The sequence below is a fragment of the Eleginops maclovinus genome, chromosome 13 (assembly GCF_036324505.1).
Source record: "Eleginops maclovinus isolate JMC-PN-2008 ecotype Puerto Natales chromosome 13, JC_Emac_rtc_rv5, whole genome shotgun sequence".
Taxonomy (NCBI): Eukaryota; Metazoa; Chordata; class Actinopteri; order Perciformes; family Eleginopidae; genus Eleginops; species Eleginops maclovinus.
The window spans coordinates 919,426-1,047,722 of record NC_086361.1 but is presented as its reverse complement, the minus strand read 5'-3'; the positions used below and the strand labels follow the sequence as shown (position 1 = coordinate 1,047,722).

At 42.0% G+C, this 128,297-nt stretch overlaps 5 protein-coding genes and 1 long non-coding RNA gene across 9 annotated transcripts; 5 read left to right on the top strand and 1 right to left on the bottom strand.

Moving 5' to 3' along the window:
- The first annotated feature begins 6,857 nt into the window (after window positions 1–6,857).
- LOC134875473 (52 kDa repressor of the inhibitor of the protein kinase-like) lies at window positions 6,858–11,471 on the top strand. Of its 4 annotated transcripts, XR_010167200.1 has the most exons (3): window positions 9,234–10,705; window positions 11,056–11,167; window positions 11,310–11,471. XR_010167200.1 is itself a non-coding variant. In XM_063900075.1 (2 exons), the coding sequence occupies exon 1, from the start codon at window positions 9,386–9,388 to the stop codon at window positions 10,670–10,672; it is 1,287 nt and encodes a 428-aa protein (XP_063756145.1). In that variant the 5' UTR covers window positions 9,234–9,385; the 3' UTR covers window positions 10,673–10,705; window positions 11,056–11,471. The 4 variants fall into 4 exon arrangements, 1 of the variants encoding a protein (XP_063756145.1); XR_010167201.1 differs by lacking the exon at window positions 9,234–10,705 and adding an exon at window positions 6,858–7,206 and having other exon boundaries at window positions 11,056–11,471; XR_010167199.1 differs by having other exon boundaries at window positions 9,234–11,167.
- Window positions 11,472–21,809: 10,338 nt separating this feature from the next.
- On the top strand, window positions 21,810–29,392 carry LOC134875275 (uncharacterized). Its single transcript, XM_063899781.1, has 5 exons — window positions 21,810–22,143; window positions 22,233–22,382; window positions 26,241–26,357; window positions 27,549–27,773; window positions 28,925–29,392. The coding sequence occupies exons 1-5, from the start codon at window positions 21,969–21,971 to the stop codon at window positions 29,236–29,238; spliced, it is 981 nt and encodes a 326-aa protein (XP_063755851.1). The 5' UTR covers window positions 21,810–21,968; the 3' UTR covers window positions 29,239–29,392.
- A 1,380-nt stretch (window positions 29,393–30,772) lies between these two features.
- On the top strand, window positions 30,773–32,942 carry LOC134875160 (uncharacterized). Its single transcript, XR_010167171.1, has 2 exons — window positions 30,773–31,373; window positions 31,598–32,942. It is a non-coding gene; the product is annotated as an uncharacterized LOC134875160 (long non-coding RNA).
- Window positions 32,943–37,691: 4,749 nt separating this feature from the next.
- LOC134875038 (toll-like receptor 13) lies at window positions 37,692–80,261 on the bottom strand. Its single transcript, XM_063899436.1, has 5 exons — window positions 80,217–80,261; window positions 67,887–68,154; window positions 65,585–67,823; window positions 58,017–58,134; window positions 37,692–37,932 (listed from the first exon to the last, which is right to left on the bottom strand). The coding sequence occupies exons 1-5, from the start codon at window positions 80,237–80,239 to the stop codon at window positions 37,692–37,694; spliced, it is 2,889 nt and encodes a 962-aa protein (XP_063755506.1). The 5' UTR covers window positions 80,240–80,261.
- Window positions 80,262–94,435: 14,174 nt separating this feature from the next.
- Window positions 94,436–123,033, top strand: LOC134874826 (zinc finger protein 260-like). Its single transcript, XM_063899041.1, has 2 exons — window positions 94,436–95,051; window positions 120,075–123,033. The coding sequence occupies exons 1-2, from the start codon at window positions 94,859–94,861 to the stop codon at window positions 121,454–121,456; spliced, it is 1,575 nt and encodes a 524-aa protein (XP_063755111.1). The 5' UTR covers window positions 94,436–94,858; the 3' UTR covers window positions 121,457–123,033.
- On the top strand, window positions 113,760–116,814 carry LOC134874824 (E3 SUMO-protein ligase ZBED1-like). Its single transcript, XM_063899038.1, has 3 exons — window positions 113,760–114,856; window positions 115,267–115,895; window positions 115,990–116,814. Exons 1-3 carry the CDS (start codon window positions 114,010–114,012, stop codon window positions 116,386–116,388), a joined length of 1,875 nt encoding a protein of 624 aa, XP_063755108.1. The 5' UTR covers window positions 113,760–114,009; the 3' UTR covers window positions 116,389–116,814.
- Window positions 123,034–128,297: the final 5,264 nt, after the last annotated feature.

Genomic DNA, 128,297 nt, shown 5'->3' with positions numbered 1-128,297 from the left:
TTATTACATTTATTTCTTAAATAATTACTTTACAGTTTAAATTAGCTAATGTAAAAATTAATATTATTTTGTTGTTTTAGTTTTTGCGACGACGTCACTTCCGGTTTAGTCACTTCCGGTTCAGTCTCTTCCGGCGATCTTCCTGTTGAACTTAGCTGGGTAGAAAGAATGGCCGACATGTGCATCGGAACATAATCAATCAGCATCCACTTGGAGGCATCAGAGTGGCAATGCCGTGAGTTGTTTGATTGTTAAAGGACATGTTGAAGATGTTATATTATGATGGATTTAGTTCGAAAAACTGTTTGATGTGTTGTATACAAGCTAAAAAGTGATGCAATTGTCAATCAGAATGCCTCATTTCAGTATTGGACAGTTTCTGTTGTTATTTATAACTATGCATAACGTGATGTTAGTCATAAGGTTGTCATAAATAGACACAATATCTTTGTATTATTGTATTTGCAGTTTTCACCGTCTGTTGATGAAGAAGTGAAAGTAAAAGGTCAAGCTTACTACGACTTTGTCTCATTGGCTACGGTTTAACTCAGTGTTTAGTCAGAGTTTCGACACACTGCACGAGAACACTACAGATGGTATTTTTACGTATTTATTACGGTGAGGTTTTGGCAACCGAGCTGCCGGTTATTTACCGTAAAATAAACAGGTGGTATTTTCCCGTAGTTATTACGGTGAGGCTCTGGCAACTGAGCTGCCAGTTATTAACCGTAAAATCAACAGATTTTTTTTTACAGTGTTGATTACTACGTCTGAAATTAACCTCTGCTTTTCTCTGCAAAGATTGCCAACAGCTGCTTTGAGCTCATTTGTCACCTGGCATGGTGGAAGGTGTGTAAAGTTATTTGGTGACATTGAAATTGAACATCAAGTGTATCTAATGTGTCATCTCTTTCATGGGCGCTTTGTTTGTCTCTGACTTCCGTGTTTGCAGAAAAAGGATGTGTATGCAGCGGATGCCTATGTTGTTGCCACTTGGCATGCACCAAATCTCCAGGACCCATTTCTCAACCTACCGGTAAGCTCATTTACTTTTTCCTATTCATTTTTTCCCTCTGTAATATATTTCATGTACAGGAGTGGGGGAAGGGGATACTTATTTGCTTGATCATCTACAGGCTGATGCTGCAGAAAAAGATCTTCTGATTTTTCCCGTGTGGAAACCAGGACACTGGTTCCTCTGTGTAAGTCTTTACTAGCTCAAGTATAGCTGGAAATGGTTGGTGGAAATGTTTTTTTACCCTAATTAGAAATATAACCTTTTCAGCTACAACAGTATGCTTTGACATGTTACTTAAATTTACATTTAAAGCAGAAACATCTTTTCCACCAAAAATGTGAAAATGATATACAATGATTCATCTAGGTTCTTATTAACACCTCACTTGACAGCTCCTGATGCCAAAAGCTTTCAAGATATATCAGCTTGACTCGGCTGATCCTTGTGGCTTTGGTGACGAACAGTATTTAGGCATATTCAGGTTTAATGTCTCATTAATTGGAACTGTTTCATGTTCCCTCTGGAATGCTGTTCATGAGAAAACAAAATCCTTCACGTTCTGAAGGTCTGTTCTGACTTTCAAAAGCCTTCACGTTCTGAAGGTCTGTTCTGACATTGAAAAGCCTTCATGTTCTGAAGGTCTGTTCTGTTCTCTTGTTGTTTTACATGTTCTGAAAGTCATAGACAACAGTTATGAATGAATTATCAGTAAATACATATGGGGCCAGTAGTTATTTGGCAAGGAGACCAAAGCCTTGCTTCACATACTCAGAATTCATTAAATTCATTACATCTTTCTCCTGTAGCACTATAATTCAGTGTCTTACAAGTTAAGCATTTGCTGTTGTCTATGGCTTTTGGGATATGTGTGTTAGGGGTTTCATCAATTCACTAGTTGTGAAACTCCTGTTTTGTGTGAGTAATGGGGCAGTGATGTGTTTCAAAACCAAACTCCAATCAGAAGAGATCTGTATTTTACACTTCACTTACTTTGAGTCAGCTTTCATTTTCGAAGTTGTCCACCTTTTCATGGTGGGTTGGCATACGGAAAATGTGGTTATTTCAGCACCTAGTTGACCTGCTCATTCTGGATTAGAGTTTTGTGCTACACTTCTTTGCCTGAATTGCTCTCAAGTTTCACAAGATACTCGACTAATGTTTTGTTCACCTCTGTAGCTCGATTGCCATACGTTTGGCCACTGGCCACTGGAAAGTCATCAAAAACAAGGTACAGTAGTACTTGGGACTTTTGTTGTGTGACTGCTAGTAATGGTCTTAGGTGGGATTATGGGTAAGATGGACAATGGATGGTTCCACATTTTGTAACCCACTCTCCCACCACTACAAAGGTTGACAAAAAAATTGGGGGAGTGTGTGTGGGGGGGTGGGGGGGGGGGGGGCTGTAAGTCTGGTACAAGGGTACATTGTAACGTGATGGGTTGTGGACGTGTGTGTGTTTTTGAAAAGAGTTGTTATCCTCAGGCCATCCAAAGTTGACAGGACCTATGCGTAATTTTGACCTCAGTGGTTTTAACAGTGTTATTAGGATGAGAATATGTTTACTGATACAATATATTTTACTAACTACTGTCTCCTATCACAGTCAACCATGAAGAATGTTCAGGCAGCGGAATCCTGGATCCAGGAGAACATGTCTCTGTTCCAGGGGCATGTGGACATGCCCCCCGTTTTGTCCATGAACAAAGAGGACAGACAGCAGGTGTTGCGTAGGAAACTTAATGGGGACGAGGAGGCAAGAGACAGCTTTTTGTTCATGTTTGAGTTCCAAAAAGACTATAATGTTTTTGTTGACCACTGTGAGGCTTCAGGGATTGTCTTCTACGCCGCCGGGTTCCGCAAATCCTCCTATCTTCACACTGGGTCTCACTGAAGTTGTGCACCCTGGCCCACACCCCCACCCTCTTTATTAAGATTTTGATGTGTGTATATATCTGTATATATTTTTTCAATAAATGTTAAATATTGCTGTTCATTTTGTGTATATATCTGTATATATTTTTTCAATAAATGTTGAATATTGCTGTTCATTTTGTGTATATATCTGTATATATTTTTTCAATAAATGTTAAATATTGCTGTTCATTTTGTTTGTGGACATTAAATATTTTTTTGTGTAGAAATCTTTTGACTCATGGAACACACCTAATAGGCTATAAGCTTTTGTAATTACTTGCTGTTTGCAAGATTAATTAATAGTGTGAAATGTAAACAACTAGAATTGCTATTGGAGTGATAAATAATTGATAACGCATGTTTATTGCTGAATTTTAGTGTTTAGGGGAGTATTTTAGTGGCATCTAGCCACTCCAACAAAATCTCAACTTGAAAGGAAAATAAAAATAACATTCACTTTATTCACCGATATTTTACTCTGGATTCGACCCCTAGACTTCCTGAAAATGTTAAGTATATTAGGTAGATAATTACGCCGACGGCAGCAAAATAAAAACACTTAAATGTAAGAGTTATCACACAATTCTAATGTAATAGTTCATTAATAGAGCGAAAATAAACATCATGAACGCAAGGTTTACCCTTCTTTCAGTTCGCTAAAACGGGAAGAGGGATACCTAACGTTTGAGCATGTGACGTAATCAATATGGCCAAAGCCCGTCTACGGAAAGCCCCTTCACTCTCTATTCACCCCCCATTGTACCGAATTTGGCTGCAGTTCACCTAGGGGGCGATCGCGGGCGAGTGCAGAATACATGGACCCCTATGGAGCTAGGCGGCTAGCTACATCATTCTCCTAGCATATCGTCTACAAAATCCAAAATACTACTGTGGTTTCCGAGAGGTCGACAGGGATTTTTCGTCAAAAGTGGAATAATCTGGGGGTCATAGCCTTTTGTTTTCTTACAGGTTGGGCAGTTGCGACCCAGGTTCTGCTAGCATCTGGCTAATGAAAGCCGATTGGTCAATGAAGAACTCACGACTGGTTACGACCGAAGAATACGCTTTGTGGTACCTGTCCACAGAACATCAACAACGCTCTTAAGGTGCCAACCGCCGTTAAAAGAGAAGAAGAAGAAAGCTCTTAAGGAGGACTCTGAAAGGACATTACAATCGAACTTTTTTATTTGATTATGGTCAACTTTGGATGTACTGATCCTACCACACACATACATTGTATTGTAAAAATAAATTTGAAAGTTAACTGATTACGAGCATGTGTTTGTTTTCTTACCTTGAGCGTATGTTCGATATTGCTATATTGCTACCTTAAGGATAAATCCCGCTTTCTAGAACATTAAACATTAAACATTCCGTAAAAAAAAGTTGATTAAGATAAAGATGCCGCGTCAGTGTGCTGCAATTAATTGCAAAAATTCTCAAAAAGGACTGTCCTATTTCAGCTTCCCAAGGATGATGAAAGGTAACATGTTTTCCTTCTATATTCAGTTATATCTGTACTATATGCAGCCTATCTGCGCTCGGCTTCGCAAGCAAGCCGGTATTTGATGAGGCCTTCAACCAGGTTCTTTAATGCGGTGAGGGATCTGGAGGAGGCATTTGGAAGAAACATCAATACCTTCTGGCCAAAGAGTGGGGTACGACAGAACCTTGACAAGACACTGGAGGGAACAGAGGCCTTCAAAGAGTTCCACAGAGACCACCCGGAACATGCCCTTTTAATCGAGGAAATCTCGATTAAAAAATTTACAATGTGTAGGCTGGGGGCAGAGATCCGGATAAGAAACAGGGGCCTCTCTGCCATCAACGAGAAAAAGGTGGCAGAAAAAAAAGTATCTACATTTACAAGTTAATTAATACAGTATAAATAAATGAATGCAGGCTTGTTTTTGACTAGTCTGCAACAAACCATATCAACCTTTCTGTGTCTTTTCTCTTGAAGGTTTTTTTGTTTTAACTGCTTTGATAACAGTAGCTCGTCATGTCTATGACTGGTGTAAGTTACACAGAACTATGAGCATGTACATGAATGATATGTGAATGTGACAGAGATAAAATGATAAGGTCACATGGCGCCGGGAGCACGAAGATCTATGCATCTCGTCAAATATCGTTTAGCTTTAGCCTAGCTCCCATTTCTGATCTCACTTACAACTTTGGATGGATGACTAAAACAATATGTTAACATTATATAATCGACAAACTGTTTTCATACACGCTTGTATTAACTCGTCAGCATCATACTTTCACCAGTTAACCACACACTTTTATTGTCAAAGCTTTTTTTTTCTGCTGACCATATCTAACGTTAGCAAAGTTCCCTCTGGTAATAGTACTCACAGTGCTAATATAGCCAACTGAAGCAACCAAATAACGTATTTTTTCAAAAACGACATATTCACATCAGAAAGTCTTCATTAACACTTAATTGTTTGTTAAGATTTGTAAATTATGAGTATCAAATAATGTCACACCTTTTCAAAACATGTAGAGCCGAGTTCAAATCAGTCCCACGGAGCCAAATCAGCTGCGATCGTATGCAGCTGTTGCTGCGAGGGAAAGGAAAGGGAAGGAGAGACACAAGGTGCCGTAAAGCAATTTATCACGCATGACGTCATCCGATTTACAAAAACCTAATTTTAGTCAAAATCAAGCGAATATAAAATACTAGCTATGTGTCGTTTGTGAGGATTATCCATTCCATGTTTAAAAAACTATAGCAGTGATTTTAAAAAAAATTATATCCAAAGAAATGTAGGAATCTATGGGTGGGGCTCCATAGGACCACATTCATTCTGCACTGGCCCACCAGCGCCCCCCAGGTGCAGTACCATACCGGAACGGTTTTGAGAGTGAACGTTCTCGTCAATATTAAAAGTTCTCTGATATGGCCGACTTGTGCCCTGTTCCAATACCCGTACTTTCCGCCCTTTCCGCCCTGTGTTTGGGTACGTAGGGTGTTCCATTTCTAATCGCGGCAGTGAAGTGCACTGTAAATACCCGGATAACGCCCTCAAATCGTCCATTTTTTGAAGTGTGGAGTTACTGGACACTCAACCGCACTCAACGGCCGCCATATTGTCTACGTACAACCTACGTAGCGGAAGTTACGTACGTACGTACGTGCCCGCGAAAACAGAAAGGAATTAATCGCCCAAAATACACGCATGCTCACTTATGTAATTCAGACAAATAAAAGCCCCGGCTGTATATTCGTAGTTCATGGTATGCAACAAGCTTCGCATCACATAGGTATACACACCAGTGCGTTGTTGGCCATTAGAAAGACACGTTGACGACGGCGGCGACGACAACGTATCAAAAACAGATTAAGGTTCACGAACAAAAGCAGTACAACAATGGCATCCATTTTGACAAAAGATTTGAATTATTGTATTTTTCGCGGTTTCTGGGGGTTTCGTTGTACACATCCAACGTAATTTCCGGTAAGTGCGGCAGGCAGGGTGAAGTTTGGAACGATACTCAGCCGTCGAATAGCCTCGTTGCACGGTAACCGTAAATTCTACTTCCGCTGTTACTTGTATGCGCGTCTAAACTTCCGGTCGAACACTTCCGTGTTATGATAGCGTTTGACAGCTGGATACCGGTAACCGGCTTTTACTATTTAGAAGTGTACAATGAGTGTGTTCACAATAAAAGAAAGACGACTGACCTTTCAAAGGGTGGGGACATCGGCACTGCACTGTTGTGTAGGGCTGTCCCGACTATTCAACGTAATCGATTACGTCGAAGACGTAAATAAGTCGGCGTGTGCAACATACCGCAGGCCCGTAGCCAGGGGGGATCGAAGGGTTCGTTCGATCCCCCTCCCGCACTCGACCCCCCCCCCCCCCTCCCCCCATACACAGACACGCCCCTCAAGATATGTGGGCTACTCAATGAATGAATTGTTCATCTCCGGTGAATATACATGATTCAAATCTAAATTTACAATATCAAAATCCAGACTAATAAAAAAGAAAAGTAGACTCAGAGAAGTGACGAGTAAGAAAAATGGTTAATATTTCTGTTTACACATTTTGTTCAGACTGTTTTACACCAATCCAGTCGGTGGCGGTAATGCCCCCATTTCTGTTGGTAGCTAGCCTAATCGCCTATTACATAGGAACAAAGAAGAATCAGAAGAATAGCGAAAATGGGTAAAAAAGAAGACAAGGAACGTAAACGAAAGAAGTCGGCGGCAACATTGTCCCAAAACATTGGTGACTTATTCCAGAAAAGGACCAAAATCGGTAAGCTGCTGAGTGCAGGGCTTCTATTTCTTTACTACTTAGCTGCTAGACCTAGCTGCATCTGAACACTCACTGACCTAGGCTACTTGTCAGTGGTTGCCTAGCTCCATTAGGCTATATGCTAGCCCCATCCCTCGCCGAACACAGAAAATACCACTGTCAATTTTGTAGGAAACATAGCGAACGTAACAGTAACTATTTTCGGGATTGTTAAAAGTGTATTGCTTGGCGTGTTAACGTGACTTCGGTGCTTCAATGTCTCCCCCCCTCCATCTCGTTATGCTTGTGCTCTGCAAGTGCCACATAGCTGACAGTTCCCCCCGTCTGTTTTAGACTAGTGTCTGTCTCCTGAGTCTACTGTCTTGACGCAGAGTGTTACCATTTTGTGCTCGCGGCTTCAGATGTCTATGACAGAACTTATTATGTGCAGTTTCGACCTCGGTCTCTATTGGTGCCTCTCCACCTTTTCCTGAGAGTGAAACGGATTTTATGAGGGGTTCCCCCCACACTAAAGCCAAATTATTTTATGCCCATTAGTTGATTTTTAAGAAATGTAAGTGACAATAACATTCAGTAACTCACTTTGCAATGCTGATGATCAAGCTAGGCTGTATTTTACTGTCACCATGCCTGTTGCTCCAGCTAGGCTGTATTTTACTGTCACCATGCCTGTTGCTCCTAAGGCCATAGTAAATAAAATACAGTATAGAGGTGTAAAAAAAAAAGGGGGTTAAACATGGATAGGGTGTATGTGAGTCAATCAGTGTAGTTTCCCTGCACCTGATGTTTGTGTTTCAGGTGCAGATGTTTGTTGTCAGACGTTTGTTGTGTGTGCTTTTTGTTAAAACCGTTTTATGACAAATGCAATATATCTGCTTGATGAAATTACCCAAACCCTCACAATTCTATGTGCACAATAGAAAATAAAATAATTCAGAGAATAAAATTATTATTATGTCTGGTTTGAAATACTCTAAAATTGACTTAAATGTCTTTCTTTTGCTGTATTTATTTAGTGAGTCAGCATGTGGAGGGTGAGCTACCAGCAGCTAGTAGTAGCAGCAATGAAACAGCCTTGCCAGGTAACAGTGCAGTGGAAGAGCAGAGAGATGCAGCAGCTCCTGAAGTGGCTGAGGATGTGAGAGTGAGACAGGCAGCAGAATGTGAGGTAGCCCAGCCGAGCTCTGTACTTGACAGTGACCTTGGCTTCTTCATAGATGCAACCAAATCTATTGAGGAAATAGCACAGGCTGTGTGTCAGATGTCTGATGGCCAAAAGTACAATTTGGTGAAAAACCACGTCAGACCTTCGAAACATTTCATTTTCCCAACTACATTTATTGGTGGGTGCAACAGGGCATTCAGGTATGATTGGTTTGAGGAGCATGGATGGTGGCTGGTTTACAGCATGAAACTCGATGGCGCTTTCTGCATATGCTGTGCTCTCTTTCTCAATGCCACAGAGAGGAAACAGTCAACTTCACTGATAAATGCGCCCTTCAGTAAATGGCATAAGAAAACGAAGATAATTGGAAGCCACCAATCGAAAGCAAACCATTTAGTGGCATTTGAAAGAGCAAAACTGTTTCGACAGTCACATGAAAACCCCAATACCCGGATATCAGTCCGTATGGACAGTGCAAAGGAGACCAACATCAAAGAGAACAGGCACATTCTCAAGTGCGTTGCAGAGGCTGTTCTCTACTGTGGCCGTCAATGCATTGCACTGAGAGGATCAGCTGAGCAGCAGCATTGTAGTGGCAATCCTGGGAATTTCTTGGCCCTATTGAAACTGCTTTCAAATCACGATGAAAAGCTGAAGCAGCATTTGGAGAAACCAAAGCTAAAAAATGCCACATATCTATCACCTCAAAGCCAAAATGAAATGATTGATGTAATAGGGAAGCACATGATTCAGGCCAAGATCGTGGAAGAGGTCAGGCATGCTCAGATGTACACAGTCCTAGCTGATGAGGTCACATCCCATAATGAAGAGCTGATGCCAATGTGTGTTTGCTTCGTGGACAAAGACTTAAATATCAGAGAGGAGTTGCTTGAGATTTGTACTTTGCCACGGATCACAGGTCGCCACATTGCAAGCGCGATCAAAGATGTGCTGAGTCATCTAAGCATAGAGATTGCTGACTGTCGAGGCCAGGGGTACGATGGCGCCAGCAATATGAGCAGCGAAAATGTTGGCGTTCAAGCTTTGATAAAAAAGGATGCGCCTAAGGCAGTTTATATGCACTGCAATGGGCATTGCTTGAACCTTGTCATTGCACGCTCTTGTGCTCTTCCAGTTGTGCGCAACATGATTGATAAGATGAAGTACATCGTCATGTTCTTCACCTGCAGCCCGAAGAGGGAACACCTTCTCAAGGAGGTTGTAGATAAGGAGGCACATTCTACCGGAAAGCGGAAGCCCCTGATTGACCTCAGCCGCACAAGATGGGCAGCACGGCATGATGCCTACAGTCACTTCTACAGTGCCTTTGTCTTCATTATTAAGGCTCTGGAAGTCATGGCACAGGGTCTCCATACAGAGGAGTACAGTGAAGATGTCACCAGTGGATGGGAGGGCAAGTACAAAGCAGAGGCCTATGGTCTCTTGAGTGGGCTACAAAACTTTGGATTCATCCTCACATTCCTCACCGTATACCAAGTTTTATCCCACCTGGCGGGCATCACGGTGAAACTGCAAAGCACCTCACTCGACATCATCGAGGCATTTAGCATGGTTGATGAGGTGAAGTCTGTCTACAAGGAGCTCCGCGAGACCATCGACGACGACTTCAATCAAATCTACGAACAAGCAGTTAGGATGGCTGCTCAGGTCAACGTGGAACCAACCCAGCCGAGAGCAGCTGGAAGGCAGAAACACAGGGAAAATGTACCCGCTGAAGGAGTGAAGGAGTACTATCTCCGGAACATGACGATACCCTTCTTAGACCATGTCATTTCAGAGTTTGAGTCCAGATTTAGTCCCCTCTCTGTGACCGCATCAAGGCTCATGGGCCTAATTCCATCTGTCCAGTGCAACTCAGATGTAACGGTGGACATCTCTGAAGCAGTCGCTCTGTACCAAGATGACTTGCCATCACCAGAGGTCATTGACCAGGAGCTGAAACGGTGGAAGTTGAAGTGGCAGGTCAAAGCATTACACCAAAGACCAAGCTCATGTGCCTCAGCTATCAAAGAGTGTGATGAGATGATGTATCCGAACATCTTCAAACTCCTGAAAATTGCATGCACCTTGCCAGTGACCTCCTGCGAATGTGAGAGGTCTGCCAGTGTTCTCCGGAGACTCAACACATTCATGCGGAGCAGCATGGGAGAGGACCGCATGTCATCCTTGGCTCTCATCCATACCCACTACGACATGGCTCTGGATCTGGATGAAGCTGTCGATCTATACTCAAAAATGCACCCAAGACGATTGGAGCTGATGAGCGTTCTGATGCAATAGAAGCCATAGAAGAAGAAGAGGGAGACATGGGGGGTGGGTCATTTCACGTGAAATCAGACACTTTGGGGCCCAACCGACACAGATTTTAATCAAACTTTGTGTGCCTTCTTAGTGGTAAGGTAGAACCCCAGAACTGCATTTGCATGAATCTGGCACTAATATAAGGGAGAAATGGACTAAGAATGTTTTAAGTAAGAGGGTAGGGCACTACACATTCAACCTTGATTATGTCAATTTAAATTACAAAGAGATGGTTTTGATGCTGTTTGAAAGCTCTTTTCTGGAACACTTCAATTTATATCATTATTAATTCATGTTTAAGTTTTAATGACCATACCGATAGTGTACTTCATGAAGTAATTCTTATCTATTTATGTCAACAGTGGAGAGATAGACAATAAAGGACAGCAACAACAGACAGACAGAACAACAACAGAGACAGACAATGGAGGGCAGCAACAGACAGGCAATGGAAGAAAGCAACAGACAACTGAGGTGAGCAACAGAGACAGACAATCACAGATGTAGGAAGTTTGAGTAACACTTACATTTATATCAAATTCTTCATTCTTGTTAAAGTTTTAATGACTATAGAGATAGCTCAATTGAAGCAATTCATGTCCATTTATGTTAACAGTGGGGAGCAACAGACAAAAAATGAAGGACAGCAACAACAGACTCACAACAAACTTGACGATGAATAAAATATGTCTAAATTAAAAGATTTGAAGTGTGCTGGTGTATTTAGGGGGCATTGGAGTAGGGAGCCAAATGAAGTCCACTTTCGGGGGGAAAAGATCCCCCCCCCCACCACAATGCTGGCTACGGGCCTGTACCGTCGTTTACGTGATTTGCACCAAAAAAAAAAAAAAAAAAAAAAAAAAAGTGATTTGCGCGAGCGGTAGATGTGCTGGAACAGAAGCGGTAAACAATGGCTGCACGCCCGAGGGTGCCCGAAGATGATGATCAGCCCAATAAACGGACAAAGACATCTAAAGTGTGGAGATATTTTAAAGAGAAGGCACACGAAGACTTCGTCGTGTGCCGCATTTGCAAGAAGGAGTTGGCGTACCATAGCAGCACCACAACTATGCATGAGCACATGAAGCGGCGACATCCTGGTGTGCTGCTGGAGGATGACAGAAAACAAGCTGGACAGTCGTAAGTCTAACTAAGTGTTTGTTTCTGTAGGAGATGTATTGAGGAAGTGAATGAGGTTTTTCAGATCGAGACGCGGGGTAAATATTTCATCAAAGAAAGGGAAACGTAATTACGTTTCCCTTTCTTTGATTTCATGCTGCTTTGTATAGCCTGTCGCTATGCTGGCGGCGTGCATAGCAACGACACAGAGATAAAGCAATGATTCGTAATTTGCCCGTTATAGACTGAATATTCAACACCTGAGGGTGACAGTGGTCGGGATGTTTGTAGAAGAGCTTGTATACAAAGTAAAAAAGTAAATTAAGGCAAAAGAAGAGCGCATATTCCTGCCAACAGCGGGAGATGTGTAGTGAGAGGAATGCCCGCCTGATTCAGAGGTCTCATGTCCGTTCTCCTCCCCGGTGCACAGTGCACCTTGCGCTATTCAACACTGTTTGTGCCGACTGCAGGTCTAAATAAATAGTAATACTATTCTAATAATATAATAATACTCATAATTGTGTCGTACATTACGACCTTGGGTCTATATTAGCAACAGAAGGACCAGCTGGGTTTTGGTCAGGGGCGGCTGGCCCATAGGGGGCGATAGTGCACCGCCCTCCTTAAGCCAAACGAAAAAAAAAAAAAAAAAAAAAAAAGAGAGAAAAGAGTTTATTTTGCCGGTCTAAGTCTTAATAGTATAGTCCAAACAGCAGCCTGAATATCGCTGCGACAATCAGCAGCCTGGATGTCACTGTCCAACCAGTAGCCCCGCCCCCTTGGGGCGATATCAGTCAGATTGAAAATCGCCCCAGGCGCTCTCATAGACTTACATGTTGAGACTCGTTTTTTCAAAAATCGAACGATACAATGCATTTCTATGGGCTCCGGGGGGGCTTGCCCTAACGTGATTTCGTCATACGCAGTTACGCACTGATGCGTGCTCGGCGGTCTCCGCCGAATCGGCGGTCGATCGGCGGTCGATCGGCGGAGCCGAATCATCATGGCTGGCAACTGCAATTCCATCGTTTCCCTGAGGGAATTACCGTTCAGTCGTCGAAGCAATGCGGATAAATTGGCTGTTAAAGAATTGGGACCACCCAGACCAAATTTAAACATCAAGCAGGTGTCAACAAAAGCGGGGAAAACATACAGCCGCGGATTTTCCCGGAGCTGGTACGAGCGGAAAACATGGCTAGCAGGTTGTGAAGTGGCTAACGCTCTGTTTTGCTACCCCTGTGTGCTAATCCACCCGGATGCCAACACTGACACCGCCTGGACAAAGACGGGTGTCACTGATATGCACCACCTCTCAGAAAAGGTGAAGAAACACGAAGCATCGAAGATGCATATGGACAGCTGCCTAAAACTGTCGGCATTTGGGAGAGTGAACATTGCCACACAGCTGGATGAGAGCTACAGGATAGCCGTGCGCCGTCACAACGATGAGGTGAGCAAGAACCGGCACATCCTAGGCCGCCTTATCGACTGTGTGAAATTCTGTGGCGTGTTTGAGTTAGCTCTGAGAGGCAAGGATGAGAGTGAGGGGTCCAGCAACGCGGGGATTTTTCGTGGACTGGTTGATTTAGTGGCGTCGCTGGACGAGGTGTTTGAGGAGCCACAGTCTTTAAGGGCACATCAAAGACGGTGCAGAATGAGCTGCTGGATTGCATGGCATCTGTCATCAGAGAGCGTATCGTGGAGGAGGTGAGAGCAGCAAGATTCGTGGCAATCCAAGCAGATGAGACCACAGACGTCTCTACACAGACTCAGTTGGTGCTGGTGCTGAGATATGTAGATGGAAAACACGCTGTGCAAGAACGGTTCTTTGAATTTGTCCCCATCTTGTCAGCAACGGCCAGCTCCATTGCCGATGCAATTTTGGAGAGACTGAATAGCGTTTTCACTGATGATGATAAGTGTAAACTCATTGCGCAAGCCTACGACGGTGCCAGTGTGATGAGAGGAGAGAGAGCTGGTGTGCAGCAAAAGGTACGAGAAGAGTACAAAAATGCCCATTATTTGCATTGCTACGCACACCAGCTGAATTTGATCATGCAGCAGGCCACTTCACACATCTCAGCAGTGAGAATTTTTTTCTCTGACCTTGGTGGGATTTCCAGTTTTTTTACCCGGTCACCCAAACGCACAGCCCTTCTCGACCAGATTGTTGCACGAAGGCTGCCTAGAGCATCATCCACAAGATGGAACTTCAACAGCAGGATCGTGAGCACTGTCTATGAGAACCTGGGCGACCTCATAGAGTGTTTTGAGACCATCAGGTCAGACAGCACCTTTGACAGCACCACCGTGAGGGAGGCGTCTGGCTTCCTGAGGATGCTGCAGGATGAAGATTTTGTTTTTTTCCTGCAGCAGTTTCATCAAATCATGCCTCATGTTGACATGATGTACCAACAGCTGCAGAAGAGGGACATTGACATGGTGTTCATCAAACGTGCCCTGCAGAACTTCACCAGCAGTATTCAGGCCATCAGGTAAGATAATACAATAGAGTAATTATAATAATAATTATGCACATGTTCATTACTAAATGTCAGCATGCTGTGATGGCAATAATGTATAGGAACTCAAAAGTAATGAGCCAATTTAGTCATCTGCATTTGTGTGCATAAGTAAATTTAGCACATCCAGAAATAGTGATATTTTTTTCAGCCATTTCCAAAAAGTTGTGCAACACAAACAGTTTTTTTTTTTTTTTTAAAGATAGTAATTATTGATAATGACACTGACATACTGTCTCATTCATATTCTAACACTTTTGATCTGTCTCCCAGGGACCAAAGCTCCTCTCAACAGCAGCAGCAAGAAGCCCCAGGTACCACAAGATCAAGGAGAGCCTTGGGAGAACAAGAGAAGCAGAGGCTGTCAAAAGAGGTATCTGCATTCATTACTGACCAATGATGTAGGCATACTCAAGTGTTGGAACCAAGTGATAAAGTCACAACCTCTGTTTTTACAGTTGGATTCAGTAATTACTCACCCATTACTTGTCCATTATATGCACACAAGGATACAGTAATAAGTCTGCATGAATAACAAATACTTTGGAACTGTGAGACAGTAGATACAGTAGATCAGTGGTCCCCAAACTACGGCCCGGCCCGCGTTCAAATTCCAACCGGCCCGCAGCCTCTGTCATCAAATAATCAATAATATGCGGCCCGCCAGCACGTACTTTTTTTTTTCCAGCCTCGATATATCGCCATGTGCATGCCTCTTTGCTTTCCTCGTCTCTGGCCTCCAAACAGGCTGAATGACAAGAGGCTTCACTCTGTGACTCGGTCTCAGCACCTGGGCGCGTTTGTTCCGTAGCGGAATGAAATGAAGGGAGTGAAGCCTCTTGTCATTCATCCAGGATCTCTGTCTGTGTGGGGGGGGAGGCGGGGCCGCTACCACACACACAGTGCTGCATGTGAGTCTGTGAGGAGCAACGCAAGGTAACGTCAGATCTAGCGACTTTTCCGGTGCTGTTACAAACACTTCTGGTTTGGAGACTCGGACGTGAAAGCACGTCATCACTGCTGTTTCCACCGAGCAGCGGTGCTGCCGTGAGCCCCTCGCCCCCGTCCCTACAGCCCCCACCGGCGGTGTCACGGAGCTGTGCCCGCTATGAGACCCGCTCCACGCCGCTGACACCCCCACCACACCCGTCTTAGAGCGACATACACAGCCTCAGTCACTACTCACCTCATCTACTGTGATGACACGATCAATATCTATTCAAGTGCAGTTTTGTTGAGACTTGATTGTATGGTTATATATTTGAGTGCATCTTTTCTTAACAGAGACAGGGTCTATTCTTGTTTTTGGTTTGATTTTTATTCAAGTGCAATTTTTGATTTTTTTTTTAAATATAATATAAAATATAATAATGTTTCAAATGAACCTAGATATGTTTAAGCTTCCTTTTTTTCCAGACATTTGTGTCATTTTATGTGGTCTTCAAATATGAAAAGAGTGATTTTGGTAAAAAAAAAAAAAAAGGTATTAAATAGTTAATTTGCATTTAATGTTAATGGTTCAAAGGATGTCAGGCTGAAAGGTCGGCCGACTCAGCCCCCACACATTTTTACTTCACCAAATCTGGCCCTCTTTGCAAAAAGTTTGGGGACCCCTGCAGTAGATCATGGCCACATTCATGCCATCACTAGATTTTTTTTTCTTTTTTTTTAACAATTGTGTGTTACTGACTATACATTTTTTTATAATTTTAACAGATCTGTGACACAATCCTTGGCCATGCCAAAGCCAGGTTCTCCTTCACCAGCCACCTTGTGAGTGCCGTGCTGCTAGAGGCAGAGCTGTTTGACCGGCATCGGACAACATTCCCTGAAGAGGCTCTGAATACCACCGTGAGGGCATACCCCATGCTACACAAGGAGAGGCTCAGGACTGAGCTTTCTCTCATCTACGAAAGTCCAGACTTCAGGGGCTGCTGCGGTGCACTGGCTCTGTACCAGGTTCTACAGAGCTACAACCTCCAGGAAACCTTCTCTGAGACTGTGGCGCTGTTGAACATCCTCATAACCACTCCGATGACAACAGCTGAAGCTGAGAGGTGTTTCTCCACCTTAAAGAGGATCAAGACATTCCTGAGAAATACAATGGGACAGGAACGTCTGAATGCATTGGGCATGCTTTCCATGGAAAGAGAGCTGGTCAGGAACATGCCTGATTTCAACGAGAGGGTGATTGATCGCTTTGCTTGCTTGAAAGAGAGGCGAGCTAAATTTCAATACAAGTGATGAGTGAGTGTGTTCTTAAATGGTGAGTTGTGTTATGTTGTACTCTCCAAATGTTGAATTGTAAATAGTTGTATTGATTGCATATTGCCAGCCAAATACAGTTATGTTCATAATAATAGCAGTGTGTTTAAAAAGGTGACCGCTTCATTACATGTATTTTTTTAACAATGGGACTTTGCGGGGGCTTCTTGGTGGTAGCTTGGCTTCACATAGACGTTGTCTGATTGTTACAGTACTCACAGGCAATCTTAGATCTTCTCTGATCCTCCTGGAGCTGATCATTGGCTGATCCTTTGCCATTTTGGTTATTCTCCGATCCCTTCGAATAGTTGTTTTTCTTTTTCTTCCTCACCTGGTGGTGATGGTTTTGGCTGCCATTTTAAAGCGTTTGATATCATTTTAGCTGAACAGCCTATCATTTTCTGCACTTCTTTATAGGTTTTCCCCTCTTTTATTAATTTCTTAATCAAAGAATGCTCTTCTTCTTAACAGTGTCTTAAACAACCCGTTTTACTCTGTTTTTCAAGGACAAATGCACAGCCAGCATATGCAGCATCAGTTGCCTTGATCCTTGAATAGGGGCCATCTGTTTAACACCTATTTTTTTTCACATAATCAATGACCTCAATAGTTGAACCTGGCACTGCTATTTTTTTGAACACGCCCCTTTCAGTAAATGATTCAGTTTCACAGAATCAGCAGCATGCACGTCATGCCTGTTGGGTCTGTTGGTTTTCTATACCTTTACTAAACCTGTAAACTGTATAGTGGTAAATGGAATATGTTCTGGAAAATTTTGATTAATTACAGTTTTGATTATAGTATAATTTGATTTGATTATTGCTATGGCATCCATGATGGCTATAAATTGTAGACTGTGCTAAAAGTGATTTCAAGGGCAAACTATTAGATGACAAACTATCTGTTAATGTGTGTTTTATTGTGGAACCAAATGTATTGTATATTTTATGTCTGGGGTTGCATCTAGTGGTTGAAAACCAAATTAAACAATGAGATGTGACACTGTAAAGCTGGCTATCTGACTTTTATTTATTATTATTTTACCCATTGAATGGGTCATCTTAGCCATCATCACAACTTTTGCCCCCCCTGAGAAATTTGTCAGGAGCCGCCACTGGTTTTGGTGCGTCAATAGAATGACGTGGAGAGAGTTGGCTACCCTACCCCAAGGCTACCATAACCGATGATAGCCCTTTTTTTCCACTTTCGTTTCATAACGGCCTCTTTGTGGGCCTATATCAGTAAATGTAGGATAATACTTTATTTGAACTGAAAACAATAGAAATTATATTTATTATAGTCTGTGACTAATTTATAATGTAGGCCTAAGTTTAGGCTATATCAGTAGGCTAAATGTAGGTGAATACTTGATTTTAATTGAAACAAATAAATACATTTATTATAGTCTGTGACTAATTTATAAAATGTCCCCTTTTTTCGAAATCATTGTCCTAATCTGCTTTATTTGTCTATTTTTTAGTGGCATATTACAGTTTTTCCCATCCAAAAAAAAAGATGTGGAAGAGGAATGCACACCAGAGAGAGCATCTGTGCTCACTCAAAGCATCCTCAACATGATAATCAAGGACATGAGGCCCATGGCAATTGTGGAGGGTGTTGGATTCAGGGAGATGATAAACACCTTTCACCCAGGTTACCTGTTGCCTTCCAGACGCCACTTCACAGATTTGATGGAGGAAAAGTATAAGGCTACTCTAGACAAAGTCAAAGCTGAAATAAAAAATGCAAACTCAAAAATAACACTCACCACTGATTGCTGGACAAGTGTCGCCACCGAGGCGTACTTGGGTATAACTTGCCATTTTCTGAATGAAAAATTTGAGTTGACCTCATACGTCCTGACCACCATGCCACTGGAGGAGCGCCATGAGGCTGAAAACATTGCTAAGTGGTTAGAGGAATCAGTAGAGAAGATGGGCATCTCATTCAAGGAGGACATCCTGGCCATTGTGCACGACAATGCTGCCAATATTGTTGCTGCTTTGAGGATCCTGCATGATCGGTATGGAGTTGCCTCACACAGATGCGCTGGCCACACCTTGCAGTTGGTGATAGGTCATGCCTTAAAGAAAGATCCACAAATAAATAGGACACTTGGGGCTGCAAGATCACTTGTGGAACACTTTAAGAAGAGTGAGCTGGCCAGCACCAAGTTGAAGACCAAACAGAAGTCTATGGGTGTTGTAGAGAACAAGTTAACCCAGGATGTATCCACCCGTTGGAACAGCTCCTATTATATGGTGAGTCGCCTTCTGGAGCAGCGGTGGCTGGTGGCTGCGGTCTTGTCAGACCCAGACCTCACCAAAAGGGGAAAGCACTACCTCGATTTGAAGACGAGCCAGTGGGCCCTACTGGAAGAACTTCAGCAAGTTCTGAAGCCCTTTGAGGAAGCCACTACCTTCCTAAGTGCAGAGAGTTATGTGACAGTCTCTACACTGCCTCGACTGGTGAAGGGTCTCCAGAAATCTACTCAGAACAGATCCTTTGAGTGTGTTCCAATAAACGCGTTTCAGACAGAGGCAGATGAGCAGATAGCTACCAGGTGGACCAGAGAGACCACATTCAGTGAGGATGGTCGAAATGTGTGTGTCCGTGCTACTGCCCTTGACCCCAGGTTTGTGTGGTTTAATTGTTATTGTCTGGCATGTATAACATTGTTTATCTGTTGCTATTACTACCTACTGCTTGTTTTTCCATTTCCTTTTTTGTATTTAGTGTATATTATATCATGGAAACTGGATGTTTTAACACATTTTTAATGTTGTATCTTTATTTCTTTTTGTATCTATTAAAGGTACCGCAGGCTTGGTTTCTTATCACCCGATGAGATACAAAAAGTGCAAGCCGAACTTCAGGCTCTTGCACTTGACGCAAGAAGAAGGAAGAAGGAACGGCTTCAAGCAGGTATGGAGCCGGGTGACTCAGACAGTGACCAACCAGGAGGAAAGCTGCCCATCCAAGGTAAGAAGTCTCTGCTAGTCTCATTGATGGACTCAGACTCAGACGACAGCAACAATGATGATGACCAGGAAGATGAAGAGGAAATGTTGAGGAAGTGAATGAGGTTTTTCAGATCGAGACGCGGGGTAAATATTTCATCAAAGAAAGGGAAACGTAATTACGTTTCCATTTCTTTGATTTCATGCTGCTTTGTATAGCCTGTCGCTATGCTGGCGGCGTGCATAGCAACGACACGGAGATAAAGCAATGATTCGTAATTTGCCCGTTATAGACTGAATATTCAACACCTGAGGGTGACAGTGGTCGGGATGTTTGTAGAAGAGCTTGTATACAAAGTAAAAAAGTAAATTAAGGCAAAAGAAGAGCGCATATTCCTGCCAACAGCGGGAGATGTGTAGTGAGAGGAATGCCCGCCTGATTCAGAGGTCTCATGTCCGTTCTCCTCCCCGGTGCACAGTGCACCTTGCGCTATTCAACACTGTTTGTGCCGACTGCAGGTCTAAATAAATAGTAATACTAGTAATAGTAATACTATTCTAATAATATAATAATACTCTGCTAGTCTCATTGATGGACTCAGACTCAGACGACAGCAACAATGATGATGACCAGGAAGATGAAGAGGAAATGTTGAGGAAGGAAGTACAAATGTACTTTGGTGAACATAAGAAGGTCAGGAGCCTCAGCCCACTGCAGTGGTGGAGGGATAATGAAGGAAAGTTCCCCAACCTGGCTCAGCTGGCCAGATCATACCTGGCTGTACCCGCAACATCAACGCCATCTGAGCGTCTCTTCTCAGCTGCTGGGAACATTGTTAGTAAAAAAAGAGCAAGCCTGACACCTGACCACGTAGACATGCTCACATTTCTTCATTTTAATGCTTAGAAAGAACAGTTATATACCCTGTTGGGGGAAAAAAAACTCAAGTTCTGTTTGTAATACAAACTTTGTATTCAGTTTGCACTCATGTGAGTCAGTGTTCTTACTAACTAACGTAATTGAAATTTGTGTATAGAGTTATTTATTCTTGTCAATTATTTGATTTAACTTTTATTTTTATTTGGGCATGCCTCCATTTCTTGAAGATTAAACTGCAAAACTTTTAAGTTTGAGAATGAATAAATAAATATTTTTTACTGTTCATAAAAGCGTGTCAAGCCTGTTTGTAATACCCGCCAACCCAAAAAACGGTAACACTCCATAATAAGGGTCCATAATAAATAGCATACTAGTCATTACTTAACCCTTTAATTAACATTTGCAAATTGTTACTAAAATATCTATTTGCCATTACTTAATGTTTTTGTCATCATTAATTAAATATTAGTTATCTGCATAAAATCTGTCTGTTAATGTTTTAACAAATAGAAAACAATCTATTAACTAATATTGTATTTTATATTTGTTAATAGTTAACTAAATGTATTTTGGCACTAATTAACAGTTATTTCTTACATTATTAAAATGTTAAATGTTTATATACAAACTATATGTTAATATAAAAGTTATTGACATATTATTATTTAACTAATTGTTATTAAACTGTTTCTGCCTATCCCAATATGAACCACTCCTCATAGGACCCTTATAATAAAGTTGGTTAAGTAAGGGATAACGGCCGCCGAGAACAGCATTTCGTTCCAGAGGGAGATAAGCTTAATTAGAGTAATATATAGCTATCAGCGTGGGGCCCCTTATAATAAAGTTGGTTAAGGGTTATTAATATATTAGTAATATATAACTATCAGTATTGGGGACCCTTATAATAAAGTTGGTTAAGGGTTATTAATATATTAGTAATATATAACTATCAGTATTGGGGACCCTTATAATAAAGTTGGTTAAGTAGCCACTTAATTAGTTTTAAATTTGTTTTAGTTGATCGGCGACCCTCAATAAGCATTCTAAATGTTCTAGCTAAGCCTGTCATTGTGTATGCTACAGTAGGCTACACAGTGTATGTCTTCAGACCCATCTGCTTGACTGAGAGCGCTATTAGCGCCAATTCTTCCTCGGGGTTATAGGTTAGCGAGACCTAGATTTTTTTTTATCAATACATATTTATTACACAGTCGGAGTACATATGTGGTTATTTTTGACCAGGCATTATGTAATTCTTAAAACTTTTATAAACAACCAAATAAATATGCATAAATATATATAGAGTCTATATATATATTATTTTTTTTCAAATGCGCCAATCACAGTTTGGTCTGCATAGGCTACATCTGACTACTCCTGTTGGAAGTCACAGTCAGTCAGTCACTCACTTCACAGAGCTCAAGTTAGTAACAAGCACAAGACAAGACACTTGGCTGAAGTTCACATTGATGCTCTCTTGATTGCGCAAGCCAGGCTGGAAAGTTTATTTGAAAGTGTAGGTAAATATGTCGGCAGGCACCAGATCTGGGAAAGGCTTAAGAAAGAACACAACAGCATTGAAGAACAAAATGCTCCCCTCCGCCTCCGCTGTCATCAACCATCTGTCGTCTGTCATCAACCTTGAAAGCGGTGGTGATGACTCCACAGACATCCCCAACGTCTCTAAATCTTCTAAGGACGGTAAGTTCGAATACCATGACTTATCAGTTCATAAAAAATAAGCTAACTGGTTAGCATTAACACTGGCAACCTGCTTAAAATGTCGACAGGCAACAGATCAGGGAAAGTTCCTAGAAAGAACCAAACAGCAGCGAAGAAGGACAAAACGGTACCAGCCACCTCCACTCAAACATTTGACATCAACCTTGACAGTGGGGATGACTCTACAGATACCCCCCATGTCTCTAATCCGAAGAAAGGTAAGTTCGAGCACGGATATGACCTAGCATTACGTTCATGAAAATAGGCTATGCTAACTGGTTATGGTTAGCACTAACACTAGCAACCTACCAATGTCATTTTATGTTAAGTGTAATAACATATGTCCTTAAAAGTTAAAACAAGACTTTTACACATCCTTGTTGATTTTCAAATATCATTTTCTAAAATGGCTTAGTTAACTGTGGATGTTAGCTAAGTCTACCAGTCCTGAAATTTGTTAGCTAACGTTACCAAAGTCATGTAGCATTGCTGATTTGCCAGGTGATGTTTATCTTCACAGTCCTACTTTCAAAAGCAGTTGCAAAGGGGAGAAACAACTTTTTTTTTTAATTTATGCTTAATTGAAATTAAAATGAGTGAAACAGAACAACGTGTGTGCGTTCAAATTCGCTAATGCAGGCGAATGTAACAGTTTTTATTTACTTGGAGGTTTTTGACTAACATTAGCAATGAAGGCGAACGGTCAGGGGAGGCACTGTAGCAGCTGGTTCTGTCGTCGGACTGCAAGAGAATATGTGCGCGCAAATGTGACTTGAAGGTGCAATTACAGTGGACGACCACAATTTAAGAGTATTTTTTTGGTTCGCCATTGCTGTTTACAGTTTAAAACGAACATTTAATGCATCCCAATAGGCTACATATCAATGCAAGTCACATCTTCAGGATCTTTTAGAAAAGGCATGTTTTGGTTGTTTAGCATGTTCTCTTGTATTAAGGGTATAAGGGGGAAATGCTAATTTGGTTATCTCATCTGTCCACATAGGGCCTATGTGAAAGATTTGTAAATCCCAAATGAACCAAGAGTACAATACTTAAAGGTGCTGTCGGCAGCATTTTTTTAATTCATATTAGCTAGAATTGTCATGGGATTCTGGAAGTAGAATATTAAATAGGCTGTTTAGGAAAAATCCCGAATTCTCTACCTCCCTCTACAAGCCTGTAATCGTGCTTGCAAAAATCGAGCACTCCCGGCTGTTTTAAACCAATCACGTTAGGGGGAAGGAATCGCTACCTGTCAATCACAGCTTGTGCACAAGCTGCTACGCTCGTCTCCAGAGGGGGAGGGGTTTAGGGGGCAGTTGAGTTTGGAGCTTGGTAGAGGTTGGGGGAGGGACCTGAAAGTTGTATCAGTTCGAATTTTCTGACTTTAGCCTCGGAATTTTGAAGACCTGCCGACAGCAGCTTTAAGTTAAACTACATATTTTCTGAAAGTGTATGATCTCTAGATGTGATCTCTAGACGTGTCACAACTTCCTCCATCCATCATAGATTGTGCATAGTTTTCTACTGTATTTCAGTTGTATTAAATGGCTTTAAAACGCAATGATTTTTATGGGACACACATCCGTGGGGTGAAACAGGTAGTCTATCCCAAAATGTTCAATTTTAACATTCAAATTCACATTTGGCATGGCCAAGGATTTGGTTTCATTGAGAGGTGGGCAGGGGGTGTAATCTGGCCCTAGGCCCATTAAAGCCTGGGCCTATGCAAATAACCTGGTCTTGTCATAGTGTATAAAAATGTGTTTTAGTTTTCTGCATGAATTACATTACAGTTTAGTGGCTACTTTCCAACTGAGTTACTACTTACATTTCCAAAATACTCTAAGCTATTCATGAGAATAGCAATATTTTGCTCCAAACAGTATCTTTCATGCAAAAAACTTTCAAAATCTCTGAAATGATGGCTTGATAGACAATGGCCGCATTTCCCAGATTTGTTAAGACGCTCTTAGCGCTAAGACCGTCTTAAGGAGCGCTCTCAACGAATCACAGCTCTCGTAGAGCGCTCCTAAGACGCTCTTAGCGTTAAGAGCTTCTTAACGAATCTGGGAGGTTACATGGCGCTATTCCGACATGTCGCTATTCCGACATTGATGCAATATGCTTTTGTTGCATTGCCTTCATTTTTTTAATATATATAGGCTATATATATATATACCATTTCTGTTCTTCATATCCCTTCATATCTGTTAAATCTAAAAAGGAGCTGTCCATGCGTGTGGTTCTGAAATCAGCGACGTAAGACACTTTCCCACGTTACTGCTTTGAAGGGATACACTTTGTAGCCTACATGCCGAGTCACCCAACAGAATTATCTCGCAATAATGTTATCAAAACATGCAGCGACATGTTGGAGCACACGACCCTTGTCTTTTTGTTTTGTTTGTTTTTTTAGTTCCAGAGCGAAGTGTAGGCTGGTGCGCTAAGCGCTGGGGGTGGGGCACAGGCGCACATGAACCTGTTTGCAATTGGCAGGTGCACCTGTGGTGGTCGGCGGCGGATGAGCAAGGTGTGTTTTTAAATGGTGTTTAGCTCATTGTTCGAGAGAGTAGGGTCAGAGCAGGGCTGCTGAGTCTGCCACAAGCTGTCGTGCCGGGACGTGGGCTGTACGTATATCCATTGCGTGCGGACGGTCGCTTTGGGAACTGTGGGTAAGTTGCATTTGGGTATTGCGCGTGTTAGTGTTGAATTAAGACGCACATAGCACTACTACGCTGCTGGCTGCATGGGCACTGTGTTTTATTTTATTTTTCTTCTGAATTGTATTTTAATATGAAATTGTAAAAATAAAACTACCATAACCTTTACTCCTTGGGTCTGTCTTTCCTGAATAGTGTCACTAAGTGTCCAGTAGAACCTGTATGGTCTAAATTTCACCTCTTACAGAAGAGCTGTTGTCGAGTCCAAAAGGTTGGTTGTTTCGGGGCAAAAAAAAAACAAAAAACTGTGAGGAATTCCAAAAGGCAAGTCTTACAAACCCAGACACAAATTTACAATAGGCCTATTAATCTGAAGTAGTACCGCCTCTTCCCCGTTTTGCACAGGCCTCTTACATTCAATCCATCATTTAAATGGCTTGTTCGTCCACCGCCAGTTCCACGGAGAGAACCCGACTCTCAGCGGCACTTCAGGACTGAAGGCAGGTGCAGTGGATTTATTTCAACACTCAGGTTTTAAATAAACAGACTTAAATCCTGAGACTTTCTCATACAAAAAGCACCAACTTCATGTCGCATTTACAGTCTTGACGGGCGCGTGTGATCATTTCAGAGCTTTGTAAGTTGAATGGATGACTTTCTGCCACAGTCTGACGTGCTGGGACAATTAAATTATTTATTATTTATCATTATTAAATTAGGTGTAATAAGTAGGCCTAACCTAAAAGTCTAGTTCTGTGTGCATTAAACCAGCGCTGTAGCCTGTCGGAAACATTGTTACCAGCTTGCGTTGGCAGTTTGCCAGCGGGATATCGGAGCAGCGCAGGAGGAAAAAAACAAGACAAATAGGTTATTTGGTGTTCTTATTTTCTCATACATTTTTAAGTGGTTGACATAGTCCACATTAAATAGGCTTCCACATTAAATAGGCTACACTAATAGACAGTTGGGGCCTAAATGGCACCCAGCTCACATACCATCGTGAAAATCCGCTCAAATTATATTTAAAAAATAAATTGCTGCGTGTAAGCTACCTCCAGCGCAGTTGCCGTTGGGAGCCTTGTTGGTGTGGAGACTCTATTTTCATGCATATTCTCTGCTGCAATTAAAAATAGTTCATGCTCTTCCATCAGTGTGAATTAGTCATCATGAAGCAATGATCATGAAGCAATGATGCGCTAGGGATGAAGGTGTCGGAATAGCGTTATGTCGGAATAGCGGCATGTTGTTACAGTGGTATGTCGTAATAGCGGTATGTCGGAATAGCGCTTGCCCCCCATCTGGGAAACCCGGCCAATGTTGGTGGTATTTGTTACCGGATTTGCTATATAATATAAACAGTCAATTGCTGTGTGTTAGCTGTAAAACCATGCTGAAATGACCTTTTCTTTTTAGACAGGTCACCAACGGTGAAGAATCTCCTCCAAAAGGCCAAGATGAGAGAACGGTCTCAAAATAAGAAACTCCAGAAAGTGATAAAGGAGAGAGATGCTCTTCGCAAACAACTGGCATGTAAGGTTCATCAAGCCTACATTTTCAGTGTATGACACAAAAATGTATACAGTCAGTCAAACGTGGTATTCCAAGTAGGAGGTTAAGTGGTACACCTGGGGGGTATTCCTTGTACGTGGTTTAGTGTTTAACCGGATAAAGTTAACTCAGAGTAAGTGGTAAACCTCCTAACAGAAAAACCTGATGGCTGTGTTTTTCTAGGAGAATAAAGCTATAGGGCACTTCTATTAGAAGGTTTACCACTTACTCTGAGTTAACTTTATCAGGTTAAACACTAAACCACGTACGAGGAATACCCCCCTGGTTAGTTAAGTTAGAGGAAGTGGTAAACCTCCTTATAGTAACCTGCTTGCTTTCTGTAGTTAAGAGAATGGAGACCATCATATTTACCACTACCTCTATGTTAGGATTGTGTTCTGTCTTTGCTTTATGTTTTGTTGTTCCCTCCATGTTCTCCTTGTGTTTGTCTTTGTACTTGTGCTTCCTGTGTTTGTGTTTTGACATGTTTCCTAGTGTTTGTTTATTTTTTCCATGTGTTCCTTTGTTTTCATTCTGAGCTCCGCCCCCACCTGTCATCTGTCACTTCCTGGTTTTCTCCTTCACCCAACACACCTGCCTCGTTAGTCACCCTGTTCGTTTCCCTGATTACTTTCTCCTGTGTCTTGTTAATTCCCCTTGTTTAGTCCACCTGTGTCTTGTTGTCTGTCTCCCTGTGTTACTATTTAAGTTCAGTCTGTCCTTTGTTCCCTGTCGTGTCGTCATGTTGTTTCAGTGGTTTTTCCCCAGTAGTCTTGTCAGCGTGTCTTGTTAGGGTGCCTTTGGATTGGTGAGATTCTGTTTTCGGTTCCTTTCTCTGCCTTTCTTCTGTGTTTTGTTTCGGCTGTTTATCTTCTGTGCGTTAACCCTTTTGGATTCTTTGTTTAAACGTTTTTGAAAATAAGTCTTAAGTTTTTTCCCGGTATCTGGTCTGCAATTGGGTCCTTACCTGCCGAACCCTGACACTCTAGCTTCATTTACCTGGTTTGACACTTAACCACCTAATAGTAACACATCCCAGGTCTATGGTTATCTATGTTTTGACTTTCCACAAAATATTACCTTTGTTGGAACAAAAAGGAAGAATGGTATTCTGTGTAAGGCGTCAGCAACATCAGTTTAATCTTTTTGTTATTGTTGTTTTGCAATGTGTAGACCTGTCTAAAGCTGCCAAAGAAGACTCTTCAGAGGAAGACACAGCCTCCTGCTCATCCAACAGTTCTTCAATGAGCCAGTCCTCCTGCTCTTCCTCCTCCTCCTCCTCAGATGATGATGATGATGATAAGATGAGACGAAAGGGCAAGGGCAAGGCCAAACTCAGACTTACGAAGAACAAAAAGAAGATGAAGAAGCACCACAAAGCCGATGTCCGCAAAAGAGGTAAAGATCTAGTAAAATGTTGAATCCATCCTTTATGAAGCAAATTAAATGTTTAAAGGGATACGCCACCATTTGGGGAAATACACAAATTTCTCACCTCCCCTTATCTTGAACAAGAGATCTAGCTTTCTCCAGGTCATTCAGCCTTTCTCTGAGTTTGACCTGAGAGGTTAAAGCGAAACGAGAAGCACACATGTCCGTTAAGTTCTGTGTTCTGTTTTCAGAAGGGTGAGGGTGGGAAATCCTAGAGTTGAGCCCTCACACGCTGATACAGAAGTTCATTGAAAAGTGACATTATGTGACACTCCCACTTATGCAGACTGGAACTATTCACGTTTGCTCCCATTATAATGTATTATGTTGCTCTACCTTGGTCTGTAACTTTGGTCTGACTAGCTGTAGCCTAGCATAGATCATCTAATCTGATTCAATGTTCTAAAACTGATAGGTCCGGTTCTTGATCATGATTGGCTGAATTGCGTTCGATGCCGGTGTAAAACCCATCACAAACATACACCTTGACCGCTTTTGGTTCAATAGTAATGTGCTAACACAAAGTGAGTTTAGCTGCGCTTTGATGTTGCATGGCAGCCATTCTGATACAGGAAATATATTTCTTGGCGGAAGAATGATTAGATATGAATACATCGTTACATTTTTCGTTGCTGTGCCATTTCATGAAATCTTGCCGAATAGACGTAGTTACAGTTTTAGAAAAGCAATAAACCACTCGAGTCCGTCGTTTGCACTGATTTCAGAACAGATAAGGGGGGTTTTAGGCACTCCGCTTGCGCGTTGTAAAATCAGTGCAAACGACGGCTTTCGGGGCTTATTGCTTAAATCTATGCTTGGCTGGAGCCAAAAATGCTACCGTCAGACTCAGAATGGCTGGATGAACAGGAGAAGGATAAATCTCAATTACTTAACTCGAGGGAAAGTGGAAAATTGGTGTAATTCCCCAAATGGTGACGTATCCCTTTAATTCTACCCTAACATAAAGTGGACAAACTATTTAAAGGAGCTAGGTGGAATTCTGTATTGTCTTGTATGCTGCCACATAATAATACAATAAGCATTTCAACTCTGTTGTGAACACACATTTTTATGTACCGTCCATAATGTAGGTTTTCTTTATGATTTGCTCCTTGCAGCCCGTGGCCCTTTTGAAGTCATTCGAAGATATAAGAAGGTCCTAAAGGCTTACAACCGAGGTTTGAAACTGTCAGCTGCTTGCGCATATGCCGGGGTGAATGAACTGACAGTCAGGTCAACGGCGAGCATTGCCGAGCTTGCAACAGCGTCCCCGGCCGAATTCACGAAGCTCCTTGAGCAAGCCAAACAAGCAAAGCTCAAAGATGTGGCAGTTGTTTGCGAAAATTACATAAAAGGTGATGTCCAGATTCAAACCAAAGTAGGAGACTTAAAAAGTCAATGCCAATTAATTCCATATGGAAAGAGAGCATAATTGTTTTTTTTTTACCCCAGTTTGTGGGTTTTTTTTGTGTGTGGTGTGGTACTGTTATACAGAATGTAGATGGCCTGTGTCATTCATTCTGTTTAAGTGGTCGGTGTTCCAGTTTTCCACTTTATAAATAAAGTGTTTTCATCCCCCTTCCCAACTGTGTGTGCTGTGATCAATCATTTCCAGTGTGAGAGACCCAGTGTAAAATATTTGTTGTCTTTAAATATTTGTAAATAATTAATAATTACTGTTCCAACTTTATTATAAGGGTCCCCCATACTGATAGTTATATATTGCTAATATATTAATAACCCTTAACCAACTTTATTATAAGGGTCCCCAATACTGATAGTTATATATTGCTAATATATTAATTAAGCTTAACCAACTTTATTATAAGGGTCCCCAATACTGATAGTTATATATTACTAATATATTAATAACCCTTAACCAACTTTATTATAAGGGTCCTCAATACTGATAGTTATATATTACTAATATATTAATAACCCTTAACCAACTTTATTATAAGGGTCCCCAATACTGATAGTTATATATTGCTAATATATTAATTAAGCTTAACCAACTTTATTATAAGGGTCCCCAATACTGATAGTTATATATTACTAATATATTAATAACCCTTAACCAACTTTATTATAAGGGTCCCCAATACTGATAGTTATATATTGCTAATATATTAATTAAGCTTAACCAACTTTATTATAAGGGTCCCCAATACTAATAGTTATATATTACTAATATATTAATAACCCTTAACCAACTTTATTATAAGGGTCCCCAATACTGATAGTTATATATTGCTAATATATTAATTAAGCTTAACCAACTTTATTATAAGGGTCCCCAATACTGATAGTTATATATTACTAATATATTAATAACCCTTAACCAACTTTATTATAAGGGGCCCCACGCTGATAGCTATATATTACTGATATATTAATTAAGCTTAACCAACTTTATTATAAGGGTCTTATAAGGAGTGGTTCATATTGGGATAGGCAGAAACAGTTTAATAACAATTAGTTAAATAATAATATGTCAATAACTTTTATATTAACATATAGTTTGTATATAAACATTTAACATTTTAATAATGTAAGAAATAACTGTTAATTAGTGCCAAAATACATTTAGTTAACTATTAACAAATATAAAATACAATATTAGTTAATAGATTGTTTTCTATTTGTTAAAACATTAACAGACAGATTTTATGCAGATAACTAATATTTAATGAATGATGAAAAAAATGTTAAGTAATGGCAAATAGATACTGTAGTAACAATTTTTAAATGTTAATAAAGGGTTAAGTAATGACTAGTATGCTATTTATTATGGACCCTTATTATGGAGTGTTACCCAAAAAACATTACTTTAAAAAATAATCGTGACTATTCGAAAAAAATAGTTGATAGATTAATCGGGAGAAAAATAATCGTTAGGGACAGCCCTACTGTTGTGTACCTCAGTGTACGAATTCTTCGAGGTACAATAAGCTACTTTCCTTTCATTCATTTCCCGTTGACCCGGCGGTACGGGCCGAGTGGCTGAGGAGAATCCGAAGGGATAATTTCAGTCCGACGAAACATTCAAAGGTCTGCAGTAGGCACTTTAAAAGCACAGATTTTGTCGTGACAGCCGGGGGACTAAGAAAACTCCAAAAGGGATCAGTCCCTGTTCTGTTTTCTTGGAACGGGTTTGAGCTATCGGCACCTAGACCGAGTGTTTGGGAGAGGCGCCCGCGGCCAGATGTGGAGAGTCCCGATGTCTCTGACAACGAGATGGAAATCGCGGCTGTAGCTACTGACCACGACTACTCGGTGTTGCCACAAACGGTGATACGAGCAAGTGACTTGGTTGAGGACAACGAAGCCTTGCGTCGGAGGATTTTGGAGCTGGAACAGCAGATCGAGGGGCTACACCTGCGGCAGAGGTTTGGGTTACATCGTCTGACAGCGTCGGATGACAGCATTCGGTTCTACACCAGATTTGCGTCCTACCAGCATTTCCAGGCATTTTGGAGACTTGTGGAGCCTGCCGTGAACAGCAAAATGGTGAGGATTACCAGCTCGAAAACCGCCTCAAACAGCAGCAGCAGTTCCCCTCAAACGGTAAGTGCAAGTGATAACTTGTCAAAGCAGAGTTGTGGATCTAATATAATGAAATTAGTCATTTTATTACTTAGGCCTATATCAGAAAACCAATGTTAAGTTAATCAATAAACTTAGCCTACTGAAGGTACAATGTTACAAAGGAACAATGTTACTTATTATAGTTACAATGTCAATGTTAAAGACAATGGCAAGTAAATATATATATTTACATTTTTCAACAGAAACTTCCAGCTGTTGACGAGCTACTGCTCTTCCTGATGTATCTATCAGTGGGTTTACATCTCAATGACCTTGCTGAGAGATTCAACATCCATCGCAGCACTGCAAGTCGGATTGTGTCTACTTGGACACAGTTCTTGTACACTTTGCTAGGAAGCAAGCGTCTTTGGCTCCCATCGGAAGTTGTCAGAGCTCACTTACCGCCTGAATTTGCTGCCTTTGCTGACACACAGGCAGTGTTTGACTGTACTGAGATTTTCTGTCAAACACCATCCTCTCTTCTCACAGTCTGAGGTGTTTTCTACCTACAAATCGCATCCAACACTCAAAGCGATGATTGGTATGGCACCACATGGTGCCATTACCTTTGTTTCAGGACTGTACGCAGGGTCCATAAGTGACCGAGAGATCTTTAAGCTTTCGGGGATCACAAAGCTGCTGAAGCCAGACATGGCAATAATGGTGGACAAAGGCTTCCGTGTGGATGACCTTGTTCCCTGTAAAGTGTACCGACCAGCCTTCCTCTCCAAAAACAAACAAATGAGTCGGGAGAATGTCAGGCAGACCCAGTCGATTGCACGTCTGAGAGTGCACGTGGAGAGGTGCATAAGGAGGGTAAAGGAAAACAAACTTTTTGACACCGAAATACCACTGTCTGTATGTGGAAACATTGAGCAGTTGTTCAGTGTTGCCTGCTTTCTGGTAAATTACCAGAACGGGCCACTAGTGAAGGCGTGGGCAATTCAGCAATGAATTGGGAGCACTTTCAATCAGTTCAATCAGCAGTTCTTACAATCAGTTAAAATGAATAGTTCTTTCAGTCAGTTCAAATGATCAGTTCTTTGAGTCAGTTCAAACGATCAGTTCTTTCAGTCAGTTCAAACTATCAGTTCTTCCAATCAGTTATTGTTCATTTTTAGAAATCTATACAAAACCTGAACTGATCTTTATTGTTTGTTTGTGCAAATCTCTACCAGTGTAGAGGTTGTATTGTTCATTTTTAGAAATCTATACAAAACCTTTAAGACGTTGTAGACAGTTTCACCTCAGTGCTTCCAAGATGACCAAGTTGGTATCATATGTATTGTCCAGTTTTACATGGCTTTGAAAGTCTGCTTGTCTGTAAAGACTGAAGACAACAAAACATACTAACCTAGCATTCTGTCACTTTAGCCCCAGTTGTCACATCAATTTCAGTACTGCTATCAGTGAGCGCATCAGCTCTGCTATCAGTCCAGCGTTATAATGTCATTATACTGCAAATGTTGTAATGAGATGTGTGCATATTTTGAGTATGTAATAATATATTATTAATGTATTAAATTACATATCTTCCTATGAATATTATCCATTGTGTGTATTTTTGAGGTGGTAAGATCCTTTGTCATTTGACTGTATCTATCAAAAGTGGTGTAAAACAAGAAAACAAGTACTTTCCTGACTTGAAATTAAAATGATGACGCACAGAGATGACATTACAACATGTAGAATTTAATAAGTAAATCTTGAACAACCCTTATTCAATAATCAAATATCAACAAATTAACACACACTAGGAGTAACAAAATACTTAATTTAATAAGGAAATACTGCAAATGAACAATACAGTATGGTCTCAGGTAATTTAAAGACATAAAGTAGCAATACATTAGTTAAGATTTTGTATAGATTTGTAAAAATGAACAAACAATGAAACCAGAACAAAATACTGATTTGCGTTTTTGTATAGATTTGTAAAAATGAACAATGAAACCAGAACAAAATACTGATTTGCGTTTTTGTATAGATTTGTAATGAACACTGAAACCAGAACACTGATTTGCGTTTTTGTATAGATTTGTAAAAATGAACAATGAAACCAGAATGAAAAAACTGATCTGTGTTTTTGTAAAGATGAACTATTAAAGTGAACAATAAGATCCAAACAAAAACATGTAACAACTGATTGAATGAACCACGGACTTTAAAACATCAGCCCAAGTAAAAATAAAAAAAGAAATAATCCCCCCTCTCCCGTATCACCCTTGCCACCTCAGGATCCCTATGGATACGCTGTACGAGAATGTCCTCCTCAGCAAAAACAATGAAATCGCACCATTCCATCCCAGTGAGTAACAGTTGACCTTGTACCTGCCAGCAGTAGCTGTGGCTATGTTTTAGTTTTAATGTGCCGCTCTGCATTTGCATATAGCTACAGTCCACATAACTGTTAACGTTGGGGCACTTGATCTCGACCAATCCAAATGGTGGGCTCTCAGTTGGATCGAACACCACACCATCGGGAGAGGATCCGAGCCAGGGTGCATCTGGGTGTATCACAAAGCCACATGGCCAGTAACTTACATTCTGGATTCTGCTAAACTCGCCATGTTTGACGTTCACCGATATCACACCGGAAGTTTAGAAGCGCATACAGTAACAGCGGAAGTAGAATTTACGGTTACCATGCAACGAGGCTATTTCGCCCACTCTCTGAGGGCGGACAGTGCAGTGCACAGTACACAGTACACAGAACGGGTAACGGAACAGGGCATTGGACATTTTCAAAATGGCCGACTTGGATATTTTCAAAATGGCCGACTTGGACATCCCGCAGGCTGCAGCGACAAGTAGGCCTACTTGCAGAGGGGTGGGTGTCATGTGTGAAGAAAAAAAAATATTTAGTTTAAGCGCAATTTTTCTATGATGTTCTTTGAAAATTGAAATAAAATATTTGTTTTCTTAAAAACTTGCTTGGCTTTGATGTATACTATACTATTATATTATATTATATACTACAAGCTATGAACTTGTGTTATAAATATATATATTGATTAAAATCAATGGTTATATACATTTATTCTTTGAAATGTAGGGTTTTATTTATAAAAGTGGAGATAGAACCTTATAATTCCGAACAGAATCAGAGCTCTCAGAATTATAAGGTTCTATCTCCATTTGGACCATCTTAAAAATCCCCACTCCAAATGTGCCAGGATTTTGATATTCTATCCTCAAAGTACCTGTAGGGTGATGGTCTTGTTGAGCTATAATAGTAGATTATACTACATAACAGTTTTGCCAGCTGGGATGTATAAACTTTGATGCTCAATATCTCAGAACTACCCTAAACGGAGATAGAACCTTATAATTCTAAGCTCACGACTTGCAGACTCTCACGTCCCTTGTTTTTAGTGTCTCTGAATATCAGTCCCAAACTCACGTTATCCAGCAATGGCGCCAACGCGCAGTATGCGTCCACATTCAGTTCATTATCCTTGCCACGTTCCTCAACGGTCAGCGGTCCACCAGGCTCATTCAGAATAGTCTCTTTTAATCCAACACGGTGCATGCAACACAGCATCCGTTCTTCCCAGAGCTCATATTCTTCGGCCCTACCGTCGAACGTCGGCCACTTTGCCTTTTGGTTTGCCATTCTTCTCAGCTTTAGCTTAGCTCCCCAGTTCTACCGCACTAAACTAGCTACCACATTTTTAGCTAACTAGCTAACGTGTTAGTCGCCACACTTTCCGTTGTTGCAACTACTGTCGTCGTTACTGGGCCCATAACCTGTTAGCAGGAGTACTGCCAACACACAGCAGGAGTCCAATAGTGCAACACTAGAAAGGTAGACGAGACGAATTCTTTCTTCAGCCTTTAGGGCATATTTATTATATAGCAAACCAAGGAACTGCTCTTCCAGCCTTCATCATATTGGGAGCGGGCCAAGAGAAAAACAACGCGCAGAACATTCATATATATATAGGGGGTGTGACGTCACCAATCACACTCATCCCATACAAAATCAACAGCACCCCCTTATGGTGTGGAGCAGGTAAGTAGTACAGAATACATCTCAGTCAATCATACACACATATGTCAACAATGTATATGTAATTAAAACATGTTAAATATTGTACTGTTTATAACCCTTTAAAATAAAAGTGTGCCTTAAAATCAAACCAAAAGTTAAAGTATAAAAACACACTTTAAAGAACCATGCAATGTAAACGAATCAGATTAAATACTCTGCCGTGTGACAACTACCACAACAAAACAGATGTGGAAGGTCAAGGATCAATGCTGACATCCTGATACAAGCTGATATGATGCAGTGTGTTTCAAAATGACAGTATGGTTGCACAGTCCATTAGGGCAATGTGAAAGCATTCAAGGCTATTAAAGATCCAGAGCACTAAGTCGCACAAAACGTTCTCTTCATTCTCATTTATTGTCAGCCACAGCCACAGCCACGCCGTACAGAACCCAAAGCATTATTAACACAGAGTATGGCTTTTCCACATACAAACACAACTTGTCCCGTCATGAATGCGTCATGGAAGGGGCAGTCTCTCCCCCCCAACAACAGTGGATTAAATAACTGTAAAACGTATCATAACTGTGCACATCTTATACTTATTTGATAACTACTATTTCCCTTGGTTACTTGAACACGCTACAATAATATTAACCAGTGTCCTACCTAGTGATAGCTTTGCTGTTGTCATCCTCAATATGAAGAACCGCAAGTGATAAAAATCAGTTCAGTCGGTGGCTCATCTGTTCTTGAAGCTTTACCTGAAATTGGACGTTTTAAAAATCGCCAAATAGCCATTACTGTTAACTTTCTTGTAATACAGAAACATAGGTAGCTAAATCACTAAATGCAAAAAAGCGAGGGAACTTGTGTCAACACTTAACCTCAGGTCATAACATTTGACTGCTCAAAAATGAAATTATTTTACACAAAACATAATATAATTCAGATTTCTATTGTAACAATCATTTTATTTGATCACATTTATTAAAGTATTGATATACGGAATATGTGTATTGGAACTGTTTTAAACACTAAGGAGCTGACCTTGTAGGCAAATTGAGAGACTTGTCATTAAATGTTCATTATATGTATATTGTATGCAGAGGCAGCTGGCCCATAGGGGGCGCTGGGGCTCTGCCCCACCAGCTGTTGAGGGGAAAAAATATTTTTTGCATATTTTTTTTTAAATCAATGTCAGTTTTACTTAATAGTGTGTGTGCCTACATGCAATTTAAATCATTTAAACAACATTTCCACCAACTAACACTCATTAAACAGTGAATTTCCACTGACAGACAGTGTATCATTCTCTCATGGGGCGATCGGCAAAGTGCCCCTGACCGGCAGCTAAACAGCCAATCCGGTTATGGTTGCTAGGGGGAAATTATGAATAATTGGCCTATCAATGTCGCCAAATTTAACGCCGGTGGGGCGCTGGAAATTTAGCCCCAACTGCTACGTAAAATGCGTGAAGGTTTAGGATTGCTGTAGCTACATAAGGAGCCAGCGATAGTTTATTTTCGTAGTGCGACTCCCAGACTCTGTCCTACGCTACGTGGGGAAAAAATACGCGCGACGACGAAGAGAGATGATGGCGATGTAATATGTAATAATATTATAGTATGTAATTGTAATATAGTTGTGGAGAATGCTTTGTTGTTTCTCTCAGGCTGTGACATGCAATGACAACTGTATGGCACTGATGCTGTTTTCTCCAAGTAAATGCATTTTTCCTTGAGAGAGGGTATTAAAATAATCTGTTTATGTACATTTTTTTGAAAATAACTTGGTTCTAAATTCTTTGTATATGTTACATTTTAATAGGAAAGTTCTGTTTCATTCTCTCTTCTCAACCCACACTCACTCATTCACTCACTCACTGTTGATTTGTATAGATTCAGCTGAAATCATACCCTTGTTGTTCATTTATCCCTTGATTGTATTGTATAGTATTTGATAGCATAAAGTCTAATATAGCTGTAAATTGTTACTTTTTCTGTGAAGCTGGAAACTGTGAAATTAAATTATTATTGTGGAACTGTAGTCATTTTCCGACTGTTCATTTGAATGCTTATGCTAGATTAGGCAGGGAAATCTGTTGGCACACTAGCCCCACCAAGATTTTTTTTCACCAGCCGCCACTGATTGTATGAGACAACAATGTGTCATTAAGTAAAATGTTTGGTTGTTGGTGTGCAGTTGGATTTCTTGGAGTGTAAAAAATGTACTGTGGCTCAAAACATTTTGAAAAACACTGCATTTGGGTGACCTGTCAGTGACCTCACGGGTCCAGATGGTCAGCGTGCTGCTGGTCCAGTGGGCTGCTTGGTGGTCTCGGTGGCAGCGTCCCCCGCCTCCAGGGCTCTCCTCACGTTCTGCCAGAAGACTCCGGTGTGTTGTCCGGCCTGCGGCCAGCTCAGGTAGCTGCGTCTCTTCAGCAGCTTTCTCATGCGGTAGTATGGAGACAGCTGGTGGGCCGGGATGTCCTCCAGAAACAGCAGGATCAGCACGTCCTTCTGCTCGTCAAACAGACGGAAGCTGCAAGAACACACCAAACATCAGACTACAAGCTCATCCACCTGAGATGGCAGCGTTTGTATTTTACAACTTAGAATATAGTCACCAGCTTTGTGAACACGGGAATGAGAGTACCCCAAAGATTTATGGTAGAAATGTAAAGTAGGGGTCCCCAGCACATATGTTTGAATAACGCATTCTCACTCCCAAGTCGTCCTATAGTGACGTTATGTCAGGATCCCTTGGCGTTACTATCAAACGCGCAGGGTAGTCCCATAGACTTCTATAGAGCTCTCTAAACGTTGTAAAACGACTTGAGATGGTGAGGGAATGCTCCCCGTTGCGTTGAAATTCAACGACTATGGCCCGTTCTCTGCTGAAGCATGTTTGCGAGACTGTCACATTTAATACATTATGCTCTCTATATATTGTATTTATTATAACCCAGTATCACGGCAAGACGTGAACATGTGACGTTGGTCCACACTGGGAGACGTGAAGATGAGATGTTTCGACCCCTCAAAACGTGAGAGTTGCACGCTACTGTTAACACGGCCCACAAGTGTAGAACTACCCGGATGTGACAAGCAAACACTCTCCCATTCATTTCTATTGACCAGCGTCCATGTCAAGTTATCCTCAACTCTCACGGCCTGAAAACAGTATTTCCGGTCTCGGAGTTGTCAGTTATGATCCCTTATTGGCGTTACTCTCAAACGCACTGGGAAGCGCTTTAGCGTCACAATTGTTATTTTACTTCTTTATTTTTATTGTGTAATGTCGGACTTTTCGCCGTCAGTGAGGAAGAGAGTAAAAAAGTTGGAGCAGCTCACCCGACTGTCCCTTTTTTGTTAATTTCCATTTCAAAATAAAGCTTATATTGTGTTCGTTAATAATATTTGTTTTTTATATCCATTGGTTTGGTGAAACAAATATCAAAACAATATAAAAAATAAGCTTCATCAGCCACAACTATCAACAGAAAGACTGATCTGTATTCCGCCCGAGCGGCCAAACGACTGCATGATATTCAGCCCAGCCACGGCAGACAATACAAAACAGGATCTCGAACGAGTCCACCCACACTACGGAAAAACTACACGCAGGCTGGCTATTTGTGTGTTTCGCAATGGCGGTTATATCTACTTGGAATTGTAGTTCTAAAATACATTTGTATATTTCTCATAGTTATAAGTTGCCAGTATTTAAACTATGTATGCCCCTGACAGTTTAGGGGAGGGGAAACCCATTGGTGTTATCAAATACAAAATAAATAATTGATAAATGGGTGAAAATTGCTTGTGTCAATATTGGACAGTAGGCCTATATACATGGCAGCTAAGGTCAGAAGACCGTTATCTAACAGCTGGTCCTATGTCTCTGACCAGTGGCGTCATTAGGCCTATTTTAGTAAATGCCGACAAATTCATATATAATATAATGTGGCCAGAATATGAGTTCACATAAATAATCATACAACCAGTCATTATTCACTTAAATATGGTCATAAATCTTAGTTTCCCTATAGTGAAAGGTAGAGAGTCAGGGTCAGTGCGTCGTTATCCAATCCATTCCACCTGTTCATAGAGCACGCCCACATCACTGAAATCCAGTCCACGTTTTCACTGCAACCTAGGTTGCACTCGTCTCTGCATCTGGGTACCCGCAGCATGTACCGGGAGCGGAGCACACGGAACCGACTGAGCAGCATAAGGAGAAGAACGTGAACATGAATGGATATACGAAATTTTTTCAAGAGAGTAAGTATTGATCACTGCTGTTGGTGACAATAAGTTAGCTCCAGCCCCCCAGCTAACAACAGAAAGTCCCATGTAATTAATGAACGAAATGCTCCCTGCTTGAGCAAAGATTTTGCAGTGTAGATGCAGGGCTACTAAAAGGCATCCAGGCATGCAGTCCGAAATCTGAGAACTTCTTTAGTGAATCACACTTGAATTAACTTGCAAAACACTACAGCATTGACCTGAAAACAGAGGAGGTTCTGGTGGCCAGAAACTTTCTTGCCCGGAAAACAGAGGCTGGATGTTCACCCAAAGATATGTTGACTGTGCACAACCTCCTTGATTCAGACATGTTTCCCTCCCTGAAGGCAAACATCCAAGTTGCTTTAACAGTGCCTGTAAGCAGCTGCTCGTGTGAAAGGTCCTTTAGTGTACTGCGCCTGCTGCACTCCTGGTTAAATAGGGCACTGTAACTATGTGATGGTTCTTTTTGTTGTTGTTGTTGTTGTTAATGCTGTGAACATACAGTACTTCCTGTGTTTGTTTTTGTACTGTATTAAAGATGTAATGGTGGCCCGAAACATTTACACAGTAAAGGATCTGTTAAATCTGTCCAAAAAGTGTAAGGCAGTTTCTCAGTTTTTGTTAGCTGTTTGTGAAATTAAACGTTTGCTCACATCCTGTGCATCTTCTGGGGGCTGAGCCCCCCCTGTCCTTAAAACCTAGTGACGTCCCTGTCTCTGACCCCTCCTTTTGTCAATTGATAAGCTTTGAAACATGCACATGTCAAGGTTCAGAGGGACATTTTGCAAACATGGCAGTAGTCATCTATCATCTTCAGATCAACATGAAGTTAAGATATTATTGATTTTGATAACTATTTAAGCAAAATCATAACGGTAGACCACAACCTTAAATACACAAGTTTATTTAAAAGATAAGCCTCTTGTGATATACTCGCTTGACATCGCAGAAAAGGTGATAGGCAGCAGGGATGTAAAGTAACTAAGTATATTTACTCAAGTACTGTACATATTTTACATATTTCAATTTTATGCTACTTTCTACTTCTACTCCATTACAATTCAGAGGTTCATCGTGTGTTTTACTCCACTATATTTATTTTAGTTACTTTACGGAGTTATTGATATGAAATATAAACAACCCTTAAATAACACGTTAGTTGCACCTGAGTAAAATTCAGGGAAGGTGATTATTAAGTCCTTCAAACAATTTAACAGTATCTTTGATAGTGGGTGTTTGAGAACATCTGCAGATCCTTATAAAGCATATACCTGTTATTCTCTAATGGTTCAATAAAGACTGTTGGCTATTTTGCACATCCCTCTATCAAATGTGTGTACTTCCTCCATCAAACTGTCATATTCTGCACATTTCTTATACTATCAACATACATTTTATACACGTTACACAAATGTGTAATGTCAGTTAAAATAAGTGCTTCAAGATAGTTAACATTGCAGGACAGTCGATTGTGAAGTCGCCAAAAACAACTATGCAAGATATTGTACTTTGCCAGGCTGAATATTTATCTGTAGATATCCAGAAAGCATGTTGCCTATTGAAAAGAAGATCTCAACCTCAAATATTCTTTAATGTTTCAATAAAGCCTAATTAGTCTGTCTGTTTGTGTCTCAATCTTGTTGTATTAAATGGCCTATTTTGAATCTTCAATATCTGATTTGGTTGATTTAATAATTATTTTTGGGAAATGCCATATACACTGCTGGTAATGGAGATGTAGCAAGCCATCCTTTCCTTGTTTTATTAATGAATTCCAATCTTTTTTTCTGTCTCTTGAAAAAATACAGTCCTGGAAAAGAGCAAAATAGATTGATAGTGATATTTCTAAATGTGTATCATTTTAAGTGCGCTCCTTAATGCCTATTTAATTATTTTAATCCCCCTGGAGCTTTTTGGATGTGTCATTTATTTTTCTTGTCTTTGATGTGAATTCACACTTATTTCTGCACATATGATGATGATAACTTGACGTTATTTGTATCCTCATCGAGCTTTTTGTATTGTATTGTAAGTTCTAAATATGTTTGATAACTAAAAATACATTGCTGTTTCCGGCTTAGATTATGACTGATATATTTTGTTATGAGTGTTGGGCAAGTTATTTCCAAAATGTAACAGTACATATGACTTATTACTGTCTTTTTAAAGTAATAAGTTTCATTACATTATTACTGTCTCTGAACTCTAATGCGTTACATTACTTTTGGGTTACTTAGAGTTACCTTCACCAAAATAACCGCAAAAGTATGGCTTTAAATGCTAAAATATAGTTTATTGCAGCTCCTTAATTAAATATATCCATCCATCTATCCATCTATCCATCTATCCATCTATCTATCTATCTATCTATCTATCTATCTATCTATCTATCTATCTATCTATCTATCTATCTATCTATCTATCTATCTATCTATCTATCTATCTATCTATCTGGCAGTACATGCTGAACATTAGGAAAAGAGCTAGAAATGAAATTAATGCTGAATATTAAACTTATGCTCCGGGCCAGGGCCGGCCCTAGGCATAGGCGAACTAGGCGCCAAATTGGTCGAGGGGCCTCTAGGGGCGCCCTCTAGTGGCGCCCTTAAGCATACATCTTTCTCTTAACAACATTGATTAACGAAATAAAATGAAATAAAATCCTGGTGAAATAAAACCTCATTAAAACAAAAGAACATGGCAGCAAGTCTCCAAACTCTCTGGTGCAGAGGGACGAAAATGAAGGAAAGACCAGAACAAGAAGAAAGCCCAGCATAGAGGTATGTATTTTTTATCTCCGACATTCTAAAGTTGAATCAAAATTGTGTGATTTCTGTTAGAAGCTAGCTATCACTGCGTTGTGCTCCGCTAGCCTAGAATAGCTTTCTAGCCAGTGGCGGCTGGTGGAGTTTTCTCCAGGGGGGGCTATAACTCCAAAATGTATAAAAAAAATTTTTTAAAAGCATGCATACATGTACTAAGGTATCAAACGAGTGTATTTACATAAATCAAAACAACAAAAACAACATTATAGATAGATAGATAGAAGTGCAAAGAGAAACAAGTGCGATATATAGAGTATGTACAGTATATGCAGTTAAGAGTGATTATGTAAAGATAAGGGCAGTATAAAGAGGTGCATAATTGGCTTAGTATAAACAGATGTAGTATGAACAAATATACAGATGTGCTATATTACTATACAGATGGCCAATATACATATATAATAAATATCTATCTATCTCTCTATCTATCTCTCTATCTATCTCTAGATATATCTCTATATCTATATATTTAAATAATATATATCATATATAACATGGACAATACACATACTTTATGACAGAAGGCTGTGTGACGTCAGCCCCGCCGCCAAATCCAGCTGCATTCAGCTCGGGGAGAGGTGCGCCCCAACATCGTCCTATCTCTTGTATTGAAGAGGAGCTACTGCGCATGTACAACTTTTAACGAGAGTCTATGGGCAAAGATTCCTGCGCCCCAGGGCGGAAATACGTCACCAATCAGACAATGTCAACGAACGAAACAACTTTACTCATCATTAACTATGAAATATTTATCTTGCACATCTAAAAAAATATATACATATATTTCGAAATATTTTAATTTTTTTTTTTTTATGTCTTATTCAAGGAAATGTGGTGAGAGGTGAGTGGTGGGGCGGCGCCCTAGCGCCCTCTATTGGCCAGCCGCCACAGTTTCTAGCACTATTCTATTCCTAGTAAGCTTGCTTGGTAACTGGAGCTAGCTAGCCTGATCAACATGTACTCAACAATGTTTGACAGATTACCAATATTTGGAAGCACAAACTCATGTCATGTGTCACCATTTCTCCAAGCAGTATCACTAGTTATAAACATACAGAATAAGTTTAAAATATTCTGAACCCATGGGGGGAGTTTGCTAGTAGTAGCACTAGCAGCACGGAGGTAGAACTAGTAGCTTGCTCTAGCTAGCTTTCCAACCTGTCTCAAGCAGTGGTAGCTAGACTAACATCAACTTTCAGAAGCTGAACAGACTGACACAAGTTGACACATAGCTTTCAGTTCATTTTAACTACGTCACATAGGATGCTTTGGATAAACACTTTGGTTGTAGGCTATCGTTTACATGGGTGTTATATTATGCTAATATTATTTTGGTTAATTTTGGCGATTCATTTTAAACATTTAACGCAATTAACGTGGTTTTGTTTACTTCTGGTGGCGGCTGACCAATAACCTTTGGTCATGTGCGCGGGCAAACTAAGGAAACATCTATCCTAACTAAAGGAGAGTCGTTTGCACTTACTGTGAGTAAAACCGAGGAGCGACATTATGCCGAGGCATGTGCTAACCATTTTCTGGATGTTGCAAACGAATGGGAAATCAAGGATAAGTTGACCACACTCTGCACTGACAGCGGTAACATGGTAGCTGCCGCGAGGCTACTTCCATTTGAACACCTGCCTTGCATGGCCCACTGTCTGCAACAACGGTCACTTAAAGACAGTGGATTTGAAAGTGTTCTGGCCAAATGCCGCAAGATTGTCGGGCACTTTAAGCATAGTCCATCTAACGCTCACACTTATTCTCTCTATATATTGTATTTATTATAACCCAGTATAGAATGTTTCACACGAACTTAAGCAAGAATCACTTGCTCAGGACGTTGCAACAAGATGGAATTCTACACTGGAGATGGTAAAAAGGATGCAGAGAAACAAATCTCCAATGACCACTACCCTGGCGTAGCAAAAGAGCAAGGTTGCCATGTTGACTGACCAGGAGCTTGCCAAACTGCAAGAGCTGGAGGAACTACTGGAACCTTGCAAGGAAGTTATTTATTTCTCGTTTCTCCTCCCTCTCTTTCTTTCTCCCTATCTCCTGTGTACAGTATAGGTCAGAGGTCTTCAACAGGGGGGTCGCGACCCCCAGGGGGTCCGCGGAGGTACTGCAGGGGGGTCGCGAAATCTTTGGTTGATTAGACAATTTTTTATATATTTATATTTTTTTTACAAACCGTTTTTTCCCACAAATTGCAATGTCTTTAAATGCACAACACAAATCCAAAATATTATAGCGAACGGAAAAAATGGAGGCAGATGTGCCAATCACGAGGCCGTGTGACACACGCTGGCTCATAGACATAATATTATGTCTATGCGCTGGCTCTGTCAGGTTCCCCGTGATTGGACGAGAGCCTATTCAGGCCCCAGTTTACTGAAGACCCAGACACAGGGATGCACGCAGCGACATTATTGAGAAGACCATACATATAAAATGGATCGTTTTGTAACTCGAGCGAAAAAATCAACAAGCACAAGCGAGATACCATCCACCAGTGAACATGCAAGTGACGAGGCAGAACCTGCTGCGCCTGCAGATGTTGCAGCTAATAAGGGTAAGCGCAAAAGGGAGAAGACACGAAAATATTCAGATCATTATCTGAAGTTCGGGTTTACCTTTAAGGAGACAGATGGCATTGAGTTTCCAATGTGTGTCATTTGCTCTACTGTTCTTTCAAATGAATCTATGAAGCCATCAAAGCTGCAGCGTCACTTGGAGACAACACACAGCCACTTAAAAGACAAACCTGTTGAATACTTCCAAGCTAGCCTCAAATCCCTCCAAGGTCAACAGACATTGATCAGAAAATCAGCCAAAGTTGGGGAGCTAGCTTTGAAATGCTCTTATCAAATTGCTCTTCGGATTGCCCAGAAGAAACAGCCATACACACTTGCAGAGGATTTAATATTGCCTTCAGCAACCGATATGTGTAAAACCATGTATGGAAATGATATTGACATTAATAAACTGAAAACCATTCCAGTGTCGGACACAACCATAGCTCGCCGTATAGGCGAGATGGCATCTGATGTGAGGATGCAACTGATAGAGAAGCTGAGGTTGGCAGATGCATTTGCGTTACAATTAGACGAGTCAACAGATGTGTCGAAGGACGCCCAGCTTCTGGCGTTTGTGCGCTTTGTCGATGATAAGGAAATGCAGGAGGAATTTTTGTTTTGTAAGTGCCTCCCTCAACGCACAACTAGTTCTGAAATCTTCAAAGAGATCGATGTTTTTTTCAGAGAGAATGACATTCCGTGGACAAAATGTATTGCGCTGTGCACTGACGGTGCAAGAGCCTTGGCTGGTTTAAAAAGTGGACTAATCGCGCTTGTAAGGGATGTGTCTCCGCAAGTGATTTGGACGCACTGCATGCTACACAGGGAGTCACTTGTTGCCAAAGATATGAGCGCTGAATTGGCAGATGTCATGGACTCGGTAGTGAAAGTAGTCAACCTAGTCAAGAAGAGCGCATTGCAAACACGTCTCTTCTCGAATCTCTGTGCTGCTGAGGGAGAAGAACACACTGCGCTACTCTACCATTCCGAGGTTCGGTGGCTTTCACGTGGAACAGTGTTGTCACGTGTGCTGGAATTGCGCAAGTCTATTCGGGAGTTTTTACTTCTCCAAAAGCGCACAGAGCTGGCTGCACTTTTCAGTGACAATGTTTGGGTCACCAAACTTGCCTATCTTGCTGATGTTTTCGCTGAGCTGAACAAACTGAACAGTTCAATGCAAGGCCGCAATACCCATGCCATTCAACTGTATGACAAAATGGAAGGCTTTCTAAAAAAAATCAAAAGGTGGAGGGAGCGCATCGGGGAGGAAATATTTTCCATGTTTCCATCAGTGGATGAGCTGGGAGATTCTGCTGTGCTCTCGCCCCCCATTACACGCGCAATTCTTGCGCATTTGGAGGCGCTCGAGGGACAATTTGGGCACTACTTTTCTGAGGCTGACTCCTGGCGCAGGGACAAGACATGGATACTGTTTCCATTCACAGACAACGCAGCAGACGGCACACACCTGACAGTGACGGAGGAGGATCAGCTAATCGAACTATCCACTGACAGTACGTTCAGACACATATATGACACAAAACCACTCACCCAGTTCTGGATCTCTTGCCAGAAAGACTTTCCGCAATTGGCAGGAAAAGCCATGATGAGCCTTTTGCCCTTTGCCACAACCTATCTTTGCGAAAGTGGATTTTCCTCACTGACTTACTTGAAAAACAAATACAGGTCAAGGCTGCAGCCTGAGGCTGATATGACCCTCTGCCTGACAACCTCCATCCGTCCAAGGCTGGATCAGCTGTGTGCTGCTCATCAGGGTCAGACATCTCACTGATGTGAGAGTACGTGTGCCATCCACAGATGGTTTGAGGATTCATTGTCCCATCTACATGCATGTTTAGTGTTAAAATCTCATAGCTCAGTGTTTGTTTATAAATGACAGTGGCACAGCCACTCTGCACCTTGCACTTGTTTAAAGTTCAAACTTTTATTGTGATTTATTTTAATAGCCCTGTGTTGTGTGCAAGATATATGTTCATAAATGGCAGTGGTACGGCCACACTGTACCTTGCACTTGTTTAAAATAAAAACATGAATATATTAACCTGTGTATTATTTGAATAGCTTAGTATTGAATGTACAATAACAGTATCTATGTTTACACACTGCACTAGGCCCCGTTTAATATAAAACACAATTGTATGCCATATTAATAGTAGGGGGTCCCTGCTCCAACTCTCCATCAGTTTGGGGGTCCCTGGCCTGAAAAACGTTGAAGACCCCTGGTATAGGTGTACCGCTTTCTCTCTCTCTCTCTCTCTCTCTCTCTCTCTCTCTCCCTCTCTCTCCATCTCGTGTGTATGTTGTTTTCTCTCTCTCCTTCTCTCTTTCACCTGTGCGTGTGTGTGTGTGTCTATGTGTGTGCTGTTCTCTCTCTCTCTCCATCTCCTGTGTGTGTGTGTGTGTGTGTGTGTGTGTGTGTGTGTGTGTGTGTATGTTGTTGTTCTCTCTCTCTCCCTCTCTCTTTCACCTGTGTGTGTGTGTGTTTGTGTTTGTGCTGTTCTCTCTCTCTCCATCTCCTGTGTGTGTGTGTGTGTGTGTGTGTGTGTGTGTGTGTGTGTGTGTGTGTGTGTGTGTGAGTGTGTGTGTGTGTATGTTGTTCTCTCTCTCTCTCCCTCTCTCTTTCACCTGTGTGTGTGCGTGCACTGGTTCTCTGTGTTGTTAATAAAGACGTACTGAAATGTTTAACACCTTGTGCTTTCCATTGCAGATATGTGACTTGAACTGCTGGGGGGAGAGCAGTATGTGTCATTTTCAGTGGTCTTGCCAGCCTTATGCCACTTGTTCAGAGTTATGGAGCCCTCAGACGATGATCCAGTTTATCTTCTGATGTTCAAGAAGGCCTTTACTACAGACCTAGCTCAACGGAAGGATAGCACCAACCTCAAATGGCTGAAGATCACTACTGCCCTTGACCCTAGGTTTAAAGACCTTAAGTGCCTTCCAAAAGATAAAAGGAGTGAGGTGTGGGCTTCAGTACGTGACCTGATGATGAGAGAGACACGTGCACACCAACCACCTGCTGAGACAACAGAGGAGCCATCACCAAAGAAGAGGAGGAGGATGTCCATGTTGCTGTGTTCTTCTGATTCGGATACAGATGATGAGGAGGAGTTCATAGAGCATTGTCTGGATCGCTACAAAGCAGAGCCAAAAATGGACATAGAGGTGTGTCCACTACAATGGTGGTCAAAGAGAGAGGGAGCACATGCCAGGCTGGCACCCATTGCACGCAAGCACGCAACCCCTGCAACCACAGTGCCTTGTGAGAGGTTGTTCTCACTCTCAGGCCACATCATTCAAAAGAAGCGAGCTTCTTTGTCCCCTGATAACGTAAACAAACTGGTCTGCCTCAGTAACTGGCTGAATGTAAAGAAGGACTAAGTAAATTATGTCTATGGAGTGAAAAATATTCAATGTTCTGAATATTATTTTGTATTTGCACTGTGCATATGTGCACCTTAAGCCATTAAAATGGTCTTTGAATTTAAATATACTTTCTCTGTGTTTATTCTACATTAATTTGATGATTGATTTTACATATTCATTACAAGCTTCAGTCTTAAGTAGAAAAATGCAATTCATTTATTGATAGATTAATCGCGATTAATTACAGAAATTTGTACGATTAATTAGTTAATTTTTTTCAATCGATTGACAGCCCTAATTATTTTATAATTGAAATTGTCCAGATACACTCCAGAATTTTTTGCTGAGACCCTCCCCTCCTGAAGAAAGCTCAGCTGATCCCCCAGGTTCACCGCTCTCTGAACCTTGTAAGTTTGTTTAATCATTATGTATTGGTGGTAATAATAGTATTAGTTATAGTAGCAGAAGTAGTAGTGGGCTATTAATGCATATGGTCTAACTTTATTTGTACAATGTTCTAATGTGGTAGGACTATAACATTGACCAAATACAATGGTGTAACTAACATCACGGATGGATTCTATGCTTGAATTCAGCTGCAGGTGAAGGGACATCTAGGACATCTAGTACTTCAGCAACCAGTGAAACACAGACCAGGGACACAGAGCCTGCAGCAGGTAAGTCTATTTAATAATCTTTATTTTACTTTACACTTAAAAGCTTAGAAAACAATGATTTATTTACACCTAATGCCAACTTCAAAGGTTTTAATAATTGTTCACTCCATTAAACACCACTGATCTTGTTAAAAAAGTATGATTTAGATGTATTTACTGCGTGTCATATTATGACTCACAAGATCAGTGATAAATCTAAACATATGAACAAGTGAGAAAATCTGTCAGTGTATTGCCTATTGCCACAATGTATCTGTATTAAAAGATTAACATCAATTGTATGTATTTGCCTTCAGGTGAAGGAGCAACAGGCACAACTGGCCCTGCTTCTACACTACAGCCTGCAGACACCCTATCCCCCACAACAATTTCTGATATCCATGAGTCCGTCAGGGGAGCACCTATTAATCCTGCTGACTGGCCAACCCTGTCTGACACAGTGAGGACTGAATTAGTCAATAGAGGACCATATCAAACCAATCCAGATTTCACCTTTCCCAAACGACAGGATGGAGGAAGTTGCCATCACCAGTACTTTTACCGAAAGTTAGTGAATGGAGAAAAAGTTAGGAGAAGCTGGTTGGTGTACTCAAAGAACAAAAATAGTCTTTACTGCTTCTGCTGCAAGCTCTTCTCAATGAAAAGCTTTACCCTGATCAGCAGTGGATTAAATGACTGGAAAAATTAGGGCCAGGTCCTAAAAACTCACGAGACTAGTCCAGAACATTCGCAGCACATGTCATCCTGGAAGGAACTGGAGACCCGTCTAGAAAAAGGCCAGACAATTGATAAACTTGAAATGGCACTTCTTCAGGCTGAAAGGAGGAGATGGCGTACTGGATTGTACTCCTGATGTGAGCCACCAACACCAACTGTCGGTTGTACTTCGAATCGTCGCGATACAATAAACATCAGCAGTAAAAGAGTACTTTATGGGGTTCATTGAAGTGGAATCATCCACTGGAGAAAGCCTCTCAACCCTCCTTCTGAGAGAGCTGGAGGTGTTTAACATTTCCTTTGAGGATTGTTGGGGACAATCATAGGACAATGGTGCAAATATGAAGGGAAAGTCAAAGGGAGTCCAAGCCAAACTCCTGAGAGTAAACCCTCTGGCTTTATTTGTTCCATGTGGAGCCCAAACTCTAAATGTGGTGGTAGCAGATGCATCAAAAAGCTCAACCGAGGCCAAAAATTACTTTGGCTACTTACAAAGCCTATTCACACTATTCTCTGCTTCCACAGAAAGATGGGCCATCTTGAAGCAGCATGTTAAGACGACTCTGAAATCCTGGTCCGACACCAGATGGGAAAGCCAGATAAACAGTGTCCAGGCTGTAAGATTTCAGACAGCCAACGTCAGAGAGGCTCTGCTAGAGGTGAGGAATACAGCCACAGATGCAGTTATTGGAACTGAAGCACAGTCCTTGGCTGAAGAGGTAGGATCATATAGATTTTGCATTTGCAGTGTGGTTTGGTATGACATTCTTGCTAAAATTCAGCATGTCAGCAAAATGTTGCAGTCTGTGTCCATGCAATTGGATGTGGCTCTTCAGCTCCTTAAAACTGCAGAAGCCTTTCTCACCACCTATAGAGGAAATGGATTTAGTTCAGCCCAGGTCTCAGCCAGAGAACTCTGTGAGGAGATGAATGTGGAAACTGCTCTGAAGCAGAAGAGGCTGCGAAAGATAAAGAGACAGTACTCCTATGAATCACCTGATGAGCCAGAGGGGGATGCACTCAAACTATTGGAAATGTCCTTCTTTAATGTGGAGGTTGATGTGGCGGTTGCATCATTGCAAGAACATTTCAAAACCTTAGGTGATGTTGAGGATAAGTTTGGAGTGCTGGTGAACTTCCCTAATCTCCCAGAAGTAAATCTCAGTATCACCGAGGGCAGCCAATGGGCTAGGGCTGGCCCTGCTCCGGGCTGAATAATATTTGATACCGGTAACATGACGTCTCTGTGTGTTATTAATAACATGTTAGTGGAGCCTCTGCACGGCCCTGTGACCTGCTGTATATGAACGAGTCTCTATGGCAGCGTTAGCTCACCTTGTCATTGGTGTGTTAACGGGGATTTGGCTGACAAGCTTTCTAAAAGCCGGCGATTCCACAGAGGACAGAGGCTGCAGATTTTCAACACTCTGCCACAAGTCTCTGAACTTCTTGGGGTTCAAGCAGCAGACCAGAGAGAAAGTGACCTTCTGTTGCTTTGGGCTGCGTGCACTCCTGTCTTTTTCTTTTCTTTTCTCCGAGCCTGCAGCTCTCAATCGTGAATCTGTTTCTGCAGCCCTCTTAACCAATAGTAAACAGGTTTACTGAGTTACTATTCTACCTGCACAATTATTTCTCTGGTGTCGGAATGTCTCGCGATGTGTGAATTCTTAGAAACAAAACACCACATCATTTTGGGTTAAAATGTGTTGTAACGAAGTATTGCATTATATTACTGCGTTACAGCAAAAAGTAATACCAGGGATTCTTGAGATGAGGGACAAAACATGTCCGAGAGATAAAACTCATTGTAATTCTTAAAATGTGTTTAAAAAATGTCCAATAATTTGATTAAACAATAAAACAAGAACTTATTTATACCACAAAATGTGAATTAATGCTTTTTTACACATATATTTTATTTTACATCACCTAGTGTGCTGCCTGAACCCCAAAATACCCTTGTCCGAAAGCAAGTTCCATGACTTTACAATACTTAAATAATTGTTAAAATTAAAATAAAACAAACACAATAGCTACTGTGATCATGTATTTTAAGTAATTATTCAAACTATATAGAAATTTACAATTAAAAATATATATTTATGTACTTTTTACGTGATTGAAATCGCGTCCGGAGTTTCTGTCAACACCATAAGATTTTTCAAAAAATGCAAAAAAACAGCCATTATATTGGCCAACTCATACTCTAAGGACCCCTTTTCCACTTGCTGTTTGGTGGACATGCCATGAGGCCACTGCTCTGGTAAGTAAATATTTCTCATATTTTTCCTTAATTATCTTCTTTTACAAAACCAGCTATGTCACAACCATAGAGTGTCAACACCATGGTCGATAAAATTCAAGGTTTATGTGATTTTATCAAGAAATAAAAGTTTAATCTAACGTTATTGTTGAGGCCACTAGCAGCTAGTGATAAACAAGATGGCTTCTGCAAAGAAATCACATGTTATGATGAAAAATTGAAGATATCGTCAACTCCGTAAGACTCCATCAGACGTCAACTCCGTAAGAAATGTTGTCTTATGGAGTTGACCACTTACCTTATGGTGTTGACAAATGGGATTTAAATGTATCATTTGCCCATTTAATTCAACACCACGGCATCCACACACCACATTGTCTGGCAAAATCCTCAAAAAGTATCGCCTGATGCATCAGGTTCGTGAATTTGGCCTTAGCTACAAAACACTCAGAGAAAACACACCAATCCAAAGAGAGCCCAGTTACCTCCAGACAATCTCCTCAGTGGTTCACACATTTTTTGAAAACAATTCAAGAATCATGACAGACAAGCAAGACACCATCACAAGAAAAAAAGTGAAACGTCAAAGGATGGTAATGACAGACACAATGCAGAATCTCCACCAGTCATATACTGAGCAAAACCCCAGCATTCGCCTGAGTTATTCCTCTTTCTGTGCACTACGTCCCTTCTACATAACACCACCCAAAACCTCAGATCCATGAAAACGCCACGCTCATGCTTGATGTTTTGAAATCTTTCCAGGCTGTGTCAACCAGCAAGCTTAAAGAGAGTTTTCAGCTTGTCTGTTGTTCTCCACCAAGTGAATCGTGTCTATTGTGCACCTGTGCAAGATGCCTTCACAAATCATCAAGTCTGCCTTTAGAGCAAGGGAAAACAAAAGTGGACTGGAAGCAGTGGGAACGGGTCGAAGAGAAAACAGAGGATGGAGTTCACTTTCATACCAGACTACAGAAACGTACGGGTACTCTGTCGGAGCTGATGGATCTCTACCAAGACAAATTAAGAAACGAAACAACCACCCATGTCCATCTTGTTCAAAATCAATCCAAAGAGTACCGAAACATGATTGAAAATTACAATGAAAGAACAGTGATTGTGCATATCGATTTCTCTGAAGCATGGAAATGCAAATACAGCTCCGAAGTACAATCCTGCCACTATGGCCAAAATCTCCCACTGATAACGCTCCATACAGGCATGTTTTACACCAAGCAAGAAAAACAAGCTTTTTGCACAATTTCCGAGTCCAAGCGCCAAGACGCAGCAGCAATATGGACCTACATGGATGAAGTTCTGAAGGACATTCATACCAGATTCCCCCACATTGACACAATTCACTTTTGGTCTGATGGTCCAAGTAAACAATACAAAAATAAAAAGAACTTTCTCCTCCTCTCCACCATCCCTCCTCGACTGGGGTTCAACAATGTAACATGGAACTTCTTCCCTACATCCCACGGAAAGGGCGCCCCGGATGGTATTGGGGCAACAGTTAAGCGGTGTGCTGACAGAATGGTTCTTGGAGGAGTGGACATCGTCAATGGCATGACTTTTCATCAGCTTGTGTCCAGCAGGCTAAGTGGAGTCCACCTACACTATGTCAGCACTGATGATTTCCTGGCTTATGATGCTGTCCTCCCCAAGTCCCTACGACCCATCTCAGGAACAAGAAAGGTTCATCAAGTGGTAGCTCGGGGCAATACCATCTACTGTAGGCATAGTTCATGCTTTTGTAATGAGCCACAAATCTGCCGCTGTTTTAATCCAGTTGCACACCACCACAATCCAGTTGCACACCACACCACACCACACACACCACAGCATGCAGATGAGCATCGGGCTGTTCAGAGTCCTCTTGCCATGTTAGTGGAGGCAATGGAGGAGGAGCCGATCAGAGCACCTGAGGGCTTAATGTCAGCAGTGGGGCCGAGTGACATCAACACAGAGGATTGGCTTGCTGTGGTTTATGACTACAATTGGTGGCTGGCTAAAGTGCTTAAAACAGATCAAGAACAAGGGGATGTTCAAGTGGATTTTTTCCACCCTCATGGGCCATGTAGTCGTTTCCAAAGGAAACAAGGGTGCCAGGATGTCTGCTATGTTCCATCTACTGACATCATAGTCAAAATTCACCCATCATTACCAGTCCGCACAAGCCGCACAAGGGATATCTACCAGTTCTCCTCAGAGGTCATGGACTTCCTAGATGAGGACCTTTTCAATCGGTTGTTGCCAGGTGTTTAAATTCATGCCATGATATAAGATGAGTTCAAGATTTACAGAGAATTTTCCATTTCCAAAGGCTGAATTAATGAATATTCTTAGTGTTTTTCTCCATGATCTGTAAATTTGATGAGTTTATGGACTGTTCAAGAGATCTGATATGAGTTTATGGACTGTTCAAAAGATCCAATATGAGTTTATGGACTGTTCAATAGATCAGATATGAGTTTATGGACTTTTCAAGAGATCCGATATGCCTACTGCCAAGTTCCTGTTTTTAAAGTGGGTGTGAGTGCAAAAATAACGATTGATATTAAATGGCCTTTTATCCTGAAATGTTACAGTTGAAAAGTTGAGTTTTTGAAGTTCAATGGCCATGTTAAATGAAGTTATCTCCAGTTCTCTTCTAATTCGTCAACACCGTAAGATGTGCGTCAACACCGTAAACAGCTGGTCAACTCCATAAGATGAGTTTTCTGTTCATTTTTGTTTTTAAAAAGATATTTTATTACATTTTCTCACATTATCTCAACAAAAGCACTGCATTTCCTAAATAAATGTGTAATTTCTGTATTGCTGACTAACATTGTTTGTTTTTGAGATTAAAAAATAAATGTGAACATGTATATTTCCCCAGTTATAATAATTGGCAGCTTGATAATATATATATTTTAAAGTAATAGTATTAGTTTAAAAACATGGATTGAATAACACAGATTAAAATAACCTCCAGTAGTCAAAATAACTGCAATAAGTTTATTCAAAATACATATTTCTATGTTTCTTTGTGTCTTACGGTGTTGACAAAATCCCAGGCTTGTCCAGCAAACATGAAAAAAATGTTTAAAATGTTAAACCTGGGAGATTGTATTTCAACAGCATCAAAAGGCCAGCACCTGGGACAAATATAATATATAGATATATTTTGGAAAAATCAACATTTTATTTTTAGAAATTAAAAACCCATTTTGTCCCTTGTCTCAAGAATCCCTGTATCTCGATTACTTTTATTACACATTACACCCAACCCTGTTTGTTATACACATGATATATTTTGTTATAGACAGATTCCTTTAGATTAAAGTATTTTCGTTTCGTTAAAAAAACTCAATCAAAAAAGTAAGGTTCTTGTTGCAGAGTTTGTGAATGAAGCCAAACGGGTCTGGCAGCGCAATTCTTTTGATAGTTGTAGCTGATAAGGCTTATTACTATATTGTGTTAATATTTGTAACAAACTGTTGATTAAAACCCACAACAACACAGAGAAGATGGTCATAACAGGACCCAGTGGTCTAGTTAATAAACACAAAATAATAACGATATAAACTTTATTTTGAAATGAAAAGAAACTACTGACGGCGAAAAGTCCGACATTACACAATAAAAATAAAGAAGTAAAATAACAATTGTGACACTAAAGCGCTTCCCAGTGCGTTTGAGAGTAACGCCAATAAAAGAATTTAACTGACAGCTCCGGGACCAGAAATACTGTTTTCAGGCCGTGAGAGTTGAGGATAACTTGACATGAACGCTGGTCAATAGAAATAAATGGGAGAGCGTTTGCTTGTCACATCCGTGTTAACAATAGCGTGCAACTCTCACGTTTTGAGGGGTCGAAACGTCTCATCTTCACGTCTCCCAGTGTGGACCAACGTCACATGTTCACGTCTTACCGTGATACTGGTTTGTAATAAAGACAATATATAGAGAGCATTATATGCGACACAGTCTCGCATCATATGCTTCAGCAGAGAACGGGCCATAGTCGTTGAATTTCAACACAATGGGGAGCATTCCCTCGCAATCTCAAGTTGTCTACTAACAACGTTTAGAGAGCTCTATAGAAGTCTATGGGACTACCCTGCAAGTTGGAAATTGACGGTAAAGGGCTTCCCAATGCGTTTGATAGTAACGCCAAGGGATCCTGACATAACATCACTATAGGACGACTTGGCAGTGAGAATGTGTTGACTTGGAAATGTGCACAGTTATCACAAGTTGCGTTAATTAGCATTAATGGCATTATAGCCCATAGGGACAATAGAAAACGATTGGCTCGGCTGATTTAGACAGTTTTGGAGTGGTGTTGGAGGTTATTGAGGATACTAATGCTGCGTTCCAGTTGAACTGGGAAGTGGGAGTATCCGACTTCCCAGTCGGAAATTTCAACTAACCCTTACCCTCAGGTCGGACTTCCTATTCGGAAACTCGGAGATACCTCGCCATACCCCAGTTCAACTTTCAATTCGCACACAACATGACTGCCCAGCGCGTTAACACTAAGTAAACACGTTGATCACATAACATTTTTAGCTCTTCTGTATTAATTGTGTCACATTAAATCACCTGTACTTAAAGTACCGCTCATCTTCTATCTGAAGATATGTTGCCACGATATTTTTATGCACAAAATATGAAACATTGCTAACAATGGCTAACCCGAGTTAATTGCTAAATCTGTAAAAAAGGCGAACGTTCATGACTTGCTTTGTTGGGATACTTAAAATAACCTAGTGTAAAATACTGTAAGGATGTTCCAAATAATTTGCTATATGATACCGGAAAAAATATTACATACATATTTTGACTAGATTCGGCCTTAAACATTGGTATACATGTTTCAAAACAGTGTGTTAGGTCTGTAGTCTTCTATTTATGTGGACTTTTTAAAGTTTTTCAAGTGGACTGCATATTTGTTCTGTAGTTTTTGGTATTCGGCAAGAGCAAATACAACAACAGCCTTCCTGGGAGCGTCCATCTTTTCCGACTTGCGTTACTGGAACGCAGTCAAATCGGAAGTGACGTCACTCCCAGTTCTGACCTCTGACGTAAATGGAACGCGGCATTACTCCATGTCTGACATTTTCAGGATCAAAAATGGCCATTTTAACCAGAAATTGGCCATATTTGTAATCTAGGTGGGTTGATTTTGACTTTCATTGGTAGTGTTGCAACCTTTGGATATAGAGAACACAAGATGAAAATTATCTACTGGGGTAGAATAAAATCTTTTTCAAATAAATAAGCCCCCTAAATCTTCCAAATCGGCCCAAAATAAATCATAATCGGCCGACAGAGAGAACAAATAAATGTCTGAAATGGAATCAGCATCATTAATAACCTCCAAAACCACTCCTAAATGATCCATTTCGGCCAAGCCATTTATAAACTATTGCCCCAATAGGCTATAATGGTCAATAATGCTAATCAATGCAATGTATGCTAATTGTGCAAATTGTCCAAAATATGCAAGCTAGCATGAGGCAGTTTCTATGTGCCTGGCACCCCAAACTATACATTTCTATATACATCTCTATAAAACCTTGGGGTACTCAACATTCCCGGGTTCACAGTAGGACTGTCAGATAGATTAATAGCCTACTATTGACCTAATATGCTATTCTTTGTGGATGTTCAGTCCATGAATGAAATCACTTAGTTGATAGAAGTGCTAGTTACTGGAAGTCTTTAAAGCAAGCTCTCTCTCTGAGTCACTGTAAAACACGCCTTCCATTTGATTTGATTTTGTTTTATATTGGGGAGAAGTCTCTGTGTCAGCCTGTCCATCCTCTGCACACATCTATTTTGCTCTATTATTGGACATCTTTGAAGACAGAAGAAATAATGAAAGACGCTGCCATTACCTGGCCATCTGGATCTCTCTGGAGCACCACTCGCTCTGCAGGTAGCGCCTGGTGATCACACAAATGGTCTTCCTGCTGCCATAGATGGCGTCTGTAATGTTCTCTATGATCGGCTTCCCTGTGGAGAGTTCAGACACACCGGTGATATTCTCCACTGCACATTAAGACCATTTTTACAAGCTTCATGCCCTAAAACAATGCAGATTTGAAACATTAAAAAGCTGACTGAAGAAAGTATTTTCTGTCAACCCACGTGGCTTAGAGACCCTGACGTCTTCATGGATTTCTCTCTACTTTTCAATTTGCTGAAAATATAATTAGTGACCAGGTCTTAGATCCTCAGGCGCCTGATGAAAAACTTGTTCAAAAAGTTGATGACTTTAAGACAAGGGAACCAGAAGATGTGAAATGCTAACTAATTTCCAAGTTTTAGGACTCATTTCGGACCACTCTATAGGAAGCTACCAAAATGGCTGAAAAAAGCTGCAGATAGAGCAGGGCAAGTGGACAAAGCTAGTTCAGAAATTAACATAAATCTGGGAGTGGCCTTCACCTGCTGGTGAGCTCCAGGTAGGAGGGGCCAACACAATCTACTTATCTATAGGGTGACCAGGGGTCCGTTTAGGGTGGGGCTGCACAGCATATTTATCATTTTCCCAATATATTATTAGCTAATAGTTTCAATAGAAATGTTTATTTTTAAGGGTTAGACAGAAATAATATTTAAATGTGAACTAGATTGTATCATCGCAGTTGCATGTCCCACATTCAGTCCAACAGGGGAGTTGTTGGCACCTGGTCACCCTACTCATCGTACCTGCCAGCTGAGTTTCTCTAACTGAACATTTCTCAAGATAACAGGTAAATATGGCCTTTGTTACCACTTGGGTGAGTTTCAGTGTAATTCACTAACAGTGTTGAGCAAGCTACATTATTACTGTCTCTGTACTGTAATGCGTTACACTACTTTTGCATTACTTTTGAGTTACTTTCACCAAATTAACCACAAAAGTATGGCTTCAAATGCTAAAATATAGTTTATTGCAGCTGATTATACCTCCAGTGATGGAGGGTGATGTGGTATAGCATAACAACTGTGTCTGCCCTTAAGGCTCCTAAGAACTTATAATAGGCACAGTGAAGGCTCATGGCCAATCCAATATGTATCCATCACCGTCAGAATCACAAAAGCTACGACAACTTTATCTAGATCTTGGGCAAATGTCTTTTTATCTGGCAGTACATGCTGAAAATTAGGAAAAGAGCTAGAAATTAAACTCATGCTCCATTTAACTGGGCTAAATAATATTTGATACCGGTAACATAATGACGGTGGGCACTCTGGAGAGGGCTAACAAGCTGAACATCTTCTTCAATAGGTTCAGCTCCCCGCCCCCTGCTGCTGTCTCCTCCACTTCACACCTCACCTCCACCACCCATCCTGGCTTCAACATTCCCACACTGCTCTCCAGGCCTCTGCATTATCATATCATTTGTGGTAATACATCCTGTTAAATTTAGATGAGAAGTTTATTGGATTCTTTTAGACCATATTATTATAGCAATTAGAACCCTACAACGTCCTGCATTGTTCCTGTCCCTAAAAAGACGACTCCTTCTGGGCTCAATGACTATCGGCCAGTAGCTCTCACTTCTCATGTGATAAAGGTGCTGGAGAGACTGGTCTTGTCCCATCTCAGGCCGTGGGTGATGTCATTTCTAGACCCTCTGCAATTTGCCGACCAGCCTCACCTGGGGGTGGACGATGCTATGCAGGAAAGCTGGCTCTGTCATCGGCATCAAACTGGACCGTTTTGAAGTTGTGGTGGAGAGGAGGACTCTGCACAAACTGTTGTCCATCATGGATAACCCCACCCACCCTCTCCACCTGCAGCTGGACAGACAGCAGAGCTCCTTCTCCAACAGACTGCTCTAGCTCCGCTGTCACAAGAACAGATACAGGAGAGCATTCCTGCCCACTGCAATAACTCTGTACAATAATTCCCCTCTGGCTGGCAGACAACTCATTTCTCCATAGCCTCTCTGTGATCACTGGAATGAAACCATACTGTACAATCTATATTTATTATATGTAATATTCCACACCTTTCACACTTATTGTACATATTATATCCTGCTTCATATATATATATTTACTTTCTTTTTAAATGCTATTTTATTTTATTGTAATTACATTGCCTTATTTTTATGCTGCTGCAATTTAAAAATGTCCCAAATTGGTATCAATAAAGTAATTCTATCTGTCTATGTATCTAATATTACGTTGCTGTTTGTTATTAATATCATGTTAGTGGAGCGTCGGCATGGCCCAGTAACCTGCTGTATATGAATAAGTCTCTATGGCAGGGGTGCCCACCTTTTTTTGAACCAAGATCTACTTTTAAAGTTGATAGTGTGTCGAGATCTACTAAGCCATAAAGAAAGCCATAGCGTAGCCACAATTAATTGTGCACCTATATAATAACACCATTTTCTGACACAAAGATCAAGTTTTAACAATAATAATACATTTATTGAAGTAAATGTACGTCGTGCAAAGAATAAGCACAAGTAGGGCTAGGACTGGCCCGTGACAACACAACAACATACAACCCATTAAATACAATGCCTAGTTCAAGTTGGAAAAGTGGTTCTCTACCTTAGTGGGACTTCTGGCACTGAGAGGAAGAAGCTAGTCTCTCATAGTCCGGACAGTAGGATCTGAGTGCCAGCCGTAAGCAGACCGCAAGGTGGTCATCAGTCATGGTGGATCTGTATTTTGACTTAATGATTTTCATATGTGAAAAGGCAGACTCACACAAATATGTTGATCCAAAAAGTGCAGTCAAATTCTTTGCTTTTTGTCTGAGGTTGGGGTACTTCTCTTTCTGCATTAGATTCCAGAATTGGACATTTGTGTCAGGTGTAGCTCTTGATTTGAGCTCAATGTCATTATTAAGTGTGAGGATCTCATTCTCAATAGCACCGCTATCCAGGTTGAAGAGGGATGCCCTTTGGACGTTATACATCCACATCTATATTTTCCCCAAATGGAAAACTGAGAAAACTGACAACAGGCTCAATGGATGCAAAGTCAGTAAAGCGCATGTCAAATTCTGACAAGATGCTTTGCACTTGATCATCATGACGTGCACTCTCAAGCTCCGCACAGTCTTTGCCCTGACGCTTAAGTTCTGTGTCCATGTGTGGAGCTGATCATGTTGATGATGTGTTTGTTCTTACCCTGCAGCTCTAGATTCGAGTTATTGAGCTTGTCAGTCAGATCAGTAAGAAAGGCTAAATCCAAGAGCCACTGACTGTCTTCTAGCTGTGCATATTCAGCATGGTGTGAACGTTTCAGAAATTCTTTAATTTCGGGCAACAATTCAGAAAATCGTTCCAAAAATGTACCTCTGCTGAGCCACCTTACGTCTGTGTGCAGCAGCAGATCTGTGTGTTCTGCACCGGTCTCCTCCAGTTTCGCACAGAATAATCGCCTCTGCAGACTCCTGGCCCGAACAGAACAGGCAATCTTGTTAGCCACATCCATCACGTCTTTCATATTTAAAATCAACCCTTGCTGGTGAATTATACAATGGTAATTCAGGAAATCCGGGAAAGATTCAGACTGTTTGCACAATCCAATGAACCCAGCAGTACGTCCAATCATTGCTGAAGCCCCATCGTTGTAATGGAGATGAGTTTGAAGAGTTGCAACTTGCTCTTACTATTGAATTCCATAAAAACCTGAAAAATATCTGTGCCTCTTGTGTGCCCTTTCAAAGGCAAAATGGTCAGCAGCTCTTCTTTTACACTCATATTGTCGAAAACCATTCTAATGAACACACATAGCTGAGCCACATCCACAGCATCAGTGGATTCATCGAATTGCAGAGAAAAACACTCACATGTGTCAATATCATTCCTCAATTGCTGTTCAACATCCTCCGCCATTCCCTTGCATCGCTGTGTAACCAAATTTCTTGATAGCTGCACATCCTGAATAGCAGACACAATCTCCTTTCAATTTTTTAAATCGGCAAAAAGTGCATTTGCAGCTTTCACAATTTCACCATCCTTGAAAGATTTCTTTCCTTTTGCAAGAACACGACAGACACGATAAGAAGCTGTGGTTGCAGCCTTACTCGTGGTATTGGGCCTGGTAAAAATGTACTGTTGTGCTGCTAGCTGACTTTTCAATTCCTTGACTTTTCGGGCGCGCAGTGGTGATTTAGCTGGGAAGTTTGTATCGTAGCTCTTGTGGACCGTCTTCAAATGCCGCTCCAAATTCCCTTTCTTTGGTAAAGACACATTTGCATTGCAGATAAGACAGATGGACTTGGCATTCGAATACACGAAAAAATAATCCTCCTCCCACTCTGAATGAAAATGATAGGTTTAAGATTTTTTAGCTTCTGCCGCCATGGTAGTATCCATTCGCTCTAGTCAAGCTAGCAACCATACCCTGCGCGCGCAGATAGAAAGAAGCGCGTGAGATTTTTTCTGATTATGCCTGATCTACCTTACTATAGCTGTACAAATCTACACACTACTTCACGCGATCAGCAGTTCATTGAGCCTATTTAAGATGTTTTAAGTTGGAAGTTTTAATGTAGGCCTATTTTACACAACAGTAGGAGGATAGCCTACACACAACATTTTCTCGCGATCGACTGGAACTCAGCCCGCGATTGACTGGTAGGCCGCGATCGACTGGTTGAGCACCCCTGCTCTATGGCAACGTTAGCTCACCTTGTCATTGGTGTGTTAACGGGGATTTTGCTCACACGCTTTTAAAAGCCTTACTGAGTTACTATTCTACCCACACAATTGGTTCTCTGGTGTCGGGATGTCTCACGATGTTGGTGAATTCTTAAGAAAAAACTTTGGGTTAAATGTGTTGTATGTACGTTACTGTGAATTGTAACAGGTATAATATTACCAATATGTCATTAGAAATGTGTTATACTTCTGCGTCTTTAACTCTGTTACTTTTGTAATGCTACACCCAACACTGTGTGGCTCACTGCTGCATCCTGTTGACAGGAACAGTGCTATATCCATATGTTGTCTTCTGAGAATAATCTCTGCCAGATAACACAGAAACATAAATTATTTTCATATTGAGATCAAAGAAGTAAATATTATGTCGCAAGAAAACCATCTTTATGCTTTTGTGCTTTGCAATATTATTTACATGGAGTTCATTTCTATATAATTTCATTTATAGTTTGCTGGGAGGATAAACACTTTTCAAGGGTTGAGGCAGACTTCACTGCATCTTCAACAATCCACATTGATTTTGTAAGGTTAAAGTCAAAGGGACATGTTGCTAGGGTTAAGGATTTTAAATCTGGGAGGAACATCACAACCAATGCTGCATGTTTGATGAAGCCAGTGAAACCAATGTTTACCAGACACCTCTGACAGGAAAGAGTATTAAGGAAGAGGAAGGGAGGACACAGACAATCAGACAACTAACCCCTAATCCTGACAGCAGAATCAAATACTCAACATGGTTAGTATTGCATGAACACAAACCTCTGTGAATTCACTTTAAGTCAAAGTACCAATAACTCACTGGGAAATATTGTTTTAGTTTCCTTAACTCTTTAAGAATGATCAGAATGCACTTCATTTGCCTCAGTCATGTGTAACCTGCTGCCAAATGGAGCGTGGCAGATGTAGTTTCGGTGTTTATGAACTCACTTTCCCATTATAGCTCATACAGGAAACGTAAAGATCAACTGACAATAACAACCTACACCATTTCTGCATTTGTTGCAAACAAAATACATTCCTCAGGAAATCATAATCATATTGCAATTTAATGGTTTGACTAGTTTTTCTGGATTGAAGTTGGACAATTGTTGCATTTCATCCCAAAAAATGCAGGTTAAATGTTTTGGCAGATAAGAATAGATATAGTGGGGCAAAAAAGTATTTAGTCAGCCACCAATTGTGCAAGTTCTCCCATTTTAAAAGATGAGAGAGGCCTGTAATTTTTTATCATAGGTATACTTCAACTATGAGGGACAGAATGAGAAAAAAAAAATCCAGGAAATCACATTGTAGGATTTTTAATGAATTAATTTTCAAATGATTGTGGAAAATAAGTATTTGGTCAATAACAAAAGTTAATCTCAATACTTTGTTATATACCCTTTGTTGGCAAAGACAGAGGTCAAACGTTTTCTGTAAGTCTTCACAAGGTTTTCACACACTGTTGCTGGTATTTTGGCCCATTCCTCCATGCAGATCTCCTCTAAAGCAGTGATGTTTTGGGGCTGTCGCTGGGCAACACGGACTTTCAACTCCCTCCAAAGATTTTCTATGGGGTTGAGATCTGGAGACTGGCTAGGCCACTCCAGGACCTTGAAATGCTTCTTACGAAGCCACTCCTTCGTTGCCCTGGCGGTGTGTTTGGGATCATTGTCATGCTGAAAGACCCAGCCACGCTTCATCTTCAGTGCTCTTGCTGATGGAAGGAGGTTTTCACTCAAAATCTCACGATACATGGCCCCATTCATTCTTTCCTTTACACGGATCAGTCTTCCTGGTCCCTTTGCAGAAAAACAGCCCCAAAGCATGATGTTTCCACCCCCATGCTTCACAGTAGGTATGGTGTTCTTTGGAGGCAACTCTGCATTCTTTCTCCTCCAAACACGACGAGTTGAGTTTTTACCAAAAAGTTCTATTTGGTTTCATCTGACCATATGACATTCTCCCAATCCTCTTCTGGATCATCCAAACGCCCTCTAGCAAACTTCAGACGGGCCTGGACATGTACTGGCTTAAGCAGGGCGACATGTCTGGAACTGCAGGATTTAAGTCCCTGGCGGCGTAGTGTGTTACTGATGGTAGCCTCTGTTACTTTGGTCCCAGCTCTCTGCAGGTCATTCACTAGGTCCCCCCGTGTGGTTCTGGGATTTTTGCTCACCGTTCTTGTGATCATTTTGACCCCAAGGGGTGAGATCTTGCGTGGAGCCCCAGATCGAGGGAGATTAGCAGTGGTCTTGTATGTCTTCCATTTTCTAATAATTGCTCCCACAGTTGATTTCTTCACACCAAGCTGCTTACCTATTGCAGATTCAGTTTTCCCAGCCTGGTGCAGGTCTACAATTTTGTCTCTGGTCTCCTTTGACAGCTCTTTGGTCTTGGCCATAGTGGAGTTTGGAGTATGACTGTTTGAGGTTGTGGACAGGTGTCTTTTATACTGATAACGAGTTCAAAAAGGTGCCATTAATACAGGTAACGAGTGGAGGACAGAGGAGCCTCTTAAAGAAGAAGTTACAGGTCTGTGAGAGCCAGAAATCTTGCTTGTTTGTAGGTGACCAAATACTTATTTTACCGAGGAATTTACCAATTAATTCATTAAAAATCCTACAATGTGATTTCCTGGATTTCTTTTTCTCATTCTGTCTCTCATAGTTGAGGTATACCTATGATAAAAATTACAGGCCTCTCTCATCTTTTTAAATGGGAGAACTTGCACAATTGGTGGCTGACTAAATACTTTTTTGCCCCACTGTATGAGTGAGTTGTGTGTGAGTTATGTACGTGTTTACCTGGTTGGAAGTCTCTGTGGTGCAGACACAGTTTCCAGCCCTGCTCTCCTTCCAGCACCGGCAGCATGTCTCTGTAAATCCAGGCCTCGTCGTGAATGTTGTAGGAAATGAAGGCGTCGTAATGATGAGGAGCTCCCTTCTTCCTCCTTCTGCTTTCATACACGAATGCCAGGAAGAGGTGGAAGGTGTAAGCTATCTGCCACTTCAGAAAGTGGTAGATGAATGATGTGAGGAGTGTCACCAAAGTTATGCAACTGCTGGAAATGAAGCAGAGGAAGCTCAAGTCTATCCAACAGGACTGGATGTCAAAGTCCAGCAACTTGCTTCCCTGTTCAGCCGCAGGAAAGGAACACGTATACTGGTGGCCATTAACAACCAGAGTTTTGTTGTTGCTCTTCACCCATTGGATAAAGCCGGCGTTAGAGCAGTCACATGTGAAAGGGTTATTTTCCAGGTCCAGGTATGTGAGTGCAGGGAGGGACTGGAAGATTGTCTCGTTGATCACTGTAATCTCATTGTCCCTCAGTTTCAAACATCTCAGTGCAGGCATGTTGAGCTGGGTCAAAAAATCCAAAGACTTGATCTTACTCTCAGAGAGATCGAGAACCTGAAGGTTTGGTATTGCCTCAAACAGTTCAGGAATCAAATCTGACAAGTCAGTCTGTATGATGGTAAGACTCTTAAGTCGGGGGTTGAATTGAAATGTGTTTGGGTCATGGGCAGTGATGTAGACGTTCTCAGATGTAAATTCCTCTAAATGTTTCATAGCCTGGAGCATTTTCAATGGTATGTCAAGGGGGGGGCCAGAGTGATAACCTTCGCATTTTATAGTAAGAACTTTCAAACATTTAAATTGGAAGAAGGCGTCCTGATGGCTTCGAAGAGGACTTTTGGATGTGCTGTCGGTAAAGAAGTAGATTGTAAGATGTTCCAACTGCCCTGTTCCTCTGAAATGAGTTTCATACTCAAGAGGAAGAGATACAGTAAGGTTTCTTAAGTTGTTCAGTCCGAGAAAAGTCCTACGTTTCACCCTACCAATATGATTCGACACTACATTTAAACATTTTAAGGACCCTAAACCTTGAAAATCCCCATTTTCAAGAATAATCAAATTGTTACTGCTCAAATCCAAGAACTCGAGTTTCTGCAGGCCTCTTTTAAAGACACCTCCCAATGTCCACAGCAGGTTGTTACTCAGATCTAAAATATTCAGTTCATTAAGATTTTCAAAGACACATCTGTCCAATTTGGCAATGTGGTTGGAATCCAAATAAAGCTCTGTGAGGCCTGTTGTGTTTATGAAAGCCTTACAGCTTAAGTCACAAATACAATTGTCTCCAAGATTGAGGATTTTAAGGGACGAGAGGCTCTGAATATCATCAGGCACTTTGGTAAGGAGGTTTGTCTGTACAGTTAAAACCCTCAGTTGCCTCATAAATTGTATCTTGCCCTTTGACAGCTCCCTCATGTTAGTATTAGACAGATCAAGCTCACTGAGTTGGTGGCAATCTACAAGTTGTGAACTTAAATTTGGAACGTGGTTGTAATACAGATCTAGCTTTGTGAGTGTTGGTATTTTGCAAACTGTAGCTAAAATACCTTTGTGGATCCACTCCTTCATATAATTAAGTCTAAGATGCATCAGTGAGTCAAGACTCTGCAGGACTTTTCGTAAATCTTCAAAGGCAATCAAAGGGTCCTTTAAATACAGTTGGGTTATGTTCCTCAGTAAGGTCTTGTCAGGTACAGCCCATTTCAGACCAGGATCTATGCCGCTCCCGGAGAGGTCTATCGTCTCAAGGTAAGGAAAGATCTCTGTTGTGATGCTGAACTTTTCCAACTTGCTATTAGACACATCTAACATCTTCAGACTTGAGGACACATTCAATGGAAGATCTTTGGTCTCAAAGGAGGAAAATTGATTATCTTGAATGCTCAGCTTCTGTATGTTTGGTAGCAGGAGGATGGGAAGCAGGTCAGAGACGTGTTGGAGTTTGTTGCTGTCTAGCCTAACGGTTTGTAAGCTGGACAGAAACTGAAAGGCAGAGGTATGAATAAACTGGATGTTGTTTTCACTGAGGTCAAGCATGGTGAGGTTGGACAGTCCCTGGAAGACCTTGTCTGTCAGGATGGTCAGTTTGTTATGGTCCATGTAGAGCTGGGTCAATGCACACAAATGGATGAAAGATTCGTCCTCCACCTGGGTGATAAGATTGGAGCTCAGGAACAAAGTGTTCAGCTTTGACAAGTTTCCAAAACTTCCCTTGTTAATCTGTTCAACCAGATTGTTCGAGAGTTTTACTGAACTCACATGACTGGGAATGTCATCAGGGATAGAAACAAGTTTACGGAATGAGCAATCCAAAACAACATCTGCCAAGGCATTCTCAGAATATTCCCTGGAACAGTTATTCAGCGAATAGGCTAGTGAAGGGCTAATGTGTACCAGGAGTAACAGAAGTAAGACAAGAAGTCTCTGCATTAAAGACAAACCTCCCATGGCAGGTTTGTTTGTTGATACACTGCCAGGTTGACATGTGTTGCCAGTCATGGTATTTAAGAGTCCAAACCTGTAGAGGAAAACACAACCCATTACACAACATGCCTTTATCCTGAAAAGTAATGGCTTCAAATGTTTGTTCATTTTCTTGCTTTGAAAGGGTTAAAAGGCCTTTAGGTGTATGTGTTTTTACTTCATGAAAGTTAATTGTAACGATTTGGTTGCCTAAATATCTTGTTAAGCATTATACTTCTATCCACCCTCTCTCAAGGGAGAGTGTCTGACGACGGTTTCCACCCTGAAAACAGACAGACGTGCAATAAATATCTTGACTAATGATAATATGAAACTATTTCATTAATAATCGGTATTTATTTATTTTCATTTAAAGTACTTGTTTTAGTAACTAAGTTACAATTGTATTCAATAACATGAACAGTTTTTGCTACAACACTGAATATAAGGTTCAGTTCAATCTCTGCTGTACATCAGGGTCTCTGCATCCCAGGATGAAGCTTCCTCTTCTTTCACATTACAGAACAATATCCTGCGGTTTTAGGTGATTTTTAGTCTCTCAACGTCTAGTCTTCAATCTTACTTGAAGTAAAAAGGGAACAGCCTCTGGTTGGAGATGACGCGTGTTGTTTGCTGAGACTAGAATGCTGAGTGACATTAGTTTCGCCTATCGCGTCAGCACTATAGCCAATAAATCATAATATTATAAACTTTACTTTTTGAAGGGGGCCAAATGGGGGTCCCAAGTCAGCATGACAGGGGCACTAGCACCTGTTGGCCCCCTCCTAGAACTGCCCCTGCATAGAGCATCACAGTTATGACCGTTTTCCACCAAACCGGATCCGGTTCAAGATCCGATGTTTTGTTTTTCTGGTTCTAGCCTGTAGCACCCCTTGTGTTTCCACCGCTCAGAGGCCGAGTGGAGCTCAAGTGGAGCTGCGTCATTGCTTGCATCAGGACGTAACCGTTTACGTGCACTCTTATGACTGATTCATATTCACTGTCTGACTGTCACACGAGCAGCTGATGCATACCCCCCCTCCCCCATAGGTGAATGTTTCAGTCTGACGCTGTTTGGCATCACAACGCCGTTATGAAAGTGTCTCTGGCATTAGACAGGTGATGTTAGCATAGCAAGCGAGGCTACTCTCACTATGTTCACTACTCTGCTATCCTATTGTGGCATAAGCCGTTTTCTACACGCATATTTTACCGGCGCAGTTTTCGTTCTGACTTTACCTTGGCAGTCTGTGTAGCCCATGCACTGATTCCGTCGGATAGCTGCAATAATACAAAACAACAGGAGAACATCTGCCTGCTGTTCCCAATGATCAATAACAGTGAACGGATGGTGATTAAAGGTTAATGGTTAGTGTTGCCTGACTTTATAAAGTGTGTGTTTTATAAGTGTGTGGTTGCGTTGTCGTCACTTTGCTCAGCGATACTGCTTACAATTTGTAGCTACTCGCTGTATTCATCATGAACCTTATTGCTCAGGTTAATCTTCCCCACTGAAGTAAGCCTGACGTATTGGTTCGTAATGCATCTTGGATCTTGCCGGGCAGCCTAATGGGGCCAGAAAAATCTAATTTTTCGGCGCTTAAAGCTGGCGCTGCCAGATCAGTCATCTGCGAATGGACATAGCGCAACAGCTCATCAAGGAAACGGGTTGGTTTCTAATTTGTTTTCAGTTGTTATGCAAGTGCTATTTATTTCAGCCAATAACATGGCTATCTGTAATCAACAGATGATTTGTCGGAGCTATGTCGGGTGTGTGGCGAACATGACACCCATGACCAATGGGTAAGGCAAGTTTGGAGCATTTGAAGTAGATTACTGTAATGTTTTACAACTTTTCCTAAAGCATATCTCTTTTTAATTTTTTATTTTTTGCCCTTTTCTTCCAGACGTAGTGCACGCTTTGTAAAAGCTGGTATCACAGCCTTTGTGTGGGGGAACCTCCTGTGGACAACGATTACTGTCCTGCATGTATTTGACAGCCAAAACATTTAAAAATCCCTTGCCAAACCATGCCTCTATTCATCCAGTGATGAAGTTGTAGCCAATTGTGACAGTTTTTCTCAATTGGGAACAGCTACAAGTAAATAGTCAATAATAAATATTCACCTGGTTCTTTCAATGTCTGAACAGTAGCTCAGGCCATTAGCGGTAAGACAGTGGACTAATACCTTTTGAAAGTACAGCCAGTGGCGATTCTAGAGTCTGTTGGGGCCCCAAGCAAAAATTCCCAGGGGGCCCTTCTGACCGGTGTCTTTTACAAATGCTGCTTACGGGCCTTGGCTTGTGCAAATGCTGACACTATGTCCTCCAGATCCACAGACCTTCGCACACTGTGCTCTATTGAAATAAGAGCCAGTCCTGAAAGTCTCTCTTGTGACATGGTTGACCTGAGATAGGTTTTGATTCGTTTTAAAGCTGAGAAACTTCTCTCTCCAGAGGCAGAGGAGTTAATAGCAGACGGAAGGCAATGCTGAGATTTCCATAAAGATCCAGAAGCTGTTCCTTGTAAATGTAATCAAGCATCTCTCTTGGGGAGGCAGATACATGATCAGGAAAGGCATAGACAGCAGCCCTGATCTCCAGAACCAAATCCTCAGAATCAATGTCATGTAGTGTGTTTTCCAGTTTCTTGCAGCTGTCTTCAAGTTTGCCACCCTGAATATTTTTGACATATTTTCTTTGGAGAAGATAAAACCATAAAGGGCATAAACATCCTCCATGTTTGAAAATCTTTCCTCCAAACGAGTGAGGGCTGTGTCCACTAGGGGCAGGAAAAACTCTCTGTTAAAGTGCTCATCTGGAGTGGACTGCGTTTCTTCTCTGCCCTCATACAGGAACTGCCTGGTTGTTTTCCGCTTTCTTTTTTCAGGAAACTTCATATCAATCTCTAGGTTTTCTGCTATCTCTCTAGCATCAGTCTGAGAGGCAGCAAGTCCATTTCCCCTGAAATTCTCCAGATACACTCTCACTGTGCTTGTTTCTCTTTTAAGTGTTTCAAGAGAAACAGTAGGACTCTGGAGAATATTGCTGATGTGGTTGATCTGATACAATATGTTGTACCAGATTACAGTGCACATTACAAAGCTCCATGTCAGGAGTTCATCCTTAATGCTGGTTGCTGTGGACAATGTCTCTGAGTCCTTCTTCTGCACTGAAAGTTTTTGGAGAGCAGACAAAGCTTGTATGATCTCCGGCAGGTGGTAACGCACCACTTTCACACTGTCAATCCTGGCCTCCCATCTGGTCACTGACAAAGATTTTACTGTTAACTGTTTGACATGTTCCTGTAAAACTGCCCAGCGTTGCACAGAGGAGCTAAAAAGATTATGCAGTCTCTGGAGAACACCAAAAAAGGAGATGGAGACTACTGAAGATTTTGCAGCATCTGCTACAAGCAGATTAAGAGTATGACTACTGCATGGGACACACAGTGCCTTCTCATTCATTTGCAATATTCTTGCTTGAACCCCTTGTTTATGTCCCATCATGTTGCTCCCATTATCGTAGGATTGTCCACGGCAATCTGCAATGCTCAAGCTGAACTGGTCCAGCTTCTCCAGGAATGTGTCACACAGACCTTTGCCAGTGGTTTCTTGAACATCAACAAATCCTACGAAATGTTCAGAGATAGATGCGCCAACTATGGCTCGCAGTTCACCACTCTCAAGACAACAGAAAGCTGCTCGGTGTGGCTAATGTCAGGAGTACAGTCCATTATGACAGAAAAGTACTTGCTTTTTCACCTTTTTGACTATCTCATGAACTACTTTGTCTCCAATTAGTGCTATGATTTCATTTTGGATTTGACTGCTGAGGTAGTGCACCTTTGTTTCCTTGTTTTGGATCCTCCTCAAATGTTCATTCATGATTGGATCAAATTGTGCCATTAATTCCACCTGTGACAAGAAATTACCATTATGTGGGGTCATATAGGCTTCCTTTCAGCTAGGTGGCATATTATGGCAATCACTCTGCGTATGACACCCTCTCCAGTGCTGCATCTCAAGATGCATCAAATCCTTGTTGATCTGATCAATGGCTGTTTTAGTTTTGAGCCTCATCTGGAGTTCATGCCAAGTTGTCATACAGGTAATGTGTGTTTTGGAATATTCATGTTCCTTTAGATGTCCAGCCAGATTCCTCCAATTTCTGAAACCTCCCTTTGTAAGTGCATTGTCCTGTTTACCAAAATCTTTGCACGCAAAACAGAAGACAGAGTCTGTGCTAACTGAATAAAGAAGCCATGTTTGCTGTATCTTTTCCCCATTTCTCATTACCATTTCGTAGTTTTCCTTTGTGAATCTATGTGGGTTTTTCTCAGAATTCTGTGGGAAAACCACATCTTTGATCTGCTTAGGCCTATTTGTGACTAATGCACACACTTCAGTATGGCTTAGAACACTTGACCATTCTGCAGGGTCTTCTGATGTGGTCAAAGCTGTTGTAGAAGCAGGTGACGTGTCATGATGAGGGGTAGGAGTTGCAGTCCTGCTGGAGGTGGACGTTGCCGGAACTGAATGACAAAAAAAAAACAAGGTATACATTGTCATAGAGAATCTTTACAGGGCATGGTATATGTTATCAACTAAAGTAAAATGTATTGATTTATTAAACTCACAGTCATCTGTATCATAACCTGGGATGGGCACTCGATGTGCCTCTCGTGTCTCTTCCTGCTCATGACAATCACCAGGCGGAGTGTCCACTATCCCACTGGAGGTAGATGTTGCTGGAACGATATGACAAAAAACAACAGGGTATATATTATCTTAAAGAATCTTTTCAGAGCATGTCACATGTTATCAATTGAAGTAAAATGTATTGAACTCACAGTCATCAGCATCATATCTTGGGATGGGCGCTCGATGTGCCTGTGGTGTCTCTTCCTGCTCATGACAACCACCAGGTGGAGTGTCCACTATCCCACTGAGGTAGATGTTGCTGGAACTGATGTGACAAAAAACTAAATTATGTAGTTCTATATTGTCATAAATAATCTTTATAATTAACAATTAAACAGTTACAGTCAACAGTTAACAATTAAAGTGGAACACTGGACTTACGGTTTTCATCGTCAGCATTTGGTAGGGGCACTTTATCTGTTTTTTTTGTGGTCATAAATTTAAGTAAAGATCCTGAGGAGAGATATGAAAGAGATTTGTAATTGTTCTCCTTGGGCATAGCTTTCATTATTCATTGCTATCATAGCATTCATAGTAGCTAGCTTAACACTAGCAGCTAGTTTGTCTCCCTGTTAGTTCAACAATAAATAACACTAGTCAGTAGTTCAATAACAGGAGTCATTTACTGTTGATGTTATGCTTAGATCATTATCTGCTCCACTTACCACTGTCTTTCTTCTTTTTTATTCATCATCTTTTTTTTTCTTCTTCTTCTCACAACCAGATGGATAGCTCCTCTTCATTTTCCTCCAGCTTAGTTTCCAATTTAATGAACGATGGCGTCACACGGGTTAACGTGAAGTGGGATAACTGACCTAGAGACGTCACCCATTCACTTACGTTCATTTCAAAACCGGGCGGGAAGTTGGGTTTCTGCCTGGCAAAGCCAATGTCAATCAACATTCCATCCAATCGGAATATGTGTACGAAAAGACTCCCTTTATTTACGTGACGTTGCCTAGCAACGCTGCGCATGTGCAGTTGGAGAGTAGCACGTTTAAGTTCGCGGCCAAATAGTAATTAACGTAGTTTGTTACTATACAAGTTAAGCGCCTGTAACATCAGTGTTAAATGCGTATGTGCCGGTTGGTGTGCGTACCTTCTGAAAGTAAGTGTTTATCGCCGTCAGCGATAAACACTTACTTTCATAAGTAGTTGGCTTCACATGCCAGCTCTTGGGGCCCCCTAGCGGCTCGGGGCCCCAAGCAGTTGCCTGCCTCGCCTGTTCACAAGCTGCGCGTCTGCTCACAGCGGCTAGTTTCATAGCGTTTGATATGTGCTTTGTATGGTCACTATATGCATTTTTTTAGGCAAAAAAAAGCAAAGCAATATCCTTTCAGATGGCCATGCTAGTGTTTTGTCCGTAACACATGGCTTTTGAATTCGTTTTTTGAGGCTTGCGTTGGCAGCGTCTGCCTGTGTCATATTGTGAATATCACCAGTTAACATGGGGGGGTTTATTTCATCCATGTTAAACGGTGATTGTAAACAGCTGACAAGAGCTGACAACACTTAGATGGTTCAAGCAGGACGTTGTTTGAGCCGGTCGGTGGCGTAATGAGTAACATTCATGGTTGATATATATACAGACGCGCAGCTTTTGAACAGGCGAGGCAGGCAACTGCTTGGGGCCCCGAGCCGCTAGGGGGCCCCCAAGAGCTGGCATGTTAAGCCAACTACTAGGTACGCACACCAACCGGCACATACGCATTTAACACTGATGTTACAGAGGCGCTTAACTTGTATAGTAACAAACTACGTTAATTACTATTTGGTCGCAAACTTAAACGTGCTACTCTCCAACTGCACATGCGCAGCAATGCTAGGCAACGTCACGTAAATAAAGGGAGTCTTTTCGTACACATATTCCGATTGGATGGAATGTTGATTGACATTGGCTTTGCCAGGCAGAAACCCAACTTCCCGCCCGTTTCGAAAATGAACGTAAGTGAATGGGTGACGTCTCTAGGTCAGTTACCCCACTTCACGTTAACCCGTGTGATGCCATCGTTCATTAAATTGGAAACTAAGCTGAAGGAAAATGAAGAGGAGCTATCCATCTGGTTGTGAGAAGAAGAAGGAAAAAAAAGATGATGAATAAAAAAGAAAGAAAGACGGTGTAAGTGGAGCAGATAATGATCTAAGCATAACATCAACAGTAAATGACTCCTGTTATTGAACTACTGACTAGTGTTAGTTATTGTTGAACTAACAGGGAGACAGACTAGCAGCTAGTGTTAAGCTAGCTACTATGAATGCTATGATAGCAATGAATAATGCTATGCCCAAGGAGAACAATTACAAATCTCTTTCATATCTCTCCTCAGGATCTTTACTTAAATTTATGACCACAAAAAAAACAGATAAAGTGCCCCTACCAAATGCTGACGATGAAAACCGTAAGTCCAGTGTTCCACTTTAATTGTTAACTGTTGACTGTAACTGTTTAATTGTTCATTGTACAGATTATTTATGACAATATAGAACTACACAATTTAGTTTTTGGCTCATCAGTTCCAGCAACATCTACCTCCAGTGGGATAGTGGACACTCCACCCGGTGGTTGTCATGAGCAAGAAGAGACACCACAGGCACATCGAGCGCCCATCCCAAGATTATGATGCTGATGACTGTGAGTTCAATACATTTTACTTCAATTGATAACATGTGACATGCTCTGAAAAGATTCTTTAAGATAATATATACCCTGTTGTTTTTTGTCATATCAGTTCCAGCAACATCTACCTCCAGTGGGATAGTGGACACTCCGCCTGGTGGTTGTCATGAGCAGGAAGATACACCAGAGGCACATCGAGTGCCCATCCCAGGTTATGATACAGATGACTGTGAGTTTAATAAATCAATACATTTTACTTTAGTTGATAACATATACCATGCCGTGTAAAGATTCTTTATGACAATGTATACCTTGTTTTTTTTTGTCATTCAGTTCCGGCAACGTCCACCTCCAGCAGGACTGCAACTCCTACCCCTCATCATGACACGTCACCTGCTTCTACAACAGCTTGACCACATCAGAAGACCCTGCAGAATGGTCAAGTGTTCTAAGCCATACTGAAGTGTGTGCATTAGTCACAAATAGGCCTAAGCAGATCAAAGATGTGGTTTTCCCACAGAATTCTGAGAAAAATCCACGTAGATTCACAAGGAAACTACGAAATGGTAATGAGAAATGGGAAAAGAGACAGCGAACATGCTTCTTTATTCAGTTAGCACAGACTCTGTCTTCTGTTTTGCGTGCAAAGATTTTGGTAAACAGGACAATGCACTTACAAAAGGAGGTTTCAGAAATTGGAGGAATCTGGCTGGACATCTAAAGGAACATGAATATTCCAAAACACACATTACCTGTATGACAACTTGGCATGAACTCCAGATGAGGCTCAAAACTAAAACAGCCATTGATCAGATCAACAAGGATTTGATGCGTCTTGAGATGCAGCACTGGAGAGGTGTCATACAGAGTGATTGCCATAATATGCCACCTAGCTGAAAGGAACCTCGCTTTGAGAGGGCATACAAATGTGCTATATGACCCACATAATGGTAATTTCTTGTCACAGGTGGAATTAATGGCACAATTTGATCCAATCATGAATGAACATTTGAGGAGGATCCAAAACAAGGAAACAAAGGTGCACTACCTCAGCAGTCAAATCCAAAATGAAATCATAGCACTAATTGGAGACAAAGTAGTTCATGAGATAGTCAAAAAGGTGAAAAAAGCAAAGTACTTTTCTGTCATAATGGACTGTACTCCTGACATTAGCCACACCGAGCAGCTTTCTGTTGTCTTGAGAGTGGTGAAACTGCGAGCCATCAGTTGGCGCATCTATCTCTGAACATTTCGTAGGATTTGTTGATGTTCAAGAACCACTGGCAAAGGTCTGTGTGACACATTCCTGGAGAAGCTGGACCAGTTCAGCTTGAGCATTGCAGATTGCCGTGGACAATCCTACGATAATGGGAGCAACATGATGGGACATAAACAAGGGGTTCAAGCAAGAATATTGCAAATGAATGAGAAGGCACTGTGTGTCCCATGCAGTAGTCACACTCTTAATCTGGTTTGTAGCAGATGCTGCAAATCTTCAGTAGTCTCCATCTCCTTTTTTTGTGTTCTCCAGAGACTGTATAATCTTTTTAGCTCCTCTGTGCAACGCTGGGCAGTTTACAGGAACATGTCAAACAGTTAACAGTAAAATCTTGGTCAGTGACCAGATGGGAGGCCAGGATTGACAGTGTGAAAGTGGTGCGTTACCACCTGCCGGAGATCATACAAGCTTTGTCTGCTCTCCAAAAACTTTCAGTGCAGAAGAAGGACTCAGAGACATTGTCCACAGCAACCAGCATTGAGGATGAACTCCTGACATGGAGTTTGTAATGTGCACTGTAATCTGGTACAACATATTGTATCAGATCAACCACGTCAGCAAGATTCTCCAGAGTCCCACTGTTTCTCTTGAAACACTTAAAAGAGAAACAAGCACAGTGAGAGTGTATCTGGAGAATTTCAGGGGAAATGGACTTGCTGCCTCTCAGACTGATGCTAGAGCGATAGCAGAAAACCTAGAGATTGATATGAAGTTTCCTGAAAAAAGAAAGCGGAAAACAACCAGGCAGTTCCTGTATGAGGGCAGAGAAGAAACGCAGTCCACTCCAGATGAGCACTTTAACGGAGAGTTTTTCCTGCCCCTAGTGGACACAGCCCTCACTCGTTTGGAGGAAAGATTTTCAAACATGGAGGATGTTTATGCCCTTTATGGTTTTATCTTCTCCAAAGAAAATATGTCAAAAATATTCAGGGTGGCAAACTTGAAGACAGCTGCAAGAAACTGGAAAACACACTACATGACATTGATTCTGAGGATTTGGTTCTGGAGATCAGGGCTGCTGTCTATGCCTTTCCTGATCATGTATCTGCCTCCCCAGGAGAGATGCTTGATTACATTTACAAGGAACAGCTTCTGGATCTTTATGGAAATCTCAGCATTGCCTTCCGTCTGCTATTAACTCTTCCAGTCACTGTTGCCTCTCTCTCTCTCTCTCTCTCTCTCGAGAGAAGTTTCTCAGCTTTAAAACGAATCAAAACCTATCTCAGGTCAACCATGTCACAAGAGAGACTTTCAGGACTGGCTCTTATTTCAATAGAGCACAGTGTGCGAAGGTCTGTGGATCTGGAGGACATAGTGTCAGCATTTGCACAAGCCAAGGCCCGTAAGCAGCATTTGTAAAAGATACTGGTCGGAAGGGCCCCCTGGAAATTTTTGCTTGGGGCCCCAACAGACTCTAGAATCGCCACTGTCGAAGACACAGAACACACACGGGTCGCTCCTCATCACCCACCTCAGCTACCGTGAATCCTAAAGCAAGATACGCTTCATCATACTTTCTCTTTGGTTGGCATTTCGATTGGTTTGGCCCGCCTGTCTTCTCTTTCTCTGTTGTCGCCGAATCGCCAACTTTTGTTGCCCTTGTAACAAACTTGTCCATTTTGAACCTTAAATGATATAGCCTACACACGTCTGCTGCCCTGTTGTTCTGTTGTCATTATTCCGCCGCAATTAACATGCCGACGTCTAGCCTATTATTCGCACTATGGTTCCAGGCAAGCTTTTTTTTTTTTTTTTGCTGGTTTCCTATCTAATGTTCTTTTAACATGTTTAGGACAATTACGGAATCCATTGTGAGTGAGCTTTATCAGCAAAACAGAAAGGAATGACCAAAAAAAAAACAAAAAAACAATTTTCTTCTGATTCCATGCGCCCCACCTGCAGTACCTCCGCGCCCCACACTTTGAGAAACGCTGTATTATGCAATCCTTCTGAGGTTTATCAGTTATTAAACAGGCAATAGTATCATTGCAGCATCAATGAGTGACCAGTAGAGGCGGTGTGTTTAGTATGTAACTGCACTGGTCCTTCTCCCTCTACTCATATATACAATACAATATTAGCTATATGCTATCTGAGGCTAAAAACAACATCCTGTAATACTACTGGAATTGGGCATATATGCTCCGTCCAGAAACAGTGAATTATCTTTTAATGTTCCGTTTCAATATATTAATTATTTCCAACAATAGCTCATGTTTATATATATATATATATTTAATATTAATTCACTGTGGATTTAAAAATAATAAACTAGAATCCAATATGTAGCTTAATAGCTTGTTTTGTTGTTTTGTCATGCTTTGTATATGAGTACAGTATTTGAGTAAATGTACTTTGTAATGCTCCAACATTGTCAAAAAGTATTCATCCAGCTGCAGACTGCTCTAAGTTTTTATATAGATTTTCTCCCAAGCTAGAGTAGACGTGATATTAACATGTGGGCTGAATACGTCCATGATGCAGTCGTGCAGAGCTACGCTAATGCACAAGTGGCCATGGCTAAATAGAATTGGGTTGGGGAAACGATAGATGCGCCCCTGGGGTGAAATTTGGACGGGCCTGTCCGTTGCTCAGAGTCCCTGTTTGTAATGTGTGTTCCACTCATAAATAATGGCGCTGTTTAGGAAATCAAACGCTCCATAAACTGACATTGAAGCATTTAACTTAATAAAGCCAAATGATGTTCAACATTTTCTGTCACCATTCCTGTGATTTTTCATTTTGCAATTCATATTGCAGAAAAGGTAACTGTGCAATATCAATTTCTTCTAATATGTTGCTAATTCATAGTCTACATTATGAAGATTGTAGCACATCTTGAAAGTAAAACCTGGTTTATTTGAATGTTAAAGAATAATACCAATATTTTTGTCATCATGGTTAGCATTAGAATCACCATTATAAATAATGGTGATTCTAATGCTAACCATACTTTTGCAGGAGAATGTGTATTCTGTGAGTAAGTTTCACTTTTCTGTACCAGGATTATAAAGAAATGTTCAATATATAAAATATACAATACATTTAGCCTACAAAATATGAGGTCTGGTGGTTTGTGCCATGCAGACAGGTTGGCCAGGAAAGGATTCAGACCCACTGCCCCCAATAACCAAAAAGTATGTTGTTAACTAAGAGTCACAGCACACCTTCTTCTCCAGAATTCCAAGAAAAAAACGATACAACGGCGCAGTGGTGTAATGGTAACAATACAAATGATAATTTTGTTGCAAACTTGTTAGTCTTAATTGTCTAGAGCAAATTACGATTTGTTCAGGAGAGGAAACTCAAAGTGAAGTACTTGCAAAACAATGTCACCTTTGGCAAATGTCTTGTGTTGTCTGACCGACAGTCTTAAATCCAGTATTTGATAGTGAAATGAAAGGATGGAATACCTCACATCCAGTTATATATCTTATCTTAAGTACCAATACCTAGATTCTATTGCATATGAGAAAATCCCTGAAAGAAGAAATCACCAAACTGTTTCTGATACTCACCATTCCTCTTTAGAGCATCGCATCTCGCAGTCTGATCACAGAGACTCATTTCAGTTCTCACATTTCTACGACAGCAGCAGAAATGAGCTCACTTCCTCTTCCCCTTTTTCAAAAAAGATTTCCATCATAAATAGCCATCTGCTGAATCGTTGCAGCAGAAGCATGTGAATGTATGTGTGTGTTTCAGTGCTGCTATCAAAGTGTGAATCATGTACTGTTAATCTGATACTGACAGGAAGCACATACACAGTACATCTCAACAAATCAGTAAGGAAGTTTAGTTTTACTTCAGTACAATCCAAAGTAAAGTCCCCTGAGACAAATGTAAAATTTGTGGTATTGGCTACATAAATAAATTTTGATTAATTGTTTAATCGATTGAGTAATTTTGTATATTTTTAATGGCAACACATAATGAAACCTGTTGTCCTCATGGGGTCAAATTGACCCCCCGGCTTAACTGTTACTGAAATAATTTAAAATGGAAACCTCACGCAATTATGTGTTACATCTTTAATGCCAACTTCATTCAAACACATTTTAAACCAGTTCTTTTTTGGAATTTAAGGAAAATTAGACCAAATTTACATGAACTCTTACCTTGTTTTTGATTAAAAATACATAAAATCTCCAATTATTGTGACTGTAGTTAATGATCACAGTCATGTGTTGATAGCTCATGCGTTTTAAGTTTTTAGTCAAATGTATTCCAACTCATTACCCGACATATCAAAATTAATTTCCAAAACATTTAACTGTTAAAAACGAATTTTCCGGATAAAAACAGCCTTCCTGTGCCCTCAGTTGCATGCAGGGCAGGTAACAATGGTGTGATCTTTGCAGATGTATGCATTGCATCTTTGGCGCATTGTCGATGCAGCGACTGGCATGTGGGGAAGAACCTGTCAAATCAAGTCAAACTTTGATATAATAAATCACAGTGCAAATACAAAAAGTTCAAAATGTGATGATACTACAGGAAGAACAACAGAAATGAAGCTTCCCGTTTACCGGCAGAGAATGAAGAGGGACCGACCTGTGACAAGGACAGTGCAGCGTTGGTCCGAGCAGTCTGACTCTGCTCTCCGCCACTGCTTTGGCATCACGGAGTGGTTTGTGTTTGAGGAGGACGATATAAACACACACACTGACGCGGTCATTTGCTACATCGGCAAATGCATCGATGACGTCGTGCCGCGGATTACTGTACGGACATTCCCAAATGAGAAGCCCTGGATAAACGGCGAGGTCCGAGCTAAACTTAAAGCACGGGCCATCGCGCACAGCGGCGGTGATTTGGATGAGTACAGGAATTCCAGGTATGCACTCCGGAGAGCTATTAGCAGTGCGAAAAGACAATACAGGGACAAGGTGGAGTCGAACTACAAGGGCTCCAACGCCAGAAATATGTGGTCTGGACTAAAAACAATAACAGACTACAAAAGGACAACGAGTGGTGCTGAGGAAGTGTCTGCATCTCTCCCAGATGAACTGAACACATTTTATGCACGCTTTGAGAAGCCCCCGGCTGTGGAGGCACAAAAGGCCCAGGATCCCTGCTCACTGGTTTTAACCAGTGCAGATGTGTGTAGATCTCTGAAAAGGATCAACGCACACAGGGCTCCTGGACCTGATGGCATCCCTGGCCGTGCTCTCAAGGTGTGTGCAGTTCAGCTGGCAGATGTGTTCACAGACATTTTCAATAGGTCACTGCTCCAGTCTGTAGTCCCCACATCTTTTAAAGAGTCCATCATTGTCCCTGTCCCCAAAAAGACAAAACCCATCTGCCTCAATGACTACCGCCCAGTTGCACTCACCTCCATCATCATGAAGTGCTTTGAGCGGTTAGTCAAAACTTTTATCACCTCCTCCCTCCCTGACTCACTGGACCCCCTGCAGTTTGCCTACAGAGCAAACAGGTCCACGGATGATGCCATCTCCCTCACCCTCCACACTGCCCTCTCCCACCTGGACCAGAGGAACACTTATGTGAGAATGCTGTTCATTGACTACAGTTCAGCATTCAACACCATTGTGCCCTCCAAGCTCATCATTAAGCTCAGGGACTTCGGGCTCAACAGCGCCCTCTGTGACTGGATCATGAGCTTCCTAACGGGCAGATCCCAGGCAGTGCGGATGGGGAACATCACATCCTCCACCTTGACCCTCAACACCGGAGCCCCTCAGGGTTGTGTGCTCAGCCCTCTCCTCTACTCCCTGTTCACGCACGACTGCGTGGCCACACACAGCTCCAACACCATCATCAAGTTTGCTGACGACACGACCGTCATCGGCCTGATCACAGACGGCGATGAGACGGCGTACAGAGAGGAGGTCAGAGCCCTGACATCTTGGTGCCAGGACAACAACCTCCATCTCAACGTCAGCAAAACAAAGGAGCTGATTGTGGACTACAGGAAGAGGCAGAGAGAGGCACACACACCCATCACCATCGACGGGACTCCTGTGGAGAGAGTCAGCAGCTTCAGGTTCCTCGGGGTAAACATCAGTGAGGACCTGACATGGACACATCACACCAGGGTCATATCCAAGACGGCTCGACAGCGGCTCTTCTTCCTCCGCAGGCTGCGGAAGTTCAACATGGACTCCAGGATACTCTGCAACTTCTACAGGTGCACCATCGAGAGTATCCTGACTGGCTGCATCACCGCCTGGTATGGCAGTTGCACCGCCCTCAACCGTAAGACTCTACAGAGGGTGGTGAAAACTGCTCAGCACATCACCAGGACGGAGCTGCCATCCATGGAGGACCTCTACACCCAGTGGTGTAGGAAGAAGGCCGGTAGGATATTAAAGGACCCCAATCACCCCAGCAACAATCTGTTCTGTCTGCTGCCGTCTGGCAGACAGTACCGCAGCATCCGGACCAAGACTACCAGACTCAGAGACAGTTTTATACCACAGGCTATAAGACTGCTGAACTCCTGAGCTGTGTGAATGTCTACTCACATCTTTTTATAGTACACACATACATATATATATATATATCATACACATCTGCCATACATATCTGTTTATAGTACACATATCTATATATTATACATATCTGCCATATACATCTGCTATACTTAATATATGCATCTGTCCATACCTCCTCATTCCACAGTGTAAAGTGTTTAAATACTTTCAATGTATTCCACATATGTATATATTTCACATCCTCAAATCTTTATTGTTGTTATTGTAAATATTCTTCTCTCTTTTTGCACTATTTTATTTATCTTATTTGCACCATGTATGTTGAGTTGTTGGAGGAGCACGCGACATAAGATTTTCATTGCCAACATATACGCTGTATCTGCTGTGCATATGACAAATAAAACCTTGAAACCTAATGCTGACCTTTCATCGCTGGATGTGTGGTATCGCAAGTTGTCACCCAAGCTCCTCCATGAACAGCTTCCTCTTCTTGTACTTCCCCTGATTCCAGGCTGGCTTGATCTCAGACCACAGGACAAAGAACTTGTATGGAGACACGCCAGGAAGTTTTAACCCTCTATGGGACTAATTAAGGAAATTAACTAAAAAAATTTAATGACCTTTGATTTTAAGTGTATTAAGGCCTAAAATAAATTTCCTATGCTCACTTTCCCAAATTGACCTTTGACCTTTATTTTGGGGTATCGTCATTTATAAATGACTTTGTCCCATTCGGGTATATATTTTTCCATGATTTCTTAATGTAAAAAACAATTGATTAAATAACAATGGCTTCATTATCCATGAACACATTTTATTGATAAAACACTTAAAAAATTTCATTTCAGAATGATTCTTGAACCATAATAATTAAAAAGATATATGCAAATTTGTCCCATTAGTTATGAAACTGAACCAGGCAGTTCTTTTTTGGTGTGAAGCACAGGTGAACGTCACATTTGCTGCACTTCACTCTTGTTTGCCCTGAGCAGTTGCCGTACTTGCACCTGCCTTGTTTTTCCGTATAGTATGGCCAGTGGGCAAGGCCATCTTTCCTGACCTCCTCTTGAGGGCATGATTCCCTCCTCTTAGCCATCTTTCGGGGAGTCTCCACTTGACTTGGCCGCCCCCGTTTGGCCCTTTCTGTGCCCTCTGAGCAGAGAACATCAGCAACGATTGACTTGAACTCCCTTAGACTGAGTTCCCCTCTTTGTGGCTGACCACTTGTCTCACGGTCTCGACGGTAGAGTAGCCATGAATTGACACAAATCATGTCCATGACATGAAAAAAGATTCGAAGGTACCACTTGCGTGACCTGATCTTCGTTCGATACAGTGCTATCAGCGAATCCATCAAATCAACGCCTCCCATATGTTTGTTGTAGAATGCAACAGAAGTGGGGCATGTCACGTTGATTGTTTCTTTATTCTTTTTGTCCCATCTTTCGACCTGAGAAACTGGGTGTGCACCTGTGAAAGTGCTGAGTAGAGTAACACTGCGGTTGTCCTGCCACCTGTTAGCAATTACCTGCACCCCTTCACACATAGCAACCTTCTCCTCAAAATAGCCCCTTCCCATTTTTTTCATTTCCTTGTCTGTTTTCAAGGGACATCCTTTCAACCGGTTTGTTCTGACTGTGCCAAGGCAGTGTATACCTCTCTTTGCCATTTCTACTTCAAGACCTATGCTAGTAAACCAGTTGTCGTGGTATAGCTTGAAGTTCTGGTATGGAGGTACTATGGATGCTACCCGCAGGACTATGTTGCTGCTTGCACCCAGGTCAGGCATTCCACTGACTGGTTGAATTTTTCCAACATGGAATTCAAAGTTGTATGCCATACCCTTGGAGTCACAAAGCACATACACCTTGTAACCCCATTTGTGGGGCTTTTTGGGGTTATAGTTTTTCAAATAACTCTTCCCTTTGAATGGGATTATTTGCTCATCAACACAGAGATGCTCTGTCAAAGGGATGCTTTTCATAGTCTCAACTGTAAAGTCAAGAAATGGTCTGACCTTGAAGAGCCGATCTTGGCCTAGATTATGAGGGCCCTCCATAGTGTTGTCATTGAAATGGAGGTTGGCTTTGATCTGTTCCCATCTTCTCATTGGCATCACCTCAGCAATTTTGTCAATGCGAGTGTGTGTCTGCCAGCACATGCGTTGTGCAGGTACACCATAAATGCCCATATGAAAGGCACAGCCAATGAACTGCTCCATCTCTTTCTCTGAACAATTCAGGGGTGCGTTCACATTGCTCTGTACAGAGTAGAGATTGGTCTGCTCTACAATGTGTTTGAAACACTCAGGGGAGAACATCTGCCTAAAATAATAGGTTGGGGAATGCACCCTTTCTGCTGTGGCCAGACGTATCTTCCAGGCAGGGACTGGGTAATGGGCACGGATCGCTGACTTCCACAACAACCTACGGCCTATCCCTGGTTGAAGATCCTCCTCACTGCCTGGCTCCTCATTCTCATCCTGTCCTTCATCACTACCATCTCTCTCATTGTCGCTGTCTTCCTGTTGCTCATTTCTGGGCTCCACTCTCACAACTACCTCGTCCTCATCACTGCTGGCACTGTCCTCACTGCCCTCAGGAATAGGCATAGCTGTCCCTCTCACTTTACCATAAAACTTGGAAACGTCCTAAGAAAGACGTATGAATAAATAGTTTGACCCTGCATCACAACAGTCGAATCTCCATCACAACAATAGAAACCATTAGGAACATTTCTTTCCCTTAATGGGACTTTGTCATTTATACATGACATGCACTTTTTTAACTGTTTTGAAGAAGGATTTGTAGATTTCCTTACATGAAATGACTAAAATAGTAAAACAACTGTTAGGCTATTTAGTAATATTTTTTATTGGTGATTTATGTGTGTTTTATAGCTTAAAAATGGACTTACCATGATGCTACTTGTGCATGTGACCTAACATGTGCTCTTGTCTCCTGTACTTCCTTGTAACTTCCTTGTTGTCATGACATTATATAATCTTTGATTTTATTGGTTAGAAGGGATGTTAGGTGACACATTAAAGGTGCAATATGATTGGTTAGAGGCTTGTGTTATTTTTAAAGCTGTTTTTTGAAGCGTCATTTATAAATGACGAAGTCCTTAAGACAATTAGGGGCCAACGGGCTGTCATTCTTTTCGACGTGTACACACTGGTAACCTTGAAACAAAAGAAACAAACCAAAGATTTTCAGAAATGTGCGTTTATTTCCTACACACAATTTAAGTGCAGTATCCTTTCCATATATGATGTTAAAAAGGTCCACCGTAATGTAGGGAAAATGGACCAATCAGGGGGCAGTATGCACGTAAGGGAATTCCAGCAGGCTCCCGTAGTCAGTGGGGAGTAAGAGTTTAATGCGAACTGCGAGGAGTTCTGGTTGCCGCATTATTGTGCCTGTTTCTAGTTGACAGTTGACAGTTGAAGCCTACTTGACAGTTGAATGTGTGCGTGACAACTAAAAGTAAGTGCAAACTCTATTGGAACCGTTAGTTTAATAATGTCATGCTGTTCTTTACACTGTAAAGGGAAAATGCTAATTCTCCGCTTAGCAGGCTAGTCTGTGGTAGTTAGTTTAATGAACAATTTTGTAGCGTCTGTTAAGTGCTATTTCAGGTTTGGAAATATGTGTGTAATTGTATGTATATAACCTGATAACTATGGTATGGTATAAAAGTGGTTGTAGTGCCCTCCTGTTAATTTAGCAAGCTGCTAGTAAGCTGCATAGGGCAAAACGTGTGTGCATGTGAGCCGTTAATGGCCACGAGGGTTCTGCATGCGCAGTCATACCTGTGTAATAACAAGTCCACATGCTGTAGCAGCTACACGGGATTGATTCATCAACGTGGGATAACATACTGTATTTAATGTATACTTTATTCATTTCCTGTTTGTATGGGTTTATTTCAGAACCACACAACTAAGTCAGTGTGCGAACTATACCACGGTGTCCGGGGGAGCCGGATTTTTTTTTTTTTTTTTTTTTGAGGGGGGGGGGGATTCTGATCTGTGACATAGGCCTATTAAATAGAAAATCCGTTGCACACGGGGTGCCAAAGGTCTACATTTACATGAAACAGAAACAGATTTACCGAGCATGTATGGGCTACGCAAACTTCAATCAACTTGATAATAAATAATCCACGGACCACCAATGTAACGTTTGACTGTTTAAGAGAGAGAGAGATATTAGACGCTGCATGGTATTTTTGGCATTTTTTTCAACACAGCAAAATTCAGTTAAGCGGGTCTTACCTAACACAAAAGCGACCACAGCGGTCTGGGCTCAGTTGCTTTTGCTCTAGGTCCACTAGCCCATGATGTGGACAGACGATGACCCGACTTCAGCCAAGATGTGATGAAGGGCGTTGGATCGAATCTCTCCAGTGGAGGTCCATTAAGGTCCACGAAAAGTAGTGAGGAGGTGCTGGCTTCACGCAGTCTATTGCGAGTCTTACTGTCCGTGTCATTCATAGCTGAAAAGCCCCTCTCGCACTCCGATGAAGTGGGCAGGTAAGTTCTGCTTGCAATGGACAGTTTCTCCAGCGTTTTGCCTGGTGCAGGTGCAGCATCTTGTAACTTCCAGTCGCGAAGCTCCTGTACTGCTTCACTAGCAGATTCACCGAGTTCTTTCGCAAGGGCCCGTATTTCTTTTTCCCCATACATTATAAGTGCGTTGCGGTCCTGTGGCCAAAAGCGCTTGTTGAGGGGTTTGAGCATATTGACAAGATCTGACTCTGGCATTCGCTTCTTAAGATTGTCGATCACAGACTGATAGAACTGACCCCTTTTAATTTTGCCGCTGCACTCCACTAGCTCCACACCTTTGAACAGTCTTTGTGTTATGCGGTCCTCGGCCTTCTGTGCTGATTTACCTCCACACTCTTTCAAAGCAGAAAGTACATCGATGCACTGCTGAATCTGACAATTCGCGCTCACTATGTCGATGTCTCTTTGCTGCAACCTTAGTGACAGGGCCTGAAGCTCACGAAGCATGTCTTTCATGCAAGCCAGATCGGCTACAAATCCAGCGTTTGAGAGTTGTTTATGGAGCCCTAGGAATTTCTTCCTTTCCGTGTCATTACGAGATGGATCCTCACTTGCGATTTTGAAGTGTCTTGCTAAAGCAGGGTAGTTGTTCCAGACGGCCTTAACAGTTCTAAAACTGCTTGACACCCACCTGATGGTAAAAATCTGCCCGATTTTTAAAAGCTGCATATTCAACTCCGCTGCTGCCTCCTCCAGGAGTCTCGCATTCTTTGCGGACTGATTGTACAAACTGTACAACTTTGAAACAAAAATTTCGAAGTGGTTACATCCAGCAACAAGTTTAAGAGAGTCATGGACTGCCAATTCTAGCCGGTGACAAAGACAATGTATAGACTGGATTTTGGGGAAGTCCTGTTTAAGGCGAGCAATGACCCCACTGTTTTTGCCAGTGAGGACAGACGCGCCGTCAGTGGCTATGCTGATGAGATTGTTAGACAAAAACTCGTCATCAAAACCTGCAACACGTAGAGCCTCTCTCAGGCTGTTGTAGATGGACTCGGCGTCTGTGCCCTCGACTAACTCTTTGAGGCCTAAAAACACATTATCCACATCTCCCTTTCCTGTCACGTCACATCTCACATATACAATCATATATGCACGTCCGTGCACAGTGCTCTCATCAATAGTGATGCTTATTTTTGACTGGGCCTTTTTAACATTACATACAAACTTTTTCTGCATTTCGAGTGCAATGTGGCCAATAATCTCAGCACAGGATTTGTCGGATCTGTGTACAGCGCCTACCTTTGCCCCATTGATCTCTTGAAGCTGCATGACAGGTGGGAGTTTTTTAAATGCCATCCTTTCCTTTGCTATCATATACGCAGATCGGAAAGCATTGGACGTTTCCTCCAGCAACTTTCCGTTGATTGCGAGAATCTGGTTCGGCAGTATTGCTTGTTTTCTTGTTTCTGCCAGTTCAACTGCCCTGTTGTGCGCCACACTATCCCGATGCTTGTGGATTTTCTTACGCAAGTTGTTCTTAGTTTTACTGGATACGTCCCCGTTCATCCATTCTTCTGATAAGTGCACTCCACCTTTATCAGTACTGAGGAGAAGGCTTTTAGCATCCCTGCAGAGAGTACAGCCTATGGATCCATCCTTGGAGAATAGCCATGGGAGGCGTGTGATCCACTCACTCCACTGTTGGCTGGTCCAGCCATCCGGCAGCCGCCGGACCACCGCAGCAACTTCACCCCCCCGATCTCGAGCAGCAGGCAGGGAGGAAGAGGAAGCACAAGTGGGGTGGTCATCAGCAACATCATCATCTTCTTCCATATCTCCTTCGACCTCTACTATGGTAATTGTAGTCATCACGTTAGAAGCCTCTTCTCTTGGCTCATCTTCTTGTGTCTCTTCAGCACACAAGTTATCTTTAACTGTCAAGTTAGCACTAGCAGCACTGACATTAGCTCCCTCCTCTCTCGGTACTGTTGTAACAGCAGTCACAAAGGATGTGCTTCCACCAGCTACATTCGTTTGGTCTTCTTTATCAAGTTGTTTGGCAGTCTTTTTAAAGAAATTGCCCAGTGTAAGTTGTTGTTTTTTTCTTTTCAACATACTGTCAGCAGCAGCAACAATACCTTGTAAACATGTAGGCTAGTGCTACAGTAAATAAACGATCACGTGAGTGAATTGGTAGTGGGCGGAGCTGCAAACAGCGGCAAGCAGGCGACACTTTTTTCATGAATCATAAACTCTAAATTGATAGTTTTCACGTGACGTCAGAATGCACGTTGGAGTGCAAGAAAAGCTTTCCACAGCTGTCAGCCACTGGAATTAACGAACCGATTACCTTTCATTCAAAATCACTTAATATCTCTTTGCTTAACATTGTCTGAATAAGGTAGTACAATGCAAGACAGTTGTTGCTCGGTTGATTGTTCAAATCGGCTAAGAGACAAGTCCGGACAATGTTTTTATCGCATAGGCTACCAGCAGATAAAGAAAACTCAGACGATGCTCCTACCCCAGAAAAGCTTCCAAAGTCAAAACAACCCTCAAAGTATGTGTCTTTGCAGTGATCGTTTTATCAAATGGTAAGTTCACCTTATGTAATTAAAATACTTAAACCACCGTCACCGTGTTATGAATCGTGTAGTTTCATAGACTGGCTGAATATCGCAAATTGAGGCTGAGAGTTATCTAGCTCAGAGGATGCTATGCTTTCCCAGGATAACAGTAGGCTAACCTAGTTCAGCCTACACTTTACCAGTTAGCTGCTGAAGCTTGTTTTGAGACAGAGGGCTGATTTGTAAGAAAATAATTATTTGCAAATTCAACTATTCACGTGTATACTTTGAGGGCTGCCAAACTTTGATGGCATCTCCGAAGGCAGGGGTCACGTCTTATTGACTGTAACCACAACCTGTTTTTTTTTCTGCTGCTGATATGCCTAGTCCTGGCTTGTCTCCTCGCCGATTTGAACAACCAACCGAACAACAACTGTCTTGCATTGTATTACTCAGTCAGAACACATTAAGGTAGAGATATTCATTGATTTTGAATGAAAGGTAATCGGTGATCCTAGGTAAATTCCGGTGGTAGAACTAGACAGCTATCGAATGCCTTTCTTGCCCGCCAACTGGGCATTTTGACGTCATACAGCCTGACAACTATGAATAGAATTTTATTTCACTTATTTTACACCTTTGAAAAAAACATTACCCAAAATGGCATTTATTTGGTCATCATATCAATATTTTAGAGAGCTCCCCTAAAATTTCGCAAACCATGTTCCCAGGGGAGCTCATGTCACCACTAGGGGAGCTATAGCTCCCCCTGCTCCCCTCCAGTTCGCACCCTGAACTAAGTATGTCATCGAATCTTCAATAAAGAAGACCATTGGAAACTGGTGGTGCTCATCTCATTTAAGTTTAGTTTAGCAGTCCTGACCGACTGGCTGTAGCGCTTCAAACCACATCCGGATCAGAATATTTATACAGTCCTTTAGAATTAGTTTTCCTCCATTTCATATGATATTATAAATATTATGAATATGTCATCCCTGTTGCTCACAGCAGCATCGCTATGCAGTGTGCTCATCAGAAGAAAATGTTTCTGTTTTTGGGGTGATAGGACACCAGAGAATGTGTCCCGGTGAAAGCAAACTTCAATGAGAAACGAGGTCTTTACGTTTTTGACACCAGTGCAGGGGGAAGCTCAGGTTTATTTCTCTGTACTGTTCCCACCATGAACAACTTCTGTCATGTCAAGGACAACTCCCAGTTCCATGCGTAGCGTGACCTGGCATCGCATGCTGCCCATATTTTTATCCCATATTTTCTTGGTTTGCTTGGGATATATTGCTTGAATGGACAGCGACCTCTGAAGGGGACCATGTGCTCATCGACAGTCACATCTGTGCCTGGATCGTACATCAACAGCAGGAGAGACACCCACTTGTCCCATACGTCTCGGATTGGAGCAAGTGTGTCTAGTGCACTGTGATCTTCCCTTGTGTCTTTATCATCGGTGTGGTGACTATCCCAAAAAGCTAACTTGAGGTTGAGGTGGTTCGAGGAGTGTCTTAACTCGATTCCAGAAGGACTAAAATTGTGCCAAAATGATCTCTTTGGGTGATGTTCCCATTTATTATAACAAAAAGAAAGTTATTAACAAAACAGAAATGTACCATGTAGTTGATATGGATTGAAGCAAAAATCAAAAATCATTGGCTTTCTTTCTGGCTGTCGCTCGGTAAGAACTGTGTGTTCCCCACCACCATTCAACTCAAAACTAATCATCCCCTCATTTGAGGCAGCTGCTGCTGGGCAGCTGCTGTGTGGTAACCAATCAAACAGAAACAGAAAAATACTACACCCTTGTGGCCAAAATAAAGTACTTGCACAAAACACTAACTGAAGAATGGCTCCTACAATCGGACCTAATCACTTTTGAGATTTTATGAAACATCTTAAGTGTCATGGTAGCACTGAAAATGGGGCGTTTTTCATCTGTTGGACAGCATTATGTTGTTACAATTCGCCCCATGTACCACTTTTTGTTGCAGGGTCATTTCGACCCCAGAGGACAGCAGTTGTTATTAAATTCAATAAAACACCAATAATTCAATCAAATGACTTCAAAAGTATAGCAATCGTTAAGAGTATTGAACAACCCCAATCATTTTCCGACCATTTGATTAATAAGAAACATATTTAGCCTGCAAAAAAAAGGAATAAGAGGGGAAATGAAAAGATGGATAAAAAACGTTTTGAGCGATAGAAAAATATCTGTTAAGATAGAAAACGTGTGCTGGGATATAGACATCACAGCACAAGTTGGGTAGTAGAAACTGGAACACAACAAGGATGTATTATAAGCCCATTTCTATTATTAATTAGGATAAATTATATTTTTAGCAATGTCGATGGATCCATTGGTGTGTCATTGTTTGCAGATGATGGAGGGAATTAGAAAAGGGGGCGAAATGTAGAATTTATTGATAAAACATTACAGTAGGCTATAGAAAAGGTTAAATGCTTGGACATTTGAAGGGGGATTTAGATTGTCAATAGGAAAAACTAAATAATACTAGTGTTATTTACCAAAAAGAAAGTCGAATCATCCTCAAATTAGATGGTTGTAGGTTAGTAAAAGTTGATTGCTTTATATATTTTGGAGTGTGGTTTGACACATTGAGAAATGTTAAAACATGCAAAAAACATTTTAAATATGAGTGGCAGAGAGAAGGGGACAAATAGAGTTGTGTTGAAAATATTATATATGGTCTAATTAGTTCTCAACTATGGCTGTATAGTTTATGAGTCAAAAACACTTTTAGAAAAATTGGATACAATCCAGCATCAAGCTTTAACATTATGCTGCAGGCCACAAGGTACTGATAGTGTTAGGGAATATTTTGTGTAAGCTTGTAAATCTCTCGCTCATTGGTGTCCTTCCTCTCTGTCCTCCTCTGGCATACGCTAATGGCCTTGCAGGTGCTGTTATCTTCATTAAGGAGGGGAAGCCTGGGCTTCCGCAGCCTTATTCCCACAGTGGGTACAAGCTCATGCCTGTTCTAGATTGGTTTTATTGTTTGGGGCTGATTCCAGATGCTTCGTTAGTGTCACCGGGATGTCAGGTTAAGTTTTGACGTATTGTCCTAGATTGTTTAGTCTGCTGCTCTGAGAATGTTGATAACCCATTCAGAACTAGTTAAAACCTCTTCCTATTGTCGAGACCTTCAGAATTGGTTTGGCAACCACTGTGGCAACTCGTGTCTGCAGTAAATGTCTTGTCAATTCTCCGGGCCGGAACTCTGAATACATCCAACAGTGTTTTGCCATCAAGTTCCTGCTCTCCAGCGTCTCTCTGTTTCGTCTCCATTGCTTCAGAAGTTTCCACCACAGATGGGATCTGACTTCAGGAGTGCAATGGAAAGCATTAACCATATGCGTTCCGAAAAAAGACAAGATATAGCCTAGTACTGGAAATAGCACAAGCATTTCAAGGACAGGAGTTGTCACATTTTTCATCTGGATCCCTGTGTAGCCGGTCTGGTCTAACACGTCAATTTGTTACTAACTCTGCTTTGTGTTGTGGATGATGTGGAATGAGATGAGGAGATCTTCCACCTTGCCAACAAAGATTTATTTTCTTCAAGACTGTGTGAAACACAACATCAAAACAGCAACTTCACTTCACAGGGTTTCAACATGTACACCTTAAAGGGGGAAAAACAGGTACTGCATCAGAAACCATGTGCATGCTCTATTAGCATAGCTTGAGTTCAGTAAGCTAGCAAATTTGACTAAAGTGCTGTACATGATAATAAAATGCATCCACACAGGGCAACAAACGTTCCGTTAACAACAAACAGTATTTGTGACTTTAGCAAAATACAATTTGAGCCTCTGTTAAGTGTTTTCTTTTACAGGTTTAACTCAATGTTTACACTCTAACTCATATCACTTACCTCTCCTCAGCGGAGCCTGAAGCCGACTGATGACAATGGCGCGAATCTACCTGAACTAACGATGTCTAGATTCATTAAAATAAAAGCATACTTATCAAAATAAAAGCTCCCCAAAACAAATATACAGTAACAAGTATTAGGGCAATATTTCTGTTTTCAAAAACAACAGGGATTAAATGAAGGATTTAGGGCGATACCCATATATATATTTAGGGCGATACCCGTATATATACCTTGCTGATCCAGACTCCATTCCACAAGGTGGCGGTAAATGCACCTACAAGCTGTTTGCCCACCGCCATTAAAGGGATAGCAGAAGACGAACAGTTCGGGGTCGGTTTGAAAACGGACCGGAGTGTTGCTCGCGGTGGATAACTTCATCAGAGAGGAGTCCGGGTTAAGAGCTTTGTTCCTGGTTATTGCAGTGAGCCGTTCCCCCGTTAGTCCTGCTCTCTCCGTTACGTAGTTCATTCGAAACAACCGGAGCCACTACAGAATGACGCGGATGTGTGGAGGAACGTGTAGATGTGAACTGTTTACCTTTTTTCGGGTCATTTCACCTCGGACCTATCTTTGTTAGCCAAACATGCTAACTGGAATTAGCGTAGCGTGCTTACGTTAGCTGGAAGTAGACAGAGCCACCTTTCAGAGCAAACGGTGTGTATACCGGAGTGTGTGTGCAGGAAAAGCTGCTGTGATTCAGTCAACATGAGTAAAGTCCAGATGCAGCTCTCGTTGGTGAAGCAGCGACTCACTGCAGCTGCTGAGGATATATTTGTTCTGTTTGAAAGAACGATAGCAGAGTACGAGGAGGAACTGTCTCGGTCCAAAGAGGAGAACGAGAGACACCGGAAACTACTGGACGCTGTGTTACAGCCTCACATCCGGATGCACAGAGCAGGTCTGTCACCTTTATTAATAATATAGGTTAAAACAATTATAAGCGCTTTTTCAGGTGTTCAAAATCACTTTACAGAGGTACATGAAAAAGAAAGACAACAAGTAAAAGTCCAATTTTAAATCGAGCAATGTATCAACAATCACACATTAAAAAAGACAGTTTGAAGAGCTGAGTTTTTGTGAGTTTCTTGAAGGTTGTGAGGTCAGTGCAGTCTTTAATGGGTTGTGGGAGTTAGTTCCAGAGGGAGTGGGCAGCGACGGAGAAGGCTCTGTCCCCCCAGGTTCGGTGCTTGGCGCAGGTTGGGATGGATAGGAGGGTTGCTTCTGATGAGTGAAGGCAGCGTGAAGGGGCATGGTGGTGCAGCAGGTCTGTGAGGTAGGAGGGGGCCTGGTTTTTGAGGGCTTTGTGGGTGATGAGAGGACTTTGAAGTCGATTCGTTGGCGGATGGGGAGCCAGTGGAGGTTATGGAGGACGGGAGTGATGTGGTCTCAAGAGCGGATGTGGGTGAGGAGGCGTGCAGCAGAGTTCTGGATGTATTGCGGTTTGTTGAGGAGGTTGGATGGTAAACCGTATAAGATACTGTTGCAGTAGTCCAGTCGTGATGTGAGGAATGCATGAATCAGGGTTTCAGCAGTAGAGGAAGAGAGTGATGGGCGGAGGTGGGCAATGTTTTTGAGATGGAAAAAGGCAGTCCTGGTGATGTGATTTATGTGCTGATTTGAATTTGAGCTGGTTGTCAAAGATGACTCCAAGGTTGCTGTGAGAGGGGGGATAGAGTGTTGCTGTTGTAGGGTTCTAATTTATGTAGTAAAATGGTAAAAATAAGCCAAGAAACTTCTCAGCTAAATAAACAGGATTTATTAACACAAATTATATGATAAGTCTGATCCACAGACCACGTTAAAGCAGTTAACAGCGTGGAGGAAACACCTCGATCTTCTGTTTACATCAGGCATTTCTACTCTGTTTCTTCCGGTCTCGTCTTCTCTCATTGGTGGGCAGCAGGGCCGGATCCTATTGTCCCCTGTTCGTCACAAGGGCATATCCCCGTCTCTTCTATTGGCTGACGTCGTCAGAGGCGGGTCCATGGCACGCGCTGCTTATCGCTCTTATAACGTCGCCATCTATTGGCGTAGTCATGAAGTGCCACCTATGATATTTGTCAAGTGTTCCGTCTTTTTTGGCTGTGCTTAACCCCCACTTGATAGGGAGGCACCAATTCTGAATGTTTTAACTGGGTTTCACTCAATGACCAGGCTTCTTATATCTTTATCCGATTTATTTTTCTTCCTTTTGTAGCCCAGACAGTACAGGTGAAAAACCTTAAAAACCAGAGAACACCAACCATTTACAAATTTGCACATCTCTTATAAAAATAGGCACAGGAATCAACAATGATCAATTATCAAAATGTTTGACCTGACACACACATGTATAAATAACCACATATATATATAAATAAATAACCACATGTATATAAATAAACACATTTGTTAAGTTAATCATTTTAGCTTAAATCCATCACAGATATTAAATTAGCCTACATTTTCTAATACGAGAACCACAATGAGTGACTGATCAACCACATGGATCACTAAACAGTTAAATTGTTAGCAGCATGTTTAGCACACCATTTTTTCCCATATAAATATTTACAAATATTTACAATATATATTCACTCCCACCAAGTTACAATGTGCAATTTCAGCAATTCATTTTAGACAAACTTCATATGATCTAGGACTATGCACGTTTTAAACCATGGCTTTATGCCAATCCATCACAGCAGTATTCCATATCAAAGAGCTAAATCACTGAATTAAGCAAACTACAATAAAACTGACTAACCAACGTTTCCACAATACATTCTGCACTACCCGTGAATATTTACAACACAAAAGCAGATACTACCGTGCACAAACACAAATGACTTTCCCGCGGCAGCATTCAAATGCGTCGTCGGCGTCCATCAAACAATCAACAAGTGGCACTCGCAACAAAGTCTTAACGTAGCGATCTTACCGGCTGTCTGTTCAGTCTTTGAATAATTGGTACCAGATTCAGCACAACTTCGGAAGAGCTCGATGAGAATGCCGCCTCTTACTCTCCTCGTGCTTTACTGACGTTTGTCTTTTTAAACAGATATTAAGCCGGAACTGCGTGCGTCTTCTTTTCCTGCTCGAGTGTTCCCATGCGAGTGATAATTAGTTCCGCTTGACTGCCGACGACGAAAAAGGGGCGTTCACCGTGACACCTCCCACTCAACCTTTTTGTACTTGGACAGATAGGTTGCAAACTTTAAGGTGAACCTAAACAGTGAGGATTCTGCTCTTCTACAGGGAGAAGGACTACCAGCCGTCTGACATCTCTTCGCAATACCACCCCATTTGACTTCTCTGACCTCTCTGAGGACTTGGTCGCTGGCCTTTGATGCTGAACGGAGGCACAGTTGCTTGGTGTGACAAGAATCTCAACATCTCTCACGATGTATGGTCCAAACAAGTCAACAGATATAAACTGGAATGGCGCAGCAGGTCTTGACCTTTCTACTGGCAGATCACCCATCACTTGTTGGCATACTTGAGCTCTTGCCTTCCTGCAGTGGATGCACTGGTTGACAACTTTCTGGGCCAGCCTTCTACCTTGGATGACCCAAGCCTTTTGCCGCATCCTTAACAGAGTCCCGGCAACCCCTTCATGACCTTCCTGATGACTTTGGCGTGCCAGTAGAGTTCCTAGCCAGGTGTCGAAAGGAACCAGTGGAACAGCCAAGCAGTCTTCTTTGAAATACTGTATTCGGCCTCCACACAGTAACAGCCCACTAGCTCCATCCTTGTACACAACCAGCCGGTCTGTTGTGGTGCTGGGGAAGGTAACTCCTTCTTGTGCTGCTAAACACAGATCTCGGAATGAGTCCTCCCTCTCGGCCGCAGTGATGATGCCAACCAATGGGACTGCCTCCCACTTTGGTCTTCCCCTGGCTCTGCAATGAAGAAACTTCTTTGCCGCCCTCCAGACCAGCGCTAGTGACTTCATTAGTCGTGTTAGGCTACTGAACCGCTTGATATCCAACAGGCTTGAAGCTGCAACCTCGGCTGGTGGCCTATGCAGATCCGCGGAGGTCGAAGTTGGATCCTGCTTGGGCTCCTGCCTTGACTCCTGCTTGGGCTCCTGCTTTGCTCCAGCCCGGGTAAGGGCAGCAACAAAAGCCTTCTTTTGGATGCGTGTGAGGTTCTCTCTCGCTTCGGCAGCAACATCCTTGGCGGACTTCACTGGCCACTCACTCTCTGGGAGACTTAAGAACTTAGGACCCAGCTGCCACTCTGTGCCTTCATCCAACTCTCTGGGGCTTGCCCCTCTGGAAATAATATCCGCTATGTTGAGTGGGCCAGGAATCCACCACCAGTCTTGGACGTTCGTGCTGCCTTGAATTTCCCCAATTCTATTTGCGAAGAACGTCTGGTAGCCGTAGCTTTCGCGTTGGATAGCCCCCAGGACTGTCTGGCTATCAACCAGGTGGTACCACCTCTCCACACGAATTCTGCAGTGCTTCTGGAAATACTTCTTCAGACGGGCAGCGTAGACAGCTCCACAAACTTCAGCCTTGACAGCGTCCCCCTTATGGTCTAACGGCGTCAGCCTGGCTTTGGATTCAACTAGCCGTATGGTCACGTCTTGTGGCAATTTCCACCGCAGGTACAACACAGCGCCGTACGAGCGCTCACTACCATCGGAGAATGTGATACCGCAGGGCTCAGCGGATGGGTCAGGAGGTGTCAAGGCTCTGACGAAACTCACCCGACCGAGCTCAGCATAGTCCTCAAAGAGGCAGACGGCATCTTCCCGGAGGCCCTCAGACAAAGGTACGTCCCATGTATTTTCTGATGGACTCTCTTTGCCCTTTGCTTCTTGGAAAGCCCTCCTCACCAAGATGGCTCCCTTCTGCTTGACAGGCGTCACAAGCCCAAGGGGATCGTCCAGTCCAGAGACTTGACTTAGGAGCTCTCTACGAGTGAGTGGATTTGGCACCCGTGCCCTTACTTCATCTTGCAACAGGTTTTCTCCCAATCTCATTTTCTTTTTCTTTTTAGAGAAGTTCACAGCCACCATCATGCGAAGTTTGTCACTCTCTGGGTCATACCCAAGACCCAGGGCTTTATTGTTCTCTTCGGAGAGTTGGTTTGGAAGGACCATCACTGAGGGTTCTTTCCTCTCCAGGTCTCTGTGTCCTGGCCTCCCACTTTGGCCAGAGTAGACCCACGGCTTCATGTAGAATCCGCCGGCTTCCAGGATCTTTTCGACATTAGCTGTTATTTGCTTGAGCTGACTCGGGTCGTTGTGCGAAGTCAGGACATCATCGCCATAGGCGTCTTGTTCCAGCACACGGCGCTCTTCTGCAAGGTGGTTGAACATTGGCAGATTCGCCGTCTCACGCATGGCGACTTGTGCGATGCAGCCTGCCGGCTTATCTCCGATGTTGACCCTCGTAATCGCATACTCCTGAACGTCCTCATCTTCAGAGTCTCTCCACAAGAACCGATGAAGATGTACCTCTTGGTCCTCAAGCCATACAGAATTGTACATTTTTTTAATGTCCCCCAGGGCAGCGAAAACACCTTGCCGGAACCGTATGAGGACAGCACGGATGTCATTGAGGACGTCTGGACCCTTGAGAAGTAGATCGTTCAGGCTTTGGCCCCTGAATTTCTGACTACTATTCCACACGAGGCGAACCGGCGTGGTAACGGAGTGGGGGTTAGGCGCAATTAGGTGGCTGATGTACCACACGGGTCCAGTCCAGCTCACCAACTCTTCTCTTGACAGCTTGACAGCAGCTTTCCGCTCAACCATGTCATGGACTTGTGTTTTGTAAGCTACCTTCCACTCCGGCTCTCTTGCCAACTGCTTTTCAGTCCTCATGAATGTTGCTTCGACAGCCCTCCTATTGTTGGGCAATGTTACTGGATCCTCTATCCAGGGATATTTCGCATGCCAATGTGGCTTCTCACTGTGACGATCTCCGGTTACATACGTCAACCCACTCTTTATTTGCTCCAGCTCCCGCTCCTCAGAAATGGTCATCTCTTTCCCCCCAGGTTGACAATGTCCACATCTACAGCCGCCGCACCTGGGCTCACAGGCAGCCCCAATGCTGTCCCACCTCCACCAGTCCAGGAAGTCTTTGCTGGCCGCACACGTAGTGGCTTGGGTGAGTGGAGGCTGTTCAAGTGAGCCTTTACAGATGATTTCCTTATACTCTGCAGCTGCTGTCCGCATGGAGCGTGCAAAATGAGTTCTGGAGCCATGGGCCGTGATTGTAACATCTTCCAAAAGGTCTGGATGAGAACCACCCACTGTCGTCCCAAGGGGACCATCCCACAAGACAAGGTCACCAACGGAGCGCACCTTCTGAGGGACGAGCTGGCCTTCTTTATGGCTGATGAGGAGCTTGATTTTAGTGGGACGGACCAGTTTATGGAGGGGAACGTCAGGAAATATTTTTTGCAGTCTCTTGGGTGGCACGTGCCGATTTACTTCTGCGATGCTATTCAGCCCATAACACACAAGCTGGTGGGATCTCAAAGTTCCCTTTGAAGTTGTGACCCGGATTTTCAGTAGATACCGCTTGGTCTCAACTGTTACTTGCATCCCGCCAACTCCATGGACTATGAGCGTGACATCCTCACTCCGCAAGTTCAGCTCCCAAGCAGCCTCGTGAGTGATGTAATTGGTGTCGGATGCCAAGTCTATCAGGGTCCCAAGCTTCTGCCCAGCATTTGCAGTGACTTCGAGGATCATCATTATGACTGGGAACTCATCAATACCATTCTCCGCCATGACTGAACTGATGTTTTTGAGACAGAATTACAGAACACATTTCGACACCGCTGAGCCAAGTCGGGGGCCAGGCTTGTCAGGAACTCTTCCTGGGTCTCTGTGTACTTTTTCAATTCGCCTCTTGCAGGGCTCGGCCTCAACTTCCTCAGCCCATCTCTTTCTCTTCCAGCCTTGGAACAGAGGTAATAGTGATGACGTGGGCCTTGAGTGTCCTTACACCCCTCGCTTTTACACAAAAAGGTGGTCTTGCACTCTGCATCATTGCCGTGAACCTCGAGACACCTCCCACAAGCACCAAGTTCCTTAACTGCTTCTTTCTTTTCTGCCACTCTGAGCTCTTTGAACTTCTTGCAGTAATACAGCTTCCTCCCGTGGCCTCTATCTCCACAGACAACACAAGATGCTTGGGAGCTTGAGGAGTTGGTGGACTTTGTTCGGGCGTGCTTTTGTGGGATTCTTGCCTCTCTCTTGCTGGGATCATCCCTTAATTGATCCAATTGCTCATAAATCTTCTCCTGACTTTTCAGAAAACCAAGGAGCATGTCGAACCTGTCTTCAGGTGATACGTCTTCCTTCCCTTTTGATACATAGACCAGCCACTCCTTCTTTAAGCTTTCAGGCAGCTTGCTCTCCAGGGACTTTGTGACGAGAGGATTTTTCAAGGCGCCCGTGTTTCCCAACGCGCTGAGGTCATACAAGGCTTTTCAACAACCTGGATCAAGTCCACGATCTGCCTGGGTTGGTAGCTTTTCACCGGTGGCAGTGCCTGCAACTCTTCAACAATTTCCAGGGCAATTGCTGTTTTATTTCCAAACCGGTTTTCAAGGACGCGAAAGATTTCATCCGCCGTTCCATATGTTGACAGGCGAAGGTCCCTCGCTACCTTTTCCTCAAGGCTATCCAACAGCTGGAATTTCCTTACCTCCCGGGAGCCGGTAGGTTCCCCTTGCTTTTGGAGTGCCTCCCATTCCTTCTTCCAGAGGTAGAAGTTTCGCTTATTTCCATCAAACTGCGGGAGTACTGTTGGCTTCAATTTGATAGCAGGTGTCCGACGTGGCTCTTTTCCTGGGGACCCATCATTCTCCAGCTTCGCCTGTAATAGGGTGGCTTTCTCTGAAATCAAGTCAAGCAGCCAACCTTCCACACGCCTCATGCGCTGCTGGAAGTCAGGCCGCTCTTCATCTGGGACCCAGCGAGTCCATTTGCGGATGGCTTCTTTCCTGCTCTCACCAGCCCCTCAAGGTTACTAAGCATCAATTCATATACCTCCAATTTCAGGCCAGATTCCTTTTTCTGCATCCGCTCACACTCCCTTTCAGCTGCCCCCAGTGCCAGGGACAGTTCAGGGTTGCCAAAACTTCCCCATAGAACCCTCTGGACAGCCTGCTCCACCTCCTCAAGTTTTTCTTCACATTCATCTGATGTCTTCTTAATGTCTGCACTTACGTCCTCTTTGGCCTGCGCTTCTTCCTCAGTCCAGGAAATTTCCACCTCCTCATTTGCCTCCATCACCCGGTCAGCCTCGAGTGCGACCTTGCTGAAGGCTTCCACCAGTTCTTCCGCCGACATTTTCTTGCAAGACTTCAGTAGTGAGTTTGCCAGTCGGGAAAACCGCTGTTTGGCAGTCGTTCTCTCCTTCTTTAACTGCTGCAGAGACTTTGACCCCATTTTGGGCTTTGGAAACGAACTTGGAAAGCTGTGGGCGTGGACTCAGTTGCAGGTGGGCGTGGACTCAGTTGCAGGTGGGCGTAGACTCCGCTGACTTAGTTGCAGGTGGGCGTAGACTCCGCTGACTTAGTTGCACGTGTGTGCCCAACTGCAGAAGCTGTAGCCTGGCTTGCTAGGAGCCTCTTCAACCAGCTCGAGTCGGTTTTTCACTGTCAAGTGTTCCGTCTTTTTTGGCTGTGCTTAACCCCCACTTGATAGGGAGGCACCAATTCTGAATGTTTTAACTGGGTTTCACTCAATGACCAGGCTTCTTGTATCTTTATCCGATTTATTCCTTTTGTAGCCCAGACAGTACAGGTGAAAAACCTTAAAAACCAGAGAACACCAACCATTTACAAATTTGCACATCTCTTATAAAAATAGGCACAGGAATCAACAATGATCAATTATCAAAATGTTTGACCTGACACACACATGTATAAATAACCACATATATATATAAATAAATAACCACATGTATATAAATAAACACATTTGTTAAGTTAATCATTTTAGCTTGAATCCATCACAGATATTAAATTAGCCTACATTTTCTAATACGAGAACCACAATGAGTGACTGATCAACCACATGGATCACTAAACAGTTAAATTGTTAGCAGCATGTTTAGCACACCATTTTTTCCCATATAAATATTTACAAATATTTACAATATATATTCACTCCCACCAAGTTACAATGTGCAATTTCAGCAATTCATTTTAGACAAACTTCATATGATCTAGGACTATGCACGTTTTAAACCATGGCTTTATGCCAATCCATCACAGCAGTATTCCATATCAAAGAGCTAAATCACTGAATTAAGCAAACTACAATAAAACTGACTAACCAACGTTTCCACAATACATTCTGCACTACCCGTGAATATTTACAACACAAAAGCAGATACTACCGTGCACAAACACAAATGACTTTCCCGCGGCAGCATTCAAATGCGTCGTCGGCGTCCATCAAACAATCAACAAGTGGCACTCGCAACAAAGTCTTAACGTAGCGATCTTACCGGCTGTCTGTTCAGTCTTTGAATAATTGGTACCAGATTCAGCACAACTTCGGAAGAGCTCGATGAGAATGCCGCCTCTTACTCTCCTCGTGCTTTACTGACGTTTGTCTTTTTAAACAGATATTAAGCCGGAACTGCGTGCGTCTTCTTTTCCTGCTCGAGTGTTCCCATGCGAGTGATAATTAGTTCCGCTTGACTGCCGACGACGAAAAAGGGGCGTTCACCGTGACAATATTCTTTTGTGCAATCCTTCTGAGGTTTATTGATTATTAAACACCTAATAGTATTATTCCAGCGTCAATGAATGAGAGTTAGAGGACGTGTGTTTAGTATCTAACTCCATGCGTCATTCTCCCTCTACTATACAATAAGCTATAGTTCACTAACAGGCGGACCACTGTCCGAGTCCGGACCCTGGTGCTGACTGGACCCGGCCCTATAATCAACACATTAATAAGGGATTTTCATTTTGGGGGGGCAATTCTATTTTAACTGGTGCCAACAGGGGGAGAAGGAGACGATTGAGCAATAAAGGGCGATAAACACAAGAAGAAGAGACAAGTTAGCGGGGGAGAGACGAGTTAGCGGGAGACAGAGAGAGAAGGCGGAGAGAAGAGTGAGTGACGAGACGAGTTAGCGGGAGGCAGAGAGAAGAGTGAGTGAAGAGACGAGTTAGCAGGAAACAGAGAGAAGGCGGAGAGAAGAGTGAGTGAAGAGACGAGTTAGCGGGAGACAGAGGGAAGGCGGAGAGAAGAGTGAGTGACGAGACGAGTTAGCGGGAGACAGAGAGAAGGCGGAGAGAAGAGACGAGTTAGCAGGAAACAGAGAGAAGGCGGAGAGAAGAGTAAGTGAAGAGACGAGTTAGCGGGAGACAGAGGGAAGGCGGAGAGAAGAGTGAGTGAAGAGACGAGTTAGCAGGAAACAGAGAGAAGGCGGAGAGAAGAGTGAGTGAAGAGACGAGTTAGCGGGAGACAGAGGGAAGGCGGAGAGAAGAGTGAGTGACGAGACGAGTTAGCGGGAGACAGAGAAGGCGGAGAGAAGACACAAGTTAGCAGGAAACAGAGAGAAGGCGGAGAGAAGAGTGAGTGAAGAGACAAGTTAGTGGGAGACAGAGGGAAGGCGGAGAGAAGAGTGAGTGAAGAGACGAGTTAGCAGGAAACAGAGAAGGCGGAGAGAAGAGTGAGTGAAGAGACGAGTTAGCGGGAGACAGAGGGAAGGCGGAGAGAAGAGTGGGTGACAAGACGAGTCAGCGGGAGACAGAGAGAAGGCGGAGAGAAGAGTGAGTGAAGAGACGAGTTAGCGGGAGACAGAGGGAAGGCGGAGAGAAGAGTGAGTGACACGACGAGTTAGCGGGAGACAGAGAGAAGGCGAAGAGAAGAGTGAGTGAAGAGGCGAGTTAGCGGGAGACAGAGGGAAGGCGGAGAGAAGAGTGAGTGACGAGACGAGTTAGCGGGAGACAGAGAGACGGCGTAGAGAAGAGTGAGTGAAGAGACGAGTTAGCGGGAGACAGAGAGAAGGCGGAGAGAAGAGTGAGTGAAGAGATGAGTTAGCGGGAGACAGAGGGAAGGCGAAGAGAAGAGTGAGTGAAGAGACGAGTTAGCGGGAGACAGAGAAGGGGGAGAGACGAGTTAGCGGGAGACAGAGAGAAGGCGGAGAGAAGAGTGAGTGAAGAGATGAGTTAGCGGGAGACAGAGGGAAGGCGGAGAGAAGAGTGAGTGACGAGACGAGTTAGCGGGAGACAGAGAGAAGGCGGAGAGAAGAGTGAGTGACGAGACGAGTTAGCGGAAGGCAGAGAGAAGAGTGAGTGAAGAGATGAGTTAGCGGGAGTCAGAGGGAAGGCGAAGAGAAGAGTGAGTGAGAGACGAGTTAGCGGGAGACAGAGAAGGGGGAGAGACGAGTTAGCGAGAGAAGGAGGTGAGTGGAGCAACAATGACAACCTTCACATGTGTATGAGAATGGCCCTGACACCATTTCAGCCCCGATTAAAACTGTTCAATTGCTATGATGTGTTCGGACTGATATGTTCTATAATTGGCTGCACTGTTAAGTCAAGATGTGACAGGGTTAACGAAGAAAAATGGGAACTCAAGCTGCTGCTGCTGCTGCTCTTTATTTAGTTTTAAGAAAAGTAAGCTTTTTTAAGATGCACACATTTCCAAAAGCTTATTTTATTTTAAATGCAGTGTGAAACATTTAAAACATCTACAGTATTATACTGTATATCTGTATAGTTCAAGACACAATAAATGTTGTTGTTTTTGTACTTTGTTTGTTTGATGAGACAGTCAGTTGTGGATGACATGCAGACGTTGATTCAGCTACTAGGTCACAGCTAATGTATAGCACACTCATTCATAACGCCAGTTAGACATTTTGGAGTTCCGGACCTTTGCTTGAGGAAACCTTCCCTAACTGGACCTCGTTGAATTTTAGTTGAACACCCCTGCAATAAACTATAAGCTACATGCTAACTGAGGCTGAAAACAATAACATCCAGTACTACCGGAAGTACAAAGATCTGATCTGTTGGGAAACAGTGAATATCTTTTAATGTTCCGTTTCAATATATTGATTTATTCTCACAATCCCTCCTTACACACCTTTTTAAGGTATGTACACAGCACCTACATTTATTTTAAAAATGCATCTTGTTCCTGATCGGAATAAGAGGTTGTATCATCTTGCCCTTCCATCAATAATTGACTGTTCATCAATCAGTATTTGCTATTAAAGTGAACATTGATCAAACTTCTTTCAGTCTAAATTTTTTTTAAATGTATTTTCAATCCTCACAAATAATTTTGGCAAATTGGTTACTGTCTTAATAATCCTCTTATTAAGCCGTAAAGTAAAACTCCCATACATGTTAAAATACAACACAAAGTAAGTAAGTATTTAAAATACTACCTTATCAAATCAAACATTTTAAAATAATATAACCCCCCTTAGGTCAAATGTGTCATGGAGATTTTTACTGAACAGTTAACATAAAGAATTGTGTGATTTTAAACCTTATGGTCTAATGTAGCTTCAAAAATGTTACTAATTGGCTTGTGCCATAATTACAAACAAAATAAAACCCCAACATCTTCCGTTGAATTATGTTACATATTTCAGTTATCTCTGAATTCCTAATGAGTATCTACGTTATTCCTAAATCTTTAAAATCCCAATTAAAATTCAAAGTGTAATGGTGAACAACTACTCTCATTTCTGGAGAAGAAACACTAATGATGTAGATAGAATGAAACCAGTGAAACCATGATGCAGCCAGAATGAATTAATTTCCTGGCTGTTGTCCCTAAAAAAGTGTGCATGAAATATACTTCTGGATCAGAATCAATTACCCAAGGCTTCCCTTCCTGCCAATCACATAACCTCTTTTGATCAGTAATGACTCTTCTGGGATTTGGTAAACAGTTTTCGATGTATGGCAACTGCTTTCTCTTGTGGCACCAGACAAAACAGCTTTTACCTGTTAGTGTTTAGATGTTAACAAGCTGAACAGATGAATTCAGAAATCCAACATACTGTCGTCACATTTCTTTCTTCTAGGAACTTAAATGGCTTTTGTGAAACTATTTTGGGTCAGTGACAGATAAGGGTTGGCAAGATAAGCAATTCAAAAATATGTTTAAAACAAAACATGCCTGAGGTTTGTTAAAGTGTATATGTTGTATTTCTGTTGTATTCATATGATTTAATATGACATTTATACTATTTTTAACAAAAGATAGAACTGACACAAAACACTAGCCATAAAAAATTACAAATATCTAATATTTCACACCTCCCAGAGTTCATGCAATTGCTCTCATGAAATGAGTAGTTTATTTTGTAATATACCATGAGAATATGTTTTATCATATTTATTTCTAAATTGAAATTATATGGGTTTTTCATTGTAGTGAGCAAGACCATATGCTGTAAACCTCTTGTTTTGTGTCTATTCTTTGACCATTTGAGTAGAAATGGTTTAAACACCCATTAGTACAGTGTAGGAGAGTATTCAATTATTATCCACATCAACTTTTTTGTACAATATTAGTTTTTTACACAAGATACTGGTTACACCAATTGACATAAATCGGTTACACCAACTGACCATAAAACTTCTACGGCAAAAGGACAAGAAATTGACACAGAAAATAGTCATCAAGGTGAACTGAATTGGATATTTTAATATTCATGTAATTCATTAACTTCTACTCTGATTTTAGTTTCTCATACAATTTGTGTGTGTGTGTGTGTCAACACAACATTTCTTTCATCACTAAACTGTTTTGATTACATTTTTAAAAACTGACAACCATCAGTGTGAGTTCATTCCATCTGATGAGATCTGAACAAATTATTTCACATTAACATAACAATACAAATGAAACAGTGTCTCAGAAACTTAAGACTTGGAAATATTCCTGACCAGAAAAGTTGAGTCTGTGGAAAAAAAACATTAACCTTTCAGGCTGTGTGCTTGGAATTGTTTCCAGGCATCTTCTGTGAGTTTTGAATGACGTGAGTTCACAGGTTCTGGCTCAGAAATGATGTGAAGAACATCAGACTGATAATAGAACACAATGTCAGGTGGATGAGGCCAGGTGAAGACATTCTTCCTGGCTAGCTATTGCATGCAGCTTACCTCTACTTCATCCCCAACCACCTGAATGATCTGCCCCACAAATGGTTTGCCCTCATATCTGACAAGAGCAAACTTTCCCTGCTTACTTTCCTGATCTTCCACGCTGTCCGATGTTGAGGTGGTGGGTCCCGGAAATCAACTGCCGATGGCCCCATGACACTTGCAGATATGGGGTCTTTTGCAAAAGCATGAAATGTCCCGGTACTGAATGACAGCTGGCTCTTCACAGGTCACTTGATGAATCTTTAGTGTACCTTTTTACAGCTGGAATGAAGGCCGGGACTTTTTCCTCATATTTGTTGATTTCCTCTTCTGATATCCAGTGGCAACGGACACTGGATTCATGCTTCAGGAAGTTGAACACATCCTCTGCGGTCTGCAAATCCTTCCCCCTCAGGACTGCTGCATCAGCAAGCCGCTTTACGGCCCCACCAACGCCATTGAAGGGTTTTAGTGTCTCGCACCTGTTCAACCAGGCACCACTCAGTTGTGGTCAGTTCTAGAGCAGACATGTTTTTGTCAAATATCACGGCTGCTACTGCTGCTGATTACTCAGATGCCCTACAAATCATATTGTAGGTAGAGTTCCATCGTGTGACACAAATTCCATGAAACATTCTTGAAACCACATAGAAAAGGCACTGTACTTAATAAATCAAAGTTTTTCCTGTTCCTATACTGGTTAACAGGCCCATGACTTATTATATGAAGCGAAGAAGGTGGTGATTTGCACTTCAGGATGGCATCCTTCAGCACAGGCTCCAGGTGTGCCCACACAGCACACTCATCATTGCGGAGCTAGGCTGAGATGGTAGCATAGGAATATGATGTTAGTGCTGTGTATACCACGCAGGTATGGGTGGTGGCCTGCTTGCGGCTACCACCAAAAGGAAAAGCTTGAATTTCTGTATTTTATTTGCAGCTGTAATTTTCTGAGAAATCTAGATGGATGCAGATTTCATCATCTTGTAGTGTTTCGTTTTTTTCTCTGAGAGCTTTTACTTGATGGATCCAGTTGAATTGGTGTTTGGCCAGAGAGTCAAGCTTCTTGTTGAGAAGAACAAGAAGGTCAGCAGTCTTCCCACTCTGTCACCTTGGCAAAGTTGGTGTAGGATATTCCCTCCTCGGTGATCCTCGACCACTGCTGCCAATTTAGAATGTCTTCATCCAGAGGGCCCTCAAATTCCACCTCATTGAAGCAGCATTTTACACAGTCACGATACATACACTGTTTGCTGGATGTATCACATGCAATACCAGCCAGCAGATCTGAAATGCTGTTTTTCTGTAGAATGCCTCTCTGGTACAATTTTTCAAACTTGAGCTTGAAATTTTCATGATCAATGCATGCACATGAATTTCTGTCCGAATCTTTGGCTGGAGTAATGTAAAACGGACAGTATCTCACAAACTGTCTGTACGACAGTCTGTGGTGTCTCAAGACAGTTCCATTGTAAATGGCATGGATGTCTTTAAGGGAGTGAAATAGTACTCTCTGTTGTTTGATTTTGTTTTTTGTCACGGTGTCCTTTTTCCAGACAACATGCGGCTATTCTCCTCTCTGCAAAGAAAGCTGACCACTTTCTCCCTTTTCTCTTCTGAACTTTTCTTTCTGTCCCTCGGTTTTTTTCTTTCTTTTGGTTGTCCAGTGTCCAATGTCCAATGTCCATACTCCCTTCTGAGTTCTCATCTCTGCCAAGAAAGCTGCTACTTCCCTTCTGATGGACCAAAAGCGCTCCAACACCCTGCCTTTGCTGAGCCATCTCTTGTTGTGCAGCAAAAGATCCTCAGCGTTTGCATCAACTTCTCTGAGGAATTCCCTAAGCATGCAATGCTGATAGGAAGATTGTTGCCCTGAGCAATGTATCATTTTCCTCATTGTGTTCATCACCTCAGCATGCTCATATGACAGGGAGGAGCACAGGACAAATTGATGGATTATGCAATGGTAAGAGATGAAATCAGGATTGTCCTCTTTCATTCTTGCCACATCTCCTTTCTCTCTCCCCATCCTGGCAGGGGTTCCATCTGTGGTTATTGAAACCACTTGTTTTGTCTGTATTCCTCGCTTTGTCAACATCTCCTTAATGGCCAGGTAGATGTCCTCTCCTCTTGTACTGGTCTGAGGGGAGCTACACTTAACATGTCTTCACAGAACCCTTTCTTGTCTTTGTTGAAGAACCTTACGTAAACTTACAGCTGAGCATTGTCAGAAACATTAGTGGACTCATCTACAGCTAAGCCTACACATGGTGCCTTATGAAGGGCTTCATCTAGGTGGGCAGCACATCCTGGGTTAATATCTCACTTTTCTTTGTGGCTGATGGTGCCGACATAGGTATTTGCTTTATTTTTTCACACAGCTCTTCTTTATGTTTTCCCTCAAGCAAGGTTTGAGCTACTGCACTCATGCAGTCCTTGACAACCCCTCCATCAGTAAATGCTTTTTTGTTTTGACCCAAAATCCAAGCCACTCTGAGGGAACATTCATCAGCACGTTGTTGGGCAGTGAATGAATGGGTCAGGATCCTGGTGGACTGGTCATACTGGGCTTGAGACTGCTTATTTTTTGGGACCTCAGTTCTGACTTGATTGGGTGTGTTTGGTCAAACACTTTGTGTTTTGTCTCATAGTGGCGCTTCACATTGCCACTAGTAATGAGCGCCATGGTCTTTGAAAAAATGAGACACACTGGTTTTGTGCTCCCAGTGGGCAGGATGAACAGAAATGAGTCTGTCCACTCAGGGTTGAAGGCTCTGTTCTCACTGTCCACTTTCCTCTTCTTAGCGAGCGCCATGTGTAACTACTTATCTCTCTCTGTCTCCCGCTAACTCGCCCCTCCACTCACCGCCTTCTTTCTCTCTCTCCCGCTAACAAGTCTCTCCCCTCACTCTTCTCTCTGCCTTCTCTCTGTCTCTTGTTAACTTGTCTCTTCACTCACTCTTCTCTCCGCCTTCTCTCTCTGTCTACCGCTAACTTGTGTCTTCTTCTTGTGTTTATCTCCCTGTATCGCTCACTCGTCTCTTTTGCCCCCTGTTGGCGCCGGTTAAAATAGAATTGCCCCGTCAAAATGAAAATCCAATTATTAATGTATTGATTATAGGTCCGTATAGGTCGGCGCCAGGGTCCGCGCTCCGCCTAGTAGTTAGTGAACTATGTACTAGGATATGCATAAAGAAAGATGGGTCAAAAAGTGCAACTTGTATCGATCATATAGTAACAAATTGTAGCCATTTATGTTCACAGGCAATATCAATTCCAATAGGGTGTACTGATCATAATTGAATAAATATCGTGAGAAAGACAAAGGTGCCAAAAGCTGAACCAAAAGTTATTGTGAGGAAATCAATTAAATATTTTCGTTTAATCTGAAAATCACTCACTGCATACATTGAAAAATTGTACCTCTTACTAAACAACACTTCTGCATTAAGTAGGCGACAACAGCCACATACAGCTCAAGAAGCTGTCGCAGATAAGTAAATATATGGTATAAATAAGTGTGACACGTTGGTTATGCACTGTAGACTGTACGCATTGCTTTGAATTACTGTAATAAGTATTATTATATATATATATAGTATAAGTAATCTTGCTTACCACAAATGTTAACATGGTCAGATTGTTCTGTACTTGATGTTTTATTAATTGAAAACAAGACTCTGTGATTGATTGCCAGCCCTCTTTCCTGCATTTGGCAGTTTCAACTGTTTCCTTTAGCCCGGAATTTGACTTCATAGCCTTTAAGTCCCCTCGCAGAGCTCTGATTGGTCAGCTGGCGGTGCTTTTATTTGATTTGATCTCTTATCTCGAACATAACCCCAGTAAAACGTGAACCTGCATGGTAGGACCGAAAACCCACTCTTAACTAGGGCTGTCACTTTTTGGAAAAAAAAGTAAGCTTAAATTTTCATTGAATCGATTGTAGAATCGATTATCTATGTCTACGTTTCAATTTTCTAAATAAAGGCCAACACACTGCCATTAGGGCGAACGTAAAGAGGGCGCAAGAGACGTACAGGTCAGCATTTCTGATTATTTATTGCGTGAAGTTCGTGTATAACAAACAGGAGCGTTCTCGAAAAACAATAAGCAGTATGGACTGCCATAACATCGATGACGAAAAACATTACTGCAGTTTTCTGGCTGTGTTTACCATTATAAATACATTATATATGTATATATGTATACAAATACATTACATTATAAAAAATTCACTTGAGGACTAGCCAACATAAAAATAGGTTGAGAATATTTCACTTAGCCAACACGCAGTATCGCTACATTCCCCACAACAGACAGTGGACTAGAACATAGGCTATTGCAGTCTATAACAGGGCTGCATTTATGATTTGTTCAAATGTCTCCTATACATTTAACCCATTGTATCCATTATAGATAATTGTTCAACAATGACACTTTAAACCACATGTGTCAAACTCAAGGCCCGCAGGCCACATCCGGCCCATGAATGAATTATCTTTGGCCCGCATGACAAAATCTATTTACTATTAGAGCTGGCCCGCTGGTATATCATACGCGCCACCATAATACTACAAATCCCATAATGCACTGCCCGTGCGTCGGCACGTCAATCACAGGCCCGCGTCAATCACAAGCGCCCCCACTCGTTCATCAGCACTTCTGTCAACTTTCATCCCTCTCCCCACAAAATGGCTAAACGAAAGGTGGACTTTGAAAACAGGGGTTTTCAAGACAGGTGGGAGGCACAGTACATGTTCGCGGATGTAAAGGGCAAAGCTGTGTGTCTTCTGTGCGCAGACAGTGTGGCTGTAATGAAAGAATACAACATAGAAAGACACTATGAAACGAAGCACCACGACAAATACAAGCATCTGGACACGACACAAAGGCTACAGAAGGTAGAAGAATTAAAAAGAAGTCTGGTGTCACAGCAGGCTATGTTCACTAAAGCCAAATCACAAAGCGAGGCTGCTGTTAAGGCCAGTTTTATTGTGGCAGCAGAGATTGCAAAATCATCCCGGCCCTTTACCGAGGGGGAATTTGTCAAAAACTGCATGATTAAAGTTTGCGACACCGTGTGCCCAGAAAAAAGGCAAGCATTTTTAAATGTGAGCCTGAGCCGAAACACCGTTGCTGACCGTGTTCGCCACCTTGCTGCCAATCTCCAACAACAGTTTATGGGAAAGGGAAAAGCTTTCATCGCGTACTCCCTTGCTGTGGATGAGAGCACCGACACTTCTGATACTGCCCAGCTGTCAATTTTCATCCGTGGAGTGGAATCAAGCCTGTGCATAACAGAAGAGTTTTTTGGATTACGCTCAATGCATGGCACAACTATGGGGAAAGATCTCTTTAAGAGGTGTCCAGATGTGTAGATAAAATGGGGCTGCCGTTAGGGCTGAACGATATATCGCATTTGCGATAATATCGCGATATGACCAAGTGCGATGTTCTAATCGCGAAAGTCTGCGATTTAAAAAAAAAATTAAATAAAAAAAAAAAAAAAATTTTTTTTTTTTTATATCATTTAAAAAATCATACAGTACATATCAACATACAAACGTACAAGGGGTACACACGTATAAAAATACATCAACATTATAAAGAAAGGCTGCGATTATACTCTGTTCACGTGATATGCGGGAGTAAAACGAGATTGTCTAACCACAGAGGCTGCACTCTGGTCACGTGACACAGGGAGCAAAGTTTTGAAACAGTCTACCGGAGAGAACTCGCAAGCAAAGCTAGCTGTAACCTACGCAATGGCCTCAGGCTCAACAGAACCAGACCCTGCGGGGCTAGTTTCAAAGAGGAAATACACATCAGTCGTGTGGGACTATTTCGGTTTTAAGAAAGAAGATGTTGCACAGAGTCAGGTACTGTGTAAAACCTGCCTGGTCAGAGTTGGTACATCACGGGGCAACACTACCAATTTGTACCAGCACCTAAAAACGCAGCACAAAACAGTGTATGATAGATGTATGGCTACAAAATCAAGCAGTGTGCAGAATAATCCTAGTAAAGTTAATCGGCAAGGATCACTGACCGAACTGTTTGAAGGTGTTACGCCATATGAACGCAGTTCAAAGCGGCACACGGAAATTACCAAAGCAGTAACCCAATGCATCGCGAAAGACATGATGGCCGTCAATACGGTGACCAAGCTTGGGTTCAATAATTTGGTAACTACGCTGGATAAGAGGTACAAAATGCCCTCCCGCACGTATTTTAGTCAGACTGCCCTTCCGGAGCTACATATGCAGTGTAGGCAGAAAGTAGCAGCGGACTTGAAGGCTGTGGAGTTTTTTGCGGCTACAACAGACATGTGGTCAAGCCGTACAGCGGAGCCTTATCAAAGCCTTACGGTCCATTATATCTCTGAAGACCTCCACCTCGAAGCTCGCAGCCTTCAAACGGCCTACTTCCCCGAAGACCACACAGGCGAAAACATTGCTGCTGGCCTGAGAGAGGGGCTTGCGTGCTGGGATCTCACTGAAGACAACCTTGTCTGCATAACGACGGACAACGCGTCAAATATGGTGAAAGCAGCACAGCTGAACGAATGGACCAGACTCCAGTGTTTCGGACACAGATTACATCTTGCTATTGGTAAGTTTCTGCTGAGAGAGAGAGAGAGTGTGTGTGTGTGTGTGTGTGTGTGTGTGTGCGTGTGCGTGTGTGTGCATGCACGCGCCTGTGTATCACTCTCTCCCACAAACACACACCACACTATTATTTCCCTTGTTCTTTAATGCTGTTAATTCTAGTTATGTTATGTCAACCCAACGCTGATGTACCCACCTCTCCTTATGTATTTTCTTTTTTGTTTTTGTCTTATGGTCTGATGTTCTTGTATGTCATGATGTATGTAACAATAGCTTTGGCAACACTGTTCCCATAGTCATGCTAATAAAGCAAATTTGAGAGAGAGAGAGAAATGGTGAAACCTTGTATCACACAACAGCAATTGTTTGAGTTACACTAATTTTACTTTTTTACTTAATTTTTTTTTCCTCCAGAAAATGCAATCAAAGATGATAGAGTATCCAGAGCAATAGGGCAGTGCAGGAAGTTGGTGGGGCACTTCTCCCACAGTTGGAAGAAAAAGGCAGCGCTCACTGAGGCACAGAAGGAGCTTAAGCTTCCTGAGCACTCTCTCATTACTGAGTGCCCTACAAGATGGGGGTCCAAAGAGAAAATGATTGCCAGAGTGCTGGAACAGATGACAGCCATATCAAAGGTATTGTCAGGTGACCGACATGCACGCCCCCTCATCCCAACCTGGCAGGATGCTGCCGTGTTGAAGTCCATTCATAAGGCACTGCATCCTCTCTCCGAATTTACTGATGCTCTTTCTGGAGAGGAGTATGTGAGCATCTCCTACCTCAAGCCAGTTCTCCATCTTCTGGCAACATCAGTCTTGGCTGAAGATGCTGAGGACACTGATCTGACTAGATCAATTAAAACCAAGGTCCTGGCTTACCTCAACGACAAGTATAGTGACCTCATCACCCAGGAGCTTTTGGATGTTGCGTCTTTCATGGACCCTAGGTTCAAAACGCAATACATCAGCGCAGACAACCTTCCTGCCATTAAGGCCCGACTGAAGACAGAAATGGTGGAATCAGCAAGACGTACACATAATCAGGTTAATCCTTGAAAATAATTTTTCCACAAACACATACTATAATAGGTATATATAAGCTAACTGCAAAACTAATGTCTCTTTTCCCATCTGGCAGGAGAAGAGGTCTCGCACTGAAACTGCTCAAAATTCTCCAAGTGCACAGGCCTCTGGGGGAAAGGCAAAGAAGTCTCTTGGTAGTCTTTTTAAAACCAGTGTGGCCTCTTCAGCTTTGCCTCTGCCACTTGAAGATGTCGTGGAGGCAGAGTTGAATAGTTACCTGTTGAGCCCTGTCATTGACGGAGAGGATGATCCCTTAGCCTGGTGGAAGGTGCACAACATTCACTTTCCACGACTGTGCAAGATGGCCCGCAAATATCTATGTGTGCCAGCCACAAGTGCCCCCTCAGAGCGTTTGTTCAGCACTGGAGGGAATATAGTGACTTGCACTCGCTCATCCTTAAAGCCAGCAAAAGTTGATATGCTGGTCTTCCTAGCAAAAAACCTTGAGCTATGATGATTATGGCTGGCAGAGCCATAATCATTGTGCACTTTAGTTTGTGCTGTGTTACTGTTACTGCAGATAATCAAGATGTTCAGCCAGTTTTAATTTAAAGGTGTGTTTGTGTGTGTATACAATTGCTATATTATGTTTGCACTTTATGTGTAATGTTACTGACTAGTTTTATTTATTTAATATTATTTTTTAATTTAATGACTTTCTAGCAGTTCACAGATGTCGAAAGTCGAGTGTGGTAAAGCCACAGATTGTTTTTTATATATATATATATATATTTCTGCACATTGTACTGACTTTCATTTTAATGTTTACACCAGGGTTCCTTGTCAGCACTTTATGCTCAGATGTTACTATACTATGCTCAGAGATGTTACTACTCAAAATATACTATTGTGTATGTTCAAATATACTGTTTTGATTGAATTAGTTGTCAGTCATCATTCATGCAAACTCATGTCATCATAACAGAGGTATGTCTTCCAGGAAAGAACAGTTTAAAATTAATGTAATATAGTATTGGCCATACTATATGATGTTTTGCTTGTCAATAATACAGAAGACAAAGTCCTTAAAAAATAATCGCATATCGCATCGCAATCGCAATATTGGCGCGAAAAATCGCAATTAGATTATTTTCCATAATCGTTCAGCCCTAGCTGCCGTGGGATAAACTTGTTGGACTGACAACAGATGGAGCGCCTGCGATGTGCGGTCAAAAAAGTGGATTGGTGGGGAGGATCCGAGAAAAGATGCAGGATGAAAACGTCACAAGTGAGCTGACAGCTTATCACTGCATCATACACCAGGAATCGTTGTGTGGCAAAGCCTTGAAAATGGAACATGTAATGAGCATCAAAACACGAGCGGTTAACTTGATCAGAGCCAGAGGTTTAAATCACCGCCAGTTCAAGTCTTTTCTGGCGGAGTTAAATTCGGACTATGGTGACTTGCCCTATCACACAGAGGTGCGATGGCTAAGCCAGGGAAAGGTGCTGGAAAGATTTTTCGAGTTGCGTGAGGAGATCTGTGAGTTCATGGAAAGCAAAGGGAAAGACACATCAGAGCTCCGAAATAAAAAGTTTCTGTGTGAAGTAGCGTTTCTGTGTGACATCACGAGCCATCTGAATGCGCTAAACCTGCAGCTTCAGGGGCGGGGCCGTGTCATCACTGACATGTACGCTACAGTGAGGGCTTTTAAAACCAAGCTGCGCCTGTGGGAGACGCAGATTCTTCAGGAAAACTTGAGCCATTTCCCGCACTGCCAAACAATGAAAGAGCAGGTCGCTGCCGCTGTTTTCCCAACTAGACCGTTTACTGAAAAACTCGGCAGACTTGGTGCTGACTTCACACGGCGATTTGCCGATTTTGAAGCCCAAAAAAGCAGGTTTGAACTGCTCAGTAATCCATTTGCAGCGGACGTGGAAAGCACACCATCAAACCTGCAAATAGAGCTGATCGAGCTCCAATGTAGTGACACACTGAAGGCAAAATATCAGTCTGTGGGCGCTGCAGAGTTTCCACGTTTCATCCCCGACACAATGCCCCATCTACGCTCCCAGGCTGCTCAAGGTGAAGGTGTTCATCTTACTGATGAACACCTTCACTCAATCCTGAGGATTTCCTCAGCTCAGAGCCTGACCCCAGACATTGATGAACTTGTAACCAAGATAAGACACCAAGTATCTGGCTCAGACAAGTGAGCATCACAGAGCAGCAAACGGTGCTTTGACACAGTTTCAGTTTTTAATGCAGTTTAATATTTGCATTTTGTTCTCTTGCTACTACAGGACATTTGATTTTTCTTTGAAGTAAATTTCTTCTGGCTGTTGTTTGTCTGTAGAAAATGTTCTTTTTTTATTTATTTATCATTTTTCTTTCATTTATTTCATAATTAATGTTGTTTTATAGGCTCCAGGTTCAATATGTGCAATAAGGTTGTTTCAATAAGTTTTCAATAAACGTTGAACCCGTCCGGCCCTTGACTTGTAGCAATTTCTTAATTTCGGCCCACTGTGTATTTGAGTTTGACACCCCTGCTTTAAACTGACTTACCCTACTTGAGAACAGTGGGTGTTTTTTTTAACTGAACGTAGCCAACACTTATGCTAGGCGTAGGCTACATGAAACATGCAAATAAGGCCTATTCCAAATTATTGGACAGGAAAACAAGTCGATCAACATTTTCAGGGTCCAGAGCAGAGCGTTTTTTATTCACTATATGTCCAGCTGTTGAGAATACGCTCTAATATGTCAGCATCTCAGGATGTGGGGTATTGGCATGTGGACAAGGCTTGGGTGGCGACTTTGAAGGGTTTTAGTGTCTCGCACTTGTTCAACCAGGCGCCACTCAGTTGGAGTCAGTTCTAGAGCAGACATGTTTTTGTCAAATATCACGGCTGCTACTGCTGCAGGTTACTCAGATGGCCTACAAATCATATCGTAGGTAGAGTTCCATCGTGTGACACAATCGTTGATTAGCTTCTCTGGCTTTAGGCCTAGCATACGCTGCTTATCCTCCAAGAGGCTGCTGTCGGTGGTGGATCTGCTAAAATGAGAGGCAGTTTTTCTTAACATATGTATTGCAAATCCCTCAGTATGCCTGCGATGCACTCTGCAACATGCTCTGCTCTATGGCTACCTCTCAGCTGCTTTGTTTGCAGTACAAAATCACGGAGTTCCCAAGTCTCTGAAATGAAGTGTGCCGTCACTTTGATATAGGCCTCTGTAGCGAGTGAACTCCATCCATCAGTAGTCAGAGCAACTTTTTTGCCACTCAAAATCTGCTGTATGTTTTCACGACTAGAGTCATAGATTTTTGCAATCTTCCTTGTTACTGTGGTTCGTCAAGGTAGGGTGTATCTCGGCTCAAGTTCATGAACAAAATCAATGAAACCTTCACCCTCCACTATGCTAATTGGCCGCATGTCTTGACATATGAATTTTGTGTTTATAGCCTCTTTCCATGCAGCAGGTAGAGGTGCAGACGGGGGGAAAAAGGTTGTCAGTCTGGGCTGTTTAGCTGGTGTCTCTACTGGGTCAAGCTCTTTATATTCTTCGGGATGATGAGTCTGCATATGCCCCCTCATAGTTGTAGTGCTGCTGTGATATGGGAACTCCCGATTGCACAGTTTGCATACCACTTTGTCCTTCTCCATAGTTTTGCCTTCTGCCCAAAATCCGAAGTGCTTCCATGTCGAACTCCTCATGTGATTAGGGGTTATCACTCGTCTCTCATGTCGCGCAGGTTGATCGCTGTTGCCCTCCATTTTTTAGCAAAACACTAAGCCGCGGTAGCTGATTGACACTATCAGGCTGTTTCAGGGGCGTAAAATTGGTGGGAATTTACTTGTTAGCCCTCGCAATGCCTACTGCACTTTCGGAATTATTTTCTTTTCTGCTTGTTTGAGTTATTTTAATAATAATCATAATGAAATAAAATATTTTTTATTTGTTTAATTCGTTAAAAAATAAGTTATTTGGTAAAAATCGATTCCCTCTTTTCGTTTTCGAAACGTGTGTTGGTCGGTCCAATCGATTGTACAGTCGATTCTCGAACGTAAAGTGACAGCCCTACTCTTAACCCTGAAGACACCTCGCTAACCCCAAATCCTGCTCCGTAGTACATTCCACTGGTTTAGTGGGGGTCAGTAATGTCACTGTTTCCTGTTTCCTGTTTCCTGCAGACGTCCAGCAGCTGGTGGTGGTTAAAGAAGAGGTTCCCCCTCAGCAGCAGGAGAGGGGCTCCAGTCTGAACCAAGAGGACACAGAGCCCCCCCCACACATTAAAGAGGAACAGCAGGAACTCTGGAGCAGTGAGGAGGGAGAGCAGCTTCAAGGGCTGGAGGAGGCTGATATCATCGAGTCCACCTTCACTCCTGTCCCTGTGAAGAGTGAAGATGATGAAGAGAAACTTCCATCCTCAGAGCTTCATCACAGACAGACTGAACTCATGGAAACACAAGCTGATGGAGAGGACTGTAGAGGACCAGAACCAGCCTCAGATCCAGATACACATTTACAACCAGATACTGAGGACAACACTGGAGACTCTTCTGAACCTGAGACTGATGGCTGTGGTGATTGGAAGCAGACCAGAGAGCCTCAGCCAGGTTTAAGCTCTCTGAAATATGATCAAGTCCCTGTCAGTGATTCCAGATATAGTGCTGGAGAAAAAACACTCAGCTGCTCAGTTTGTAAGAAGTCTTTTAAATGGAGAAGTAGATTAAACGACCACATGAGATCACATACAGGAGAGAAACAATTCAGCTGCTCAGTTTGTCAGAAGTCTTTTTCACAAAAATCTGATTTAAAAGAGCACTGGCAAACTCACAAAGGAGAGAAACCATTTAACTGCCCATTCTGTAAGAAATCTTTTAAATATGATTCAAACCTGCAGAAACATATTGGAGTGCACACAGTAGAGAAACCATTCAGCTGCTCAATTTGTGACAAAAGATTCAGCCACAAATGGATACTGAAAACACACACCAGAAATCATACAGGAGAGAAACCTTTCAGCTGCTCAGTTTGTAAGAAGTCTTTTAAATGGAAATCAAATTTAAAGCTTCACATGAGAATCCACACAGGAGAGAAACCATACAGCTGCAGTGTTTGTGACAAAAGATTTAATTGCCTATCGCATATGAAAAGCCATATCAGAATCCACACAGGAGAGAAACCATTCACATGCTCAGTTTGTAAGAAGACTTTTAAAAGGAAATCAAATTTAAAGCATCACATGAGAATCCACACAGGAGAGAAACCATTCAGTTGCAGTGTTTGTAACAAAAGATTTATCCAGCAGAATCGCGTCAAAAACCATAAATGTCCTGGTCATCAGTCCTCACCGTTTCATCAAACTCAAACTGAGGAGAACAGAGTGGCAGAGCCTCCAGCCAGCAGCTCAACTGAGCTCATGGAAACAGAAGCTGATGGAAAGGACTCTGGAGGACCAGAATCATTCAGGAACTCGGATCCACAGAGAGAGTTAAAACCAGATACTGAGGACAGGACTGGAAACTCTTCTGAACCTGAGACTGAAGACAGTGATGATAGTCAGTTTTAAACTCTGTGGAAAAGCTCCTGTAAGTGACACCAATGTGATACCTACTCTGAGTTTAACATTTTGGCTCCATGTTCAGACTTAAATTTAGGAGGAAATCAGAGAAAGAGAAAGCAGAGAAAGCATTCAGTTGCTCAGTTTTATGTTTCAGATCTGAACAGAATTTGCTTTTAATTACTCTTAATTAGTCAACAGTAGTGTAAGTATCAAAGCCAGAAGGAAAGCTTCTATAATATGTTGCAATAGCAAAGTAGAGATCACAGCGATTGAAAATATATTCTGAGATGGACAGCACGATAGTTTAAGCTGTAATCTGTCTGCTGTGTTGTATCATCATACCCGTCCTGAGAAATGTCCAGCTCATCCAAAAGCTCCTGCTCCATCTGATTGATACAGAAGGGCCTTGCTGTGGTCCAAGCCTGTCAACGTTACTCTGTACTCACTCTCAACACCAAGCTAATGTTGATAGTACACTCATCTTAAATTAAACTATGCAGTTGATATTTAAATATCTCTTTAAAGTCGGGAGATCCTTCATATTTTACTTACAAGGTCAGTCGTGAAGGAGGATTAAAGAGTTTTTAGAGCCCATATTTTCATTGCCTCGAGTTTGCTGAGAACAAACGAGTGATTTAAAGGTTATTAAAAATCCTTTACAAATCATGTTGGTGTTTTATTCAGAGTAAGTGTGACTTGGTTAAGTCTAGGTAAATTCTATATTTCAGTTTTTATCAAAAAATCCCGCGAAACAACTGCAGTTTATTGATGTTAACAAGTATCTGTTTATCTGCAGTTGATTTATGTAATTTATCTCTGAGCTCCATATTTGACTCTATTTAAGTGGGGTTGCACGTAGAGAACTATTAAAGTGAGACGGGAATAATCTGAATCGTCTGTTATTAACTATTGAGATTAGTTTGTGTGAAAATGGATGTGATTTCTGATAAGTTTACAGTATGAGATAATCTAATGCAGCCTCAGTCTGCCTTTAAATTCAATACCAAACAATGGTAATCCAGCATTTGGAATAAAGGACCAGATTGAAACTGACTCTGGAAGGGTAAACACATGTATAAACAGTACAGTATATTCATATTTCTAAAACAATCAGTAAAATAGTTTAGTTCCTGTGTTTCTGGTTGGAGATAACACAAGCAAAAACATGTATGTGCGGTTGTTCACGCAGTGCGTTTATTAGCAATGCTTTTGACATGGTTTCTGGTACTTCAATCCATCAGAGCGTCTCTGTTCCACACTGAAAAATCCCAAAAGACCTTGGATCAAATGCTGGAATCATTCATGTTCCCCTCCAGAGGGATTGTGACAGCCTTTGGTAATATTCTAACAGGTAAAGGTGCTTTTTTTATATGCTTGAGGGTATGCCCAAAGGAAATGCTATTTGAAATTGTAGTGGCCACGATATCCATTTGTTGGTTTCTTTTGTTTGTGATTCACTCCTGGGCTGACAGATGGGTATACGCTTGTTGTTGAGAAAGAAGGCGTCCAGATGCGAATGAAAACAAAAATATTCTTGTGTATTCCAACAGCGATGCAAAAATGAATAAACCTTTTCAATCACACTCTTTTGGTCATTGGATTTTCTTTTCACAAAAGGATATTCAAAACAAAAAACGATTGGGTATTTCATTTTCGTTTTAAAATTGAAGAAAGCAGAGGAAGACAGCACAGTGTTGGAGATGTACAGAATAGTAAATCAAAACAGATATTTAAATTTGAACTATTTATTTACATCAAATATCAAAACACATGTACAGCTGCCATTTAAATACTGTATTGACGTTAACTTTCAAAAAAACATTGAAAAAATAAATGAGTGAACACAGAGGTTTAATAAGAGATGTTGTCGGGGGTTTCAGAAGAGTGAATCTCTGTGAATAAAGAGTCTCACCACTGAGAGAGTTCACCTGGTTCACCACAAACAGCTAGAGGGTGGTCCTGGTGGTGAGCAGCTCAGTTGAAACCCCCACTTTTTTCTGCTGCTTGGGAACATCTCAGTGAGGTGGATAAAAACGGCCTCAACCAATCGGCCGGCGTCGGGCCACTTTGCAGGGCCTCTTCCTGTTCCCACCATGCAGCTCTAACCAGACACAGGAGAGAGGTTAGTGGAAAGGAAAAACTGTGAGAGAGAATACACAGCAGGTCGCTGCTCCACCTACCGCTTCATGCTCTCCACCACGGGCACAGTGTTGGCTGCGTAAATCTTTGACTTTTTGAACATCCCTTTTGTCAGCTGCAGATCTCCACCAGACTGCGGCCAGCTGAACCACCTGCTGGTAGCCGCTGGGGGCTCCATCAGCACCAACAGAGGAATGATCTGAAGGTCCAGGAAGCTGTAGAGGCTGCAGTAGCAGCAGCTGAGGAGGAGGAGAAGGCAGTGGAGGAGGAGAGGAGTGAGGAGAAGGAGGATGCCGCAAAGCAGGAGGAGGGAAGGATCCAGAAGGTAGTGGTTAAATATCTCGTCCTCCTCCTTATCCACCACTACAGTCACCTCATTGTTGACGGGCTCACCGGGATCATCAGGGACCTGCTGGAGTGGCCTTCCACTTTGATGGTAAAGGTAGAGGTAGCTGATCCAGATGAGCTCACCTGAGGAAGAAAAAGTAAATACATTCTTAATATCAGAGTTGTTGACATTATTATTTTCTCTGCAGAGGTTACGACGCAAACAGAAAAACAAGTTGCTGTGCATTTGAGCCTTGGACCCTTGGGGACCCCCCTCTCCAGCAGCATTTACTCTGAATCCAAAGTATCACCTGTGTACTGCAGCTGCTTCTGGTAGTTCTCCACCAGCGTGATCTGGGAGAATTCCTGCATCAGCTGGCTGAAGGTGTGTTTACTACTGAATATATAGTAATAAATCCCTAATAGGTGTGAGAGCTCCTGCCTGCCATCAGGAGCTGTATATGGTGAGGAGAAATCAAAGCAATAATAGATTTTAACTGGTCAAAGACAAGCACAGCTCATAGTATATTTGTGTAGGTACATAGAGCCTAATATTGAATATAGCCTTTTCATAAGAGATATTGTGAATGGAGGAAATAGAGAGATTTATTGTGCCTTTTGGTTTTTGTGACTGTAGAAACTGGTGCCAGCCCCTTCGGCTCCCGCTGCTGCCTTTGCCCGGTCCTCTTTCCACCTTGTGAGCCCCTCCAACAGGTACATCTGGAAAAAGCACCCCCTTGCAGAGGTGCCTGCAACATGACACAGAAACATCAGGATTTTACACCCAGGAAGAAACACTCTTTAAGCATGAGTAACTAACATGGGATGAACCTGTTGAGGTGCAGGTGGAACGACTCCAAGGATGTCGAGCCGCGGGCACAGCAGTAGACGGACAGAGCCACCCCACCCTTGGTCACCTGTCCACCTGTCCGGTCTAACAGTAGTTCGAGACTTAAAAAACAAAGACTTAAAAACAATCAGTTTAGAGGAATTATGATATAGTATATGCCAGTTTAAAAAGGTTGGTTTTGATACAAACCAATACATTTTTTCTTGCCCAGTCAAAGTTTGCAAAAGCGTTAAAAAGCATTTCTACTAATCCTCTGTAATTAATCATCCGGCTACATTGTTTACTCTCTAAGATCCTACAGTGCAAGACTGCAGAGGACCTGTCTGCCCTCCAGCAAGACTTGGGGGACTGGATCTCTGACTGTGGCGTTCCTGGCATTTTCAGTGCCACTATCGGAGAACTTCCCAAGATTTATGCTTATGTAGTTAAGCATTACGTATTTCTCAGGTAAACAAATTTAAACAAAAACAATAAAGTCATAGACATTGTAAAACTGTCAATATAAATGCAACAACGTACTGTATGCTACAAATATTTCACATTTTTAACACTGAATGTGTTTACATTTTTTGGGTCTGTGTTTTATACTTTGATTAATCAATGTAGTTTAAGATGTTGCAAATTATGTTCATATTTATTCCTTCTATCCTATCATCGCTGCTGAAACTGGGCAAGACATTGTACAAATAATTAGGGTGCAGTGATTTCATACAGTAATTGTACTTAGTGCAATTACTTATATTTCAGTCTTTCCCCAAAAAAACAAAAAAATTGTAGTTTTTAAAACATATTTTGTTCTTCGGGTTGTATACATATTTGAACTTTGTTGGCTTATAGAACAGCAAAAATGGTCAACCAATTCACAGAGGGCATGAATGCTTTCGGGAACCTGTGGGAGCTGGTCAGGAAGAACTGGATTGCCTTCCGTCCCTGCTTCACCTACATGATGGAACCTCTTTTAAAGCCAATTTCCAGTACCAATACAGTCCAAGAGGAAGCAATCATAGGGAAGAAGAGGAGGATACGATCTACAACTGGGAGTTGGTCCTAAGCATGATCGAAGGTACATTTTATGCTGTATTGAAAATTTAGAAGCACCAAATATGAAATGACTATAACACAGTAACTACTGTTATTGCTGGATGTTATACAAAAAAAAGATGTAGTTAATTTATATCAATGTAGCTAATGCAAATCAAACCATGAGCATATATGTCAATATACTATAAAGCGTAATAAATGTTAACTACATTATTATTTAATGTTTAATGTTAAATCTATTTAGTCCTGATATTATTACGTTCCACATTTTACTTTGAAAATGATTATTATTATTTTTTTTTAAATATACTCTTTTCTCATTGGCAGACAAACTGACTCAACTGAAATTTGAGGACCTGCTGATCTTCATCACTGGGGCAGATGAAGTTCCAACGCTGGGCTTTCCAAGCAAGCCCTGCATTAACTTTTACACACAGGAGGCCGGCCAGCGTCGTTTGCCATATACCTCAACCTGTGCTATGACACTGTTCCTACCAAGAGGCATCACAGAGGAACAAAAGCTTCACAACCTACTGAACCAGTCTGTGAAAGACTCGTGGGGCTTTTTAAAGGTCTAGAAATATAGAGAAGGAGGAAGAGAGGAGTAGGAGGAGGATTGGGAGGGTGTGCAGAGTACTGCACACCCTCCCAATCCTCCTCCTACTCCTCTCTTCCTGAGGGAGAAAGCATAAGTTGGGAAGAACAGTTTTGGAAACAGAAACAGTGCCTTCACTACTTGTCATGATCCTTGTTTTGTGTCTGTTTCCTGTTTTATTTTAAAATGTTTTTCCCTCGTTTCATGTTTAGCTTCACTTCCTGTCTGCGTTTCCATCCTGTGCCTGATTGTGTCATTGTGTTCACCTGTTGCCCCTGTGTTTCTCCTCCCCCTTCCAGCTGTCTCTCGTCTTGTGATTACCCATGTGTATTTACTCCCTGTTTCTGTTGTCTGTTGTTCAGTCATCGTCAGTTCTCACCTGATCTTGTCCATGATACCTGCCTGTTCCTGTCGCCCTTCATGTGTCAAGCTAAGTGTTTCTCATGTCCTGTGTTACCCTTGCTTCGTGTTTTTGTCAACAGCTTTTGAATAAAGCTCACTTTTTGTTTTGACCCCTACCTACCTCCCCTTGATTGACAGCACTTGGGTCCTGTTTCCTAGTGATGGCGAGATGAAGCCTTATGAAGCTTTGAAGCTTTCCAGCCAATTGGTTCGCAAAAGGGTTCGTTTCATGAGTCATTTGGTGCAAAAGCTTTATTCAAAACCAGGAAATATAAACAGGTTTAGGAAACCAAACTAAGTTATGTGTTGTGTCTATCTAGTTCACTACGTTTCACTTCAGCTCCGTAACTGCACACACACCCCCAGCCCGACACAGTACATCAATGAGTGAAACAAACAATCCTGTTTAAGTGAAGGTTTTAGTCCTCCTAATCCCATTGGCACTCTGGGATCGGGTACAGGAGGGGGAATATGAGTGAAACCGATCTGAAGCAGTATTCGAAGCAGTTACGTGGTATGATGGGCAGCGAGGTTTCGTTTGTCATCGATGACGTCACTGGCCTCAAACGATACAAGCCTCGATACGCGCTTTACAAAAACTTCCTGAATTACTCGACACGCTCCGAACCCTCGATGCAGTACTTAACATCACTACTGTTTCCCCAACCCTGACATTACTGTATGTTCTTTCAATTACAACATGTTTTCAATCTGTCTGACACAAAGCAGATACCTGTCCTTTAAGTCAGTTGTTTCTGTCATTGCATTTTGGAGATCTTGCTGCTGTTCAGAGCTCAGGATAATGTGTGGTTGTGGCACTATCACTGCTCGTTCAAGATCATCATTGTTTGTATGCAACTGATCGAGCTGTATGCCATGTCTTGCCATGCCATGTTCAAGATTTTCTTGGCTGTAGGGATCATTTCCAAACACATTGTCCATAGCTGTTGAATGTTGCTCCCTGTTGGCTAGCATCGCCTCCATCCAAATATGTGTTGGTGTACGGTTGTTAGCAGTTCTTAGTCTATGGTTGTTCCAGGCATGTCTGAATAAATCTAGTCTTTTTTGGATTACTGGTTTATAAACTGTCTGTAGTGCCATTTTCTGAATGCCATCTTCGGGGTTCAATATTTGTTCATCTTCAAATCAATAAAAAAGCGTGTAAAAATAGTGCACAACCTGCTGGATACACATCTCTCCAAAGACGCTCAATTCGTTGGTTGTGTACAGACTGGCTTGTAATGTGCCTCGCTTCTCTTGTAGAAGGTTCATCAAGACAGCCACCAGAGTGTTCTCCCCGCCGTGGTCAGATCTGACTCTGGATGATAACCCATACCGACAGGTGGCTTGAACAAAATGGGTCAGCACTGTCAAAGCTGTGTTGTCAGTGCTGCAGTTGATAAAAGTTATTAGCCTGGAGTTCCCATCAATTCCGGCATGCGTCACAAGCCCCCACCTGTTAAAACATTGAAATGAATAGAACAAAGAATTAA

Bases quoted from the DNA above. Each gene is read 5' to 3' on its own strand.
- LOC134874826 (XM_063899041.1), top strand. From the start codon at position 94,859: ATGAGTAAAGTCCAGATGCAGCTCTCGTTGGTGAAGCAGCGACTCACT. The intron at 95,052-120,074 runs GTCTGTCACCTT...TGTTTCCTGCAG, and splicing joins CATCCGGATGCACAGAGCAG to ACGTCCAGCAGCTGGTGGTG.
- LOC134875473 (XM_063900075.1), top strand. From the start codon at position 9,386: ATGAGCAGCGAAAATGTTGGCGTTCAAGCTTTGATAAAAAAGGATGCG.
- LOC134875275 (XM_063899781.1), top strand. From the start codon at position 21,969: ATGTCGGCAGGCACCAGATCTGGGAAAGGCTTAAGAAAGAACACAACA. The intron at 22,383-26,240 runs GTAAGTTCGAGC...TTTTCTTTTTAG, and splicing joins TGTCTCTAATCCGAAGAAAG to ACAGGTCACCAACGGTGAAG. The intron at 27,774-28,924 runs GTAAAGATCTAG...TGCTCCTTGCAG, and splicing joins AGCCGATGTCCGCAAAAGAG to CCCGTGGCCCTTTTGAAGTC.
- LOC134875038 (XM_063899436.1), bottom strand. From the start codon at position 80,239: ATGCGATGCTCTAAAGAGGAATG. The intron at 68,155-80,216 runs GTGAGTATCAGA...TTTCCTCTACAG, and splicing joins CGATGCTCTAAAGAGGAATG to GTTTGGACTCTTAAATACCA. The intron at 67,824-67,886 runs GTAAAACTCTCG...AACTTGTCAAAG, and splicing joins TTCCCAGTCATGTGAGTTCA to CTGAACACTTTGTTCCTGAG.
- LOC134874824 (XM_063899038.1), top strand. From the start codon at position 114,010: ATGGCCTCAGGCTCAACAGAACCAGACCCTGCGGGGCTAGTTTCAAAG. The intron at 114,857-115,266 runs GTAAGTTTCTGC...TTTTTCCTCCAG, and splicing joins CAGATTACATCTTGCTATTG to AAAATGCAATCAAAGATGAT. The intron at 115,896-115,989 runs GTTAATCCTTGA...CCCATCTGGCAG, and splicing joins CAAGACGTACACATAATCAG to GAGAAGAGGTCTCGCACTGA.